At 46.7% G+C, this 141,843-nt stretch overlaps 3 protein-coding genes and 2 non-coding genes across 19 annotated transcripts; 4 read left to right on the top strand and 1 right to left on the bottom strand.

Annotated features, from left to right (window-relative positions):
* Positions 1-18,794: 18,794 nt before the first annotated feature.
* Positions 18,795-23,773, top strand: PTMA (prothymosin alpha). 5 transcript variants are annotated; one of them, XM_033229858.1, is made up of 5 exons: positions 18,795-19,038; positions 21,631-21,702; positions 22,145-22,241; positions 22,694-22,767; positions 23,042-23,769. In XM_033229858.1, exons 1-5 carry the CDS (start codon positions 18,994-18,996, stop codon positions 23,087-23,089), a joined length of 336 nt encoding a protein of 111 aa, XP_033085749.1. In that variant the 5' UTR covers positions 18,795-18,993; the 3' UTR covers positions 23,090-23,769. The 5 variants fall into 5 exon arrangements, with proteins under 5 accessions (XP_033085749.1, XP_033085750.1, XP_033085748.1 ...); XM_033229859.1 differs by having other exon boundaries at positions 18,807-19,038; positions 22,148-22,241; positions 23,042-23,502; XM_033229857.1 differs by lacking the exon at positions 18,795-19,038 and adding an exon at positions 19,915-20,950 and having other exon boundaries at positions 22,148-22,241; positions 23,042-23,773.
* LOC117095566 lies at positions 21,786-21,924 on the top strand. The gene has a single exon (XR_004442083.1). It is a non-coding gene; the product is annotated as a U4 spliceosomal RNA (small nuclear RNA).
* A 21,480-nt stretch (positions 23,774-45,253) lies between the features above and the next one.
* Positions 45,254-111,262, bottom strand: PDE6D (phosphodiesterase 6D). Of its 2 annotated transcripts, XM_033229854.1 has the most exons (5): positions 110,644-111,262; positions 51,994-52,082; positions 50,946-51,071; positions 50,120-50,225; positions 45,254-45,859 (listed from the first exon to the last, which is right to left on the bottom strand). In XM_033229854.1, exons 1-5 carry the CDS (start codon positions 110,691-110,693, stop codon positions 45,778-45,780), a joined length of 453 nt encoding a protein of 150 aa, XP_033085745.1. In that variant the 5' UTR covers positions 110,694-111,262; the 3' UTR covers positions 45,254-45,777. The 2 variants fall into 2 exon arrangements, with proteins under 2 accessions (XP_033085745.1, XP_033085746.1); XM_033229855.1 differs by lacking the exon at positions 50,120-50,225.
* LOC117095464 lies at positions 85,674-85,783 on the top strand. Its single transcript, XR_004442005.1, has one exon. It is a non-coding gene; the product is annotated as a U6 spliceosomal RNA (small nuclear RNA).
* On the top strand, positions 111,226-138,979 carry COPS7B (COP9 signalosome subunit 7B). Of its 10 annotated transcripts, none has more exons than XM_033229845.1 (8): positions 111,226-111,464; positions 117,753-117,930; positions 120,905-120,980; positions 123,428-123,516; positions 126,172-126,374; positions 128,633-128,738; positions 130,936-131,003; positions 137,205-138,979. In XM_033229845.1, the coding sequence occupies exons 2-8, from the start codon at positions 117,769-117,771 to the stop codon at positions 137,335-137,337; spliced, it is 837 nt and encodes a 278-aa protein (XP_033085736.1). In that variant the 5' UTR covers positions 111,226-111,464; positions 117,753-117,768; the 3' UTR covers positions 137,338-138,979. The 10 variants fall into 10 exon arrangements, with proteins under 10 accessions (XP_033085736.1, XP_033085742.1, XP_033085744.1 ...); XM_033229846.1 differs by lacking the exon at positions 111,226-111,464 and adding an exon at positions 114,774-115,741 and having other exon boundaries at positions 130,951-131,003; XM_033229844.1 differs by lacking the exon at positions 111,226-111,464 and adding an exon at positions 114,774-115,741.
* Positions 138,980-141,843: the final 2,864 nt, after the last annotated feature.

Genomic DNA, 141,843 nt, shown 5'->3' with positions numbered 1-141,843 from the left:
ATTACAGGCTTGAGCCACCGCGCCCGGCCAGGAGGCAGGGTTTTCTCATGAGCAGGCTGTGCTTTGACGTCCCAGGTGTGGGTGCATGACTGCGTGCTCACCTGGGTGTGCAGGTGTCCAGGCCGAGAGCAGGTGAGTCCCGAAGGGGGCTTATGGAGGAGTCATGCCTGCCATGGTGGGCTGTGGGACTAGGTTAGCTCTACAGTCCCTTTCTATTGTGGGGAAAGGGATTGGACCACATGAAATGCCTCCAGTGGAACTGAGTTTCTTTTCCCTTTTTTTTTTTTTTGAGAGGGAGTCTTGCACTGTCGCCCAGTCTGGAGTGCAATGGTGCTATCTCTGCTTACTGCAACCTCTGCCTCCCGGGTTCACGCAATTCTCCTGCCTCAGCCTTCTGAGTAGCTGAGATTACAGGTGCATACCACCACACCCAGCTGATTTTTTTTTTTGTATTTTTAGTAGAGACAAGGTTTCACTGTGTTGGCCAGACTGGTCTCGAACTCCTGACCTCGTGATTCGCCTGCCTCAGCCTCCCAAAGTGCTGGAATTACAGGCGTGAGCCACCATGCCCAGCCTGCTTTTGAGACAGAGTTTTGCTCTTGTCGCCCAGGCTGGAGTGCAATGGAGCCATCTCGGCTCCCTACCATCTCTGCCGCCCGGGTTCAAGTGATTCCCCTGCCTCAGTCTCCCCAGTAGCTGGGATTACAGGTGTGCTAATTTTTTGTATTTTTTAGTAGAGACGGGTTTTGCCATGTTGGCCATGCTTGTCTTGAACTGACCTCAGGTGATCTGCCTGCCTCCACCTCCCAAAGTGCTGGGATTACAGGCATGAGCCCCAGCGCCTGGCCCTGACTTTCCATCACCCAGATAAGTGACACTATTAGCTGTTTGATTAATTTGCTTATTGTGTTGTTGTTTTGGTCAGAAAACTGAGGGAGGTATATTGACTTGTCCCAGAGGCACAGTAACATGAGAATCGGGATGAAAACAGCAAATCAGAGTACTGGAAGGGTAGGCTCTGCCAGAGGAAAGTGGGTGGGGGCAGCGATCAGCAGGAGAGGCCCCTGGAATCTACCTAGAATGGTCCACCCTGGAGCCCTAAAGCCCAGTCTGGAGTGCAGTGGCACACTCACAGCTGCTGCAGCCTCGACCTTCTGGGCTCAGGGAAACCTCCCACCTCAGCCTCCCAAGTAGTTGGGACCTCAGGTGCAACACCACACCTGGCTATTTTTTTTTTTTTTTTTTTGAGATGGAGTCTCGCTCTTTTGCCCAGGCTGGAGTGCAGTGGCGCGATCTCGGCTTACTGCAAGCTCTGCCTCCCAGGTTCACGCCATTCTCCTGCCTCAGCCTCCTGAGTAGCTGGGACTACAGGCACCCGCCACCACACCCGGCTAATTTTTTGTATTTTTAGTAGAGATGGGGTTTCACTATGTTAGCCAGGATGGTCTTGATCTCCTGACCTCGTGATCCATCCGCCTCGGCCTCCCAAAGTGCTGGGATTACAGACGTAAGCCACCGCACCTGGCCTTTATTCTTTTTGAGAGGGAGTTTTGCACTGTTGCCCTGGCTGGAGTACAACAGCACGATCTCGGCTCACTGAAACCTCTGCCTCCTAGGTTCACATGATTCTCCTGCCTCAGCCTCCTGAGTAGCTGGGATTGCAGGCGCACACCACCACACCCAGCTAATTTTTTGTATTTTGAGTAGAGACAGGGTTTCTTTTTTTTTTTTTTTGAGACGGAGTCTCGCTCTGCCGCCCAGGCTGGAGTGCTGTGGCCGGATCTCAGCTCACTGCAAGCTCCGCCTCCCAGGTTCACGCCATTCTCCTGCCTCAGCCTCCCGAGTAGCTGGGACTACAGGCGCCCACCACCTCGCCCGGCTAATTTTTTTTTTTTGTATTTTTTTTAGTAGAGACGGGGTTTCACCATGTTAGCCAGGATGGTCTCGATCTCCTGACCTCGTGATCCGCCCCTCTCGGCCTCCCAAAGCGCTGGGATTACAGGCTTGAGCCACCGCGCCCGGCCACGACAGGGTTTCACTACATTGGCCAGACTGGTCTCAAACTCCTGACCTTGTGATCCACCCACCTTAGTCTCCCAAAGTGCTGAGATTACAGGCGTGAGCCACTGCGCCCGGCCGCTAATTTTGCTTTCTTTTTATCTTTCTTTTTTTTTTGTTGTTTTTTTTTTTTGAGACAGAGGCTCACTCTGTTGCCCAGGCTGGAGTGCAGTGGCACAATCTCAACTCACTGCAACCTCCACCTCCCGAGTTCAAGCAATTCTCGTGCCTCAACCTCCCGAGTAGCTTGGATCACAGGCATCTGCTACCACGCCCAGCTATTTTAGTATTTTTAGTAGAGACTGAGATTTTGCCATGATTGGCCAGGCTGGTCTCGAACTCCTGACCTCAGATGATCCGCCCGCCTCAGCCTCCCAAAGTGCTGGGATTATAGGCATGAGCCACCATGCCTGGCCAAAATGATTTTTTTTTTTCTTTGAGACAATCTCGCCCTGTCACCAAGGCTGGAATGCAGCGGCATGATCTCGGCTCACTGCAACTTCCATCTCCCGGGTTCAAGTGATTCCCCTGCCTCAGCCTCCCAAATAGCTCGGATTACAGGCGTGCGCCACCGTGCCTGGCTAATTTTTTGTATTTTTGGTAGAGATGGGTTTTTGCCATGTTGGCCAGGCTGGTCTTGAACTCCTGGCCTCAAGGGATCTGCCCACTTGGGCCTCCCAAAGTGCTGGGATTATAGGAGTGAGCCACCATGCCCGGCTTAATTTTTTAATTTGTTGTTGAGACAGAGTCACCCTATGTTGCCCAGGCTGATCTCAAATTCCTGGGCTCAAGTGATCCTCCTGCTTTGGCCCCCCAAGGTACTGGAATTACAGGTGTGAGCCACCATGCCCTGCCAAAACGTTTTTGTTTTGTTTTTTTTAATACAGAAATATACAAGGGAGAATAAAGCCAACACCCACAGATCTGCAGGGACCTGCTTGGTGCCCCGGCCTCTAGGAGGGGAAAGGGTGGTTCGATGGTTGGTGGTATCGCGGGCACATGCTCACATCTGCACACTCATGCACACATCTGTGGCCACATTCGGGACTGGGATCCGTGTTCATGGTTGTACACACATGTACATGCACACCCAGAGACTGGGCATGGGAGTGTGGAACGGGCCTGCTACAGGGAAGAGAGGACAGGCTGGGTCAAGGCCTGGGTGTGGCCACGTGCCTGTAGGTGCCTCTTGCCCGGCGTTCTATGTCCACACCAGGCCTGCCCCCAGTGGCCGCTCCATGCTGTGCTTCTGTCCAGGTAGGCAAGGCAGGCTCCCTCAAATACCCACAAGGGAGCAGCTGGGGCTCGGGCCCCACAGCACTGTTTCCTGGGTTTTCAGGCTTGGCTCTTTGCTGGCCATTCCCACTGGCCCCTCTGGCCAGACTAGTCCCCTGAGCTCCAGCAGCATGAGGCAGTACCTGAGCATGGCTGCCTGTGGACAGATGAGGACGGACGTGCTTCTGTGGGGAGGGTAAGTTGGCGGACACCCATGTGGACACACAGGAAACACTCAAATTCACTCACGTTCCCGGGCTGTGGGGCCCAAAGAAGGGTGTTTCTGGTGGGACTTTGGGGTGACAGCGCAGAGCTCAGTGTGCCTATGCAGCAGGGGCCAGCGAGGCCCTGGCCTGAGGCCTTGGGATGACTGAGGGCCCCCGGGAAGGGGACCTCAGGGCAGGGACTGGAAACTTCGGAGCAGATCTGACTTCAGAGGTAATGCCACCAACTACACTGCCACACATTTTTGAAAAGCAACAACCATAAGCTTTGAATACCAAGAAGGAACATCATGAACACGTTATAAACTGCAGGTTGCTCTGTTATTGAGATGTCATGTCAGTGGAAAGGCATCGGTGTTCCTCTTTTATCCTGAAGGGCAGGTCAGTTCTCTCCCACCTTGGCCCCAACTCAGCTCTGGGCCTGCCTGGCACATCTGTATCTTCTGGTGCTCAGCTGGATACCAAGGCTGTAAACCCCCAAGGGAGGTGAGGTCTTAAAGGGGGTCTCCCTTCTGCATCTCACTGGCGATCTGTGACCCCCCAGGGTCAGGGCCTTCCCCAAAGAACCCACTCTGGGAGCAAGGGGTTGCTGGACGAGGTGGTGCGCTCCTGCCAGCCTGCCTGTGGGTTCTCTGAGGCACTGATCCAGGCCCGGTGTTCCAAGCTCCTGCGGCCTGTTCCTGGGAGTGTGGGACCACATTTCCTTAAGGCTGAACAGCACGATGCCACTCCTGGGGACATTCCTGCCTATCCCATGAGGGAAAGCCAAATCGGAACCATTTGGTGTAAATGCCGTGGGGGGGGGCCATGCAGAGGGTGGCTGGTTTCTCGCTCATCCTTCAGTAACGGAGGGAATGCCATAATCTCTTGGAAAGTTCCCTCAAAAGGCCAGACAATGATACTGGGGAAATGGAAGGTGAGATGGATGTGACCACATAGTCACAAAGCTATGGCCAAGCGGGGGACAGTGGGAAGGGCTTCATGAGTGGGGGCAGCCACCCAAGGAGCCGGGACAGGGTCAAAGCCAGGGGACAAAGCTGGGACGGGGGCAAAGTCAGGTTGGTCCCCACCTCCACCAGTTCCTTCTGGCAGCCTTGATTTCCTCTTGTGTGAAATGGGGACACCTGCCTTGATTGGCATGAGGCTCAAATGACATAACCTGTGAGAAACTGCCCTGGGTATAAAAGGCTCTAGTTTGTTTAATTAATTACCATTTTAATCAATTTAGGCCTCAGTTCTAAAGTTTGTAGAAATACCTAAAGGACAACAGGAAAACAATAACTGAAGTTGTTGGGTCAAGGAAAATAGGGTAAGAAAGAAGTCAGAGACAGGGTCAGTTCTGTGGGCCTCTAGGGGCCACGGAACCATGAGCTACAACTCACAGCTGGCACCGAGCTTCCAAGCCAAGACAGAAGGAAAGGGGACCAGTTATAAGACCTGGAAGCTCTATAAAGAAAAAAAGGAAACAAGTTATTCAAAAGTCCAGCTTTTCCTGGCAATAAGAAGTGGTTGGTGATTATCAAGATTTTTTTTTTTTTTTTTTTTTTCAGATGGAGTTTCGCTCTTGTTGCCCAGGCTGGAGTGCAATGGCACTATCTCGGCTCACTGCAACCTCTTCCTCCTGGGTTCAAGCGATTCTCCTGACTTAGCCTCCCAAATAGCTGGGATTGCAGGCACCCACCACCATGCCCAGCTAATTTTTGTATTTTTAGTAGAGATGGGGTTTGACTATGTTGCCCGGGTTGGTCTCCAACTTCTGACCTCAGGTGATACTCCCTCCTTGGCCTCCTGAAGTGCTAGGATTACTGGTGTGAGCCACCGAGCTTGGCAACGTTTTGTTTTTTGTTTTTTGGTTTTTTTTTTTGAGACAGAGTCTTGCTTTGTTACCCAGGCTGGACTGCAGTGGTGCAATCTTGGTTGACTCACTGCTACTTTGATTATTGGGCTTAAGCGATTCTCCCATCTCGGTCTCCTGAGTAGCTGGGATTACAGGCATGCACCACCATGCCTGGCTAATTTTTAATTTTTTTGTAGAGACAGCGGGGGATGGGCGGGGTCCCACCGTGTTGCCCAGGCTGGTCTTGCACTCCTAGGCTCAAGTGATCCTCCCGTCTTGGCCTCCCAAAGTGCTGAGGTTATAGGCATGCGCCACCAGCTGGCCAAGAGGTTGTTATTATTTGTGTGTTTTACATATGAGAAGTGGCTCACAGGTGTCACACCCTTGTCCAAGGACTCAGCTTCATGACACAAGCAGGTGAGGAGCCCAGTTCCAGGGGGCTCTTGCCTCACTCACAGAAGGGGCCACCTGGAGCCTGTGCTCCTAAACACCGAGCCACACTGTCCTGCTGGTGCTGAGGCCCGAAATAAGTTTGTCCTGCGGGTCCTCTTAAAAGGAACATTGTGCAATGCGGCACTTCCAGGCCCAGCTCTGGAGCAAGGCCATGGGATAGGTTAGCCTGGAAACATGTTCAAGGCAGATGTTACCAATTATCTACTGATGCCATGAAAAATCTCAAGAGAACACCCCAGGAGCACATTTTTAGTGGGCCTTCTAGTGAGCCTCTGGCAACAGACAGTTGCAAAATGTCCTGCCCCCAGGTCACCAGGTCCTACCAGAAAAATCTTGCCTCACAACTAGAAATCACTCATCTGGGACACCCTCCCTACCCTCACACCACCTTTGAGGCATCTGCTGGAGAATGAGGGCCTCAGTTTGTGAAAATAAAACTCCTAGCCAGGCACGGTGGCTTACACCTATAATCCCAGCACTTTGGGAGGCCCAGGTGAGAAGACTGCTTGAGCCCAGGAGTTCAAGACCATCCTGGGCAACGAAGTGAGACCCCCCTCTCAAATACATAAAATGAAATAAAGTAAAACTGCTTACCAATCAACAGAGGACACCCCAAGATCCCCTCTGTGGTGCGTGAGGGGACGGGGTGGTCAAGGGGTCTGGCACGTGGATGGTGGCAGTACTGCTCGTGACTTTTCCCCTTGAAGCTGAGGCTGCAACTGCAGGTGTATGGGGCTCTGGAGCCAGGTGGGGTTCAGATCCCAGCTCTGCTGCTGAATAACTGTAGGGCTTTGGGCAATGCTTCCTCACTCAAGCTGAGTGGAGGACACAGCCATGCCTGCCCCTGCCCACACCCAGCTCACAGGGCCCTCAGGGAGGCAGGTGCTGACACGGCCGTCCATGCTTAGAAATCTGTGCTGAAGTCAGCCCTGCATGAGGGGAATGAGGTGGGGGAAGTAAAGGGACCGTTTAGGACCAGTGTCAATCAAGCCTAGGCATGAATCCTGTGCAGGCAGTGAGCTCCTTGTCTCACTATGGCTGGGGCAGAGGGACCTGAGAGGGGAGCGGCTGCAATGGTGACAAAGCATGGCAAAACTCTACTACTGCCAGGCGACAGTTCTCCACGAAGCTGAAGGCTTTGAAAGCCAGGGTTCTCAGCTAAGGATCTTTTTTCATTAATTTTCTTTTCTTTTCTTTTTTTTGCACACCCAGCCCAGTGTGCAATGGCACGATCTCGGCTCACTGACACCTCCGCCTCTCAGGTTCAAGCAATTCTCTGCCTCAGTCTCACGAGTAGCTGGGATTACAGATGCACACCACCATGCCTAGCTAATTTTTTTATCTTTAGTAGAGACAGGGTTTCACTCGAACTCCTGACCTCATGATCTGCCTGCCTCTACCTCCCAAAGTGCTGGGATTACAGGTGTGACCACTGCACCCAGCCAGAATGTTTCTTGACACCCATCTCTCCCTGCTTTGAGAGCTGTTTCATTTCATATAGAATGACAAATTTCTAATTTTTCTTTCATCTGTTTCTGCAGGTATTCAGAACACATTTTACTTTCCCTCATGAATGCCCTTGCATCCAAATTCAGCCTTAAGAGAAGCAGACACTTCTTTTTTTTCTTTTTCTTTTTTTTTTCGAGGTGTAGTTTCGCTCTTGTTCCCCAGGCCGGAGTGCAATGGTGCGATCTTGGCTCACTGCAGTCTCCACCACCCTGGTTCAAGCAATTCTCCTGCCTCAGTCTCCCAAGTAGCTGGGATTCAGTGCCAGCCACCACACCCTGCTAATTTTTTTGTATTTTTAGTAGAGATGGGGTTTCACCATGTTGACCAGGCTGATCTTGAACTCTTGACCTCAGATGATCCACCCACCTCAGTCTCCCAAATTGTTGCAATTACAGGCGTCAGCCACGGCGCCCAGCTGAGAACTAGACACTTCTGAAGAGCATTACAGAACACATCATACCATCCTTACCATCCTAAAAGTTTTCTTTTTTTTTTTTAAGGCAGTCTTGTTCTCACCCAGGCTGCAGTGTGCAGTGGCTCAATCACAGCTCGTTGTAACCTTGACCTCCTGGGCTCAAGCAATCCTCCCATCGCAGCCTCCTGAGTAGGTGGGGGTACAGGCATGTGCCACCATATACGGCTATTTAAAAATTTTTTCAGCCAGGCGCGGTGGCTCACGCCTGTAATCCCAGCACTTTGGGAAGCCAAGGTGGGTTGATCACCTGAGGTCGGGAGTTCAAGACCAGCCTGGCCAACATAGTGAAACCCTGTCTCTACTAAAAATACAAAAATTAGCCAGGCATGGTGGCAAGTGCCTGTAGTCCCAGCTACTTGGAAGGCTGAGGCAGGAGAAATGCTTGAACCCATGAGTCGGAGGTTGCAGTGAGTTGAGATCTCACCACTGTACTCCAGCCTGGGCAACACTGTGAGACTCTGTCTCAAAATAAAAAAAAAATTTTTTTTTCATAGAGATGGGGGTCTCCTTATGTTACCTAGGCTGGTCTCAAACTCCTGGGCTTAAGTGATCCTCCTGCCTCAGCCTCCCAAATTGCAGGTATTACAGGTGTGAGCCACTGTGCCCAGCCCTTGAAAATTTTATTTATTTTTATTTATTTATTTATTTATTGAGATGAAGTCTCGCTCTTGTCCCCCAGGCTGGAGTGCAATAGTATGATCTCAGCTCACTGCAACCTCCGCCTTCTGGGTTCAAGCAATTCTCCTGCCTCAACCTCCTGAGTAGTTGGGATTACAGGCACACGCCACCACGCCTGGCTCATTTTTGTATTTTTAGTAGAGACAGGGTTTCACCATGTTGGCCAGGCTGGTCTCGAACTCCTGACCTCAGGTGATCTACCGGTCTTGGCCTCTCAAAGTGCTGGGATTACAGGTGTGAGCCCCTGTGCCCGGCCAAGCTGCTGAAAATCTTAATTAAGGAAACTTCCAATGTATCACCTAAGGCCCCAGAGGAAACGGATTCATACCAAGGTGATTCATACTTCAGGGTCTCAAAAATGTCTTAACCAGGGACTTTGTGCCTCACACCACGGCCCCGTGAACTGTCAGGTCAGAGTGCGGACAAACAGCCACAATGCTCTCTCTCCGGGAGCTGGGCCATATTCTTCTCTCCATTTAGCAAGTGGGAATGCTGAGATCATGCCAGCAGCGAAGTGGATGAGACGTGTCTGCTCAGTGCTATTTTTTTTTTTTTTTTTTGAGACAGAGTCTCACCGTGTCGCCCCAGGCTGGAGTGCAGTGGTGCGATCTCGGCTCACTGCAGCCTCCACCTCCCGGGTTCAGGCGATTCTCTTGCCTCAGCCTCCCAAGTAGTTGGGATTACAGGTGCCTGCCACTGTGCCCGGCTAATTTTTGTATTTTTAGTAGAGAGGGGGTTTCACCATGTTGGCCAGGCTGGCCTTGAACTCCTTACCTCAGGTGATCCACCCTCCTCAGGCTCCCAAAGTGCTGGGATTACAGGCGTGAGCCACCATGCCCGGTGAGATAACACGCTTACAGCATCTAACAGCAAGAGGATGGCATAACCAGGAGAAAGATGCTGGCAGGGGCCATAAATGACCACAATTTAAGGTAGGGCTATACTTGCCAGGCCCAGGAGAACTCGTTGAGGCTGAGGACAGCTCAGGAAGCTCTCAGTCCAGGTGCTGATTGGCAGCTTTCCCCTCGGACTTCACATGTGGTAAGGGCGCCCACCTTGCCTTCCCCTCCCTGATGAGGCTTCAGTTCTGGGTGATGCTGCATCCTATTTTGAGGTTTTCCTATAGAATTGTTCAAGTGAGATTCCTCCTGTGCGATTCTCAAAAAACGTTTTGGAGGAGAGAATGTTTCTCAAAGGACCCTGAGAAATCTCTTCCCCTTCTAGAGACACTTGCTCTGCCGGGAGCTAGAAAGGAACAGATCTTCATGCTCTGGACCTGATTAGCGACCCTTACCTCAGGGGCAGCTGAGAGCCCTCCCCGGGGTCCTGATCCTGGGCACCAGCTCGGTCTGTGATCTACCTAAGCCCTTCAATTCCCCGGCTCTGCAATGTGCAATCCAAATGCTCCCAGTATCTTCGTAGCTCTGTCACCCTGGGTTCTTGCGGCAAAGAGAGATGGATCTCAGTGGGAGGCTGGTTTTGGATGGAGGGCCACAGGGACTCGTGGTCTTAGTGGTGGTTACAGATTTCTTCAGAAATGTCGTTCTTTGGCCAGGCACAGTGGCTCACGCCTGTAATCCAGCACTTTGGGAGGCTGAGGCAGGAAGATCACTTCAGGCCAGGAGTGCGAGAGCAGCCTGCATAACATACGGAAACTCCATTTCTACGAAAAATTTAAAAATTAGCTGGGTGTGGTGGTGCGTGCATGTAGTTCCAGCTACTTGGAGGCTGATGTGGGAAGATCACGTGAGCCCAAGAGGTCGAGGCTGCAGCGAGCAGAGATTGCACCACTACACTCCAGCCTGGGTGGCAGAGTGAGACCCTGTCTCACAAAAAAAAAAAAGAAAAAGAAAAAGAAAAAAAAGAAAAAAAGAACTGTTCCCAATGTGTGATAAGGAGTGAACTAGTGAACTAGTATGAGCAACATGTCCCAGTTTGCCCAGGAGTTTTTCTGGTTGTGGCACTGAGAGTCCTGCATCCTGGGAATCCCTCAGTCAAACAGGGACTGTGGGTCACCCGTCTGTAGCCCCCTGCGGCAGGAGCAGGGTGAGCCAGTCCGAGTTGGTGGTGTGTCCTCCCCTCACCTCTGCCCTCTGCTCCTTTCACCTTTCTCCCCGAACAAGGTGGGGAGATTCTCTGCCAGGGGAGAAGGGAAGGTAGAAAAGACCCATTTAAGATGAACAGAGAAGATGTAGTGAGCCGAGATCGTGCTGCTGCACTCCAGCCTGGGTGACATAGTGGGACCCTGTCTCAAAACAAAACACAAACAAACAAAAAAATGAGCTGGGCATGGCGTCTCACACCTGTAATCCCAGGGAGGCCAAGGCAGGCAGATCACATGAGGTCGGGAGTTCAAGACCAGCCTGACCAACATGTGAAACCCCATCTTACTAAAAATACAAAATTATCCAGGCATGGTGGCACATGCCTGTAATCCCAGATACTCAGGAGGCTGAGGCAGGAGAATTGCTTGAACCCAGGAGGTGGAGGTTGCGGTAAGTCAAGATTGCCCCATTGCACTCCAGCCTGGGCAACAAGAGTGCAACTCCATCTCAAAAAAAAAAAAAAAAAAAATTAACAGACAAGGGGAAAGAGTTAAGTGTCAGAATGTCACAGAGCCTGCCCTCTTCACCCTCACGATTATCAGAACTCGGCCTCCTGGCTTGGCACGGGCACACAGATCCTCCTCAGGGCCTACTTGGGCCTCCTGGTCTTCTGGGCTCCCACGTGGGCCACGTGGCAGGAAGTCACATAGTGGTGTCCAACCTTTCCTCCGGTGCAGCGCCCTTGTGGGCATTCACGGCAGGGTGCCCAGGTGTGTGCCTGCTCACGTGCTCCCCCAACTAGCACCTTTCCCTGCTGTCATGCTGCTGGGCCCACCTACTCACAAAGTGGAACCGGAACTTAAGCAAAACACCCACGGAACTCGAGCTATGCAAATTGGTGCACACACACGGAGGGATCCAGGGAAGACAGCCAGGAAGTGACATAGGCAGGCAGAGGATTCCTGGAGGGATCTGAAGGAGCACGTGTACAGGGAGTCAAGGACTGGCACGATGGCCTTTTACTGTCCAGGGGCAGCGGCGTCGTGCACACTGCACACTCACCTCTCCCAGCCTCCTTACCTAGGCTCCACAGGACTTGGCATCAGTTTGGGGGCAGGCCTGGAACATTAAGAGACATTTCCCACCCTCTCCCTACCAGGTAGGAACCTCCCAGGGCAGCCAGACCTGTGTGGGTACCAGGAGCCAGGTCTCTGGCACAGCTCCCCAGGAGAATGAGCAGGTCTGGGCGTGCTGAGGGAGCAGGCGTTGGGGGCTCTTACGCAATCCCAGCCAGGCTCACAAGGCGGGAGGGTTGAAAGGCTCCTGGCAGCTCCCCAGGCCCTTATGCCTGGATAAGGAAACCACAGCCTGAAACTCCTGGGTTTCTGAAGGGCGGGAAGGTGGGAGTTTTTGAGACCTGCTCCACTCTGCTTGCCTCCCAGACTCTGTCATGCCTTTGAGGCCAGAGGGGCTGCCAAGCATGTCGGGCACCAAATCACAGGCTTCCAGAAACTAGAGAGGCCAGTGCCCTCACTTCCCACTGAAAACAGAAAGAACTTGCTGAAAACATTGTTCCTTTGTCCAGAGTCCTACAAGCTCTGTAAAGCCAACCCACTTAGGTATAGATGGTAGCTGGAAAATGGGGTGCAATGGTTTCCCAGATGTGTTGGATGCTATTTTAAGCACTTTCTGAATATTAACTTATTCAATTCTCACAATAATCCTGCAAAGTAGTAACTATTATTATCCTATTTATTTATTTGTTTCTATTTTTATGTTTTTTAAAAATATGAAGTCTTACTCTGTTGCCCAGGCTGGAGTGCAGTGGCACGATATCACATCACTGCCACCTCCACCTCCCGGGTTCAAGTGATTCTCCTGCGTCAGCCTCCCGAGTAGCTGGCACTACAGGCATGCGCCACCATGCCCGGCTAATTTTTGTGTTTTTAGTAGAGATGGGGTTTCACTATGTTGGCCAGGCTGGTCTCAAACTCCTGACCTCGTGATCTCCCTGCCTCGGCCTCCCAAAGTGCTGAGATTACAGGCATGAGCCACTGTGCTCGGCCTCTCTTTTTTATTTTTAATTTTTATTTATTTTTATTTTTTATTTTTTGAGAAGGAGTTTTACTCTTATCACCCAGGCTGGAGTGCAGTGGTGCCATCTTGGCTCACTGCAACCTCCGCCTCCCGAGTTCAAGCGCTTCTCCTGCCTCAGCTTCCCTAGTAGGTGGGATTACAGGCACCCACCACCACGCCCAGCTAATTTTTGTAATTTTAGTACAGACAGGGTTTCACCACATTGGCCAGGGTGGTCTCGAACTCCTGACCTCAGGTGATTGCCCGCCTCGGCCTCCCAAAGTGCTGGGATTACAGGTGTGAGCCACCACACCCAGCTTATTTTTATTTATTTTTATTCTTTTTCTTCAGACGGAGTCTTGCTCTGTTGCCCAGGCTGGTGTGCAATGGCGCAATCTTGGCTCTGCAACCTCCACCTCCTGGGTTCAAGGGATTCTTCTGCCTCAGCTTCCAGAATAGCTGGGATTACAGGCGTGCACCACCATGCCCGGCTAATCTTTTGTATTTTTAGTAGAGACAGGGTTTTATCATGTTGGCCAGGCTGGTCTCGAACTCCTGATCTTGTGATCTGTCCGCCTCAGCCTCCCAAACTGCTGGCATTACAGGTGTGAGCCACCGTGCCCAGCCTATCTTTTATTTTTATTTATTTATTTTTTTTTTATTTTTTATTTTTTTTGAGACAGAGTCTCGCTCTGTCGCCTGGGCTGGAGTGCAGTGACCGGATCTCAGCTCACTGCAAGCTCCGCCTCCCGGGTTTACGCCATTCTCCTGCCTCAGCCTCCCCAGTAGCTGGGAGGCGCCCGCCACCTCGCCCGGCTAGTTTTTTGTATTTTTTAGTAGAGACGGGGTTTCACCGTGTTAGCCAGGATGGTCTCGATCTCCTGACCTCGTGATCCGCCCGTCTCGGCCTCCCAAAGTGCTGGGATTACAGGCTTGAGCCACCGCGCCCGGCCTATCTTTTATTTTTTAAGACAGAGTCTTGCTCTGTTGCCCAGGCTGGAGTACAGTGGCACCATCATGGCTCACTGCAGCCTCAACCTCCTGGACTCAAAATAATCCACTCACCTCAGCCTTCTGAGTAGCTGGAACTACAGGCACATGCCACCATGCCCGGCTAATTTTTAAAAAATTTTTTGTAGAGATGATGTTTCGTCATGTTGCTGAGACTAGTCTCCAATTCCTGAGCTCACACAATCCTCCTGCTTAGGCCTTCCAAAGTGCTAGGAATAGAGGTGTGAGCCACTATACCCGGCCATCCTCTCTATTTCTTAGAGGAGAGAAAGTAACTCTCCCAATTCACAAAGTTAGTGTATGTCAGGGCTGGCATTTGAACCCAGGCAGTTTAAAAATACATTCTGTCTGATCTTTTAGGGATCAAGCAGATTTGTGAGATAACCAATTAGAAATATGTTGTAAATGGCTTTAGGGGAAGGCTTAGTTGCAAACTGAAGTGCCCACAGGGACAGGCAGATGAAATCAATGTGTTATTCAGGCTGGCCAGGGAGAGGCCTGTGGGCCATGTGGACAGTGTGACGCCCAGAGGTGTCCCTGTGAAAATTCCCCCAAAACAAGCTAGGCACAGTAGTAAGCATCTGTTGTCCCAGCTACTCAGGAGGCTGAGGTGGGAGGATAGCTTGAGCTCAGGAGTTGTAGTCCAGCCTGGGCAACATAGCAAGACCCCGTCTCAAAACAAAACAAAACATGCCTGGAGGCCATAGGGGGCCCCTTGCTCACAGCAGCTCTAGCCCAAGCCCACTGTATCTCAGCCTGGGGTCAGGAAAGCAGGCCTACCAGGGCACACCAGCATGTCCGGGGGTTTGAAGGGTAATGCCACAGAAGTGCCTGACCTCCTATGTAATAACATAAGGCATGAGATGTATCAATGAGTGGAAGTGACAGTGGACAGGAAGAACAGTCCGTTCAGAAACAGCAAGAGTGGGCCGGGTATGGTGGCTCACGCCTGTAATCCCAGCACTTTGGGAGCTGAGGCGGGTGGATCACTTGAGGTCAGGAGTTTGAGACCAGCCTGTCCAACACGGTGAAACTCCATCTCTACTAAAAACACAAAAATTAGCTGGGCATGGTAGCAGGTACCTGTAATCCTGGCTTCTTGGGAGGCTGAGGGATGCAGGAGAATCACTTGAACCCATGAGGCAGAGGTTGCCGTGAGCCAAGATCATGCCAATGCACCCCAGCCTGGGCAACAGAGTGAAACTTAGCCTCAAAAAAAAAAAAAAAAAAAAAAAAAAGGCCGGGCGCGGTGGCTCAAGCCTGTAATCCCAGCACTTTGGGAGGCCGAGACGGGCGGATCACGAGGTCAGGAGATCAAGACCATCCTGGCTAACACGGTGAAACCCCGTCTCTACTAAAAATACAAAAACTAGCCAGGCGAGGTGGTGGGCGCCTGTAGTCCCAGCTACTGGGGAGGCTGAGGCAGGAGAATGGTGTAAACCCGGGAGGCGGAGCTTGCAGTGAGCTGAGATCTGGCCACTGTACTCCAGTCTGGGCGACAGAGCGAGACTCCGCCTCAAAAAAAAAAAAAAAAAAAAAAGCTTGGCACCTGGCACGGTGGCTCACACCTGTCATCCCAGCATTTTGGGAGGCCGAGGTGAGCGGATCATGAGGTCAGGGTTCAAGACCAGCCTGGCCAATATGGTGAAACCCTGTCTCTACTAAAAATACAAAAATTAGCCAGGCATGGTGTCCCGGCTACTTGTAAGGTAGTCCCAGCTACTTGTAAGGCTGAGGCAGAAGAATCGCTTGAACCCGGGAGGTGGAGGTTGCAGTGAGCTGAGATTGCGCCACTGCACTCCACCCTGGGCAACAGAGAGACTCAGTCTCAAAACAAACAAACAAACAAACAAAAAACAGTAAAAGAGGTGGGGAGCTATCTGTTGCTGAAGGAACACAGTTCTTCATAGCCCAAATAACTCCACCACTATGAGCTGTCAGATACCACACTTCTGGGATGAGACGGAAGTCCATGGGGGCAACTTCCGCCCCAGGGCTCATCTAAAGATGCAGATTCCTCTGTTTTAGGACTTAGCCTCGGCCTCATCATTGATCCAAGTCCCTTGCTATAATCCCTAGGTCTGCTTTTTTTGATTTGTTAAAAGGAGGATTATATCAGAAGTTGAACCTGTAAATGTGTTGATTTTCAGTTGGTTTTCACCTACATAAACATCAGTTTCATATGGTTCAACTCCATAACTGTCCTACCCACGTTGTACATGAAAATGAAGCATGAGCCAAAGGCTCACTGCCATGTACACAGCGGGCACTCAGTGACTGGGAAATTTAAGTGGTGGTTCTGGAACCAGATGGGCATGAGCCTTCCTCACCCATTTCTAGCAAAGCCACCTGCATGAGAACAACGTCAGGCAAAGCAGTTCTTTTTCTTTTTTTTTTTGAGAGAGTCTCATTCTGTTGCCCAGGCTGGAGTGCAATGGCGTGATCTCGGCTCCTGAAACCTCTGCCTCCCGGGTTCAAGCGATTCTCTTGTCTCAGGCTCCCAAGTAGCTGCGATTACGGGTGCGCGCCACCAGGCCCGGCTTTTTGTATTTTTAGTAGAGGCGGTATTTCACCATGTTGGTCAGGCTGGTCTCGAACTCCTGACCTCGTGATCCATCCACCTTGGCCTCCCAAAATGCTGGGATTACGGACGTGAGCCACCGCGCCCAGCCAGGCAAAGCAGTTCTTAGAGGGAAATTCACATTCATCAGTTCCTCCTGGGTGTTTGACCTTCCCGCTCCCACAGCGGCCTGAATCCGTAACTGTCAAGTCTGGTTTTCAGCTGTGGACACACAGGCCACTGCCCGAAGGCCACCATCCAGACTAGGGGGAAGCCTCGATTCTTAGAGGTGGCACAAACCAGGCTCTCACCGCATCTGGGTTTTGTGGAAAAAACAATCCCCTCGAGGGTAACTGGAACTTAATGGATGCGCCGCAGGTGCAAGGCGCTCTGTCTCCCTGTTTACGATGACGCATAATCCCTCCAACTCTCTGCGAATGTGACACAAAGGAGCGGGTCACGGTGGCTGAGGCCAAGGAGCCCTTCCTCTCTGTGACGGGCGGCCCCAGGTCTGCGCGGCAGTGAAGACAGACTGGCAGTGGGAGTCAGGGGACTGGACAAAGAGTTGAGATGCGTGGTCCTCGAGAACAGCACTGTGGGAGTCCCCCGAATTGGGGCGCGCCCGTCCAGAGGAGAATGCCACCTCTAGCCACTGGGGCGCCTGGGGGCAGGGCGGAGACCCAGGGGGCGTCCCTTCGCCGCTGCATAGGAGGCCGACCGCTGGGCAGCTGGGGTTGGCGCGGTATCCCCGCCCTGCCCAGCGTCTGTCCCACGTTTCCTCAGGCTAAAGTACCTGGAGCCCGGGCTTCTTCCTAAAGTAAAACTCGCCCCGGAAAGGCCAACAGTCCAGCGGCCAGACAGGCACCTGGGAACAGGGATGCGGACCTAACCCGTGCGGGAGACGGGGTGGCGCCCGGCACTGCGCGCCTCTTCCCCGCAGGGAGAGTGCGTGCTAAGCTCAGCAAAGCCCCGTTGTGGAGGTGGAACCATGTCGCCCATTACCTAATGAAACCGAGAAGGGAGACTCAGTCTCTCTTCTAACCCTGAGCGCAAGCTCTGCTGGACTTGGCATCGTCCGCCATCCACGATCCCACACTCCGGGTTTTCCTCATTCCCAGCTCGGCTGCACCGGAGAGACAGACGAAAGAAACTGCCAATGGAAGGACGCAAAGCGTCAACTTTGTGTTCGCCCGCCACTCTCGGCCAATGTGCGCTCGTCTCTCCGGAGTCCCGCCTTCCGTGTCGGGCGCCCCCTTTTGGCAGCACAGGGACGAACCCTACCTCTCGCCATCTTGTGTGTGGCACAGGTAAATTTCTGGACTATCTTTCCACCTATTCTGGTCTTTTTTCCCACACAACCGACTTCTTAGTTCGACAGCCAAGTGCGGTGGCGATAAGGCTGGCGTAGCCAGCTGTTGTCGGATCGCCCACGTGAGCTAGATCGCTACGTCACGCCACGCTTGCCGAGCCCGGCGCCATCTTGAGTGTGGCGTCTTGATGCTCCCCTTTCTCGGGGCTCCGCATGGTTCTCTAATGGCCCCCCAAATTTCAGGCAGTCCCCAAAGATTAGCCCAATTGGCTCAAGAGATGATTATTTTCCCCGAGTAACTGTAATGTTCATGTGCCCATCGCAGTCCAGCAATGGGGTGGGAGAAGGGTAGAATCGATGACCCGGCGGGTCCCTGGAGGAGGCTGCCCTGAAGCTGTCGCGACGGCAGTGACCGCTCGGGACAGACCCTAACCAGAGCCCTAGAGTGAGGGGACCGCTATGCCGTGCGGGACCCGCGAGCTATCCCACTCGAGGGACATCGCGCATCGCGGGATCGCGCATCGAGTCCCCTTGATACATGAATCCCTGTGTGCTTGACCCGGTGCCTGCTTGTCGACTGGCTTGGCCGACGGACGCCGGACCTGATGGTGGGCAAACTGGGTCGCCTGCCCACAAGACTGGGGTGCCCTGCCCCTGGGCGGGCGCGAGGATATGGCAAAGGGACGGGGCGGCCCAGGTGCCCGGGTCTCGGCCTCGGGACCTCGTTGCTCGTCGTGGGGCTGCCGTCCACTTGCAGTGGGACAATCCTTGGTCGAAGGCGCCCAGGCGCGGGGGGCGGGCACCTCCGCGGGCACTGCGAAGGGCACCGCCCGGGGCGAGCGCGGCCCAGCACCCCGCCGTCCCCTCCCCCGCGCTGGCAGCCGTCGTGCGCCCGCCGCCGCCCCCTCTTCCCTCCCCCTCCTTCCGAGCAGCCGCGGGGAGGGCGGGAGGGAGGTGGAAGGGGGCTGGGCGGGCAGCTTTGCCGCGCTTTGGCTTTCTGCGTCAGCAGCCCCAGCAAAACAGCTGCGGGAGCGCGCGTCCGGAACGCGCTCGCGCACCCCTCCCCCGCGGACTCGGCGCCGCTGAGACCCGGCAAAATCAGGCCTTGAATGACAGTGCGACCGGCGACTGCGCAGCGCGGGACGCGCCGGGGCACTGCCGCTTTAAGCACGCTTGTCCATTGTTCGGAATCGAGCCAATGAGCGAGCGCCCGCTCCCTGCGCTCAGCCAATAGCGGCCGGGTATGGGAAGCCGAGCGCCGCCCACTAATCTATATTAAAGCTTCTGGCGCCGCGTGAGTCCCCCACTGGCTGCTCTGAAAAGCCATCTTTGCATTGTTCCTCGTCCGCCTCCTTGCTCGCCGCAGCCGCCTCCGCCGCGCGCCTCCTCCGCCGCCGCGGACTCCGGCAGCTTTATCGCCAGAGTCCCTGAACTCTCGCTTTCTTTTTAAATCCCCTGCATCGGATCACCGGCGTGCCCCACCATGTCAGACGCAGCCGTAGACACCAGCTCCGAAATCACCACCAAGGTGAGGCTGGACGCCGCCCGCCCCCTCGGGGTCCGCGCGCCGCCGCCCGGGCGGTGTTTGGCGCGCAGCAGCTGGACTGCCTCAAGCCCGCTGTTGCTCCCTCTCTCGGGGAAATGGCCCGCCCCCGGCGCGGTGCCCTCAGGCAGCCCACTCTTTGTGTGGTGCGGGGGAGGGGGCGGGAACCGCCGCGGGCAGACGTGATGCCCGTCGGGGAGTGGGCTGGGCGCCCTCAGGGGCCGAGGGCTAGGCGCGGAGGCCCTCTCACGGCTCTCGAAACTCGTCTGTGACCCGTGTGAGTGGCGGCGGGAGGGGAAGGGCCTGTCTGGGGGTCGCCGGCCCGCCGGGCGCACGGAAATAACTTTGAAACTCGAGCGCGTTGGGAATCGGAAGTGCTGGGGGGCGCGTGTTGGGGCGCGGGCCGGCCGCGGGAAGTGGCGGCGAGCGCCCGCCGGCCGCGCTGCTCTTTGTTCGGCGCCAGACTGCCGGTTTCGCGCCCTGCAGCGGACCTGAGGTGGTTTATCTGGACTAAGCCCCGATAAGGCGGATGGGGCGACGGGCCGGCTGGCCGCGACGTCGGCAGTCCCCGCGGAGGTGTGACGGGCTTATCCGCTTTGGGCGCTCTGGGAGGCGGGGGTGGGCGCCCTTCGAGGTGAGTGCGCCGGGAGCGGCCGCCCAGCTTCAGTCATGCACCCGCGGTGCCGGGCTTGGCTGAGGAGGCGAGAGCCCACGCGCCGCAGGGAGGAAAGAGAAAGTGCAGCACGGCGCTGGGGCGACGATGGGCGCCCCCCGCGGCTGCCCGGGACTACCGTGTGCGCCGCAGCTCGGGGCGACGCGGGCCAACACGGCGGCCGCGACAGGCCGATGGTAGGGTCGAACTTGGGGGGCGCCCGGGCCCCGTGGCGGGTTCACCGCCCTCGGCTGTGAGGTCCTGCGCGCCTGGCGCGGCTCCGCTCCTGTTGTCGGCGCCGCCTCCGTCCCACTGCCGGCTCTGGGTAGCGTCTCCGCCCTCGGCGGGAGCGCAGCGCTCTCAGACTGACTGGCTTTTTCTTAATCTTTCGGCCCTCGTCCGCGCCCCTCGTGCCCCTGCGGGGATTGGCGCGAGTCACCTTGGCGTCTCCTTAACTCTTGTGCCCCTGGCGTCACCTCTGGTTCTCCCAGGGGCGACTTCTTGGCAGAGCGGAGCTCGGGCCCCGTATCTCCGTAGGGGCTCTCAGGGACCCCTTCTGGGCTCAGTCCGGGAACCAGTTTGTTGGGGGAGAACACCGTCCCCATTGCGGGGCCTGGGTGTTCGATTTTCTGCTAAGCACCGAAAGGTGACTTCCCGCGAGGGCGATGAAGTAGCCCAAGAGGCGCATCCCCGACGGTCTCGGACCTAAGCAGCCCGGCGGACTTCGGGGCGACCTCCCGCGGGACTTGGCCCGGCAAATGCAGACATTCGGGCCTGCCGCGGTGGCGGCAGTGGGGCGTCGAATCGAGAGGCCAACCGACCGACGCGCCACCCGCGCGCTTGGCACTGTGCGCTCTGCCTCTCCGCCCGGAGTCTCCAAGGCAAGGGACGCACTCGGCGGCCCCGGGCCACGTGCTCCCTGCGCGCGGTGCGTGCCGAGGCCCGCGCGCAAAGCCCGCCGGGCGGGGGATGCGCGCCTGCGCGCCGCGACCTCCCTGCCCCCACAGCTCCCCGGGACTTTGTCCGCCAGGGGGCGAGAGCGGGCGGAGCTGGGGTCCGGGGAGCGGGGTGGGCCGGACGGAGAGGGCCGACAGGTGGCCCGGGGCTGCTCGCCGGATAGCGGCCGAGGAGCTCCCGCAGGCCCCGACGCCTGTTGGTATTGGCGGCTGTGTCGTGTGGAAAAAATTACCGGGCGCCCAGGGGCGGCGGTGCCTTTTGGATCCTGGGCGGAGTCCCACCCGCGAGGTGCGGTCGGGACCCCTAGCTGTCGCGGGGAGGCCGGGACTTGGTTACTCCGGCGGCAGGCCCCGGCCTGGGGCACCGCCAAGCAGCGGTTTGCAGCCTCTAGGAATATCGGTCGGATTTGGGGGTCGGTATGCTTTGGTTTTTTCAGAGACCTGACCTGGCCGGGGCGGTGCGGCCTCGCGGGCCTTCCAGGCTGGCGCGCCCGTGGGGCCCTCCCTGAGCGCAGGCCCCTCCCTCCTCGCCTTATTTATTTCTGAGACATAGCCTGCCACCTTCCTAGACGGCTCGAGGGGCGGGTTCCTTGCTCTTGGAAGCAGGCTGATGGGCGTGAGTGTCCGGGGCTCGTCCACCCGGCCCGACGGGTTGGGGCTGTGGCGCCACATGGCTCCTTTCCTAGGCAGCGCCAGGGGCCAGTGGGAACGGCCACTGAGGCCGCTGTAACGGGCCTTAAAGGATGGGAAACCCGATCACAGATGCCCCCGCCGGCCTTCCTTTCACCGGACTAGTGGGAGAGGGACCAGTGGGAGAGGGACCGCAAGGACATTAGGCCCTTCTCCACGTGTCGCGTGCGACTCTTAATTTGGGATGGACAGAACAGACTGGTAGTTCTCAGCGCATTTGCTTACCCTGGGGTTGCTCGGAAGACTTACTGGTTACTGGTTCCTTCTTCCCTTTTGAAGGACTTAAAGGAGAAGAAGGAAGTTGTGGAAGAGGCAGAAAATGGAAGAGACGCCCCTGCTAACGGGAATGCTGTGAGTGTCCGCCTTGCTCCTGAGCCCTGGCAGCTACCGCCCCGCAAAGTTTTTCCTGCTCTACTTTAAACATATATATATATAGCTTTGCACAGTGGCAGTATCGTAGCCAGTGAGCTTTACTCGAGGCGCGAATATTGCTAGTTAAATATTTATAAAAACCTTTCGAGCAGCACCTGAACAAGAATAGGTTTAGAGGAGCTCTGGTAGTCTGAGTTTGGGCTTGTCCCAGGGTGGGGAAGCCCTTGCCCTTGCCTTGGGGCAGTTAATGTGCAGGGTTCATGATGGAGCCTGGAGGGTGTTGACTGGAGAAAGGCCTCGGGTGGGCTTGGCTGGGCTGTAGATGTAGCTGGCAGCCTCTGGTGGGAGACTGGGCATCAGGAGCAACGCTCTGTCCATCCCTGGGCCAGCTGGTAAAGAACGTGGTCTGTTTTCTGTCGAGGAGAATGAGGAAAACGGGGAGCAAGAGGCTGACAATGAGGTAGACGAAGAAGAGGAAGAAGGTGGGGAGGAAGAGGAAGAGGAGGAAGAAGGTGATGGTGAGTAGCCTTGTCTGTCTTCCCCTTTTCAGGTACTTCTTCCTGGCCTTGTCTGGCAGAAGGGAAGGAGTTGGGGCTCCTGGGAGTGGGACCATGGTACTTGGGGTCAGTGGACCACATGACCGTGGGCACCCACCTGTAGAGTCAGGGAGCATTTCCCTGACAAGGAACTGTGGCCATGCCCACTCACACTCACTCGCACACCTGGAAGTTTGTTTCTTGCAGCTCTGAAAGCCACAGATCTGTTGGGCTGGCTTCTTGGGGTGCAGCTGCTTGGGCCTCTGTTCTCTGGAGATTCCCACCTGTGCAGTGGGCATGGGTGTCCTGATTGGGCCCAGTTGCAGGCAGCAGAGGCAGGGCAGGGACCTTGCAGGCCGCCACATCTTCCTCGGGATTTCCTCAGGAGCCACAGTAGGAGGGAAGTGTGGTTTACCTGGCCTTTGATTCTCCAGGTGAGGAAGAGGATGGAGATGAAGATGAGGAAGCTGAGTCAGCTACGGGCAAGCGGGCAGCTGAAGATGATGAGGTGGGTTCTGGCTTGAGAAGAAACGGGGTTTGCCATCTGGGTCTTCCCACCTACCTCTAGCAGAGGGACTGTTTCTGACTTTGTAGGTGGCCACTGTGTGGTCCTGAATCTTAAGAACAGGAAGGAACAGGGCTGGGCTCCACTTCCCAGAGCAAAGGCCTTGGGCTGTGGAGCTGGGGCTCCCTGGTTCTTGCTCTGCCTGTGGGAGCTGAGGCAGTGGGCTGGATAGGGCCGCTGGGGTTGGAGGGGCCTTTGACAGTCTTTCTCTGCCCAGGATGACGATGTTGATACCAAGAAGCAGAAGACCGACGAGGATGACTAGACAGCAAAAAAGGAAAAGTTAAACTAAAAAAAAAAGGCCGCCGTGACCTATTCACCCTCCACTTCCCGTCTCAGAATCTAAACGTGGTCACCTTCGAGTAGAGAGGCCCGCCCGCCCACCGTGGGCAGTGCCACCCGCAGATGACACGCGCTCTCCACCACCCAACCCAAACCATGAGAATTTGCAACAGGGGAGGAAAAAAGAACCAAAACTTCCAAGGCCCTGCTTTTTTTCTTAAAAGTACTTTAAAAAGGAAATTTGTTTGTATTTTTTATTTACATTTTATATTTTTGTACATATTGTTAGGGTCAGCCATTTTTAATGATCTCGGATGACCAAACCAGCCTTCGGAGCGTTCTCTGTCCTACTTCTGACTTTACTTGTGGTGTGACCATGTTCATTATAATCTCAAAGGAGAAAAAAACCTTGTAAAAAAGCAAAAACGACAACAGAAAAACAATCTTATTCCGAGCATTCCAGTAACTTTTTTGTGTATGTACTTAGCTGTACTATAAGTAGTGGTTTGTATGAGATGGTTAAAAAGGCCAAAGATAAAAGGTTTCTTTTTTTCCTTTTTTGTCTATGAAGTTGCTGTTTATTTTTTTTGGCCTGTTTGATGTATGTGTGAAACAATGTTGTCCAACAATAAACAGGAATTTTATTTTGCTGAGTTGTTCTAACAAAGCTGTCTCAAGCCTAGTTTTTCTGTTTCAGTTTCTTCAGACCTTCCAGGGCACTAGGATAGGAGGGGAGGATCCTGGGGACAGTGGGTTGAAGACCTTTTGGGAGGCAGTTGGATGTGACCTGTGATGGGCAGCAGTCTGGTGGGTGGGCAGGACTGAGCTGCAGTTGGGTGGGGGGGCTGCCTACTGGGGCAGTCAGTGATTGTCCCAAGAAGCCTAAACTGGGGAGGAGGACTTCATCACTGGGTGCCACATGGGGACTCTGGTGCCCTGGAGGTGTGGGGGCATGCAGTCCTAGACACTGGAAACAGGCCACACGGGACTGCCATTCTGTGGAGCGCAGGGTGGTGGTGGTACAGGCCAAAAGGGAACTTGCCAAGACTCCTCTAAGTGGTGGCTGCCTCTGCAGGCCTCACCGGTTTAGCTCCATGACGTGGCTCCCCCTGCCGGCAGCGTGTGGTACCTGCCGGCCTCTTAGGATGCCTAGGGTTTTTTGGTTTGGCACTGGTGCAGCCTGGCCGTCATCCAACCTTTGGTCTCCAGGTCCCTTAGCTTAGTTGGGCAGGCCCACCCTGCCCCTTGAACACAGTTGGAGAAGTTATTGTGCTGTTTGAATTTTCACACATGAGCTGTGAGCAGTGGGTCAGGATAACCGACTGGAGGAAGTGCTACCAGCTCATGCCCTCAGAGGTGGAGGTGAGGATAAGAGCTCACCAAGAACCTTCTGGGATCCTCCAATGAGAGCTGCAGGGGCCGGGACCTGTATAGGCACTGCCAGTGGGCCTGTTGCCCAGGTAGGACCTGAGGAAGCCATCAAGGAGTTTCTGCAGGAAAACTCCCAGGAGCAGAGTAAAGTGTCTGCAGAGGCCTGGCCTGGGTTAAGGGAGACGCTGGGAAGGAGGGAAATGGGTGCATTTAAGAGCAAGAGAGACCAGCTCCCTCTGCCTGCCCCTTGACACCATGTCCGCTCCATTCTATGCCCCTCCCCCACCTTTGTGGTTCACACTGCCAGAGTTCTGGGGGGACCTTGCCCTTCTCTGGCTGGAGCTTAGTCACCCTCATGGGGCTGCTCAGGCCGGTTGTTCAGCATGTCCCCAGGCAGCTGCCATCAGGATCAGGGGCAGGTTGAGGCCTTGGTAGGAAGGACCCTCTGACCTGTGTCTACCCCACACCCTCTGCACAGCTTGGGTATCTGCATCATGGCTCATCCAGGGAAGAAAGGGAGGGTCTGGAGCCAAAACGCTGGCTCCTCTCTGTTCTGCCACCCAAGGCAGCTCAGTACTGCAATGTTCCCAAGCTCGTTGCCCAGGAGGATGTCTCTAAGGCAGGAGTGCAGGCGAAGGCTGTGAAGGAAGGCCACACAGGGCAGGCAGCACTTGGAGCAGAGAGCAAGCAGGTCTAACCCAGCTCCTTCAGGCTGCAGTCCCGCTCAGAAGCACTACTACAAGGCCCCCTGAAAGGGGAAAAGCTGTGCCCTGGTCTGCACAGACATGGCAGCCATGTTAGCATGAGGCAAATAACTGAACCTTGTGGTCCTCAATCCCCTCCTCTGCAAAATGGCAACAATAGGATGAGGCATGAGCCAGGGCCCAGGGCTGCCTTGTCAGGGTCCCCGAGACACCCAACATCAGCAGAGCTTACTGCCTCCGCTGTCTAAGCTGCCTCATCCAACCAAAGGTTTGGCCAGGAACAGCATTTGCTGCTTCTAGCAGAACACACTTGCCCCTAGTCCTGAACCTAGCACACAATTAGCCACTGCCTGAGGATATGCCTCAGGGCCCGGAGTCACCTTGATACCACTCCCAAAGTCCCCGAATGGCCTCCCACCGGAGGCCGGGTTAAAAGATTAGCAAGGAATGGGTGCCCTCTGGTGGACACAGAGGAACTGTAAAGCGCCCCCTGAATTCTGTTCCGTCCAGGAAAGACCCTTCAGTGGGCCCTGGTCCCAAGGTCGGCAATGTCAGTCACCCTCCACCACCCTGATCCCCCCACCCAAACAAGACCTTTCTCCCTCTGTGTTGCTGGAACCCCAGTCAGATGTGACAGTCAGTGGTCATTTCCCAGGCCTTCCTCTGGGCGACTGATGCCCCCTCCCAAGGACGGAGTCCTTTATGTGGAACTAAAGCTGGAAGCAGGGGTCCACTCTTCCACGGTCTTGGGCGTCCCTGTGGCCACAGGTGCTCCTGCCATGCTCTGTTCACATGCTTGGTGTGTACACTGCCCTCTTGGGGTGGGCCTGCTCCTCAGTTATCTCCAGCGCCAAGTACAGCACACAGAAAATGCAGGCCCTCATGGAGGACTGTACACAGCCTCACTCGACTCCACACTCCCTCACGGGACTCCACACACCCTCACTGCACACCACACACCCTCACTGGAGTCCACCCTCCCTCACTGACTGGACTCCACGCTTCCTCTCTGACTGGACTCCACGCTTCCTCGCTGACTGGACTCCACGCTCCCTCACTGGAGTCCACCACCCTCACTGGAGTCCACCTCCCTCACTGGACTCCACCTCCCTCACTGGACTCCACACACCCTCACTGGAGTCCACCCTCCCTCACTGGACTCCACCCTCCCTCACTGGACTCCACACACCCTCACTGGACTCCACACACCCTCATTGCACACCACACACCCTCACTGGAGTCCACCCTCCCTCACTGGACTCCACCCTCCCTCACTGGAGTCCACCCTCCCTCACTGACTGGACTCCACACACCCTCACTGGACTCTACCTCCTTCACTGACTGGACTCCACCTCCCTCACTGACTGGACTCCACGCTCCCTCGCTGACTGGATGCCATGCTCCCTTGCTGACTGGACTCCACGCTCCCTTGCTGACTGGACTCCACACACCCTCACTGGACTCCACGCTCCCTCGCTGACTGGACTCCACGCTCCCTCGCTGACTGGACTCCACGCTCCCTCGCTGACTAGACTCCATGCTCCCTTGCTGACTGGACTCCACGCTCCCTCGCTGACTGGACTCCACGCATCCTCACTGACTGGACTCTACACTCCCTCGCTGACTGGACTCCACGCTCCCTCGCTGGATTCCACACACCGTCACTGGACCCAACATATCCTCACTGGGACTGCTGCCCTGAGTGCACACTAGGGGAATTTGAGAGTTTGAATGGGGGGCTTTCACTGGAATGACTAGAATGACTTAGTCACTAGATTGGGGGGCGGGGAGTCAGGGGCTCCCAGCTTTACTTCCTGGCTCTCTTGGCTGTGGGCTACATAGTCCCAGGATCCAGTACTGCTTTTCCTCTACTGCTATCACAAGCCCTGGGGTCAGTATCCTCAGCCTCTGGCCCTTCATAACTCCTCCCAGATCTCAGTTCCTCTAGGGCCCTAGCCTGCCTCTACCGAGCCACCTCTGCGGGTTGGATGCCTGTGTCCTAGATACAGGCCAGCCCTGCCTGCCTCAGGGCCCTGGCCGCTGCGTGGTCCCCTCCTGGTGGGAGCTGCTTCATGAGGATGGAATCCCTGGACCCCATGTTATTTGGGGCCTGCTTCAGTGTGGCTGGGCCTCACAGGCCTGTCCCCCTGCTATGCCCAACCTGTCTGCCCAGCAGCCTATCTCCTGGATGCAAGTGTGGTCAGTTTTGCAGTGTCGCTGCTTGTCCTCCCTGTACCCCAAGCCCGTGGAGGCATGGGCAGAGCCAGCCAGGGAATGGGGCAGAGCTGTGCTCTGAGCTCTTCCTCTCGGGATACCTCAGCCTATGCTCATGGGTCTGCCCTGAGCTCAGAGAGGTGAAGGAAGCACAGATTAGGAAACATGGCTGAAACATTTTAAGGCCGCCTGGCACACTGACCCTATTTATATACTGGGTGAATGACACATGCATTGTTTGCAGAGAAGGCCTGGCAGCCAGTGACTGGTGTGGATTCCATGAAGTCCTGAGCACAGCCAAGGATCGATGGTGTGCCTCCATGGATTCTCTGTCAAGGCTGTCACCCACAGCAACAAGAAGTACCAGGTGGTCACTTGAAGCAACCTCATTTTACAAGCGCCCATGTGGGGACCCTACTGTGAGGCTCTGGACAGGGAGCAGATCCCTTACTGAAAGGAGCTGCTGGTGGATTCCATAAGGTCTCAGGGCACATCTGTTATTTTTTTGTCACCAGCAGCCATTCCTTCACCCTTTTCTTGGCAGTAATGCCCTGAAGCAATGTCCAGCTTTTTTTTCCTTTAGACGGAGTCTAGCTCTGTCGCCCAGGGCAGTGGCGTGATCTCGGCTCACTGCAACCTCTGCCTCCCAGGTTCAAGCAATTCACCTGCTTCAGCCTCCCGAGTAGCTGGGATTACAGGCGTAAGCCACCAGGCCACAGCTTTCTTTCTGAACTTCCCCTCTAGCACACTCAGCCAAGCCCCAGGGCAGAACACGTGACTTGGTCCGGGCCAATCAGTGGCCTGAGGTGCCCTGGCTGCGTTGGTTGGGTCAGAGTTGGCACATGACCCAAGTCATCCAATCAGAAGGAGTTCTGGGATTTTTTTTTTTTTTTTTTTTTTTTGGGGGGTTGCCGAAAAGGGAAGAAACATATGGTTTTGTCCCTCAGGGATTTGAACTTAAGAGGCTGGGAAGATGAGGCTGCAGACTACTCAGTGAGGAGCAGAACTGAGCCAAGAGGCAGAGGAACCTCAATTCTGATGGCAATGCTTGAGGGCTTCAGGCCAGCCATGCAGAATATTCAGTTACACAAGCCAGCAAATTTCCTCCCGGTTTAGGCTAGTTCAGGTTGGGTTTTCTGTCATGTGTACCTGAAAGACTCCCAACTAATAAACAGGGAGAATGCAGGGGGCTTCAGGCTCCAGTCTCCAAGGCCGACGAGGCCTCCATGAACAGAGACAGCTTGTTGGTGGGGGACAGAGGTGTGGGGATACCTTTTCTGGTGTGGTTTCCAGATTGGGAGGAATACAGAGAGGTGTGTCAGCCTCAGAAGAGGCTGTGATCTCATGGTCAGTCTGTCAGCAGCATCTGAGTCCTGCCTGAAACATTCCAGCCAGGTTGGGGGATGGCCGGAGTCATGTGAGCTGACCACCTGGTGTCCTCTGTGTGATGCCTCTTATCCCCTCTTCTCCAGCCCACAGTGATCTCTGGCCCACTGACCTCCCAGTGCTCCCATCGGGCCTCACAGCCAAACACACTCATTGAAGTGACTCGATGGCCCTGGGAGGCTCCTGGATAAGGTGTGAGATCCCATCTTCACGCAGCCCGGAACCTCCCAGTTGTCTCTCTGCCCCGAGGTGTACCTGAGAGAGGGGAGGTGACTCCATCCCATCTGGAGAAATGCTAGATTAAGCAATGCTAAAAGGGTTCTCTGGCAGGGCATGGTGGCTTGTGCCTGTAATCCCAGCACTTCGGGAGGCTGAGGTGGGAGGATCACTTGAACTATAGAGTTTGAGACCAGTCCCAGCCTGGGCAACACAGTGAAACCCTGTCTCTACAAAAAAATTAAAAAATTAGTCAGGAGTGGTGGTGCATGCACCTATAGTCCCAGCGACATGGAAGGGTGAGGTGGGAGGATAGCTTGAGCTTGGCAGGTCGAGGCTGCTGTGAACCACTGCACCACTGCATTCTGGCCTGGGTGATGAAGCAAAACTCTGTCTTAAAGAAAACAAAAAAACAAACAAAAGTTCTCTTTCTGTAGAATTCCCTGGGCACTGGGCAGTGCCTGGGCAGTCAGTGCCCAGGGAATTCTAATATACAAAGGTTGCTGGGTTTCTGAGAGGAAAGTTTAGCATGCAGTTCACTCTCAATTTATTTGACCTGGATTTTTTCACAGAGAACTATTAACATATTGAAGGACATTAGTGTCCAACAAAAGCTGATCTTGCACAAGGACCCTCACCAGGGCTCAGGAAATGTTTGCTGAACCAAGCAGATGATGGAGAAGGATTCTTTTGAGAATTGGTTCCACAGTCTGGCTCTTGGAACCCTGCATGGGCCTTGTTCTCCAATGGCTACAGGTAGCTTGGGGCCCTGTGCTGACAGCACTACATGTCAGTGTCAGCCCAGCACGGGAGGGAGGCATGCCCTTGGCTAAGTAGGTAACTGGCATTTCTAGGTGGGGGGACAGTAAAATGTGGAAACTGGCATAAACCTTTCTGGAAAACATTTTGATCCTGTATATCAAGATCCAAACATTAGCTGGGCCTGGCGCGCGCCTGTAATCTCAGCTACTCTGGAGGTTGAGGCAGGAGAATCGCTTGAATCTGGGAGCTGGAGGTTGCAGTGAACCGAGATTGGGCCATTGCACTTCAGCCTGGGTGACAGAGTGGGACTCTGTCTCAAAAAAAAAACCAAAACCAAAACAAAACAAAAAACTGCTGAGGGAGACAGAAGCACTAGACCTGAAGGTGTCCATAATAGCATTATTATTATTATTATTATTTTATTATTGAGATAGGATTTGGCTCTGTTGCCAGGCTAGAGTGCAGTGGCATGATCTGGGCCCACCGTAGCCTTGACCTCTTGGGCTCAAGCCATCCTCTCACCTCAGCCTCCAGAGTAGCTGGGATTACAGGTGTGAGCCACTGTGCCTGGCCTAACATTATTGACTGATAAGAGTAAAAAATTAGAGACAAGCCAAACGCTCGATTATCAGGAAGCAGGCAAGTCACTTACAGTATAACCACTTGGTGGATATAACAATATTTACAAGGAATTTTGAAAATTGTTTTTAAATTTATAAAAGCATTCCAGGCCCCCTGTATGACCTTCACACTAGACAAAAGTACTATGTGAGGAATCCAGTGAGACCCCCCCTCAACCCCTTGTCTGGTCCAGTAGCCCTCTGTTAACTGTTAATGTGAAGCATGTGCCCTTCCCTCCAGAACTACAAGTAGTTTTGAATAATGTAGAGAAGAGCTTGTTTTAAAATGTCAAGAGAAAAAAAGTTGATACAGAATTGTGTCTACAGTATAATCTAATGATCAAGAAAAAAAAAAAGTTAAGAATGAAGTTCACCAAAATGTCACCTCTCGGTGGTAGAATTATTTTTTTTCTTTAAGGTTCTTTAGTAAATTTTCCACACACAGACTTCAGCAGGGAAATAAATTAACAATCAATAAAAAGAAAGAAAGAAAACAAAGAAAAAAAGGCAAAACAGCAATCTGCACATCCATTAGGTCTCTTTCAGTTGCAAATGATGGAACCTAACTCACAAAAGGAAGTTTGTTGTTGCTAGGATGTCCTGAGACAGCGTGGCTTCAGGTACAGCAGGATTCAGGTGCTCAAACCATGTCATCAGGAACCTGTCTCCCTCCCGCCGTGTCAGTTGTTTTCTTTGGCATTGGTTTTGTTTTCTGGCCGTTTCACAGCTATAATACTAGTGAACATGGTGACTACTGTTCGCAGCTTCTTCACCTAGCTTGCTGGTGGGAGTGGGAGGGCTGAAAAGGTAATATGTTAACAGGACAGTTGGTCTTCTAATGAAACTCTTGAGAAAGCAGTGTGACAGACATCATGAGCCCTGTGGGAAGCCAGCAGCCCCTTGCCCCGACTCCTAGTTCAGCTGGGATTGGGCTGTGCTCTGCAGGCCCTCCTCATGGGGCCTGCTGGGACCCAGCATCTCTGAAAGGGAACCAGTCTTTTTCCCCATGGCTCCAGCCTAAGTCCTGCAGACGGCTCTCACTGGTCAGATCTGGTCACGTGGCCCCACCCCCAAGTCAGTCCCACAGAAGCACTTGGACAGAGGGTGAGAATGGGGTAGGAGACCTTCCATTAGGAGGTCTTCCATTATGAAAAGTCAATGTTATGAATAGGAGGGAGGCTGGGCAGGAGAAAGCAACTGATGTCTTCCACATCCAGTCAGTGAGTATTTGAGGAATTTCAATACAATTCCAAACGGAATCAGGGTGACCTGGGCCTGCTCCTGGGCAGGTGGACCTGGAGTATGACTGCACCCAGCGGTAGTGGAACCACATGTCAATATTCCCCTTGTTATTGCCCCTGAGTACTTCTCTCACTTCCCCTCATAGTTCTTCTACCACTAGGGCAAGGCAGGGAGCTTCAGTCTCATTCTCTGAGGGAAGGATGCAGCCTGGGCCAAGAAGACACTGCTCAGCTTGAGTTTCAAAGGAGACTCTCTTTACTCATAGCGAGATGAGAAACCAAGCTCTCAAGAGTAGAAAAGGGCTAATGTGTTTTTATGTATCATGGACCAAAGTTCAGAGACATGACCACAGTGGGAGAGGACAGTGAGAAAGGGCCCTGCTGACTACACAGGGAGGGGATGGGCCCTTCAAGGCTGACAGGAGTAGGGCTTGGATCAGGAGAGAGAGAGACAATTTAGAAATGAGTGACCTCACGGTCTGGCAGCTAGTGCCACACGATGCCCCAAAGACCACGTGGGTCCTTCAGTGGATGCCAACATAGAATGCCTGTGTCTTTGGGTGCCGATCACCAGCCTCTGAGGAGCTACACTCTCATCCCTGCTCTTTGGGTCCTTTCCAAGCAGAGGAAAGATGCTGCTGTCTGAGGGATGTGGCTGCTTGAGACCTTGTCACATAGCTGGTCACCAGGCTTACCCACCACTCCTGCTTTCTGGTGCTCTCGAGGTCACTCCAGCCAAAAAATGGCCATCTGCTCTCCAGGTCAAAGTGGTGCATAGAAGGGACCAGATGACACCACACCCAAGGACTTCTCAGGGAACAGGCAGCACCAGAGGATGGCGCATCCTTCACAGCTCTCATGCCCAGCCCTGTCCTGCAGATGCTGGGAGCAGGACAGGCCCGGCTCTGATCCTACTTGAGGGAGGCTTTAGGCAAGAAACTTGCCCTATGAGACTTTGGGCTCCTCATGTCTGAAACGGAGCTCACCAGCTCGGCTCCTCTCCAGATGAGGACAAACACAGGCCCCCCGAGTGTCACTGTTCATTATGATTAGTGACTGCAGGTTACAGGGATTTTGGCAACCCTTCTACAGGCAGAATGGGTCAGGGCTCTCAGGTGACACAATGTGACAGGGACCGGTGTAGCTCCAGCTGTTTATGGCATAGGAGGCTCATACAGCAGAGGACTCAGCCACTGGAAGAGCTGAGGGGTCTGTGGGGGACTGAGGAGGTCTGAGGGGTGAATGTGAGGAGGACTGCACGATGGGACTAAGGGGTGACTCAGTGAGCTCAGGCTGCTGTAACAAAATACCTTCAACTGGGTGGCTTATAAACAGCAAATATTGGCTGGGCGTGGTGGCTCACACCTGTAATTCCAGCACTTTGGGAGGCTGAGGTGGGCAGATCACCAGAGGTCAGGAGTTCAAGACCAGCCTGGCCAACATGGTGAAACCCCCATCTCTACTAAAAATACAAAAATTAGTTGGGCATGGTGGTGGGCGCCTGGAATCCCAGCTACTCGGGAGGCTGAGGCAGGAGAATCACTTGAACCCAGGAGGCTGAGGTTGCAGTGAGCCGAGATCGCGCCACTGCACTCCAGCCTGGGCGATGAGCGAAACTCCATCTCAAAAACGAAACAAAACAAAACAAAACAAAACAAAACCCCAGCAAATATGTATTTCTCACAGTTCTGGAGGCTGGGAAATCCATGATCAAAGGTGCTGGCTGTCTACAAAAACAAAAAGCGTGCTCCATGGACGACACCTCTTTGCGGCGTCCTCACGTGGTGGAAAGGGGGAGGGTGCTCTCTGGGGTCTCTTTTTATAAGGGCACTAATCCCATTCATGAAGTCTCCACCCCCATGGCCCAATCACCTCCCAAAGGCCCCACCTCCTAACACCGTCTTCTTGGGGAGACATAGGAATTTTTAGGGGGACACCAACATTCAGACAATAGCAGGGGGATACAGAGAAGGGCCTGAGGGGACTGGAGGGGGACTGGGAGGAGAATGTGGGGGACTGAGGTAGGACTGCCCAGGGCCTACCAAAATAACAAACTGGTTGAGCATGGTGGGCTCATGCCTATCATCCCAGCACTTTGGGAGGCCAAGGTGGGGGCACTGCTTGAGTGCAGGAGTTTGAGACTAGCTGGGCAACACAGTGCAACCCCTGACTCTTAAAAACATTTTAAAAATTAAAGCTAAATCAAAAACAGCGACTTAACTTTTACTGGTAGCCTCTTGTGCAATAACATGTTCTTGATGTGGCCATCCCAGTGGCTTTCTGCCTCCTCGGGTAGGAGGCCAAGGAGATGCCTGTGTGCAGAGGCATGGTTCCTTAGAATATCACTGTGTGTCTCCTCCAGAAACACCATTGAATCCACAACCGAGGTTCTCGAATTTGGTGCTATAACATCACTTGTAGCCTACAAATGTTTGAGGATCACTCTGGTTGTAAAACTATTTTGATATCATAAAATGTCTACTTTTTTTTTTTTTTTTTTGAGATGGAGTATCGCTCTGTCACCCAGGCTGGAGTGCAATGGCACAGTCTCAGCTCACTTCAGCCTCCCCTTCTTGGGTTCAAGCAATTCTCCTGCCTCAGCCTCCTGAGTAACTGGGATTACAGGTGTGCGCAACCACGCCCTGCTAGTTTTTGTATTTTTAGTAGAGACGGGGTTTGACCATGTTGGTGAGGCTGGTCTTGAACTCCTGACCTTGTGATCCGCCTGCCTCAGTCTCCCAAAGTGCTCGTATTACAGGTATGAGCCACTGCAGCCGGCCGAAAATGTCTACTTTTAAGTAAGTCTGCTGTTACTTTCTTGGAATCCTCCAAGAAAAACTGGTTATAATCAGCCTAATTTTACCAAATGAATATTAGTTATTCAAAATTTTCAATATCTGTTAAAGAATATTGTTGCTGAATATAAGCCAATTAAAAGTTGGTATATACTTGCCAGTAGAGATTATTTGGATTCTAATCCTGACTAAGAGCTAGACCTCAAGTAACAATACGCATGGCCAACAATGTATCATAAAGAAAAGAAATGATCATGATTGACCTCTTTAATAACATAAAACAATAAAGTGTAATTTTAAGTTCTGTAAACAAGTAGACCAATCATCTCCATTTGATTATGCCAGGGCACCTTGTGACCCATAAAATATTCAGATAGCATATTTTATCTCAAATGCGCATAATTTAGCTCCAAATGAAATAATTAATATATATAAAGCATTCAAGTGACAATAACTTTGCTTATCCTCTTATAACAGAAGAATTATTTGGGGGATGATTTGAGCAAGTCAGTTCACTTAAGAAGTCTTTCTAAGATATCTGAGTAGATGCCTTTTCCATTGAATGCATTTCCTTTAATAAGTGCAAGAATTCAAAAGCATTCCATTGAACCAAGAGCTGCTTCAGAGCTCAGAAGTGGGTGGTTAATGCCCACTTGTTGCTACAGCTGCCAGTGATGGTGATGAGTGTGTTCCTTTCTTGAGACAGGGTTTCACTCTGTCACCCAGGCTGGGGTGCAGTGGCATGATCTCGGCTCACCACAACCTCTGCCTCCCAGGCTCAAGCGATGCTCCCACCTCAGACTCCTGAGTAGCTGGGACTATAGGTGCGCACCACCACGCCCAGCTAAGTTTTGTATTTTTCGTAGAGATGGCGTTTCACCATGTTGCCCAGGCTCATCTTGAACTCCTGACCTCAAACAGTCCCCTGCCTCCGCCTCCCAAAGTGCTGGGATTACAGCAGGGAGCCACCGTGCCCAGCTGATTATGTTTTTAACCCTCTGAAAGACATTTGATTTTTTTGAGACAGGAATCTCACTCTGTTGCCTAGCCTGGTGTGCAGTGGCATGAACATGGCTCACTGCAGCTTCAACTTCCTGAGTTCAAGTAATCCTCCTGCCTCAGCTTCCCAAGTAGCTGGGACCACAGGTGTGTGTCACCACACTCAGCTAATGAAAAAAAATTTTTGTTTTGCAGAGACGGGAATCTTGCTTTGTTCCCCAGGCTAGACTTGTATTCTTGGGCTCAAGCAATCCTCCTGCCTCGGCCCCTCAAAGTGCTGGGATTGCAGGTGTAAGCCATGGTGCCTGGTCCTTCAAGACAAATATGTCTTTAAACTAAGAGCTTAACAGAGGTCCCCAAACTTTCTCTGTTCACAGCAATCTTAGTGGTTCAGTAACTTTTATTAGTGCACTTAGGCCAAAATAAATGAACTCCTCTTTAGTTAGTTAGGTTCAGACAACTTATGAAGCATTTCTGCTTTAATTTGGTAGCTTGTCATATTATTGATTGATTGATTGATTGATTGATTGAGATGGAGTCTCGCTCTGTGGCCCAGGCTGGAGTGCAGCGGCCGGATCTCAGCTCACTGCAAGCTCTGCCTCCCGGGTTTATGCCATTCTCCTGCCTCAGCCTCCCGAGTTGCTGGGACTACAGGCGCCCGCCACCTCGCCCAGCTAGTTTTTTGTATTTTTTTTTACTAGAGACGGGGTTTCACTGTGTTAGTCAGGCTGGTCTCGATCTCCTGACCTTGTGATCTGCCCGTCTCGGCCTCCCAAAGTGCTGGATTACAGGCTTGAGCCACTGCGCCTGGCCTTGTCATATTATTTTGGAGAAAAAAAGCCACATAAATTGAGAAAATATTTTCTTTTCTTTTTTTTTTTTTTTGAGACGTGCTCACTCTGTTGCTCAGGCTAAAGTGCAGTGGCGTGATCTCAGCTAACTGTAACCTCCACCTCCTGGGTTCAATCGATTCTCCTGCCTCAGCCTCCCAAGTAGCTGGGACTAGAGGCACATGCTACCACACCCAGCTAATTTTTGTATTTTTTGGTAGAGACGGGGTTTCACTGTGCCAGGCTGGTCTTGAACTCCTGGCCTCAAGTGATCCACCCACCTCCCAAAGTGTGGGGATTACAGGTGTGAGCCACCATGTCTGGCCTAATTTCATTTTTAATTAAAATGAATGACTTACTAATGGAGTGTGTGTGCCTATTAGTCACTGCACAGCTTTTCGTACCTTGGAATCCGATTGGACGCCACCATCCTCATCTCCTATTCACGTTGATTTTCTCTGGGTTCTTGCTTCTTATCACCCAAACCTCCGCAAGCTCAGCTTCCCACAGATATTTCATCAAAGAGAATGCAGCATGGCCTAATTTGAAACTTAACAATCTTGAGCTAATAGTTAAGAGTTAATAGGACAGATGTTCAGTGCCACTGTCTTTTCTTTGAAAATTAAAAAAATCCTGCGGCCTCCCTGTGAGTTTGCGGAAGTGCCCTGGGAACCAAATATCTTCGCCAAATCCCTGATTCTCACTCAACTCCACCCCTCAGTTTATTCAAAGCTACAGCTGAAGCTGCTTACTTACAGATCAAACAAAATCACCAAATAGAATTGCTAAGCCCGATTATGTCACTTTGAGGACCATTTAAATAGTGTGTTTTGAAAGCTGTGAAACAATTACCAGGTCATTAGCAAGAAGTTCTAAAAATAAACTGGACAATACAGGCTTAAAGTACTGTCCCACAGGCACAGGACAGTATTGTAACTAGCGGGGCTGGTGATCAGATTGCACCTTAGTATGTTCTTTCTGGCTGTGCCGTGGAGAATAAGTCAGGAAGGGAGGCCAGTGCTGCAGTCCTGAGATGGTTACAGGAGCTGAGGTGGGGGCCATGGGGATGGTGAGGACACGAACAAGATGTTTATGAAGTGAGGTCAATGTTCTAGGGTCTACTGGGCTGTGGGGCAGTGGGGCAAGTGGGGCAGGGAGAATGGAGACAGGGGATGCCCACACCCTGGGTGGATGTGTCCAGCCACTCTTCTCATGTGTGACTGGGAGTGAAGGAAAGCAAGGACACCTGACCTCTTTGCCCGACTTTTTCCTCATTTCTCTTCTCCATCATACACTAGGCTGCAAGGGGAGGGCTTTCACCTTCTCCTATAACGATTTCCCTCACGTTGTAGCCTGAGTTCTCTGTATTCAACAGGTAATCAAGTAGCGTACACCTGGTTCTTGTCCTGTTGATGTCAGTTTAAGGGATTTAAACACTCTTTTCTTTTGGAGTAAAGCCTGGCTTTCCAGACTTTTGGTTTGCTGCAGACTAAAAAATTCTGGTTTGGAAGTCAATTGCTGAATGTCGACTTCTTTCATTGTTTTTTTTTTTTTTCCAAAAAATAGAGACAGGGTCTTGCTATGTTGCCCAGGCTGGTTTCAAACTTCTGGCCTCAAGTGATCCTCCCCCTTGGCCTCCCAAAGTGTTGAAATTACAGTTGTGAGCCACCCATGCCTGGCCTTGACTTCTTTCAGTTTCTACACCCCATCATTCCAGACTGATGCTGTCATTGTACTGTCTTGTTTTCTTCAGAACACTGATCACTATCTGAAATTATTTGCCTTCTGTCTCCTCCCATTAAAATCTAATGGGAGATTGGCTGGGCACGGCGGCTCATGCCTGTAATTCCAGCACTTTGGGAAGCTGAGGTGGATGGATCAGGAGGTCAGGAGTTCAAGACCAGCCTGGCCAACACGGTGAAACCCCGTCCCTACTAAAAATACAAAAATTAGCCAGGTGTGGTGGCGGGTGCCTGTAATCCCTGCTACTTGGGAGGCTGAGGCAGGAGGATTGCTTGAACCTGGGAGGTGGAGGTTGCAGCAAGCTGAGACCACGCCACTGCACTCCAGCCTGGACAACAAGAGCGAAACTCCATCTCAAAACAAAGAAACAAGAAAATCTAATGGGAAAATAGGGCCCTCACTCATCTTGTCTAGTAAGTTATCTCCATCACTTAGAACAGTGTCTGGAGTATAAAAAGTGCTCAGTAAATGTGTGTGGAGTAAATGTATAATGCCTAAAGAATTGGCACATAGCATGTTCTCAATACACTACAACTAAAAAAGAAAATCTAAGACATTTTTGGGACGAGGCAGCTAGAAGAAAATGAAGAGCCTACAGATGAGGAAGGAGCAGAACACCCAGAAGAGGGGCTCCAAGAATGCAAGGAGAAGAGAAACCCAGCAGACATTAGAAGAATCAGATGCAGCAGAGAAAGCAAGGACTCGAAGGCACCCGACCGAGGGGTGGGAGCCAGAGCCAGATGGCAGTGTTTTGAGGAGTGGATGAGAGGAGTGGGAAGCGTGAGTGAAGACAATTCCAAGTTTGGATCTGCAGAGAAAGAGAAGGGCTAGGGCAGAAGCTGAAGGCCATGCAAGATTGAAGAGAAATCTTATTTTTAGAAATTTATTTTTTAAGGTGATTTGAACATGTTTTGTGAGCTGAGGGTTGATGGATCTGGAGAAGAGAAAAGGATTTTCCGATTTTGTCTTGAGCATAGTCTCCTCTTCCTTTAAATTTCTACCTGGTATTTTTTTTTTTTTTTTTTTTTTTTTTGAGACGGAGTCTTGCTCTGTCGCCCAGGCTGGAGTGCAGTGGCCGGATCTCAGCTCACTGCAAGCTCCGCCTCCCGGGTTCACGCCATTCTCCTGCCTCAGCCTCCTGAGTAGCTGGGACTACAGGGACCCGCCATCTCGCCTGGCTAGTTTTTTTTTTTTTGTATTTTTTAGTAGAGACGGGGTTTCACCATGTTAGCCAGGATAGTCTCGATCTCCTGACCTCGCGATCTGCCCGTCTCGGCCTCCCAAAGTGCCGGGATTACAGGCTTGAGCCACCATGCCCGGCCTCCTGGTATTTCTCTTATGGCATTTTTTTTTCCCTTCTTTCTTTCTTTTTTTTTTTTTTTGAGAAGGAGTCTAGTTCTGTCACCCAGGCTGGAGTACAGTGGCACGATCTCAGCTCACTGTAACCTCCGCCTCCTGGGTTCAAGCTACTCTCCTGTCTCAGCCTCCCGAGTAGCTGGGATTACAGGCACCCGCCACCATGCCCAGCTAATTTTTTGTATTTTTAGTAGAGACGGGGTTTCATTGTGTTGACCAGGCTGGTCTCAAACTCCTGACCTCGTGATCCGCCCACCTCAGCCTCCCAAAGTGTTGGGATTACAGGTGTGAGCCACCGCACCCGATATTTTTTTTTTTCTTTTTTTGAGATGAAGTTTCGCTCTTGTCACCCAGGCTGGAGTGTAGTGGTACGATCTTGGCTCATTGCAACCTCCACCTCCCAGGTTCAAGCGATTCTCCTGCCTCAGCCTCCTGAACAGCTGGGATTATAGGTACCCACCACCACGTCCAGTTATTATTATTATTTTTTTTGTCTGTAGAGATGGGGTTTCACCATATTGGCCAGGCTGGTCTTGAACTCCTGACCTCATGTGATCCACCCGCCTCAGCCTCCCAAAGTGCTGGGATTGCAGGCATAAGCCACCACCCCAGGCCTCTTATGGCATTTCTGATAATTATTTATTGTATCCTCCTACTAGAGACAAACTCAGTAAAGGTAGGCTTGTGCCTAGCACAGCATCTTATTAGTGGGTATAACAGGCCTATAAGTGTGGCCTGAATGTGGAAGCGTGAAGTCTCCCTTTGGAAAACTTTCATGCCTAACTAGGGTCAGACTCAGTACTTCATCACATTCCCCATCACAAAAGCCCAATACTCAAAACACTGGCAAGAAACATAATGGGGGTACAGATGCGAGGGTGTATTGCACATTACACAGCAAAGTTTAACCGAAATTCTCTAAATAGAAATCTATATTCTTTCTCGCAAGTCTCCTTCTCCAAGGCTGGGCGGACTGGGATTCTTCCCCCATCTCCTCCCCAACACAGACTCTTAAGGCCCTCTTGATTGCCCTGAGCAGCTGAACTCTCCCTCTCAGCTTGTACAGGTCAGAGATGGGACTCCGTTCCTTAAGCAAGCCACTTGGAGACCTCAGTCTGTCCTGCAGCCATCCTCATATACACATCTATGTCTCTAACACATATTAAATGCTTCTACCAGTATTTCTCAAAGCATGGTCCATAGACCACCTGCATCGGAATCACCTGGCGGCTTTAAGGTGCAGGTTTCTGGGCCTCACACCTACTGATCAGACTCTCTGGGAGCCGGGTGGGGCGGGGAGATGCCCATTGCTGGTTTGAAAATCAGTGGCCATAGACTGTGCTAGGCCTGGTCTATATGAGTCTCTTTCCAGGAACATTCTGCGGCCTTCAGTGTATCCAGAAAAAGCTGCTTCTCCAGGCATCTGGGCCTGCATCAAGGCCTGCCATACAAGAGCTGACTTTGACTTCACAAGGGTCCTAGTCCCTACAGTTCCCCTGTCCTCTCCTTTTGCTTGTGTTTACTTAGGCCTGCACCAATTCCTTCCTCCTCCTCCTAGCATTCAGCCTTCCTCCTCACCAGTTCAAATCCCACCCACACTACTTGGAGCCCCTAGTCAGTACTGTCCCTGAAGCACACACTTTCTATTTTTCTTAGAGCAGCTAGCAAGAAGCATGTCTGACTGTTTTGGACAAATGAGTGGAGAAGCATTCTCTGGGAAGTCCTTTCTCCACTACAGTGTGTTCAGTCCCATGAGAACATTCCTTGATGGAATTATGGGGAGCAGATACGGTTTAGCAAAGAGAAGGAGATGGGTTCACTCTTAGAAAAAGAGATGGCGGGCCGGGCGCGGTGGCTCAAGCCTGTAATCCCAGCACTTTGGGAGGCCGAGGCGGGCGGATCACAAGGTCAGGAGATCGAGACCATCCTGGCGAACACTGTGAAACCCCGTCTCTACTAAAAAATACAAAAAAAACTAGCCGGGCGAGGTGGCGGGCGTCTGTAGTCCCAGCTACTCGGGAGGCTGAGGCAGGAGAATGGCGTGAACCCGGAGGCGGAGCTTGCAGTGAGCTGAGATCCGGCCACTGCACTCCAGCCCCGGCGACAGAGCAAGACTCCGTCTCAAAAAAAAAAAAAAAAAAAAAAAAAAAAAAAAGAAAAAGAGATGGCATTTTACGAAGGTAATTCAGGCTGGGTGCGGTGGCTGACACCTGTAATCCCAGTGCTTTGGGAGGCTGAGGCAGGAATTTCTTGAGACCAGGAGTTTGAGACCAGCCTGGACAACACAGTGAGATCCTCATCTCTATAAAAAAGTTTTGCCGGGCGCGGTGGCTCAAGCCTGTAATCCCAGCACTTTGGGAGGCCGAGACGGGCGGATCACGAGGTCAGGAGATCGAGACCATCCTGGCTAATACGGTGAAACCCCGTCTCTACTAAAAAATACAAAAAACTAGCCGGGCGACGAGGCGGGCGCCTGTAGTCCCAGCTACTCGGGAGGCTGAGACAGGAGAATGGTGTGAACCCGGGAGGCGGAGCTTGCAGTGAGCTGAGAGCCGGCCACTGCACTCCAGCCTGGGTGGCAGAGCAGACTCCGTCTCAAAAAAAAAAAAAAAAAAAAAAAAAAAAAAAAAAAAAAAAAAAAAGTTTTTAAGGCAGGGCGCAGTGGCTCACGCCTGTAATCCCAGCACTTTGGGAGGCTGAGGCGGGGTGGATCACGAGGTCAGAAGTTCGAGACAAGCCTGACCAACATGGTAAAATCCCATCTCTACTAAAAATACAAAAATTAGCTGGGTGTGGTGGCATGTGTCTATAATCCTAGCTACTCAAGAGTCTGAGGCAGGAGAATTGCTTGAATCTGGGAGGCAGAGGTTGCAGTGAGTTGAGATCACACCACTGCACTCCAGCCTGGGTGACAGAACAAAACTCTGTCTCAGAAAAAAAAAAAAGAGTTAAAAAAATTAGCTGGGCATGGTGGCGCACATGTGTAGTCCCAGCTACTCGGGAAGCTAAGGTTACAGGATCTCTTGAGTCCAGGAGTTTGAGGCACTTGTGAGCTAGTATCATGCCAACTGCACTCTGGCCTGGGTGACAGAGAGAGACTCTGTCTCTAAAAAGAATAAATAAATAGATAAATAAACAATAAAGCAATTCATTTTCAGCTTGTTTTTTTCTTTCTTTCTTTTTTTGAGACGGACTCTTGCTCTGTTGCCCAGGCTGGAGTGCAGTGGCGTGATCTCGGCTCACTGCAACATCTCCCCGCTCAAGCAGTTCTCCCTGCCTCAGCCTCCTGAGTAGATGGGACTACAGGCACCCGCCACCATGCCCAGCTGTTTTTTCTTTTCTTTTTTTTTTTTTTTTTTTTGAGACGGAGTCTCGCTCTGTCGCCCGGGCTGGAGTGCAGTGGCCGGATCTCAGCTCACTGCACGCTCCGCCTTCCGGGTTTACGCCATTCTCCTGTCTCAGCCTCCCGAGTAGCTGGGACTACAGACGCCCGCCACCTCGCCCGGCTAGCTTTTTGTATTTTTTTTTAGTAGAGACGGGGTTTCACCATGTTAGCCAGGATGGTCTCGATCTCCTGACCTCGTGATCCGCCCGTCTCGGCCTCCCAAAGTGCTGGGATTACAGGCTTGAGCCACCGCGCCCGGCCTTTTTCTTTTCTTTACATTTTGTTTAGTTCCTTCCTTCCTTCCTTCCTTCCTTCTCTTTCCTTCCTTCCAACAGGGTCTTGCTTTGTCACCCACGCCAGTGTTCAGTGGCACGATCTCAACCCACTGCAACCTCTGCCTCCTGGGCTCAAGCAATCCTCCTGCTGCATCCTCCTGAATAGTTGGGACTACAGGCACACACCTCCATGCCTGGATAATTTATGTTTTTTTTTTTTTTTTGTAGAGACTGGGTTTTACCATTGTTACCCCAGGTTGGTCTTGAATCCCCAGGCTCAAGCTATCCTTCCACCTTGGCCTCCTAAAGTGCTGGGGTTACACCAACTTGTTTTTCCATCCAAACTTTGGTATTTAAAAAATAGCTTTTGGGCCGGGCATGGTGGCTCACGTCTGCAATCCCAGCACTTTGGGAGGCTGAGGTGGGTGGATCACCTGAGGTCAGCAGTTCGAGACCAGCCTAACCAATATGGTGAAACCCTGTCTCTACCAAAAATACCAAAAAAAAAAATGAACCGGCATGGTGCTGTGTGCCTGTAATCCCAGCTACTTGGGAGGTTGAGACAGGAGAATTGCTTGAACCCAGGAGGTGGAGGTTGCAGTGAGCCGAGATAATGTTACTGTACTCCAGCCCGGGTGACAGAGCGAGACTCTGTCTCAAAAAAATAAATAAATAAATAAAATAAAATAAAGTAAAAAAATAAAAAATAGCTTTCGAAGACAACAGATCTAATATGAGGAATTGAATCGTCATTGAAAGATGGTGCTAGTACACTAAAAATGTACTGTTTCTCCTCCCCACCCGCAGATGCAAACAGACTCAGGTAATAGAGAGAAAAAGAAAAGAGGAATCCGAGAGCAAGAGCCACACCAAAGAGAGCCATACCTTTGGTGTGTTCTGTCCTCTGGCCTCAGACCTTACTGCTTTGGTAACTTGAAAACATGTAATTGTTGGTATTTTATAAAAGACAGTGGCTTGCAGTGAGCTGAGATCACGCCACTGCACTCCAGCCTGGGCGATAAAGCGAGACTCCGTCTCAAAAAAAAAAAAAAAAAAAAAGACAGTGAAGGCAGGCCAGGAGCGGTGGCTCACGCCTGTAATCCTAGCACTTTGGGAGGCCGAGCCGGGCAGATCATCTGAGGTCAGAAGTTCGATACCAGTCTGGCCAACATGGTGAAACACTGTCTCTACTAAAATTACAAAAAAATTAGCTAGGTGTGGTGGCAGGCTACTCAGGAGGCTGAGGCAGGATAATTGCCTGAACCCAGGAGGCAGAGGTTGCAGTGAGCTGAGATCGTGCCATTGCACTCTAGCCTGGGCAACAAGGATGAGACTCTGTCACAGAACAAAACAACAACAAAAAAAGACACTGAAGGTTACTAGTAGCTCTGAGGTAAGAACACTTTTTGGTGTTCTCTTTTATGTCAGACCTGAAAGAACTGCCAGTTGTAATCCCTTTTCTCCCATGCTGGCTTCCAATGACATCAGTCTTAAAGGCCTCCCAGCCTCCTCCCAGCCCAGATGCCTTCCCATCGTTCTCCAGTTAGGTCCATGCGGATCTTTTTGTTTTGTAGCTTCTAGTCTCATTTAGGAATACAAGAGTCCCTACTCTACCAACTTAGAACCACCCTTTCTGGAAACTTCTTGAACAAATGAATACTGTAAACAAATAGAAACAATTAACAATAATAAACAAACAAAGGGTGCATGTATGTTGTGGAAAAGGACCATTAAAGATTGTGTCGAGGCCGGGCGCGGTGGCTCAAGCCTGTAATCCCAGCACTTTGGGAGGCCGAGACGGGTGGATCACGAGGTCAGGAGATGGAGACCATCCTGGCTAATACGGTGAAACCCCGTCTCTACTAAAAAATACAAAAAAACTAGCCAGGCGACGAGGCGGGCGCCTGTAGTCCCAGCTACTTGGGAGGCTGAGGCAGGAGAATGGCGTGAACCCGGGAGGCGGAGCTTGCAGTGAGCTGAGATCCGGCCACTGCACTCCAGCCTGGGCGACAGAGCGAGACTCCGTCTCAAAAAAAAAAAAAAAAAAGGATTGTGTCTAAAAGACAAATGTTAAGGTCATGGGTTTGGTTCAAGTATGTTGCACAATTTTGGAAAGCAGTAACTGCGGCACTAGGGAACAAGATCTATCAGTTCCATTCCTGGAGTAAAATACAGTTGTGATCTTATATTTGGTTTCTTTCCATTATGCAGCCAGGTTCACTTTCCAGAAAAAGGAGATAAAAGCAGTGCGATGCTAAAGACTGTAGGAATATTTTAATTCATATTTTTAATTACATTATGTAATAATATCACAGTCTATTTTACAAGTTAAATGTATGAGAATGTATGAAATAGAAATGGTAGGAAAAAACTAAACATGGGTCAGGAACATGGAATTTTTCCAAAACCAGGGGCCAAAGGTAGATGTGTAGCCTGTAGGGCCCAAGGAGGAGACAAGGAGGGTGACAGGTACAGTTATTAGTTTGTGGTATGTGTTTGTTCCCTGTGTGGGGAGGGAAGGATTTGAGACCTGTCCCCTGCCCTGGTCTGGGGTTGGGAGTTTAGTCTGGTCAGCTGGAAGATGGCAGCTTGGGAAAAAGAGCCATCTGGTTACCTACACAGAGCTGGTCCCCTGGTGGCTGCAGGTAGGTTCTGCTGTTGAGGGAATTAGGGGTGGAAGTGTCAAAAATCAAAAGTGTGGAGGAAAAAAGTAAACACAGTTTCCTCCTCCCTCCAAAAAACCCAAATTCTTGACATGCGCACACATTCTTCTTTCAAACATAGAAAAGTCTCACTCTGGATGTGCTTACAAGAAGATCGTCGTCAAAAAACTTTGTTTCTATGATAACGTTCCCACTGTAAGTAAGAAGAGAAACAGAGGGCAAAAGAGTGAGCATGTTAGGCACAAGATTTCATTTCCACAAAGTGGTTTCCATCTGGATTCCTGGGCCAAAGGACATGTACCCACCCAGAGTAGTAGCTTGGGGCCATTAAAATCCTTGCCTATATAGGGCTACAAGTCTAACACGACATTTAATTTATGTGGCTAGATTCATCCCTGTCAAGCTCCCAAATCAGAAGTGAAAGCATGTCTCCACTCCTTGGTACACTCTAAAGCCTTTAGTAGAGTGCTCTGCACACAGGGTGCTTATAGATCCGACTGACTTTCTGATACCGCATTCATGGACACCTCTGGCTGGTTTATACATAGAAGCCTGCAGACCTCAGGGGCAGCATCCTTCCCTACAGTACTCACTATAGTGGAAAGGTGGGCTTTAGCCTGGCCCACATCTATTTTCCTGCCTTTGGGTATCAGCACCTTGCTCTTCATTTGGGAACCACCCTTCCTCCAGTCCATGTGCCAAGTGAGTGGCCCCTCACTCACCTGGCAAAAGGGTGAACAGAGGATGTAACTTAGGCCCATCAGACTCTTTCCTTTGAGCAAGATCCTTCCTGTAGCTTCTCCTTGAGGAAGCCATCCAGGGATTCCTGCCCACCTGCATCTTTCGAGCCACCCCAGGTCTCCCCCTTAGTCTTTCAACTCTCGTATTAGCCAGAGCCTGTTTCTATGACTTACAACTAAAGAACACTAAATGATGCACCTGTATTGTGAGGGAAGAATTTTATTTTTCTTGGTGGGTATCTCAGTGCTCCCATTTGTAAAATGGGAGAGACCATGACCTTACCAAATCACACTTGAGCTGAGTTTAGGGCAACTGTTTTTGGGGGTTCTAAAAAGTTAAGTATAGTTGGTCCCCTACTTACAATAAATCAACTTATGATCTTTCAACTTTCTAGTGGATTTATGGGGATATTAAATGCATTTTTGACTTATGATATTTTCATCTTATGGTAGGTTTGAGACAGATCGAGACTCTGTCTCAAAAAAAAAAAAAAAAAAAAAAGAAATAAAAACAGCAACAAAAAATCCGGCCTGGTGAAGAAGAAGTCAAATGAAGTTTAATAAAATCTAAAAAAAAAGCCGGGCGCGGTGGCTCAAGCCTGTAATCCCAGCACTTTGGGAGGCTGAGATGGGCAGATCCCGAGGTCAGAAGATCGAGACCATCCTGGCTAACACGGTGAAACCCCGTCTCTACTAAAAATACAAAATACTAGCCGGGCGAGGTGGCGGGCGCCTGTAGTCCCAGCCACTCGGGAGGCTGAGGCAGGAGAATGGCATAAACCCGGGAGGCGGAGCTTGCAGTGAGCTGAGATCCGGCCACTGCACTCCAGCCCCGGCAACAGGGCAAGACTCCGTCTCAAAAAAAAAAAAAAAAATAAATAAATAAATAAAATAAATAAATAATAAATAAATAAAATAAATAAATAAATAAATAAAATATAAAAAAACCCAAAAACCTGCTTTCCTAAACTACTCTGTACTTTCCCAGGGTAATTAATAACCAGCAGATAAATTTCTGCTTGTAATTAATTATAAAACAGGTAAATAAGGTACTCAAAATCTGACTGGCTGATAGGATATAAAAATAGCTACCATTGTAATTAATCTATTTTTAAAACCATTAAAACTTTAAAAAATTCTATTACAAATTTGTATGTATGTATGTATGTATGTATTTATTTATTTATTTATTTTTGAGATGGACTCTCACCCTGTTGCCCAGGCTGGAGTGCAGAGGCACAATCTCGGCTCACTGCAACCTCCAGCACTTGGATTCAAGTGATTCTCCTGCCTCAGCCTCCCGAGTAGCTGGGACTACAGGTGCGTGCCACCAGGCCTGGCTAATTTTTTTTTTTTTTTTTTTTGAGATGCAGTCTCACTCTGTCGTCCAGGCTGGAGTGCAGTGGCGCGATCTTAGCTCACTGCAAGCTCCGCTTCCTGGGTTTACACCATTCTCCTGTCTCAGCCTCCCGAGTAGCTGGGACTACAGGTGCCCGCCACCACACCCGGCTAGTTTTTTGTATTTTTTTAGTAGAGACGGGGTTTCACTGTGTTAGCCAGGATGGTCTCGATCTCCTGACGTCATGATCTGCCCGTCTCGGCCTCCCAAAGTGCTGGGATTACAGGCTTGAGCCACTGTGCCTGGCCTATTTTTTTGTATTTTTAGTAGAAATGGGGTTTTGCTGTGTTAGCCAGGATGGTCTTGATTTCCTGATCTTGTGATCCACCTGACTCCGCCTCCCAAAGTGCTGGGATAACAGGTGTAAGCCACCGCACCCAGCCTCTGTTACAAAATTTAGATGAGGTCTTGCTATGTTGCCCAAGCTAGTCTCAAACTCTTGGACTCAAGCAATCCTCTCCCCTCAGCTTCCCAAGTAGCTAGGATCATAGGCAAGTGTCACCACACCTGGCTCTTAAAAAAAACTATTAAAAACTTAAAAAGGGGCTGGGCACGGTGGCTCATGCCTGTAATCTCAGCACTTTGGGAGGCCAAGACGAGTGGATCACCTGAGGTCAGGAGCTCAAGACCAGCCTGGTCAACAAGGCAAAATCCCATCTCTACTAAAAAATACAAAAAATTAGCTGTGCATGGTGGTGGGTGCCAGTAATCCCAGAGACTTAGGAGGCTGAGGCAGAAGAATCACTTGAACCCAGGAGGCAGAGGTTGCAGTGAGCCAATATTGTGCCACTGCACTCCAGCCTGGGCAACAGAGAGAGACTCTGTCTCAAAGAAAAAAAAAAACAAAAAACTTAAAAAGTAGAGACAGGCATGGTGGCACATGCCTGTAGTCTCACCTACTTAGGAGGCTGAGGCAGGAAGACCATTTGAGCCCAGGAGCTGGAGTCCAGCCTGGCAACATGGCAAGACCCTGTTATTATTATTATTATTTTTTAATAAAATAAACAAAACCCAAAACCAAAACAAACAAAAAACCTAAAAGTAAATAACCTCAAGTTTTAACAAATTCAATATGGCTTTCATAAAGGAACTGTTGAAAGAGATGATCCAATATTACACAATTATCTGTGGGACTAACTCTTTTTTTTTTTGAAACAGAGTCTTGCTCTGTTACCCAGGCTGGAATGCAGTGGCGTGATTTTGGCTCACTGCAACCTCCACCTCCCAGATTCAAGCAATTCTCCTATCTTAGCCTCTTGAGTAGCTGGGATTACAGGTGTGTGCCACCATGCCCAGCTAATTTGGGACTAACTCTTTTTTTTTTTTTTTTTTTTTTTGAGTCGGAGTCTCGCTCTGTGGCCCAGGCTGGAGTGCAGTGAGCAATCTCGGCTCACTGCAAGCTCCACCTCTCGGGTTCACGCCATTCTCCTGCCTCAGCCTCCTGAGTAGCTGGGACTACAAGCGCCCGCCACCGCGCCCGGCTAATTTTTTGTATTTTTGATAGAGACGGGGTTTCACCGTGGTCTCGGTCTCCTGACCTTGTGATTCGCCCGCCTCGGCCTCCCAAAGTGCTGGGATTACAGGCGTTTGAGCCACTGCTCCCGGCCGGGACTAACTCTTTAGAAGGTACTATTACTATAACATCTGAGAGACTAACACCTTTCCCACAGACAGTGGGAGGTGGGAAGTTATTGACAGTGTTTTTGGACAAAGCACAAACAAATTGTTCTTTGAACAGGAACCAAAGCTATTAATATGGTAAGCTATTCACCAAAAAATTGTAACCAAGTATTATCCTTGAAAACAGAATTATTAATAGGACTTTGCCAGATTCTGTTAAAGGTGATCTAAACAAAATACAGAGATACCGGAAGTATGGTAGTCAGGAATGGGAGCAAATTAACATAGATTCGGTATATATTAAATGCCAGTCTCCTTCCATGCCATCGCATTTTATCTTCATTACACCTCTGTAAGAGAGAATTAATTTCTGTGTTTAGAGATGAAAGACTAAGGCTCAGAGAGACAAAGTATATTAGTGCCCAAGATGACACAGGTAGTCAGGGTGAATCAGGAATTTAAATCTGGTCTAATCTAAATTTTTTTTTTTTTTTTAATTATTCTTTCCACTCTATCATACTGTCTTTTTTATATGAAAAAGGTCAGGAACCTGGAAACCTAGACAACCTTGGATACTCTTTTACTCTATTTCTCAACTGAGCTCTCTGCCCACTGAATGGCACCAGGAGTCCCACCTGCCTGGAATGCCTATTTCTAGACACACTTGGTAATTTCCTGAGACCTGCTCACTCACGTTAAGACGCTTGCTGGCATCATCTGGGACTCGGGTGCTGCCTCTATCAAGGACTGCCAGGTATTTGTGGAGTTAGGGATCACAAAGCCAAACTCGAAGAACCATTCTGAAGGAAGAAGGAAAAGCCGGGGTGAGCAGGTGCCCCAGTATAAAGTTTAAGGGCTCTTTGTCTCCCTCCTCTAGAGTGAGCCTCTTTCTACCCTGAGAACCCAAAGGAAGTTATCAGCAACCTCTCAGACCAGAGGCATAAAAAAGACAGGGAAGCCTCCTCAGGTTGTCCTCTGAACCACACCAAAGGCTTGCTTCTCATGCTTTGAGGTCTAAAGGACTAGGACCAGTGACCAGGACACAACGTAAGCAGCATTTTCTTAGAGGTAGGCTAGATGTGAACTATACATAGATACATAGCTCAATTCACTTGGACTAGCTCGAAGGGGCTTATGTGCCCTCTTATACTGCATGGTGAGAATTCAATGCAGAGTGGCCTTGCCAGTCAAATCTGTATGATACTGTATGTAGAGCACTGTACTAGGCCCTGCTCATAGCAGCTTCCTCCATGACCATATCACAATACAATGTCAGTGCCTAAACCAGGTACCACCATCCATGCTCCCAGTGTCAGAGACCTCAGAGCCCCTTGCAGTGGCCAGCTTTGTTTTGGTTTGCTTTCACTGGGGATTCACAGTCTTGCAGAGTGTAGGAATCCTACCACAAACTGAGTTGTAAAAGGAATGTTATCAAAGCACTGCTTTAGTTCACTGGGTATTGTTGCCTTTTGTCCTGGTCGCCCTAAGCCCTGATTTCAGGCATGCAGGCAGCAGAATACCTTCTAGGCATTGCCCTTTGAAGTAAACTTTTTGTTCCAGGCGGAATTTTTCCATTTGTTCTGTTGAAGAAAAATTGAGTTCTCGAGACACTGCCTTGCACTTGAGGATTTTCTTGGGAACACGGGCTGGTAAGAGAAAAACAAATGTTGAAGCCATTCTAAATGAAAACCACATGACTATGATGCTTCACATTTCTGGGAGCTTCTTACAGCTGATTTAGAGAACACTTTATTACATTTTGGATAATGCCTTGGTAAGTGCACTACACTTTGTGTGGTTGAAAGCAGAGGACTCTAATTGGTCACTCATATCTGAAAGATATTAGATCTTCAAGGAACACCAGGTTTTGTGCATCTAAGGGCCTCATCTAGCTACTCTCATCAGGAAGCGGGCTGCATGGGTACTTTCTCTCTACTCTGTTCTGGTGATTTTAACCCCTTACTTCTTCTTTACTTCAGGGAGATAAAAATACAAATTTTCTTTTGGAGAAAAAAGTTGAGATCTCAGTTTCTATCTTTGGGTATGTTCTAATGGTAAAATTTCAGCACATAATGGGTTTTGGGAAGTGGGAGAAAGAAACGTTAAGAAAGCAACTGGGTTGGGTGTGGTGGCTCACACCTGTAATCCCAGCACTTTGGGAGGCTGAGGCGGGCAGATCACTTGAGGTCAGGAGTTCAAGACCAGGGTGGCCAACATGGTGAAACCCTGCCTTTACTCAAAATACAAAAATTAGATGGGTGTGGTGGCACGTGCCTATAATCCCAGCTACCTGGGAGGCTGAGACATGAGAATTGCTGGAACCTGGGAAGCGGAGGTTGCAGTGAGCCAAGATCGCACCACTGCACTCCAGCCTGGAGTGTGTCTCAAAAAAAAAAAATAATAATAATTGTAATTGAAACTGTCAACATGTCAACAACACATGGATTAACATGCTGCGTCTTCAGGGGCTCACCCGCCTATTAGGTATGTGTTAACTTAGCTCTCTTATGCTCAGGTGCTAGTCTGGCATTGGTCACAGCCCTGTGTAGACAAAGGGTTGGAAAGTACCTTCATGCTCCACACCAGGGACAGACAGGTCTTCTGTTCCTTGCCAGAGAATCTTCCCTGTTTCAGCATCCCGAAGGTTCATCCAATTTCTGATCAAATATGACTAAGGAAAAATAAGGCACTGAAAGTGACTCCCACTTTGTACTCTAGGTGTCTCATGTTTACTCCCACCAACTCTTGTTTACTTTTTAAAAAGTCTGTCAAACTGCTCATTGCTATGGAAGCAGATAAGAATGTGTAGGAGAGTCAAAAAGACATCTAAAAGAGGAAGCAGAAACCTAGAGAAGACATTATTATCTATGAGAATCTTAAGGCTGTACACACCTAGAAACTGCAAGAAAGGGACAGAAAATGAACAGTGCAAAATTTAAACTTTACCAACAGGATCTAACCAACCAAGATAAAATACCTAAAGAAACAAATATCAGATGTACCCCAAGGAAACAACTCATGAGGATCACTCTATAGTGAAGGCCACAGTCCATAAACTTCACCCACAAGCACAGAACTCTCAAATTGCTTTGTAGTGGCCCCCCCCCTTTTTTTTTGAGACAGAGTCTCACTCTGTCACACAGGCTGGAGTGCAGTGGCACAATCTCGGCTCACTACAACATTTGCCTCCTGGGTTCAAGCAATTCTTGTGCCTCAGCCTCCCGAGTAGCTGGAATTATAGGAGTGTGTCACCACGCCCAGCTAATTTTTGTATTTTTAATAGAGATGAGGTTTCACCATGTTGGCCAGGCTGGTCTCGAACTCCTGACCTCAAGTGATCTGTCTGCCTCAGCCTCTGAGTGCCCTGTTTTTAAATATGAGAAGATAGCCAAGTATCACCAGAAATTCAAGAAAGCATTTATTATGAAAGACAGACCAAAACAAACTAAAAGAAAAAAGTAACTTAGAGGAATAAAGAGGCTTACAGATAAAGACATAAAGTTTTTAAAAGGAGCATTAAAAAAAGAGAGATATGACATAAACTCTACAGACAATAAAAATTAATACAATAAAATTCTATATATTTTAGGTGAATTTCTCTGGTTTGAGGTTACAACTTAAGAAGATGGTCAACTGATGTTCTCTGTCAGAAAATGCCTTCTAACGTAAGTATATTTTCTAGTTTCTGTATTGTTTGATCCATTAAATGAGCCAATAGTACCAATTTAAAAAAGAATATTCAGCCGGGCGCGGTGGCTCAAGCCTGTAATCCCAGCACTTTGGGAGGCCGAGACGGGCGGATCACGAGGTCAGGAGATCGAGACCATCCTGGCTAACATGGTGAAACCCCGTCTCTACTAAAAAATACAAAAAACTAGCCGGGCGACATGGCGGGCGCCTGTAGTCCCAGCTGCTTGGGAGGCTGAGGCAGGAGAATGGCGTGAACCCAGGAGGCGGAGCTTGCAGTGAGCTGAGGCCCGGCCACTGCACTCCAGCCTGGGCGGCAGAGCGAGACTCCGTCTCAAAAAAAAAAAAAAAAAAAAAAAAAAGAATATTCAGAGAACAAAAAAGAACTCGAGTAATACATATATTTTGATAGCAGAACCAAACAACTCAACGCAAAGAAAAAATTGAAGAAAGCTTTCAGAATGAAAAAGGCAAGGATAGAAAACAGGAGAGCAGGCCAAGTGTGGTGGCTCAACGGCTGTAATTCCAGCACTTTGGGAGGCTGAGGCGGGTGGATTCCTTGAGCTCAGGAGTTTGAGATTAGCCTGGGAAACATGGTGAAACCTCATCTCTACAAAAATACAAAATTAACCAGTCATGGTGGCGCACGCCTGTGGTCCCAGCTACTCTGGAGGCTGAGGTGAGAGGATTGCCTGAGCCCACAAAGTCAATGCTGCAGTGAGCCAAGATCATGCCATTGAACTCCAGCCTGGGCGACAGAGGGAGACCCTGTCTCAAAAAAAAAGAAAAAAAAAGGAGAGTAAAGGTACAAAAACTTATAGTCCAAGAGTTCCAATGTCTAACTAACAGAAGTTCTAGAAAGGTAGAACAGAGAAAACTGAGGGGAGGATGGCATCAATAAATTAATTCAAGAAAATTTCATAGATTGAAAGTGTCTAGGCTGGGCACAGTGACTCCTGCCTGTAATCCCAGCACTTTGGGAGGCTGAGGCGGGCAGATCACCTGAAGTTGGGAGTTCAAGACCAGCCAGACCAACACGGAGAAACCCCGTCTCTACTAAAAATACAAAATTAGCCAGGTGTGGCAGTGCATGCCTGTAGTCCCAGCTACTCAGGAGGCTGAGGCAGGAGAATCACTTGAACCCGGGAGATCGTGCCATTGCACTCCAGCCTGGGCAACAAGAGCGAAACCCTGTCTCAAAAAAAAAAAAAAAAAAGGGCGTGTAGCAAATGCCCGTCACATCATTAGTGGATTTACATAATATCAAAGATAAAGAAAAGCAAAAAGCTTCCAGAAGTTAAACAAGTCATTATACAAAGGGTCAAATCAGAATAGGAAAAAAAAAAAAAAATCAGAATAAATCAAATTCAAAAGGAACCCTGGAGGATAGGAGACAATTTAGTAGGGCCTTTAAAATTCTCAGGGAAACAATTCCTGAAACAAACTCAAAAATATTTACTTTCTCAAGAAACTAAGGAAAACATGGTTTCATCAAAATGACAGAGAAAACCAAGAAAGGGGATGACATGGGATATAGCAAGCAAGAAACAGAGGGAGTCCCCTGAGTGACAGTGAAGGAAGATCCCAAGAAAATAGCTCTTTAGCAGGTCTGGAGAGTGACTAGTCCAGGGCCCAGGCTACAGCAGGTCACAAAGCTCAGAAAGAGATTTTCTTTTAAAAAGATGAAATTCATAATACCTAGTGTGTTTATGTGGAAAGGAGATTTATACAATTAGAGGGAGATTTTAGGGTCAAATTCATGAGAAGCACATAAAACCTAAGCAAATGACAAAAATTCAAGTATTGACATCAAGAAAAATTAAGGTAGTACTAGAAGAAGAAAGTAGTCATAGTATAACTCATGGCTTCATTGCAAGTAGTGCAGATATGGTCATAACAATGAAAGCACATGCTAACACCCAGTATAATTACCTGGGAGGATGAGGGAACAAGAGTATGTACGGATAGTCAGGCATGAAATGTTGAGAAACAACAAAACTGTCATTTTCCACAGTGGAAAGTGGATAAATAATGCTAAAATGGAAACATTAAGACATAGCCACAATATGCTTTTTAGAAATATCAAGATGAATACCAAATAAATAAGCTAAAAAGAATTGAAAATAGTTTTCCCTGGGGAGCAGAAAATAGGGGGACAGGGTGTGGTGCTCTTCATTAGAAACTAGGTAGCCTGTTTTTTTTTTTTGAGATGGAGTTTCGCTCTTGTTGCTCAGACTAGAGTGCAATGGCACGATCTTGGCTCACTGCAATCTCCACCTCCTGGGTTCAAGTGATTCTCCTGCCTCAGCCTCCTGAGTAGCTGGGATTACAGGCATGCACCACCATGCCTGGCTAATTTTTGTATTTTTAACTAGAGACAGGGTTTCTCCATGTTGTTCAGGCTGGTCTCAAACTCCTAACCTCAGGTGATCTGCTTGCCTTGGTCTCCCAAAGTGCTGGGATTACAGGTGTGAGCCACCTCGCCCGGCTGACTGTGATTCTTTAAATTATGAACACATACAACTTAATAAAAATAAAGACTAAATTTAAGAAGAAAGTGCTAAGTTTTTTTGTTTTGTTTTGTTTTAAAATACAATGGACAAACCATTAAAGGAAAAGAAAATTAATATTATGCAAGCACAGAGGATAAGTCTGCAAAAGATCATTAATATTTGCAAAGAGACTGAGCTTCAGAAAAATGTATGTATAATATAGATATAGTTCACATGTGTCTCTTTTTTGGTTTTCTTCTTTTGCTGTCTTGTAATCAGACTCTCTTCCCAAAGCACTCCATAGTCTCTCTTCCTTGTAGAAGGCAGTGACCGCTCTGCACTACAGCAGCTAGAAAGGCCAGATGCTTTTCTCCCAGTCCTGGTATAATTAGGGGTGAGCACAAGAAGGCCTAGCTTTGGACATTTGCTGCCCAGTTCTGGGGTCCTGAAGCTATAGGACTTGCAAGGGAGCTGGAAGTTCTTCACGGTCGGGGCAGCAGGGGCATGCCAACCTGCCCTTTCCTACTGTGTGGTCTTTGCTATAGACCCTGTCCTTCAACTTCCAGGCAGTTCCAAAAGCCTCAGATCAGATACCCTTTCCCATTGTTTGAATAGCTTGCAGTGGAGAACCCTAAACAACACAGTTGACTGGAATCATCATGTGTGTAATAACACTATATTTTACCCTCTGGAGAGATTCTGTCTAGGTTTTGCTGCTATACAAGAAAAGTCTCAAAATATAACCAAGTGTTATTCAGCAGAGTGCCTGCAATGTGATGAGGAGTCTATCTTTCTGTGCACTCAACCTGCTTGTGGGCACCCCTGCATGAATGTACTGTCGCTTTCAGGTCACACTGGTTGTGTTACTTTCCTCTCAGGGTGTGCAATTCCTAACAAACTGTCCTTCTATGCTCAATACATTTCCAGACAGTGCTGTTCCTCTCCACCTATGTGATCTGCCTTCCTCTGGTTCATATTTTCAAACTCCACTTTTTTTTTTCTTTTCTTTTTTTTTTTTTTGAGACGGAGTCTTGCTCTGTCGCCCAGGCTGGAGTGCAGTGGCCGGATCTCAGCTCACTGCAAGCTCCGCCTCCCAGGTTTACGCCATTCTCCTGCCTCAGCCTCCGGAGTAGCTGGGACTACAGGCGCCCGCCACCTCGCCCGGCTAGATTTTTGTATTTTTTAGTAGAGACGGGGTTTCACCGTGTTAGCCAGGATGGTCTGGATCTCCTGACCTCGTGATCCGCCCGTCTCGGCCTCCCAAAGTGCTGGGATTACAGGCTTGAGCCACCGCCCCCGGCCCACTTTTTTTTTTTCTAAACAACTAAATTCAAAAGCAAGTTTACATACTTGCTTAGTTCATGTCTCACAATTATAATTGCTATAAATATGCTCACACCTCCCAGCGTCTCTATATATTAAGAGAAAGTTTCCCAACTGCAGAAGGAAAGCAACAGATACTACTGCTCTATCAATCCCCTCTGAGCTAAGATCTAAACTGTCCCAGGCAGCTAAGCCCAAGGTTTTCTGAAGACATAGTCCTCATTTGACCTGCTCTGAACAAGCTTTCCATTCTTTCACAGCAGACAGTGTCCTATGTACCCACTATGGCAACATGGACATCAGACTTTCTTAAATTAAACAATAAGACTAAACAAAACTAAAATGACTTCTACAGTTCCAGGCTCACAGGCAGGTGAGGCATTCTAGCAAAACTAGAAAAGCCCCAGAGGGTCCCTGTACAAAGCTGCCGCTAGAGCAGACTGAACTTCCAGAAAAAGTACTACAGTGACTGGTAGAGGTCAGAAAAGCAAAGCCTGGGGCCAGGACTTACTCTTCAATCTACATATTAAATGATAAAAAAGAAAGACATTTTAAATTAGTCTTCTATCTGGTATTTAGTGAATAGTAAATTTAAGCTCCCCTTATTTCAAGGGAGAGAAGTAGCTAAAAATACATGGTTGATTTCCACAACATGAGTGTCTTTTCTCTGTAAATAATCAGGTTAAGGACTTAATTGCTTATCTTTTTTTTTTTTTTGGAGGCGGAGTTTCGCTTTTGTTGCCCAAACTGGAGTGCAATGGTGCGATTTCTGCTCACCACAACCTCTGCCTCCTGGGTTCAAGTGATTCTCCTGCCTCAGCCTCCCGAGTAGTTGAGATTATTACAGGCATGTGCCACCATGCCCGGCTAATTTTGTATTTTTAGTAGAGACGGGCTTTCTCCATGTTGGTCAGGCTGGTCTCGAACTCCCAACCTCAGGTGATCTGCCCGCCTCAGCCTCCCAAAATGCTGGGATTACAGGCGTGAGTTACCGTGCCCAGCCCTAATTGCTTACCTTTTGGGGAATCACATAAAAAATATTCTATAAAATATATTTATATGTTTGGCCAGTTCAATAACTGTGCACTTCCTGCATGTGCCCTAATCTGAAAAATTATCTACCAGTATCTATATCATGTACTTCATTTTATAATCCTTGAACTTTTTTTTTTTTTTTTTTGAGACGGAGTCTTGCTCTGTCGCCTAGGCTGGAGTGCAGTGGCGCGATCTCCACTCACTGCAAGCTCCGCCTCCCAGGTTCACACCATTCTCCTGCCTCAGCCTCCCATGTAGCTGGGACTACAGGCGCCCGCCACCGCGCCTGGCTAATTTTTGTATTTTTAGTAGAGACAGGGTTTCACCGTGTTAGTCAGGATGGTCTCGATCTCCTGACCTCGTGATCCACCCATCTCGGCCTCCCAAAGTGCTAGGATTACAGGCGTGAGCCACCGCGCCTGGCTGAACATTTTAATCCTTAACAAATTTTGTAAGATTTTATCCTCAACACAGCATTAGAGAAATACAAAGACAGCTCCATCCAAGGATGTTGGGATTGAGGCTATTGAGGGCCCCTCTAAGTTCTGTAATTTTAGGGGTGAAAAGGAAGCCCTTAGTTTATGGTAGAAATGCAGCAATTTGGGAACAACTTTACAAAATGGAAATCCATAATAGTCTATTAGTAAGGAGAAATAAAAGTTATTAACGTAGGTGTCTTAAAATAATAACAATGAGAAAAGCTGGTCCTCAAAAGAGGAAACTTCAAGTTGACTTCTGAGGAGCCAAAAAAAAAAACAAAAAGAGGAAACATTTGACTAAAAATGCTAGAAATGAAAGACAAGCTTTGATGATTGGTCATCATCTGGCTAAAAACATATGTGTTTTAACAGCTTATTGCTAACCAGATTTTTTAGAGAAAAAGAGCCCAAGTTTTAAGACTCAAAGGTCAAGTCACTTCCAATCTTGAGAGGAGGATTAGGTGTACAGGCTTTAAAGGAGGGGCTGGAATACTATTTATAAATTCTACCCTCTGGGTCAGCCAGGTCTTTGTTCATTTAAAAGCTCCCTGGTGATTTATATGAAGGATGAGCATAAAGGAACACTCCTTTCCTATGGGAAGCCTCCTGCTTAGAGGAGATCGGGCCCTGGTACCCTCTCATTTGGAACCAGGCAAACATAAAGAAGCACTCTCGTATGTAAAAGTAAGAATATCTTAAAAATAAGCTCAGAACAAAACCAATAGTTTGCAAAGTATTAAGCATTAGGAAAGGTAAAAAAGGAAGTAAATATTCCACAAATATTATAGAGGAATGGGTGACACTTGGCTCAACACAGGGTTACACAAATCCTCTTGTCTTACAGAATAGTTGTGACCTGGTGTGATTTAGATGCAGTCTGGTGCAGGAGCTGGGGGCAGACTTGAGGTGTAGAAGGCAGTGAAGGAGGTGGGTGGTAGAATGGGAAGGGAAGGATTGGGGATCAGAAGAAATCAGTTAGATGAATGGGGTACTAGGTAAATTTCCCTGAGAGATGCAAAAGCAGAAAACAGGATAATAAAAGGATTTGAACCAAGCTTGTCCAACCCATGGCCTCTGGGCTGCATGTGGCCCAACACATATTTGTAAACTTTCTTAAAACTTTTTTTTTTTAGTTCATCAGCTATCATCAGTGTATTTTATTTTTTAATTTTTACTTTATTTTATTTTATTTGTGAGACGGAGTCTCACTCTGTTGCCCAGGCTGGAGTGCAGTAGTGTAATTTTGGCTTACTGCAACCTCCATGTTCCAGGTTCAAGTGATTCTCCTGCCTCAGCATCCTGAGTAGCTGGGATTACAGGTGCCTGCCCCCACGCCCGGCTAATTTTTTGTATTTTTAGTAGAGATGGGGTTTCACCATGTTGTCCAGGCTGGTCTCAAACTCCTGACCTCAAGCAATCCACCTGCCTCGGCCTCCCAAAAGTGCTGGGATTACAGGTGTGAGCCACAGTGCTTGGCCTGTTAGTGTATTTTACGTGTGGTCCAAGATAATTCTTCTTCCAATGTGGCCCAGGGAAGCCAAAAGATTGGACACCCCTGTTAAACTAGTTTGTAACAATCATGTAGGAGTATTTTGGAATGAGTACACTGGTTCTGAGAGTCTTGATTAGTTTTAAATGGAAATAGTCAACATCATTTTTTATATAATAAACAGATCCACACTACATGCCCATACCTCACTGGCCAGTTGAAGGAGGAAGAAAGATAAATCAGGCTAAGAGAATACAGAGTGAGAGGGAATGGGGAAGACAAAAAGCGGAAACAGAAAAGAAACACGGGGGACACACACAGACGGAGAGACACAGGGACAGAGTGAAGGAGAAAAAAAGACTGAAAAAAACACAGAAAGGCCCACATACAACTGAGAACCAAGAGACAGAGCCAGGACAGAAGGCAACAAAAAGGAAGAGTCTCTGAAAATTTGGAGATAAGATCCCATACAGTTTTCTTCCTACTTTAATTGTGTATAGCTGTCTGGGTTAGTGAGTTTCATAAGACAGTTTGAAATTGATGAGCACAGGAGGAAGACTAAGCATTCCAAGTGTTAAGCTCCTCTGAAAATGTTAATTGGCTGGTTCATAGTTTCGTGTAATTTATCATCCAAACTATGATACTTTCTTTTCTTTTTTTTTTTTTTGAGATGGAGTTTTGCTCTTTGTTGCCCAGGCGGGAGTGCAGTGGTACAATCTCGGCTCACTGCAACCTCCGCCTCCCAGGTTCAAGCGATTCTCCTGTCTCAGTCTCCCGAGTAGCTGGGATTACAGGCATGCACCACCTCACCCGGCTAATTTTTGTTTTAGTAGAGACAGGGTTTCACCATGTTGGCCAGACTGGTCTTGAACTCCTGACCTCAGGTGATCCGCCTGACTCGGCCTCCCAGAGTGCTGGGATTACAGGTGTGAGTCACCACACCCAGCCTATGATACTAAGAATGAAAGACAGTGCTAACCGGAGAGCACATTTAAATGACCTGGCTCATAAAATGTGCTTAGAACAGTCCTCAGCATTAGTAAGCCATGTGTTAGCTATTATTATCAATGACAATTATATTATTATACTCAATTATCAATATTATTATAATTATATAACTATAATTACATTATATTATTATCAATGACAATTAATTCTTTATCATCTCCCATCTAGCATTCTGACCGGGTTTCCTTGCTTCCATTCTTGCCTCCTTCTCCATTCTCTTCATAGAAGGAAGGGGTTTTTTAAGACTATAAGTTAGGCCGGGCACAGTGGCTCAAGCCTGTAATCCCAGCACTTTGGGAGGCCGAGACGGGCGGATCACGAGGTCAGGAGATCGAGACCATCCTGGCTAACATGGTGAAACCCTGTCTCTACTAAAAAAATACAAAAATCTAGCCGGGCGAGGTGGCGGGCGCCTGTAGTCCCAGCTACTCGGGAGGCTGAGGCAGGAGAATGGTGTAAACCCAGGAGGCAGAGCTTGCAGTGAGCTGAGATCCGGCCACTGCACTCCAGCCTGGGCGACAGAGCGAGACTCCGTCTCAAAAACAAACAAACAAACAAAAAACTATTACGTTAGATGTCAATCCCTGGCTTTCCTCTGCACTTAAAAAAATTGAGTTCTTTCCATGGTCTACAAGGCCCCTCAATCACTATGCCCTAGGCACAAAAGCCTCTTACGTCTTTCTCTAACACACTAATACCTCTTCTCACCTGTGCCAAGAAGCCTGAATACTCTTGACCTTATTCTTCACAGCCTCAGGTCCTGGTGTCAGTGGCACCTCCCCTGAGAGGTTCTTGGGAACACTGAGTCCACAATGGTTTCTGAATGCACACATCTGCCTGACTTCTAAGTTGGGGCTCCTTCTGTGCCTCCATGCCAACACTTGGCTATCCTCCCCTGGGCAGAAAATTTGTGGTATCTGTATCTCTTCTGAGGAGAGGCTAAATTCCACTTCACCTTTGGTATATTACTTTCCTAGTCAAAGACTTTCTCTGATGTCAAGTGGGTATTTTGAAAAACACACTAGGAAATTTAAAAATATAGAAATAAGTAAGAAAAAAAAAAAGACTTTCAGTGGATCCTCACAGACTAATCCAGGGCCCTCCATATATCTGATCTCAAACTATCATTCATTCATTTAATACATGTTTACTGACAACCTATGATATGGTTTGGCTGTGTCTCCACCAAAATCTCAACTTGAATTGTATCTCCCAGAATTCCCACCTGTTATGGGAGGGACCTTATGGGTTGGTAATTGAATCATGGGGGCTGGTCTTTCCCATGCTTTTCTTGTGATAGTGAATAAGTCTCACAAGATCTGATGGGTTTATCAGGGGTTTCCACTACTGCTTCTTCCTCATTTTCTTTTGCCGCTGTCATGTATGAAGATGCTTTCACCTCCCGCCATGATTCTGACGCCTCCTCAACCATGTGGAACTGTAAGTCCAATTAAACCTTTTTTTTTGTTGTTCCCAGCTTCAGGTATGTCTTTATCAGCAGCATGAAAACAAACTAATACAGTAAATTGGTACCAGTAGATTGGGGCATTGCTGAAAACATACCTGAAAATGTGGAAGCAACTTTGAAACTGGGTAACAGGCAGAGGCTGGAACAGTTTGAAGGACTCAGAAGAAGATAGGAAAATGTGGGAAAGTTTGGAACTTCCTAGAGACTTGTTGAATGGCTTTGCCCAAAATGCTGATAGCAATATGGACAATAAAATTCAGATGGAGATAAGGAATGTGTTGGAACTAGAGCAAAGGTGACTCTTGTTATGTTTTAGCAAAGGTACCGGTGGCATTTTGCCCTTGCCCTAGAGATTTCTGGAACTTTGAACTTGAGAGAGGCTTAGGGTATCTAGTGAAAGGAACTTTTTTTTTTTTTTTTTTGAGACGGAGTCTTGCTCTGCCGCCCAGGCTGGAGTGCAGTGGCCGGATCTCAGCTCACTGCAAACTCCGCCTCCTGGGTTTACGCCATTCTCCTGCCTCAGCCTCCCGAGTAGCTGGGACTACAGGCGCCCACCACCTCGCCCGGCTAGTTTTTTTTTTTGTATTTTTTTAGTAGAGACGGGGTTTCACCGTGTTAGCCAGGATGGTCTCGATCTCCTGACCTCGTGATCCACCCATCTCGGCCTCCCAAAGTGCTGGGATTACAGGCTTGAGCCACCACGCCCGGCCTAGTGAAAGAAATTTCTAAGCAGCAAAGCATTCAAGAGATAACTTGGGTGCTGTCAAAGGCATTCAGTTTTATAAAAAAAGCAGAGCATAAAAGTTTGGAATTTGCAGTCTATGTGATAGAAAAGAAAAACCAATTTTCTGGGGAGAAATTCAAGCCAGCTGCAGAAATTTGCATAAGTAGCAAGGAGCCTAATGTTAATCCCCAAGACCATGCGGAAAGTGTCTCCAGGCCATATCAGAGAACTTCTCTGCAGGCCCTCCCATCAAAGACCCAGAGGCCCAGGAGGAAAAAGTGGTTTCATGGGCTGGACCCAGGCTTCCCATGCTGTATGCAGCCACTTGGTGGTGTGTCCCAGCTGCTCCAGCCATGGCTAAAAGGGGCCAATGTACAGTTCAGGCTGTGGCTTCAAAGGGTGGAAGCCCCAAGCCTTGGCCGCTTCCATGTGGTGTTGAGCGTGCAGGTGCACAGAAGTCAAGAATTGAGGTTTGGGAACCTCTGCCTAGATTTTAGATGTATGGAAACGCCTGGATGCCCACACAAAAGTTTGCTGCAGGGGCAGGGCCCTCATAAAGAGCCTCTGCTAGGGCAGTGATTAGGGGAAATGTGGGGCCAGAGCCCTCACACAGAGTACCTACTGGGGCACTGCCTAGTGGAGCTGCAAGAAGAGGTCCACTCTCCTCCAGACCCCAGAATGGTAGATCCACCGATAACTTGCACCATGTGCCTGGAAAAGCCACAGACACTCAACACCAGCTGGTGAAAGCAGCCAGGAGGGAGGCTGTTCCCTGCAAAGCCACAGGGGCAGAGCTGCCCAAGACCATGGGAACCCGTCTCTTGCATCACCATGACCTGTTTGTGAGACTTGGAGTCAAAGGAGCTCATTTTGGAGCTTTAAAATTTGACTGCCCCACTGGATTTCAGACTTGCATGGGCCCTGTAACCCCTTTGTTTTGGCCAATTTCTCCCATTTGGAATGGCTGTATTTACTCAATACCTGTACCCCCACTGTATCTAGGAAGTAATTAGTTTGCTTTTGATTTTACAGGCTCACAGGTGGATGGGACTTGCCAAGGCAAGGCAAAGTCTTAGATGAGACTTTTTTTTTTTTTCTTGAGATGGAGTCTCACTCTGTTGCCCAGGCTGGAGTGCAATGGTGTGATCTCAGCTCACTGCAATCTCTGCCTCCCAGGTTCAAGCGATTCTTCTGCCTCAGCCTCTTGAGTAGCTGAGTTTACAGGCACCTGCCACCATGCCCAGCTAGTTTTTTGTATTTTTTTAGTAGAGATGGGGTTTTGCCATATTGGGCAGGCTGGTCTTGAACTCCTGACCTCAGGTGATCCACCTGCCTCGGCCTCTCAAAGTGCTGGGATTACAGGTGTGAGCCACCATGCCTGCCCTCAGATGAGACTTTGGACTGTGGACCTTTGGGTTAATGTTGAAATGAGTTAAGACTTTGGGGGACTACTGGAAAGGCATAATTGGTTTTGAAATGTGAGGACATGAGATTTGGAGAGGCCAGGGACTGAATGATATGGTTTGGCTATGTCCCCACCAAAATCTCAACTTGAATTGTATCTCCCAGAATTCCCATGTGTTGTGGGAGGGATTTAGGGGGAGGTAATTGAATCATGGGGGCTGGTCTTTCCCATGCTATTTTTGTGATAGTGAATAAGTCTCACGAGATTTGATGGGATTATCAGGGGCTTCCGCTTTTGCTTCTTTCTCATTTTCTCTTGCTGCTGTCATGTAAGAGCCTTTCGCCTCCCGCCATGATTCTGAGGCCACCCCAGCCATGTGGAACTGTAAGTCCAATTAAACCTTTTCTCCCCCCAGTTTCAGGTATGTCTTTTTTTTTTTTTTTTGAGACGGAGTCTCGCTCTGTCGCCCAGGCTGGAGTGCAGTGGCCGGATCTCAGCTCACTGCAAGCTCCGCCTCCCGGGTTCCCGCCATTCTCCTGCCTCAGCCTCCCAAGTAGCTGGGACTACAGGCGCCCGCCAACGCGCCCGGCTAGTTTTTTGTATTTTTTTAGTAGAGACGGGGTTCCCCGTATTAGCCAGGATGGTCTCGATCTCCTGACCTCGTGATCCGCCCGTCTCGGCCTCCCAAAGTGCTGGGATTACAGGCTTGAGCCACCGCGCCCGGCCCAGGTATGTCTTTATAAGCAGCATTAAAACAAACTAATATAACTTACTATGTACCAGGTATTAATGTTAAAGTTGCATCTAAAAATTTTGGGCAATGTTTCATTTAAAACGACAGGTAGTATAGAGGGGGACAATATTTTTAAATTCATATATTATTTGATAAAATTTATGGTTTTAGTTATATATGTGAAAATATATATCTATTTCATCCACATCACTTTTTTTTTTTTTTTTTAAGACAGAGTCTCACTCACTTGCTCTGTCGCCCAGGCTGAAGTGCGATCTCAGCTCACTGCAACTTCCTCCTGGGTTCAAGAGATTCTACTGCCTCAGCCTCCTAAGCAGCTGGGATTACAGGCGTGTGCCACCATGCCCATCTAACTTTTTTTTTTTTTTTTAGCACAGACTGGGTTTCACTGTGTTGGCCAGGCTGGTCTCGAACTCCTGAGCTCAAGTGATCTGCCCATCTTGGCCTTCCAAAGTGTTGGAATTACAGGAGTGAGCCACCATGCCTGGCCTCACGTCACTTTTTTTTTTTTTTTTTTTTTTTGAGACGGAGTCTCGCTCTGCCGCCCAGGCTGGAGTGCAGTGGCCGGGTCTCAGCTCACTGCAAGCTCCGCCTCCTGGGTTTACGCCATTCTCCTGCCTCAGCCTCCCAAGCAGCTGGGACTACAGGCGCCCGCCATGTCGCCCGGCTAGTTTTTTGTATTTTTTAGTAGAGACGGGGTTTCACCATGTTAGCCAGGATGGTCTCGATCTCCTGACCTCGTGATCCGCCCGTCTCGGCCTCCCAAAGTGCTGGGATTACAGGCTTGAGCCACCGCGCCCGGCCTCACGTCACTTTTTAAAAATATTTTTTCACTGGAAAGATAAGAGATTGCATTATATTCAGGGTTACCTTATATATGGACATTATTCTCATAATTTTATGGGTTCCTTCTAGTTAGAACCAAATAACTTATTTACTCATCTCCTTCAAAACAGTTCATATGCAAGTTGGACACTTATTAATGATACTGAGATAATCCTCTAATGATGTTACCTCAAATCCTCATTACCAATTTAGGGATGGAAAATCTAAAACATTTCAATTCATAACAATTCACCAAGAAATAAATTGTTTTATCGGGTGTTAATTCTATTCTATTTTTTTTAAATAAACCTTTTATTTTAGAATAGTTTTTTCTTTCTTTTTTTTTTTTTGAGAGAGGGTCTTGCTTCATTGCCCAGGCTGGAATGCAGTGTTGCAATCACTGCTCACTGTAGCCTTGACCTTCCAGGCTCAGTTGATCCTCCTACTTCAGCCTCCTGAGTAGCTGGACTATAGGCACTTACTACATTGTCTGGCTAATTTTTTAAAAACATTTTTTATAGAGATGGGGCCTCACTATGTTGTTCAGGCTGGTCTCAAGTGATCCTCCCACCTTGGCTTCCCAAAATACTGGGATTACAGGCATGAGCACTGTGCCCAGCCAAGAACAGTTTCAGATTTATAGAAAAGTTGCAAAATAGTAGAGTTCTCATTTATCGCACACCCAGTTTACTCTATTATTAACATCTTACATTTGTCACAACTAATGAACCAATATTGATATTATTGCTCCTCTTGGATGTAAGAGATTCTCAGACTTTCCTTGTTTTTGATGACCTTGACAGTTTTGAGAACTGGTCAGGTATCCTGTAGAAAATCCATAAACTGGTATTTGATGTTTTTCTTATGATTAGATTGGAGTTATGGGTTTTTTGGGAGGAAGACCACAGAGGTAGCATCATTTTTATCACATCAATATCAAGGATACATGCTATCAACATGACTGATAGATGCTGATGTTAACCTTCATCACCTGGGTGAGGGTAGTCTTTGTCAGTTTCTTCCATTGTGAAGTTACTCTTTTCCTCTCCTTTCCACACTGTCCCCTTTGGAAGGGAGTTACTATACCCGGCACATCTTAAGGAGTGGTGAATTATGCTCTACTTCCTTGAGGGATAAATAACCATATGAATTACTTGGAATTATACACTGGAGATTTATCTTCTCTCCCCATTTGTTTTATTCAATCATTTATTTGTATCAGTCCAGCTGTTTTTTTTAAATCAAATGACTGTTCTGATACCTAAATTTTTATCGCCAAGATGAAAGTATTTCAACACTAAGAAATCTGCTTAAAAATACTTATTTGAGATACTTACATGTAAGTCTCAGGAATTCATTTGAGTTATGGGGGAAGATAGAAACCATAGGGCATGTTAGTTTATAGTCAGAAGGAAAAGCTGCAAGAGGGGAAAATACAGTTGGTTTAGAGCAGAACACCTGCTTTGGAGTCCAAGTTCTATCACGTAGCAGCTGTGATCTTAGATCAGTCATTTAACCTGCCTGAGATTTAATGTGTAAACAACAGATAATATGAAGGCCTTATGGTTGTTCCAGGATTATATGAAATGCCTACAAAAATGGTTTAGAGATTATAAAACATGATATAAGCAAGTGTAGGACATTATTATACCATAATTCTTCAGGATTGAAAGAGGCAAATTATGGAAGTAACTTTTTATGAACAACTTCAAATTCTCTAATAAAAGCATATATCATTATCTTATTCTTTCTCTAAAATCTTCAAAAAGGAAAACACAACTGAAAGCTTGTTTGTATTAATTAATGTTTGACTTGAGTTTTATTCACTCAAAACCTTGTAATTCCTGGAAAACCTGCTGCAATCTTTTGTGCTGCTCATATATTAATCTTCATCTCTTTGCTCATCCTATTCTGTGTTAGAGATAAGGCTTGAGTCTACTTTTATACTTGTATTATATATATTAAATATTAGATATATACAGAGCAGAAATTGCATTTGAGAGATTTGAGTATTTATTTTTTTTGAGACGGAGTCTCTCTCTGTCGCCCAGGCTGGAGTGCAGTGAGGCAATCTCAGCTCACTGCAAGCCTCGCCTGCAAGCTTCGCCTCCTGGTTCACGCCATTCTCCTGCCTCAGCATCCCGAGTAGCTGGGACCACAGGCACCCGCCACCACGCCCGGCTAATTTTTTGTATTTTTAGTAGAGACGGGGTTTCACTGTGTTAGCCAGGATGGTCTCAATCTCCTGACTTCGTGATCCGCTCGCCTCGGCCTCCCAAAGTGCTGGGATTACAGGAGTGAGCCACTGCGTCCAGCCTTCTCTTTTATATTATTGGTCCAACAGCCTCCCAATTAATTTTTCTCCTTTAGTCTCTGGTCCATTGTTTCTCAAAAGGTGGTTCCATGACCTTGTTAAAAATGCTGTTTCGGTCGGGTGCGGTGGCTCACGCCTGTAATCCCAGCACTTTGGGAGGCCGAGGGCGGATCATGAGGTCAGGAGATCGAGACCATCCTGGCTAACACAGTGAAACCCCGTCTCTACTTAAAAAAAAAAAAAAAAAAAAAATTAGCTGGACGTGGCGGCACGCGCCTGTAGTCCCAGCTACTTGGGAGGCTGAGGCGGGAGAATGGTGTGCACCTGGGAGGCGGAGCTTGCAGTGGGCCAAGATCGCACCACTGCACTCCAGCCTTGGTGACAGAGCAAGACTCTGTCTCAAAAATAAATAAATAAATAAATAAAATAAATAAAAATAAATAAAAAAAAATAAAAATATAAAAAACCACCAGCTTTCACATAGATGAGCTTTTGCATGGAAATACATTAAATAACAAATAAAAAATTTAAGAAACCCCTCTAATCTGGCTTTTACAATCTAATACACGTGACAAGAGTGCCAGTCATGGCCGGGCGCGGTGGCTCAAGCCTGTAATCCCAGCACTTTGGGAGGCCGAGACGGGCGGATCACGAGGTCAGGAGATCGAGACCATCCTGGCTAACACAGTGAAACCCCGTCTCTACTAAAAAATACAAAAAACTAGCCGGGCGAGGTGGCGGGCGCCTGTAGTCCCAGCTGCTCGGGAGGCTGAGGCAGGAGAATGGCGTGAACCCGGGAGGCGGAGCTTGCCGTGAGCTGAGATCCGGCCACTGCACTCCAGCCTGGGCGACAGAGCAAGACTCCGTCTCAAAAAAAAAAAAAAAAAAAAAAAAAAAAAAAGAGTGCCAGTCGTAAATACAAACTGGATCATATAATTACCTCCTCTTCAAAAACCTTCAATAGGTTTTCACTGTTCAGAGAAAAGTGCTAACTTCTTAGCTTAGTATTGAAAGTTTACATTGTGGCTCAAAGATCTCTCTCGTTTCCCCTTCTGTTTTACACTCCTTCCTACACCCATTCTCATCCAGGCACAGTGAATCCAGCCTCTCATAAGGTTTCAAACATCAGCAACATTAAAAGAGTTGAGTGGCCTTTCAGGGACCCAATCAAGTGTTACGATGAGGACCATATCAGACAAAGATGATAAAGGAGGGAGGAATAAACCTTTCCCTAACTTAGAAGATCCTTGTGGAGGTAACCATGACAGAGGAAAATGGGAGTAACAAAGACAGCAATTATTGTTTTCAGAGGCTGGCTACAATTGCCCCAGATGTACCAACTGCAGAGTAAAGCCAGCCATATTACCCCAAGATAATCTCTCTAAAATATATCATCTCTATAGTCTTCACTTCCATTGCTGCGAGAAGAAAACGGCTTTTGTTTTTTTTTTTTTTTTGAGACGGAGTCTCCCTGTGTTGCCCAGGCTGGAGTGCAGTGGTGCGATCTCAGCTCACTGCAACCTCTGCCTCCCAAGTTCAAGTGATTCTCCTGTCTCAGCCTCCTGAGTAGCTGGGGTTACAGGCACCCGCCACCACGCCAGGCTAATTTTTTTTTTTTTTTTTTGGTATTTTTAGTAGAGACAGGGTTTCACCATGTTGGCCGGGCTGGTCTTGAACTCCTGACCTCAAATGATCCACCTGCCTTGGCCTCCCAAAGTGCTGGCATCACAGGCATGAGCCACCACGCCCAGCCTGCTTTTGTCTTTTTTTCATATGAGAACACCATTAATGCCATGCAGCAAAACTTATTCCAAAGAATGGCAGTTTCTCATTGTGTGATGAGACTAAGAGAAAGGTCATAAAGTAGACTAGTTAAGTGCCCTGGCCAAGGTTACAGAGCAACAATAAAAGGATAATCTTCTTGTTTTTGCTCTGCTATCACCTTTCTTATCCTCTCTTCCAAAGACTAAATTTTACCCTTATTTCTTACAATAAACTAAATGTTTATGTCCCCTCCAAATTCATACATGAAATCCTAACCCCCAATGTGATGGTATTAGGAGGTGGGGCTTTGGGAGGTGATGAGGCCATGAGGGTGGAACCTTCATGAATGGGATCACTGCCCTACAAAAGGGACCCTAGAGAGCTTTCTCCTTTCTTTGAACCACATGAGGATATGAGAAAACAATAGTCTGCAACCTGGAAGAAGGCTCTCACCAAAACCTGAACATGCTGGTACTCTGATCTCAGATTTCTAACCTCCAGAACTGTGAGAAATGTTTCTGTTGTATATAAGCCACCCAGTCTTTGGCACTTTGTTACAGCAGCCCGAAATGACAAAGATATCGCTATTATAAATTTTAAAAATTACAGTGCTTTTTTTTTGTAATGAAATAAAGAACAACTTATTTGTAAAAAGACCCAGAAAAACTAAGTCTTAAGCACTTCTATAAGCACCAAAGTGCTCAAACCAATGACAATTCTGACTTCAGTCATAGGCTCCCAATTCTGGGGAAGCTGATTGCTTATGAAAGTGATTCACGCCCAGTCTGCAATCCCAGCACTTTGGGAGGCAGAGGTGGGCAGGATCACTTGAGGTCAGGAGTTCAAGATCAGCTTGGTCAACATGGTGAAACCCCGTCTCTATGAAAACACAAAAATTAGCCAGGCATGGTGATGGTGGGTGCCTGCAATCCCAGCTACTTGGGAGGCTGAGGTGGGAGAATCACCTGAACCAGGAAGGCAGAGGTTGCAGTGAGCTGAGATCATGCCACTGCACTCCAGCCTGGGTGACAGAGTGAGACTCTATCCCAAAAAAAGAAGAAGAAGAAAAAAAAAATCACCACAGGCATGAGCCACTGTACCCAGCCATGGAATTCCTTTATTTATTATTATTATTTTTTTTTTTGAGACAGGGTCTCACTCTGTCACCCAGGCTGGTGTGCAGTGATACCATTAGGGCTCACTTCAGCCTCTATCTCCCCAGGCTCAGGTGATCCTCTCACCTCAGCCTCCCAGGTAGCTGGGACTACAGGCGCACACCATCACACCCAGCTAATTTTTGTATTTTTTGTAGAGATGGGGTTTTACCATGTTGTCAAGGCTGGTCTTGAACTCCTAAGCTCAAGCAATCCACCTGCCTCAGCCTCCCCAAAGTGCTGGGATTACAGGCATGAGATACCGAGCCCAGCTATTCACTGTAATTTTTAAGGTATAGCACATCCATTATTGGCAGGGGCTTCATTGTGACAGGAAAGAATTTGAGTCATGTTAGATAACTTCTAAAGATCATACCCCATTTAGATAGTGAACCTCTTAAAAAACCAAAATTATAGCCGGGCGAGGTGGCGGGCGCCTGTAGTCCCAGCTACTCGGGAGGCTGAGGCAGGAGAATGGCGTAAACCCAGGAGGCGGAGCTTGCAGTGAGCCGAGATCGCGCCACTGCACTCCAGCCTGGGCGACAGAGCTAGACTCCGTCTCAAAAAAAAAAAAAAAAAAAAAAAAACCAAAATTAAATTTGTTACAACACGACTTTAATATTTCTTTTTTTTTTTTGAGATGGAGTCTTGCTCTGTTGCCCAGGCTGGAGTGCAGTGGCACGATCTCGGCTTACTGCAACCTCTGCCTCCTGGGTTCATGCCATTCTCCTGCCTCAGCCTCCCGAGTAGCTGGGACTAACAGGCGCCCGTAACTATGCCCGGCGAATTTTTTTGTATTTTTTAGTAGAGACGGGGTTTCACCGTGTTAGCCAGGATGGTCTCGATCTCCTCACCTCGTGATCCGCCCGCCTCAGCCTCCCAAAGTGCTGGGATTACAGGCATGAGCCAGCGCACCTGGCCCAATATTTCTTTTCCTACCACACAAGCTCTTTAAAAAAAAAGTTGACTGGGAGCAGTGGCTCACGCCTGTAATCCCACCACTTTGGGAGGCTGAGGCGGGTGGATCACGAGGTCAGGAGACTGAGACCATCCTAGCTAACATGGTGAAACCCCGTCTCTACTAAAAATACAAAAAATTAGCCGGGCGTGGTGGCGGGCGCCCGTAGTCCCAGCTAGTCGGGAGGCTGAGGCAGGAGAATGGCGTGAACCCAGGAGGTGGAGCTTGCAGTGAGCAGAGATTGTGTGATTGCACTTTAGCCTGGGCAACAGAGCAAGACTCCATCTCAAAAAAAAAAAAAAAAAATTGGCTGGGCGTACTGCCTCACGCCTGTAATCCCAGCACTTTGGGAGGTCAAGGCCGGCAGGTCACTTGAGGTCAGGAGTTTGAGACCAGCCTCAACAACACAGTGAAACTCTGTCCCTACTGTCCCTACTAAAAATACAAAAATTAGCAGGGTGTGGTGGTGCATGTCTGTAATCCCAGCTACTTGGGAGGTTGAGGCAGAAGAATCGCTTGAACCCAGAAGGCAGAGGTTGTAGTGAGCCAAGATTGCGCCACTGCACTCCAGCCTGGGTGAGAGTGAGACTCCATCTCAAAAAAAAAAAAAAAAAAAAAAAAAAATTCTGACATCTTTATAAGTTACATTTCTTTCAAGCCAAAGAATATGAAATGCATCACAGTTTTATCAACCACACGTGATAATAAGCATACACTTTCAATACTGCCTCAAGCAAGGGCCAAGACCAAACTATCTGTAGCTGAAACAATTTCCAGGGCAGCACTAATTCTGTGTGACCAAGAGAACCTGAAATTCTATGATATATTAGTAATGGTGGGCAGAGGTGGCTTCTGTTAATTTGTTTCTGTCGACATTATTTTCCTTTGTCTCAGTCTGAAGCCACAGGGGAGGGCTATGGGGTTTGCTTTTGACTTGTAACAACAGTAGAGGCTACAGATTCCCTCCCTTGCTTAACTTGATTTTGCTCCTCCCCTGGAAATGGTCAAACTGGACACAGAACACACCCAACAGGACAAGTAATCTGCTATCCGTGAAACTTTTGGTTGGCTACTTGGGGAATGCTGATGTATCTGTCTGAGGAAAGAACAAAAGGAAGAGCTAGCTGTGGCAGGGAAGTCCATTAAGTTCCTCTGACCCTTTTATTTGCTCAACTTCTCACATTTTTCTTTTCATGCACATAGCTAAGTCTGGCTATAAATAAAATACCTGAAAAGCAGCTGGTTCTATGACTGTTTTGCATGGTTATTTACAAGTAAACACTCAGGCTAATTACAAAGCATATGTTTATGTTATCCCAGTAAGACAGTAGTTAATGATACTGTACCAATGTCAATTACCTGGTTTTGATAATGGCATAATATCAGTAAGATGTTATCATTGAGGGACAGTGGATGAAAGGTACATGAACACTCATTGTACTTTTTTGCAATGTCTTGTGAGTCTAAAATTATTTCAAAATACAGTTGGCTGGGCATGGTTGCTCACATCTGTAATCCTAGCACTTTGAAAGGCAAAGGTGGGCAGATCACCTGAGGTCAGGAGTTCGAGACCAGCCTGGCCAACATGGTGAAACCCCATCTCTACTAAAAATACAAAAATTAGCCGGGTGTGGTGGCGCATGCCCGTAGTCCCAGTTACTTGAGAGGCTGAGGCATGAGAATCGCTTGAACCCAGAAGGTGGAGGCTGCAGTGAGCCGAGATTGCACCACTGTATTCCAGCCTGGCAGACAGAGCAAAACTCTGTTAAAAAAAAAAAAAAAAAAGGACTGGGCGTGTTGGCTCACGCTTGTAATCCCAGCACTTTTGGGAGGCCAAGGCAGGTGGTGGATCACGAGGTCAGGAGTTTGAGACTAACTTGGTCAGCACGGTGAAATCCCATCTCTACTAAAAATACAAAAATTAGTGGGGCATTGTGGTGGCGCCTGTAATCCCAGCTGCTCAGGAGGCTGAGGCAGGAGAATCGCTTGAACCCGAGAGGCAGAGGTTGCAGTGAGCTGAGATCACGCCTCTGCACTCCAGCCTGGGTGACAAAGCTAGACTCCGTCTCAAAAAACAAACAGTTAAAAATAAAAAAAAAAAAATAGGCAAAGATACCCATATGTACATCCACACCAGAGGGCCACTTGTTTCTAAGATATTTCAAAACTCTAAGGCTGTGCTTTCTTTTCCCTTCCTTCCTTCCTTCCTTCCTTCCTTCCTTCCTTCCTTCCTTCCTCTTTCTCTCTCTCTCTCTCTCTCCCTCCCTCCCTCCCTCTCTCTCTCTCTCTCTCTCTTTCTTTCTTTCGAGACAGAGTCTCACTCTGTCGTCCAGGCTAGAGTGCAGCAGCACGATGTCAGCTTACTGCAGTCTCTATTTCCAGAGCTTAAGTGATCCTTCTGCCTCAGTCTCCTGGGGAGATGGGATCAGGCGTGCGCCACCACCCTGAGCTAATTTTGTATTTTTTGTAGAGATGAGGTTTCACTATGTTGCCCAGACTGGTCTAAAACTGTGCTTTTCTTAGTGGCCTTCGATATCCCATTGTTTTACTTTATTTATGTTTCAACCTTAGCTTTTTTTCCTTAGTAATATCAGAGTAAACAATATTCCAGTAACATCATTACAAAATTTCAATAGAGAAATGAGGCAAGTGAAATTAAAGAGGAATTGCTCAAAGGACTAAGAGGAGTTTTTGGAAATTCCGTTTCTTGTCCTCTGTTGCCAGGGTGTTTATTTCTCACCCTGAGAATTACAGATTTTAGGGTAGTGGAAAGATGCAGATGAGTTAATAGTTGCGGAGAGAGCTGCTGATGGTAGTGGTTTTGAACCCAGGTAACCAGAAAACAATGGTACTTTCTAAAAATTAAGGCATTCAAGGGAGAAAAGCAATTATATTTTAGAGAGAAGAAAAGAGTTGGTAACAGTCTGGTGAAGGAGGTGGTTAAAAGGAGGCCCTTTAAGAACCTCAAGGATGAAATGGAAAAGTTAACGTCCAATATGTAGGTGGTAGTGGTGCACATTCATATACTAAAGTATACTTCAAGCTACAATAGTATGATACTATTAATACTAATAGCATAAAAATACATACTGATATACTAGAAAACCTAGGTATGACTTGAGTGATGTTAATAAGACTTTTATATATGCTACATTTCAAATCAGTTAAGAAAAATGGTTATGTCACACTACACACTATAATATGTTCCAACTGGCCAATTTCTTTAGATGCAAAGAAAATACAGGTGAATACTTATGTGACCTAAGTGAGGATGAGGAAGACCTCTCTAAGGAGAAAAGCAAAAGAAGAAATAATAAAGATTAAAGTATATAATTCCATAAAATAAGTTCCGGATCTGAGTTGGGGGAGTAGGGTTTGGGATAGAGGTCAAAAGATACTCAATTGATGCTGGGTATGGTGGTGAGCACCTATAATCCTAGCTATCTGGGAGACCAAGGTGAGAGGATCCCGTGAGCCCAGGAGTTTGAGGCCAGCTTGGGCAACATGGTAAAATCCCATCTCCCTCAAATATAAATACAATTGTAAAAAATTATTACAAAACAAAATTTAATAAAGAGTCTCAGGCTAGGTGTGGTGGCTCACACCTGCAATCCTAGAACCTTGGGAGATGGAAGTGGGAGGATCCCTTGAGCCCAGGAGTTCAAGACCAGCCTAGGCAACATAGTGAAACTGTCTCTAGAGAGACTCAAATAAAATTGGTTGTAATTAGCTGGGCGTGGTGGCTCACGTCTGTAATCCTAGCACTTTGGGAGGCTGAGGTGGGTGGATTATGAGATTATGAGGTCAGGAGTTCGAGACCAGCCTGGCCAATATGGTGAAACTGTGTCTTTACTAAAAATACAAAAAAATTAGCTGGGCATGGTGGTGCATGCCTATAATCCCAGCTACTCAGGAGGCTGAGGCAGGAGAACTGCTTGAACCCAGGAGGTGGAGGTTGCTGTGAGCCGAGATTGCACCACTGCACTCCAGCCTGGGCAACAGAGCAAGACTCTGTCTCAGAAATAAATAAATAAATAGTTGTAATTAAAAAAAATATATATATTTTGTGGAGACAGGGTATCACTATGTTGCTCAGGCTGCTCTTGAACTCTTGGCTTCAAGCGATCCTCCTGTCTCGGCCTCCCAAAGTGCTGGGATTACAGGTGTGAGCCACAGTGCCCAGCCCTATTGTAATTTTTTACAAGGATAATTATTACCTGAATAATTAAACTTAATTTAAAAAGTAGTTCAAAAGTAAAAACAGAAAATCTTTTGTAACTCAAAATCATGGTAAACGAAGGTAAGTCAAATGAAAACTAGAAAAATATTTATAATATGACAAGCAAAGAGACAAAGTCTTTATAATAAGCACTTATATATGATAAGAAAAAGACAAACATCTCAAAAGAGCACTAGGCAAAATATGAGGGAAATGCAAATTTTCACCTGTCAGACTGGCCCCCTGAGCCCATCCCTTAGAGAAAGTGAAGGAGAAGCAGCTGAGTTCCCAGAGGGTTCCTGAGGAGGCTGCCTCCATGGGGGAGGGTAAGGTTTCAGTGAGGGTAGGAAGATGGAAGGAGGGCTCCATGAAGAGCTCCATGAGGTAGGGGATTTTGTTTATAATGGAAAGGGCTTTCTGACAGGACAGCAGTGGTGTTGAGGAGAACTGGGTGGAATATAAAGAAAGGAGATGACAACACCAGAAGGGACTGGTGCCTGGAGGAATCTGCATTTTGGGAAAACAGGAAGTTTACAGAAGAGTCAGGGAGCCACTTACAGCCTATTCTCAAGGTTTCTAATCTGGTGAAGGAGGTGACATTATTTTCATGCCAAAATTGCCAGAAAGCTTTGTGCCTTTAGACATTGCCTTTCATGACCTCCCCTGACCTTCCTTTCCAGATAGTCACCAGGTCCTGATATTTCTTCCACTGAAATGCACTGTCATGTTTCCACATTATTGTTGAACTTCTGCAAGAACTGCCGAACTGCTTTATCTCCCTCTCCATTCCAATCCAGTCTGCATGCTGCTGCCAAACTAATTTTTCTCAAATATCACTTGTATCATGTCACCTTCCTGCTCAAAACCTTTCAATGCTTCTCCCCTCACTGGATCAAGTCTAGACACCCTAGATCAACATCCTTAATTGTGCAGGTTGTCTCCACCTGAAAAAACACCTGCTCCAGCCAAAGAAGATCAATCACTATAACCTGTCCCTATATGTGACAACATCTCTTCAAACCTTTTTTGTTTTTCCTCCTCTTGATTTCCTCTCCTCTCTTTTCACTTATCCATATTCTGGCATTCTTTCACATTAGTTTCACTCCCTCTCCTCCCATCAGTATTCAATGTAGTTAAAGCACAGGTGTAGTCTCATAGCCCTGGGTATAATCATGGCTCTGCCATTTAACAGTTAAGTGGTCTTGGGCTTTCTTATGGCTTAGTTTGCCTCAACTCTGTAATGTAATAAAGACATGATTTTTGTGAAGATTCAGTAAGATGCCATGTATAAAAATAACAGAACATCTGGAACACAGTAAGTACTCACTAGATTAGTATTAATATTGTCCAAATGTACTCTTTTCTCTGAGTATATAGGCTTTCTTACTAGCTTTTGTGCACTATTATTTTTCTCTTACATTTAAACTTTTAATATTCAGGTGTTTTTTCCTCATACTTGACTTCATGTCATTACAGTCAGTGTGCCAAGCCCTGTATTAGGGTCTTTACATATATAAAATCCTGTAAATTGGGTCTCATTACATCTATTACTTCATTTTCCAGATGAGAAAACTAAGTTTTACAAATATTAAAAACCTTAATATTAAAGAGCTGGGAAATAGTGGGATAAAGATCCAGGCAATACTTTTGGTTTTTTTTTTTTTTTTTTTTTTTTTTTTGAGATGGAGTCTCACTCTGTCACCTAGGATGGAATGCAGTGGTGTGATCTCAGCTCACTGTAACCTCTGCCTCCCAGGCTGAAGCGATTCTCCTGCCTCAGCCTCCTAAGTAGGTGGGATTACAACCCCCACCACCATGCCCAGCTCATTTTTGTATTTTTGGTAGAGATGGATGGAGTTTTGCCATGTTGGCCAGGCTGGTCTTGAACTCCTGACCTCAGATGATCTACCTGTCTTGGCCTCCCGAAGTGCTGGGATTACAGGCGTGAGCCATTACATCCAGCCTGGACATGTGTGGCCTCTTGATCTTTTAAAAACATTTTTTTTGGCTGGGTGCGGGGGATTATGCCTGTAATTCCAGCACTTTGGGAGGCTGAGGCGGGTGGATTACCTGAGGTCAGGAGTTCGAGACCAGCCTAATCAACATGGTGAACCACCATCTCTACTAAAAATACAAAAATAGCAGGGCGTGGTAGCAGATGCCTGTGATCCAAGCTACTCGGGAGGCTGAGGCACGAGAACTGCTTGAACCAGGGAGGCGGAGGTTGCAGTGAGCTGAGATTGTGCCACTGCACTCCAGCCTGGGCAACAGAGCGAGACTCCATCTTAAAAAAAAATTTTTTTTTTTTTTTGGTAGAGATGGGGTTTTGCCATGTTGCCCAGGCTGGTTGCAAACTCCTGAGCTCAAGCAGTTCACCTGCCTCAGCCTCCCAAAGTGCTGGGATTATAGGCGGGAGCTACGGTGCCTGGCTGGAACTCATTTTAAATAGCAATTTGGCACATACTGAAATGTAGTATATATTCTGGACCAATCTTAAATTGTATATATATGTATTTTTTGAGACAGGTCTCACACTGTCACCTAGGCTGGAGTGCAGTAGTGTGATCTCAGCTCACTGCAGCCTTGGACTCTCGGGCTCAAGCAATCTTCCACCTTAGCCTCCTGAGTAACTGGGGCTACAGGCATATGCTATTGCACCCAATTTGTTGTAGAGACAGGATCTCACTATGTTGCCCAGGCTGGTCTCAAACTCCTAGGCTAAAGCGATCCTCCTACCTTGACCTCCCCAAAGCATTGGAATTATAGGCATGGGCCACCTTGCCCAGCCTCTCTTTTTAAAACTAAAAAAACTATTACTTAGGATGAACAAATTCCAAGCTGACAACTACAGATAGTTTTTGACTAATGGTTAAGAAACCAAAATAAAACTCTAGGGCAATAACTTTGCTACGTATCCAAAAATGAAACATGTATCTCACTCATTTAATTTACCGAATATATTAGCATTTGTGGCCAGTGATATATATATATTATATATTATATATTAAACAGAGACAGATATATATATATAAAATATATAATATATATATATATATATATATTAAACAGAGATAGAGTCTTGCTATGTTTCCCAGGCTGGGTTTGAACTCCTGGTCTCAAGGGATCCTCCATCCTGGCCTCTCAAAGTGCTGGGATTACAGGTGTGAGCCACCACACCAGGCCCAGAGACATATTATTATTATTTTTTTTTCTGAGACGGAGTCTTGCTCTGTCGCCCAGGCTGGAGTGCAATGGTGCGATCTTGGCTCACTGCAACCTCTGCCTCCTGGGTTCAAGCGACTCTCCTGCCTCAGCCTCCTGAGTAGCTGGGATTACAGGCATGCACCACCATGCCCAGCTAATTTTTGTGTTTTTAGTAGAAATGGGGTCTCACCATGTTGGCCCGGCTGGTCTCGAACTCTTGACCTCGTGATCCACCTGGCTCAGCCTCCCAAAGTGCTGGGATTTCAGGTGTGAGCCATTGAGCCCGGCTCGAGAAATACTCTTTAATTTTGTGTTTTCATATCTTATTTAAGAGTCAAGGTACTATACTGACAGGCAGTATAGTATACACACATCGTCAGATAAATCAAGTCTAAAAATCTAATCCTTGGGTAGGTACAGTGGTTTATGCCTGTAATTCCAGCACTTGGGAAGGCCGAAGTGGAAGGATTGCTTGAGTCTCAGAGTTCCACAGCTGCCCTGAGCTATGATAGTGCCACTGCCCGCCAGTATGGGTGGCAGAGTGAGACCCTGTCTCTAAAAATAAAAAAAATTTAAAAATCTGGCTGGGCATGGTGGTTGAGGCCTATCATTCCAGCACTTCGGGAGGCCAAGGAGGGTGAATTCCTTGGGCTCAGGAATTCAAGACTAGCCTGGACAACATGATGAAACTCCATCTCTACAAAAAAGACAAAAATTAGCCTGGCATAGTAGCATGCGCTTGTAGTCCCAGTTACTCGGGAGGCTGAGTCGGGAGGACTGCTTGAGCCCAGGAGGCAAAGACTGAAGCCGAGAATGCACCACTGCACTCTAGCATGGGCCACAGCATGACACCCTGTCTCAAAAACAAAAACAACAAAAAAAATCTAGTCCTCAAATTTTGATATAATGTTAGGTTTAAAGTTTCTTAATTATTTTTCTCCATCTTTCCTGCAGAATAGTTACCAACTTCACAGTTGTTCTACTTTTTTTTTTTTTTTTTTGAGACAGAGTCTCACTCTGTCGCCCAGGCTGGAGTGCAGTGGCCGGATCTCAGCTCACTGCAAGCTCCGCCTCCCGGGTTCACGCCATTCTCCTGCCTCAGCCTCCCGAGTAGCTGGGACTACAGGCGCCCGCCACCTCGCCCGGCTAGTTTTTTGTATTTTTTTAGTAGAGACGGGGTTTCACCGTGTTAGCCAGGATGGTCTCGATCTCCTGACCTCGTGATCCGCCCGTCTCAGCCTCCCAAAGTGCTGGGATTACAGGCTCGAGCCACCGCGCCCGGCCTACATTTTTAAAAAAAGACTAGTTAGGTACAATAGTGTAAAGACTTATTGGTATTAAGTAATGATCATCACATAATTGGTATAAAAGAAAAAACAAAGGTCAAATTAATCTGGATTTGTATATGACCGTTTTGATTATAAGCTGAATTGGACATTTCATTTGCCCAACATTTACTGAACACTTATGAGTGTTAGGCTCAGGGCCAGGATATACTATGATTAATAAGACATGGTTCCTGCACTGGTCCCTGGAGTTCTTCTCCAGGTAGGGAAACCACCAGGTAAAATAATTGCAATGCAATATGAGAAGGACTATCTATAATGGAGGCTTGTACAAAGTACCATCTTCAGCTTGCCTGTGATCAGGCCCTGTGAGATAAGATAAATATCAGTGTCTAAAACATGCCTCTGAAGCTGAATATCCACTCACTAACTTGTATCATTTTTCAGCACTGTGCCATACCCAGGTGTCTCATCTCTTCCTGATTTGCATACCTAGACAAGATACCCAAAGTCGATGGGGCCACAGTCTCAGGTTAAGGCATAAACTCAGATCAAACACTACTCAAAGGAACCTACATCCTTAAGGTACCAATAAGTACAACTTCTGAAGACTTTAGGTCATGACGTGCCTTGTAATCTTTCTTCTCAAGAATGCTAAGTTTAAAAGCTCTGTTAGAATTCAACTCTGTAAATAAAATATTAGGCCTAGGCCGGGCATGGTGGCTTACACCTGTAATCCCAGCACTTTGGGAGGCTGAGGCGGGTGGATCACCTGAGGTCGGGAGTTTGAGACCAGCCTGACCAACATGGAGAAACCCCATCTCTACTGAAAATACAAAATTAGTTGGTGGCGCATGCCTGTAATCCCAGCTACTTAGGAGGCTGAGGCAGGAGAACTACTTGAATCTGGGAGGCGGAGGTTGCAGTGAGCTGAGATCGTGCCATTGCACTCCAGCCTGGGCAACAAGAGCAAAACTCCATCTCAAAAAAAAAAAAAAAAAATTACATATATAAAGCCTATTTCTCTGAAAATAAAAATTGTGCATTTCTGAAACTTTTTTTTTTTTTTTTTGAGACAGAGTCTCGCTCTGTCGCCTGGGCTGGAGTGCAGTGGCCGGATCTCAGCTCACTGCAAGCTCCGCCTCCCGGGTTTATGCCATTCTCCTGCCTCAGCCTCCCGAGTAGCTGGGATTACAGGCGCCCGCCACCTCGCCCGGCTAGTTTTTTGTATTTTTTAGTAGAGACGGGGTTTCACTGTGTTATCCAGGATGATCTCGATCTCCTGACCTTGTGATCCGCCCGTCTCGGCCTCCCAAAGTGCTGGGATTACAGGCTTGAGCCACCGTGCCCGGCCCTCATTTCTGAAACTTTTATATACAGATTCTGGTAGAGCAATGTTTAAAAGAGGTAAAAATGTGACGACAGAGCTTTTGTCCTGCAGAATAAGCCACTGTGTATCTTTATAAAAGTTCCCTAATTAAAGAACATGTCTCTTTCCTTTTCATCATAAAGAGACCACTAGCAAAATTACTCTCTTCCCCTATAATGCAAGCAGACTGGGGCAAGAACAGAATAGTTTTGGGGGCAGATCATTTCTTTTGTTGAAGTTGTTGGAGTGGTATTTATTCCCAAAGGTTTGGGAAAGAAGATATACTTGACTTTATTTGATTACAACATAGCTTGGCCATCATACACCACTGAGGTTTACAAGATGTTGCTCTAAGGATTTTCCAGCTTTCCATATCATAATGTACATATTAATGCAGAGGAAACTCAAACTGTAAGAGATATTGGTTGTCTTGAAGCACAATTCCAACCAAATCAAAGGTTCATTTATTTATTAAAGACAGGGTCTCACTCTGCCGCCCAGGCTGGAGTGCAATGGCACAAATGAAGCTCACTGCAGCTTTGAACTCCTGGGTGCCAGCAATTCTTCCCACCTCAGCTTCTTGGGAAGCTAGGATCACGGGTGCAAACTACTACACCCAGCTTTTTTTTTTTTTTTTGAGAGACAGGGTCTCCCTCTGTTGTTCTAGGCTGATCTCTATCTCCTGGCCTCAAGTGATCCACCTACCTTGGCCTCCCAAAGTGTTGAGATTATAGGCATGAGCCACCACACCTGGCCCTAAACCAAAGATTTAAAGAGAAAGTTTAGAAATATAATTCCAGCCACAGGTTGCAATCCAAACATCATTAAGCATTCCCTGTGGTGGGCCGGGCGCGGTGGCTCAAGCCTGTAATCCCAGCACTTTGGGAGGCCGAGACGGGCGGATCACGAGGTCAGGAGATCGAGACCATCCTGGCTAACACGGTGAAACCCCGTCTCTACTAAAAAATACAAAAAAAGGCCGGGCGCGGTGGCTCAAGCCTGTAATCCCAGCACTTTGGGAGGCCGAGACAGGTGGATCACGAGGTCAGGAGATCGAGACCATCCTGGCTAACAAGCTGAAACCCCCGTCTCTACTAAAAAAATACAAAAAAAAACTAGCCGGGCGAGGTGGCGGGCGCCTGTAGTCCCAGCTACTCGGGAGACTGAGGCAGGAGAATGACGTGAACCCAGGAGGCGGAGCTTGCAGTGAGCCGAGATCCGGCCACTGCACTCTAGCCTGGGTGGCAGAGCGAGACTCCGTCTCAAAAAAAAAAAAAAAAAAAAAAAAAAAAAATTCCCTATGGTGAAGCATCTTCTGAGAAAGTGAAGTCAAGCTCTGTGTGTTAGGTTTAAGTGCTCAAAAAAAAAAAAAAAAAAAAGATAGTATTCAACTGACTACTGTTGTAAAAGCCTTACAGAAGGGCTGATCTAACCTCACTTCCAGATATCTTTTCTTTTTTTGAGACAGGGTCTCACTCCCATTGCCCAGGCTGGCGTACAGTGGTACGATCATAGCTCACTGCAGCCTCAACTTCCTGGGCTCAGGTGATCCTCCCACCTCAGCCTCCTGAGTACGTGGGACTACAGATGTGTGCCACCACACCTGGCTAATTTTTTATATATTTAGTAGAGACAGGGTTTTGCCATGTTGCTCAGGCTGGTTTTGAACTCCTGGGCTTAAGCAACTTGGCCTCCCAACAGACATCTCCTTTTTTTTTTTTTTTTGAGACAGAGTCTTGCTCTGTCGCCTGGGCTGGAGTGCAGTGGCCGGATCTCAGCTCACTGTAAGCTCCGCCTCCCGGGTTCACGCCATTCTCCTGCCTCAGCCTCCGGAGTAGCTGGGACTACAGGTGCCCGCCACCTCGCCCGGCTAGTTTTTTGTATTTTTAGTAGAGACGGGGTTTTACCGGGTTAGCCAGGATGGTCTTGATCTCCTGACCTCGTGATCCGCCCGTCTCGGCCTCCCAAAGTGCTGGGATTACAGGCTTGAGCCACCCTGCCCGGCCTGACATCTCCTTTTAAACATGTCCCCTCCTGTGGACCAGGGCAATTTCCAAACACTAAAAGGTTCAAGAATTAAACAATTTATTTATTTTCTTTTTTTTTTTTTTTTTTTTTTTTTGAGACGGAGTCTCGCTCTGCCGCCCAGGCTGGAGTGCAGTGGCCGGGTCTCAGCTCACGGCAAGCTCCGCCTCCTGGGTTTACGCCATTCTCCTGTCTCAGCCTCCCAAGCAGCTGGGACTACAGGCGCCCGCCATGTCGCCCGGCTAGTTTTTTGTATTTTTTAGTAGAGACGGGGTTTCACCATGTTAGCCAGGATGGTCTCGATCTCCTGACCTCGTGATCCGCCCGTCTCGGCCTCCCAAAGTGCTGGGATTACAGGCTTGAGCCACCGCGCCCGGCCTATTTATTTTCTTTAGATGGAGTTTTGCTCTGTTGCCCAGGCTGGAGTACAAATGGCATGATCTCGGCTCACTCTAACCTCCACCTCCCAGGTTCAAGCAATTCTCCTGCCTCAGCCTCCCCAGTAGGTGGGATTATGGGAGCGTGCGACCATGCCCAGCTAATTTTTGTATTTAGTAGAGACAGGGTTTCACCATCTTGGCCAGGCTAGTCTCGAACTCCCGACCTCAGGTGATCTGCCCGCCTCAGCCTCCCAAAGTACTGGGGTTACAGGCGTGAGCCACTGCGCCCGGCTAAACAGTCAATTTCTTAAAAACCCCGTATCAGTATGTAAATAAAATTAAGGTAAAAATTCAGTTATCTTGGGTCAGGATTCACTTTAAACAATATAAAAGCCTAACTAATAATGTTTAATGGTATGTTCATAATGTACTGATATGTGAACAGGAAGAATATTTTTTAATTAAAAAGCAGTTTACAAAACACGTATAATGTGATCACAGTTATTAAAAAGTATATTTACACATATATTTCCTTTACCAAAGGAATGACTGTTTTTTTTTTTTTTGAGGCAGAGTCTCGCTCTGTCGCCCGGACTGGAGTGCAGTGGCCGGATCTCAGCTCACTGCAAGCTCCATCTCCCAGGTTTACGCCATTCTCCTGCCTCAGCCTCCCAAGTAGCTGGGACTACAGGCGCCCACCACCTCGCCCGGCTAGTTTTTTGTATTTTTAGTAGAGACGGGGTTTCACCGTGTTCGCCAGGATGGTCTCGATCTCCTGACCTCGTGATCCGCCCGTCTCGGCCTCCTAAAGTGCTGGGATTACAGGCTTGAGCCACCGCGCCCGGCCAGGAATGACTGTTATAGAAAGTTTGGAAAATAGAGGACAGTGCTTGCTTGGGCAGCACATATACTAAAATTGGAATGATACAGAGAAGATAAGCATGGCCCCTTAAAAAAAAGAAAACAAAGGACAAAACAGAAATAACTGTAATCTTATAACCCAGAGATTACTGGGTTTAATATTTTGATGTACATATTTCTAATTTTTTTTTTTTTTTTTGAGACGGAGTCTCGCTCTGTGGCCCAGGCTGGAGTGCAGTGAGCCGGATCTCAGCTCACTGCAGGCTCCGCCTCCTGGGTTTACGCTATTCTCCTGCCTCGGCCTCACAAATAGCTGGGACTACAGGTGCCCGCCACCTCGCCCGGCTAGTTTTTTGTATTTTTTAGTAGAGACGGGGTTTCACTGTGTTAGCCAGGATGGTCTCGATCTCCTGACCTCATGATCCGCCCATCTCGGTCTCCCAAAGTGCTGGGATTACAGGCTTGAGCCAGCGCGCCTGGCCATATTTCTAATTTTTAATGCACATATGCTTCTCCCCAATAAATGTAACTGTAAAGGAGTTTTTTAGTTATTAGCTTTGCCTATCTACCTACCTACCTACCTGTCTGTCTAAAACGGCATCTTAGATAGACAGACAGACAGGTAGTTAGATGGTGCAGTAGTGCACATGGCTTACTGTAGCTTCAAACTGTTGGGTTCGAGGGATCCTCCTGGCTTGGCCTCCTGAGTAGCTAGGACTACAGGCACCCCCAGCTAATTTTTTTTTTTTTTTTGTAGAGACAAGGTCTCACTATGTTGCCTAGGCAGGTCTCAAACTCCTGGGCTCAAGTGATGCCCCTACCTTGGCCTCCCAAAGTGCTGGGATTATAGGCACGAGCCACTGCATCTGACCACATCAACTTATATCTACCTTGTATTCTAAGAAGCTAGGGCAAATTATAAGAATCATATACAACAGTGGTTCTCAGCCTTGGCTGACTATCAGAATCACTTGGGGGAACTTCTAAACCTCCTGATTCCCGGACCTGATCTTTCAGACCAATTAGAATCTCTGGAGGTGGAACCCAGGCATCACTATTTTTCAGAGTTCCCCAAGTGATTCCACTGAAGCCAGGGTGGAGAATCACTACTTGACAAAGTGTCCCCTAATCCCTGACTCTTGAGCAAAAGGTGATTTACAACAGGGATTTCTTAAATTTTCATTTGCATACCAATCATCTGGAGATCTTGTTAAAATACAGATTCTGGTTCAGTAGGTTGGGGCGGGACCTGAGATTCTGCATTTCTAACCAGCTCCCAGATGATGCCAATGCTACTGCCCCAGGGACCATACTTTGAGTAGTTTTAGGGTACTAGGAAAGAAAACTCTCATAAAGAGTGAAAAGAAAAAAATTATAGCCACTAAAGCCCATACTCTATACCAGCAGACAGGGAGGGGTGGTCCACAATGGATGAACAAAGGGTTAAGGCTGGGAATTAAAAGATGTTTCTAGGCCAGGCATGGTGGCTCATGCTTGTAGTCCCAGCACTTTGGGAGGCTGAGGCAGGAAGAATGGTTGAGGCCAGAAGTTCGAGACCAGCCTGGGTAACATAGGGAGACCTCATCTCTATTAAAAAAAATAAAAAATAAAAAAAATTAGCTGGGCATGATGGCGCATGCCTGTGGTCCCAGCTATTTGGGAAACCGAGGTGGGAGGATTGCTTGAGCCCAGATGTCAAGGCTGCAGTGAGCTGGGTTCATGCCACTGCATTCCAGCCTGGGCGACACAGTGAGACCCTGTCTCAAAATGAAAAAAAAAAAAGCAATTTTAAAGAGAAAAAAAGGGAAAAAGATATTTCTAGGAAATAAGATTTTGGAGATGGGAAAGGTTTTGAATAAAACATTTTTTAGGGGGAAAAACAGCCATTGGAGCTTATGTATTTGTGTGTACAAAGGAAAGCAAGCAAACATGGGGGAGAAGAGGAGTAGGCAGTGAGAGAAAAAGAGCAAATATCTAAAAAATTGTTATGGAAAAAATAAACCCTTGGCTACAGTGCTGGAAAGGGATAGAGAAGCACTATAAAGGGATCTGTGGAATCTACCTCTCTGCCAAAAACATGTTTGGGAAGCAGAAAAGCTAATAAACTGAAGTTGGTGTAGATTAATAACCATCTTCCATCAACTCCCTCCTGGGGACATGAAGAGGCCCCAGGAGTATAAGTCTCCCCTGGCAGTGCTTTAGGAACTAACAACAAACAGTGAATTACTGCCCAAATGCTTCTCTTGTAAGCAATGAGAATGGCAAGAAGCTCAAACATGGCATCCCTTTGCGGATTCTTGGCAATATCCTTCTGGGAATTTCTAAACTTCCAGGCAGGCTAGAGATATAGCCCCCAAAACGGGAAAAAAGTGTTTTTCTCCTGAGGGCCTTCACACAGAAATGAGAAATGTTTAGTATTTCTTAGAACAATAAGGTAAACATTTAATGTAAAGATATTCATAAATCACTACCAGACTTTCATACCTTCAAAATAATTTCTAGGAACAGTAAAACAGGAAAACCTTATGTAAATTAGCTGGAGCAATTATTTGAATCAGCTGGTATACTTTATCAGCTGGTCCTTATCAAAGGGGTCACATCCAAGTAAATTTCTGTATAAATCAATAGAAGAAAGTAAGGCAAAGACTTTACCAAGATATGGAAAGAATTCTGTTTGTAACATGATTTGTGTTACAGATCACTTAGGTATACGAAACTCTGGCAGAAATGTATGCAGTCTTCACATTCAGTATCTATTTACTGTACAATGATGATGGCTAAGATGTACTGAGTACTAGATACTATCCTAATAATTTAGATATTATTCACGTATAAATTAATCCATATAACCCTATGAAATAGGCATTATCATTATAGCTCTTACATGGATGAGGAATCTGTGGTTTGAGGATGGTAAGTTTTTGCTTCATTTCATTGCTCAAAGGTCACAAAGTCAATAAGTGGTCAAGTTGGTTTTTGACTGCCTGATTCTAACATCCATGATTTTTAACTTTATATGACACCTCCAACTATCCTGCATACCCAATTTGTACCAGGGAGAGACTGAGGGATATAAGATGAATAAGTCATGATCCCTACACTTATGGTACAAGACAAGTAGTTCCTCTAGGACATGAGATGAGAAAGGCATTTCCAAATGCTACAGGATACAAGATGCCAGATCAGATTATGCTGCTAGTGTATGCCACAGGTCAAAACCCATATACTTTTTGGGCCCTTGATTTTTAATCTTTTTTATATACCCTTAATGGGTAAAAGGCATATTTATAAAAAGGACATGCTGCAAGCCTAGTGACACTATTTTCTAGCTCAGGCAAGTTTTCCAGAAATTACTGAACCACATCAATTTATATAATAAAGGGGATAAAGCTGTAACAATGTCCAGCTAACAGATCTAATATCAGTTGAGAGAATGATCTCTTCCATATTCAAGTGATAGAGTGTTGCCTGATAACTTGGTTCATGAATACATTAGAATGGAGACAGAAATGAGTCTAAGACTAAGGTTGTGGTCTCTCTTCTGAGACCATTTCTATAAAATCTCCAAAGGCTAAAGGGAAATCTCATTCATTGTATTAGCCCAAAAATGGCTATAAATCAATAATTCTTAACCTATGGTTCATTATCAATGCAGACAGATAAAGTCTTAACTATTTTGCATTTCTCAGGGCTAGCTTTCTAACAGTCTTGTTTAACTTAACTGCAAACAGTATAAGGCCAGGACAAAGGTGAACAATATTTCTAGCCTTATCTGGCATCTAGCTATATTCATAGTTTAAAGGTAGTCCTCAAAGAAACAAGAGGCAGGGTAAAAGAGCTAATATTTGAGTACCCATTTTCAATATATATGTTACGTGCTGTGCTAACAGCCCCTCTTTTTTATTTTTCAATCTTATTTAATACTCATACCCACATAAAATAGTGGTGCTCCCAGCAGTCAAATATCTTTCTCAGGAACTCACAGCTGCTAAATAACATAGCTAACATTCAGATAGAGGTCTGTTCACACTACATACCCTTGAGAACACAAAGGCTCCAGGGAACTGCAGGGTCCTGGGTACTTTTGTGACGACATTCTTCCAGGGCTAGAAGAAGAGCTGAGGGAACTGATGAGACGGTGAGAAAGGCAAGCAGACTCCGTCAAATATACCATGGAAATGGCCCTTTTGCCCTTCCTAACAATGTTCTCTTGGGGATATGCTTAGTAGAGAAGGAAGATGATGTATTGAGTTATTGACTTTGTACTGACCCACATTGAAAACAAAATTCCATTTACAACAAAACTTCCCTGTTGTAACTTGCACTTAAATATTTTGAGCTTAAATATTTCAAAATAATGATCTCCATTGAGTATAGCTGTATATGTGGCTATTAAAAAGTAGACCTCCTCTTTCCTATCCCTTGAATGAAACCATGATATATTTTTTTAATCTGAAGCAGACTCAAGGACTTTTTTTTTTCTTTTCAGACAGCCTTGCTCTGTTGCCCAGGCTGGAGTGCAATAGTGTGATCTCGGCTCACTGCAATCTCTGCCTCCTGGGTTCAAGTGATTCTCCTGCCTCAGCCTCCTGAGTAGCTGGGATTACAGGTGGGCATCACCATGCCCAGCTAATTTTTGTATTTTTAGTAGGGACAAGGTTTCACCCTGTTGGCCAGGCTGGTCTCGAACTCCTGACCTCAAGTGATCCACCTGCCTCGGCCTCTCAAAGTGCAGGGATTACAGGTGTGAGCCACCGCGCCTCGCCTAACAATTTGGTTTTAAGAACTGAAGACTTGTAGTGTTGTAAGCAACCCAAACTTATCCTAATGGACACAGAAGGCTTGTGTCAAAGCTTTTCATAAAAATATTTCTTACCCTATTCAGCTAATCTTCTGAGAGGACACAGAGGAAACAAGAAAATCTCAGAGATCTTAGGTGCAGTGGCTCACACCTGTAATCTCAGCACTTTGGGAGGCCAAGCTAGGAGGATCACCTGAGCCCAGGAGTTCAAGACCAGACTGGAAAACGTAGTGAGATCCCATCTCTACTAAAAAAAAAAAAAAAAAAAAAAAAAAAAAGAAAAAAGAAAATCGCAGGCAGAGAAAGCATTTGGCAGTATGGTCCGTACCGCAACATGGAAAAATGCACTGGTTCTAAGAGCAGTTGTCAATATTTGAAATTAATCCTAGCTGACTATAGATCTGCTCATGAGAGCTAGTTTATTTATTTTTTTATTTTTATTTTTTTTTTTGAGGCGGAGTCTCGCTCTGTCGCCCGGACTGAAGTGGCCAGATCTCAGCTCACTGCAAGCTCCGCCTCCCGGGTTTACGCCATTCTCCTGCCTCAGCCTCCCGAGTAGCTGGGACTACAGGCGCCCGCCACCTCGCCCGGCTAGTTTTTGTATTTTTAGTAGAGACGGGGTTTCACCGTGTTAGCCAGGATGGTCTTGATCTCCTGACCTCGTGATCCGCCCATCTCGGCCTCCCAAAGTGCTGGGATTACAGGCTTGAGCCACCGCGCCCGGCATGAGAGCTAGTTTAAATAAATAGGTTGACATCTTTGTGCAGTCATTTAGAGCAAGTTTTACATATTCAGCATGATCAAAACTATATTTTGCATAAATTCAGACAGAGGATTTATTAGTATTTATCTGTCTTGATAGAGAGCCAAAGGAACAGTATTCCGAGTGAATGATGACAAAAAGTTTGTTTTACATGGAGGACAGCATTATTGCAGTAATCCTGAGTTTCTCACTTAATCATTTCCCTCCAACTCTCCAAAGAGAGCTTCTATTCTCCTTTTTTCCTTGCCTACTACTACAATCATTCCAATCGTCTCATTCACGTATTTACTGCACAAATATGTATTGAGGTACTGTGTATTGGGTGCAAATATTGGGGATTCCACAGCTGTACCACTCAGAATGTGGCCCACAGACTGGTCCTGGTCTATAAATCCATTTGCTACCAGCCTGTGACACGTGTGTAAAGTTTTTAATAACAATACAGCAGAATAATTTGTTGATTTCAATAATAATTTTTAAAACCTTTTATGTCATTTTTTAAAACCTTTTTTTTTTTTTTTTTGAGACGGAGTCTCGCTCCGCTGCCCAGGCTGGAGTGCTGTGGCCAGATCTCAGCTCACTGCAAGCTCCGCCTCCCGGGTTCATGCCATTCTCCTGCCTCAGCCTCCTGAGTAGCTGGGACTACAGGCGACTGCCACCTTGCCCGGCCAATTTTTTGTATTTTTTTAGTAAAGACGGGGTTTCACCGTGTTAGCCAGGATGGTCTCGATCTCCTGACCTCGTGATCCGCCCGTCTCGGCCTCCCAAAGTGCTGGGATTACAGGCTTGAGCCACCGCGCCCGTCCTTTTTTTTTTAGAGACAGGGTCTCACTCTGTTGCTTAGGCTGGGGTGCAGTGATGTGATCACAGCTCACTGTAACCCCATACTCCTGGGCTCAAGTGATCTTCCTGCTTCAGCCTCTTGAGTAGCTGGGACTACAGGCATGCCACCGTGCCTGGATAATTTTTAATTTTTTTTTTTTGTTGAGACAGAGTCTGTGTTGCTCAGGCTGGTCTTGAATTCCTGGGCTCAAGTGATCCTCCCACTTTGGCCTCCCAAAGTGCTAGGATTACAAGCTTGAGCCACCCAGGCCTGGCTTTGTTATTTTTCTAATAATGAATCTCACTGTATTTTACAAAAATATTGGTCTATGAAGGATTAGAAGTAAAAACCCAATTCTTTGACAGCTATAGTTTAAGCAGCATTGTTCTAGGAAACAGGAAGAGTAAGATAAGACTTTTGCTCTTGACAAGGTCTTAGTCTTATGTGAGTGTTCAATAAAAAGTCTTGCCAGGTGTAGTGGCTCAAGCTTGTAATCCCAGCACTTTAGGAGGCCAAGGTAGGAGGATCGCTTGAACCCAGGAGTTTGATACCAGCCTGGGCAATATAGTGAGACTGTGTCTCAACAACAACAACAAAAAATTAGCTACATGTGGTGGTGTGTGCCTTTAATCCCAGCTACTTGAGAGGCTGAGGGCAAGACTGTGCCACTGCACTACAGCCTGGGCAACAGAGTGAGACCCTGCCTCCAACAACAAAAACTCCTTCCATCTTTGTACACATTTTTGAGGAACACAGAAAGTTTAGGCTTTGTAAGTAGGTCTGGGGAATATTAATTTTTTTCTAATGAGCTATTAATAGGTTAAAAGGACAACAGAGAAGGGTGAGATAAGAAAGGCTGTCAACAGAAAGGATAGTTTGATAAAGAACAGGAAATCAACAGGCAACCAGGAGGCCAGCAGGTTTAACAAATTGCTATATGCCTCAGGTGAAGAAGTCAAGAGGGCAAATCAAGGCTTACTGGAGGAAGACACTGAGTCCAGTCTCTGCCATACATTCCATTCTCCAGAGTGTTGTTTGTTATAGCATCAGCTCCTATCCTGGCCACTTGTTTATACCTGTGTCATAGTACTTTTTGGAGAGTACCAAGAATATATTAGTTTGCAAGTCAAATTCTACAAGTTGTAAGTCAAATAAATATATTATTTATCCTTCTCTTCTCAGTGCTCAGCATGTAACTGGCACTCAAATATGTGTTGAACTACACTAAGCAATAGAGGGCAAGTTCATAAGAATTCTCTTCAGGCTGAGCAACCAGAAGAAATGCTTTTAGGGTCTAGTAGACTGTAGAAAGGGCAATCTAGGCTGGGGCACAGTGGCAAATGCCTGTTATACCAACACTTTGGGAGGCCAAAGCAGGAAGACTGCTTGAGCCCAGGAATCCAAGACCAGCCTGGGCAACATAGTGAGATTCCATCTCTACCGAAGGGGGAAAAAAAAAAAAGACAAGACAAATTAGCCATACAGTGGTGCGTGTCTGTAGTTCCAGCTACTCAGAAAGCTGAGGCAGGAGGACTGCTTGAGCCCAGGATTTCAAGGGTGCAGTGAGCCATGATCTTACCACCGCACTTCAGCCTGGTGGCAAAGCAAGATACTATCTCAAAAAAAAAAAAAAAAAAAAAAAAAAAAAGTGGGAGGGGGGCAACTGCCTAAACCTGAAACTCAGAAAGAAAAAAAAAAAAAGCAAAAACCAACCCACCAACCAACCAAAAAACCTCCACTCTCCCTAAGGGGAACAGCTAAGTCAGTCAGCTGAATTGCAAGTAACAATATATTAGAATTTAAAAGCCCATTCTGCATTAAGTCTGAATTCATGACTTGACAGAGTCCTCATAAATTATATATGGGCATGTGGCTCTGAGTAATTTCAAGGTAAGTATATTTTTCAGGCAAAATGGCTGACTAAGCATATAATGATATATGCTAATGTCTACTATGGCAGACCAGAGCAGTATGAGGCAAAGCTTCAAAATCAAGGTCACAGGCATAAAGAAAAACCTCTCCCTTCTCATTACTTTGGGGTGGAAGCAGCTGCAATGACTAGCAGTAAACAAAGGGAGTTTCTATTTGGTGGTATCCTGAGCATTTTCATTACAGGGCTGTCCTTCTTTACTCTGTTTTCATAGTTTTTGGTTGTGGGTTTTTTCCTCCTGTTCTCTATCTTTTCACACTCTGCCTTTATGATCTCTCCCTTCTCAAACTCTCTCCTCCTTGTTTCCTTTCTGAACTCATTTCCTTCTCTTACTCCCACTTTCTTCATTAATTCTTAAATACCACTTAGTCAGAGCCCTCTTATGCTTCTGCCTTAGTGTTGGTTACACAGAGCATTCTGCCTGTAGTACCTACTTAACGACCAATTCTAATTCACGGCCATTTAAATGCATTTCTCCACCCAATAATTTCCCAGTGATTTTCCCATTTATGGGGGATAAGGTGAGAAAACATAAATGGATCTCTGAGAACCCAGGTTTCAGTATCCTTGAAACATAATATGCAGCATTGTAATCAGTGGTGATATCCCTGTGAAATAATACTCTTGTGCTGGCAAAGTTACTGTGCTTGGAAAGTATACAATCAAAATTCAAACTGGCCTGGGAAACAGTGGAGGCAAGTAATTTAGTAATGAGAAAAAGATCAGTATTATGAAACACAACACAGTCTTCTCCCTAGCAAAGTCAAACAATAAAACAAACCTTTCTTTTTCTAGTCAGCCCATTATCCTACTGACATGTACAGTTATGTGCCTGGAACTGGTCAGAAACAAGCTAGAAGAGACATATCCAAAGAGATTCTTAGAGGTCCTTTTGCACTTTTATTTGCTTCCCAGCACCTCCTGATTGAAGAAGAGATAATACAAGGCCTTTTCCCAAGGGCATGTTCCCAAAAGGGCCACTGTTTCTTTCGGGTTATTTCGAGGCACAGGGATATTGCCTTGAATCCTATCAAAATCTACATCCAGAGATGCCTGAATTTCACCCAGTTTTTAAAAAATGCTATAGTATTGGGAAGAAACTCAACTCCTTCAAATTATAACCCTTAAAAAAAAAAGCTGGCTGGGCAGGGTGGCTCATGCCTGTAATCCCAGCACTTTGGAAGGCCGAGAAGGGTGGATCACCTGAGGTCAGGAGTTTGAGACCAGTTTGGCCAACTGAAACACTGTCTCTACTAAAAATACAAAAATCAGTTGGGCGTGGTAGCACATGCCTGTGATCCTAGCTACTCGGGAGGCTGAGGCAGGAGATTGCTGGAATCCGGGAGGTGGAGGTTGCAGGGAGCCGAGATCACGCCACTGCACTACTCCAGCCTGGGCAACAGAGCAAGACTCCGTCTCAAAAAAAAAAGCAAAGTCAAAGATGATTTTGGTTTTCCAGCTAATAAGTGTCATCTGGGGGGTTTCTTCTGTTGTCACTCCAAGAGCCACAATTAATTCCCAGAATTATGAAAAAGGGCTTTCAGGTATCTAAGCTGAAGTAAAAAACAATCAGTAAGGCTCTGACTTTTCTGATATCCTGACACATGAAATCTATAAATTTACAAAAGAGATCGCAATGCTAAACTTTAAAGCAAAGGTAAATAATGATTGTAATAATGTAATAGCAAGCATAGTGAATTTGAAGAGCTATGGTTTTTAAATTGAGTTGGCATGTATTATTTCATTCAAATTTCATAACATCTCCATCAAACAGCATGCATTATCCTTGCTTTTTTTTTTTTTGGAGACGGAGTCTCACTCTGTTGCCTAGGCTGGAGTGCAGTGATGCGATCTCGGCTCACTGCAAGCTCCACCTCGCAGGTTCACGCCATTCTCTTGCCTCAGCCTCCTGAGTAGCTGGGACTACAGGCGCCCGCCACCATGCTCGGCTAATTTTTTGTATTTTTAGTAGAGACGGGGTTTCACCGTATTAGCCAGGATGGTTTCCATCTCCTGACCTCATGATCCATCCTACTCGGCCTCCCAAAGTGCTGGGATTACGGAGTGAGCCACGGCGCCTGGCTGCATTATCCTTGTTTTACAGATATTAAGTGACTTGTACAAAGTCAGATGGCTTAAATAAGTGATTTCCATTATGTAATGAATTATATCTACCCACTCAAGCTGCTCCCCTAATATCTGCTTTCTTAGGTCACCAGATTTCTTGAAAGAGAAATCTATTCTTGCTTTCTTTCCTCATATATTTTATTCATTTTCTAATCTTGAAAAATTATACTTTCTTTATTGTTTTTTTTTTTTTTCCAGACAGGGTCTTGCTCTGTGGCCCAGGATGGAGTGCAGTAGCCAGTGGCACAATCTTGGCTCACTGCAACCTCTGCCTCCTGGGCTCAAACGATACTCCTACCCCAGCCTCCCGAGTAGGTGGGACTACAGGCACACGCTACCAAGCCTAGCTAATTTTTGTATTTTTGGTAGAGACAGGGTTTCACTATGTTGCCCAGGCTGGTCTCAAACTCCTGAGCTCAAGGGATCCATACACCTTAGCCTCCCAAAGTGTTGGGATTACAGGTATGAGCCACTGTACCCTGCCACTATCTATTGTTAAAAGATCACAATGACCTATAAGGTATCATGGGACTCTCAGCTGATTCTTAAATATCATTAATGAATAAAATTTTGATGAATTCCAAGGATTTGTTTGGTCCTTATCCTTCCTCATTCCTGACTCCAACTCACTCTTGAAATACTTCCCTTCCTCTCTGTTACTCCCTACTATCATAAAGATTAAACTAGGCACCACCTCATCTTTTAAGATCCTATTCAAGTGATAATCCTTTGTTGTTGTTGTTGAGATGGAGTCTCCCTCTGTCATACACGCTGCAGTGCGGTGGCATGATCTTGGCTCACTGCAACCTCTACCCAGGTTCAAGCGATTCTCCTGCCTCAGCCTCTCGGGTAGCTGGGATTACAAGCGTGCAACACCACACCCAGATAATTTTTGTATTTTTAGTAGAGACACGGTTTTACCATTTTGGCCAGGCTGGTCTCCAACTCCTGACTTCAAGTGATGCACCCGCCTCGGCCTCCCAAAGTTCTGGGATTACGGGCATGAGCCACCGCACCCGACCTCAAGTGATAATTCTTGAAGTCTTCCACAACACCCCTAGTAGTAGTCATCCTTTCTCTGAGTTTTCACAGCACTTGATACTACTAGGTACTTCACACATTGTATTCTGATTGTTATGGTCTCTTTCTCTCTCCCTTATATAAGTTACTTGGTCATGGAAACTGGTTTATCATTTTCTTTTTTTGAGATGGAGTTTCGCTCTTGTTGCCCAGGCTGGAGGGCAATGGCATGATCTCAGCTCACTGCAACCTCTTCCTCCTGGGTTTAAGCGATTCTCCTGTCTCAGCCTCCCGAGTAGCTGGGATTATAGGTACATGCTACCATGCCCGGCTCACTTTTGTATTTTTAGTGGTGACAGGGTTTCATCATATTGGTCAGGCTGGTCTCCAACTCCCGGCCTCAGGTGATCCGCTCGCCTTGGCCTCCCAAAATGTTGGGATTACAGGCGTGAGCCACTGCGCCTGGCCTGATTTATCATTTTCTATCTCTTTGGTTTAGCAGATGATATACCACGTACAGATTCTATTAACAAATGTCTGAATGAATGGCAAGTGGCAGCACTATGACCAGAATACAGCTCTTCTGGTTCCCTTGTCTTTGCTCCTTAGGCAGATGGCTCAAAATAAATTAAGGCTTACAGTTACATTTCTCACTTCCTATTTCATGAAAATGCTGAATCTCAGATTTAGTCCCTTTTTCTTAATCTTTATCAGTGACCTGGTGAAGAACTATACTTTTCACACAGAGTAGTCACCTAGGTAGCAGTGCCACACATGGCATAGTTATGACTATCCTACAATTTGCTCTTTCTCACACACACACACACATACATACACACAGATACATACATATATACACACACACAGATATGTATATATACACATACACACACATACATACACACACACACACATATAGTTTGTAGAGATGGGGTCTTGCTCTGTTGCCCAGGCTGGAATGAAGAGACACAATCATAGCTCACTGTAGCCTCGAATTCCTGAGCTCAAGTGATCCTCCTGCCTCAGCCTCCTGAATAGCTGGGACCACAGATGGGACCACATTTTTTTTTTTTTTTTTTTTTTGAGACAGAGTCTCGCTCGGTCTCCCAGGCTGGAGTGCAGTGACCGGATCTCAGCTCACTGCAAGCTCCGCCTCCCGGGTTCACGCCATTCTCCTGCCTCAGCCTCCCGAGTAGCTGGGACTACAGGCGCCCGCCACCTCGCCCGGCTAGTTTTTTGTATTTTTTAGTAGAGACGGGGTTTCACCGTGTTAGCCAGGATGGTCTCGATCTCCTGACCTCGTGATCCGCCCGTCTCAGCCTCCCAAAGTGCTGGGATTACAGGCTTGAGCCACCGCGCCCGGCCTGGGACCACATTTTTTAACAGAGAATCACAGAAAAGGAAATAGTCTGTTAGATTCTTATCTCAATCCACAAATACTTAATGGACCTTTGAAACAAACCCTAAATGCATAATAACACTCTGTAACAGGAACCCTCGAGCTGGTTCTATAAGCTACCCACAATATACTTTCACCTGATATTTTTCATAGATGTTTAAGGAAAACGTTTCAGGATGAAACTGAAATAAGCTGGTCACAAGGTAGCCTTGTGTATTCTGAACAATGCCAGGAAATGTTTGTTTATCTGTGTTAGTATCCAAGACTTTTTCACTTTTTTTTTTCTATTAACGAGATTATCTGAATTGCTCATCTGAAAACAACTTCATCATGGGATAAATTTTGTGTTACTTTATTGGATAAAACTATATGGACACAATCTTGTGCTTATCAGACTTGAGTAACAACCTCCTATGTTTGATCATTACTGAAGTTGCTAATCAGACCCCTATGAGTAGCCATCTCTTGACTACAGAGGACGATGTTTAAGAGGACTGTGCTTAAGATGAAAAAAATACGAAAACAAGAATATATCCACCTGCTGCTTAAGTATTTTCTGGAAAATGTATTTTTTTCCTCTGGTAACTCTTAATTGTTAAAAAATTCATTATCTTGGGCTAAACCCTGGCCCCTGTATCTGGTGAATTGAGGGAAAAAAGAATATAGGGGACATGACCACATTAGAAGAGGGTAATTTTCAACAGAAAAATAAATGTGGCTGTGACTTAAACACTGAGAAAAGGGCTGGGCATGGTGGCTTATGTCTGTTAATTCCAGCACTTTGGGAGGCCAAGGCAGTCAGATCACTTGAGCCCAAGAGTTCAAGACCAGCCTGGGCAACATGGCAAAATCTGGTCTCTAAAAAAATAACAAAAATTGGCTGGGCGTGGTGGCTCACTCCTGTAATCCTAGCACTTTGAAAAGCCGAGGTGGGTGGATTGCCTGAGGTCAGGAGTTCGAGACCAGTCTGGCCAACACGGTGAAACCCCTCTCTACTAAAAATACAAAAATTAGCCGGGTGTGGTGGCAGGTGCCTGTAATCCCAGGTACTCGGGAGGTTGAGGCAGGAGAATTGCTTGAACCTGGGAGGCAAAGGTTGTGGTGAGTTGACATTGCGCCATTGCATTCCAGCCCGGGTGACAAGAGCGAGACTTTGTTTCAAAAAAAAAAAAAAACAAAAAACCCACAAAAATTAGCCAGGCATGATAGTGTGCGCCTGTAGTCCCAATTATCTGAGAGGCTGAGGTGGGAGGATCACTTGAGCCTAAGAGGTTAAGGCTGCAGTGAGCTGAGAAATTTTTTTTTTTTTTTTTGCACAACCTCTGCCTCCTGGGTTCAAGTGATTCTTGTGCCTCAGCCTCCCAAATAGCTTCTGTGGGGTTTGCCATGTTGGCCAGGCTGGTCTTGAACTCCTGACCTCAAGTGATCTGCCCACCTAGGCCTCCCAAAGTGCTGGGATTACAGGCATAAGCCAACTCACTCAGCCAAGCTGAGAAAATTTTAAAACTCAAAATTAATAATACAACAACAAAAGAATAAATTCTCCAGAGAGGCACCATGGTATATCGTAGAAAAGCTGGACTTTTAAAAAGACAAAACAAGGCTTAAATTAAGGTTCTGCCTTCATTTAAGTCACTGCCTCGTCGATCCTCAATTCTTTAATCTATAAAGTGAGGCTAACAATGAATAGGGTTGTTGTGATAATGCAGTAATATATCAAAGTTCTTTTTTTTTTTTTTTTTTTGAGACGGAGTCTGGCTCTGTCACCCAGGCTGGAGTGCGGTGGCCGGATCTCAGCTCACTGCAAGCTCCGCCTCCCGGGTTCCCGCCATTCTCCTGCCTCCGCCTCCCAAGTAGCTGGGACTACAGGCGCCCGCCTCGTCGCCCGGCTAGTTTTTTTTTTTTGTATTCTTTAGTAGAGACGGGGTTTCACCGTATTAGCCAGGGTGGTCTCGATCTCCTGACCTTGTGATCCGCCCGTCTCGGCCTCCCAAAGTGCTGGGATTACAGGCTTGAGCCACCGCGCCCGGCCTCAAAGTTCTTTAAAAACCGAAAAGCAGTATAGAATTATGAGATATTACTAGACCACCCTCTTTCTTCTTGTGGCTATATTTACAGTGTTAATTCATATTAGAGCTATTCATGTTTCATTCTCTGAATGTTATCTAAATTCAAAGGCAATAATTGCTCTCCTTGACTCTGAATCAGTTGTATCCACAATGCACTAAACCAAACACTTCAATACTGAGTGTCTAAGAGTTGTGTCAAAAACAAAAAAGAAACAATCAGGTCACAAAAAAAGTTTTGCCTATTTTAGGTGTAGAACACATCTCCATATAAACATTTGCTGAAAAGAGTACTTGTTAAGTAAGAGAGGCTGTCACCAAATCAAAGAATTGTAGTGCTGGAAAAAGATTTGAGTATTTCTGGAGATCATCTACCATAATACACATTTGATACATACAAAATTTCCCTCTGCAACACTTGACAGACAGGTATCCATCTGCTGCTTAAAACACTTTCTGGAAAATGTCTTTTTTCAGGTAACTCTACTAATTGTTAAAAACTGGCCTAAACTCTGTCCCCTGTAATTTCTACCCTCCAAATCTTGTACTTCCTCTGAGAGCTACACAGCAACATTTAATTCTTCATCTTTAGAATAGTTTTTTTTTTTTTTAACTTTAGAAGAGAACACTTATGTCCCTTGTCCAACTCTTTTCATTTTTAGGTTAAACTTCCTTCAGTTCTCCCATTATTGAATGTATGCCATGTTTCAAGTGGCCCTCCTTTGCACCAGTTCCACTTTCCCCTGCCTCCCTTTGCTGTAGACTAAACAAGCTCCCATGTGTCCTACGGTGAGACCATCACCTTCTTTGCCATAAACAGTGTGCTTTAGTCCAATCCACTGAAATCTTTGTGGATACTGGACTGTAAGAAAATATATTTGCTTTTCTTCCCAGCTCCAAAATTATAAGCAGGTCAAAAGCAAAAAAGAATGCTGCTCTCAAAACTTTGACAATTTGAGTTTTATGCATTCAAGCAATTATTAGGGCTGCTGGAGAAGATGGCCTTTAAAATTCCTTCCTATGATGCTAGGCTTTAGCTCAGGAATAGGGAGGGATAGGGCTATAAGTCAAATCCTCTCATAACATGAGGATTTGTGGATGCAGAATGCTGACAACTGAGGCCTGGGAGGCAAAACTGAGGTCAACCCTAGTAAGAAGCTAGAGCTTCCAAGCCTCAGAACCACTGCTAGTCCTTTATCAAATGTAGTGATGATTACAACTTGAATTCTTCATGAGAGTTTTACCGTGTTCTGTCCCATTTCTCCAGAAGTTACCATAATGTTTCATTATAAACCATATACACAACCCTGGGAAGAAACTTAGCAGGTCAGTAGAAGACTACATAAATATCTAATTATACTCTAACTTCCTTCCAAAAAGCAAAAGCAGGAATGCCTGTTTAAGAATCCTAAGGGCTGGGTGCGGTGGCTCACACCTGTAATCCCAGCACTTTGGGAGGTCGAGGCAGGTGGATCACGAGGTCAGGAGATTGAGACCATCCTGGCTAACATAGTAAAACCCTGTCTCTACTAAAAATACACACACACACAAAAGTAGCCGGGTGTGGTGGTGGGTGCCTGTAGTCCCAGCTACTCGGGAGGCTGAGGCAGGAGAAGGGCGGGAACCCAGGAGGTGGAGCTTGCAGTGAGCCGAGATCGCGCCACTGCACTCCACGTTGGGCAACAGAGCGAGACTCCGTCTCAAAAAAAAAAAAAAGAATCCTAAGTAAGACCAGGTGTGGAGGCTCATGTCTGTAATCCTAGGATTTTGGGAAGCCAAGGTGGGCAGATTACTTGATCCCAGAAGTTCGAGAGCAGCCTGGGTAACATAGTGAAACCCTTTCTCTACAAAGAAAAAATATGAAAATTAGCTGGGTATAGTGGTGCACACCTGTGGTCCCAGATACTCAGGAGGGTGAGGCAGAGGATCACCTGGGCCTGGGAGGTCAAGGCTGCAGTGAGCTATGATAGCACCAGCCTGGGTGACAGTAAGACCCTGTCACATACACACAAAAAAGAATCCTAAGATAATCAATAGGACATTATATTCATTTAATCAATTCAAGATAACAATCAAACTCTCAAGAGTCCAGGCATGAGGAAACAAGCTACCAATCACAATCTACATGAAATTGGGCTATATGAGTGGTATACCTGGTTGCTTTCCAAGACTTTGGGTTGACAGACAAAAACTATATTATGGGAAATAATAAACCTCAAATTCATTTTTAATATTTGGCCAAGGCCATTGTACTAGGGAATACTGACATTCAAGAGAAGTTCTACAGTCGACTTTTCTTAATAAGTCTACTATTCTTATTCTTTATTTTAAGTGAGTAAATAGAAGATGTAAAGCCAACTAGTTTTTGGTTGGAAGCAAAGTCAAGGATCAAGGTACTATGAGAAAGAAGATACAGGGATTCCAGGACCCAACTATGGGAGAAGAAATGTAAGAACACAAGTGAAAGGTGCTTTCAGAAACCTTCTGAGCCCAAACTCTTTTTGCTAACCTGACATAAATTAGAATGAGATTCATTTTCTAGACAAGATAAACATGAGGTATATATCAATGCTTATTGAATCATTTATTCAGAGGCAAAATGGGAATACCATAGTTTTTTTGTAAGAAAATATAACTCGAATGAAGGCATCAGTTATATCTCAGAGAAATAAGTGGCTTTACAATCATATTAACACTATTGTCATTATTATTATTATTATTGAGATGGAGTCTCTGTTGCCCAGGCTGGAGTGCAGTGGCGTGATCTCGGCTCACTGCAACCTCCACCTCCCGGGTTCGGGCGATTCTCCTGTCTCAGCCTCCTGAGTAGCTGGGATTACACGTGCACACCACTATGCCTCATTTTGTATTTTTAGTAGAGACGGGATTTCACCATGTTGGGCAGGCTGGTCTTGAATGCCCAAACTCAGGTGATCCACCCGCCTCAGCCTCCCAAAGAGCTGGGATTACAGGCGTAAGCCACCGTACCCGGCCCGTCATTATTATTAGTAATTAATAATAAAATGAATTACTATATGCCAGGCACTGAACCAAACATCTTTTATGCAGTTTCATTTAATTCTCAAAACAACCCTCTGATGATATGAGATACAGATGCTGAGGCTCAGAGTCTAACCCTTGGAAGTGAGCCCATACTCTAAACCATCGTGCTATATGCTCTACTGCAGCTATGTGTAAACATTTGATAGATACCAATTACTTTCTATAGACACTATACACACATATAAACCAAATGAGAGTGCCCCTTTCCCTCCTCAATGTTGTGAACACTCAATAGTCTTTTTTTTTTTTGAGACTGAGTCTCTCTGTCACCCAGGCTGGAGTGCAGTGGTGCAATCTCGGCTCATTGCAACGTTGGCCTCCCAGGTTCAAGTGATTCTTCTGCCTCAGACACCCTAATAGCTGGGATTACAGCTGTCCACACCATGCCCAGCTAATTTTTGTATTTTTAGTAGAGACGAGGTTTCCTCGCATTGGCCAGGCTGGCCTCGAACCCCTGACCTCAAGTAATCTGCCCACCTTGGCCTCCCAAAGTGCTGGGATTACAGGTGTGAGCCACTGTGCCTGGCATCTTTTTTTTCAAATAAGTTTTTATGTATTTTTTTTTGAGACAGTTTCACTCTGTAGCCCAGGCTGGAGTGCAGTGGTGTGATCTCAGCTCACTGCAACTCCTGCCTTCTGGGTTCAAGCGATTGTCCTGCCTCTGCCTCTTGAGTAGCTGGGATTACAGGCGTGTGCCACTATGTTTGGCTAATTTTTTGTATTTTTAATAGAGAGGGGGTTTTGCTATGTTGGGCAGGCTGGTCTCAAACTCTTGGCCTCAAGTGATCTGCCCACCATGGCCTCCCAAAAGTGTTGGGATTACAGGCATGAACGACTGTGCCTGGCCTATTTTTTTTTTTTAATTTTATTTTCATACAGTGTCACTCTCAGGATATATATATTATCAATCTTTTAAATTTGTGTCAATTAATTGGGAATAAAGAGATAGTCTATTATTATTATTATTATTATTATTTTAGGCAACGTCTCACTCTGTTACCCTGGTTGGAATGCAGTGGGGCACAATCTTGGCTCACTGTGACCTCCACCTCCTAGGCTCAGGTGATCCCCTCACCTCAGCCTCCCAGTAGCTGGGACCACAAGTATGCGCCACCGCATCTGGCTAATTTTTGTGTTTTTTATTTTTTTGTAGAGGCAGGGTCTTGCCATGTTGCCCAGGCTGGTCACAAACTTCTAGGCTCAAGCTATCCACCCACTTCGGCCTCCCAAAGTGCTGGGATTACAGGCATGAGCCACTGCACCTGGCAGATAGTCTATTATTTTAACAAGGTTGAGCATTTCCTCATTTATTCATTGGTCATCTGCTTTTTTCTTCTAGGAACTGCTTGTTCATATCCTTTGTCCATTTTGAGTTAAATGCTTATCATATTGATTTGTAGGCAGCCATTTATATTCTGGATATTATAATATCTGAAGTGTAAATAAAAGAATTAAATAAATAAATGGAGACAATAAGCCAATATTAAAAGAAGTTACATTACTACTCTATATCTTATACCAAGAAAATTCCAGATGGATTAAAGATAATGAAATCATAAAAGCATAATTCATTCTCATGGAAGTCTGTCAGTTTCTTGTTAATTTAATAAAGTAATATTTTTATGTTGATGAAAAAGCTATTCAAATAGGCAAAACAGTGGATACAGATCATACTAGAAAGCTAGTATAAGAGTACTGTGACAAATGCTGGGTGCGGTGGCTCACGCTTGTAATCCCAGAACTTTGGGAGGCCTGAGGTCAGGAGTTTGAGACTAGTCTGGCCAACATGGTGAAATCCCGTTTCTGCTAAAAATACAAAAATTAGCCGGGCGTGGTGGTGGGTGCCTGTAATCCCTGCTACTTGGGAGGCTGAGGCGGGAGAATCACTTGAACCCGGGAGGCAGAAGTTACAGTGAGTTGAGATCGCATCATTGCACTCCAGCCTGGGCAACAAGAGTGAGACTCCATCTCAAAAAAAAGAAAAAAAAAAAAGAGTACTGTGACAAATCTGTCAGTGAAAACAACTGAAAGTAATTATCTTTGGAAATCATAAATATGGCAAATCTATTATTAAGTGATCAAAGTAAGTTACAAAGTGATATTTACTATTCCATTTTTATAAAAACACATTAAAAATTAGCTACATTAGAAGGCTATATTAAATAATATTTACAAAGGTCACTCTAGGTAGCTGGAGTTTGTAATAGGAAAATTAAATAGAATTTTAAAAAATGCATTGCTTTTGAAGATATTCCTTTTACACAGACATAAAGCTGGTTAAGCTTCTGGAAAGAAGAGACTGTAAGTCATTCATTTTTGTATCCTTCAAGTGTAGAGTGCCCTATACATAACAGTCACCCAACAGACCTTTGTTGAAGAAACGAAACGGGAAACGTGGGATTTACAATCAGTCTCCATGTCAGCTGCTTAAAATAATCAAATCCAAAATATTTGCAGGAGAATCATATTGTTTCCCAAGTAACATTTCATTCATAACATTAATTTACAATTAGGAAATGTTATGCTTTTAACAAACAAGAAAGAAATGCAAGGTTCTTAATGTGTATGAGAGCCTTGCATTTCTTGAGAGGTAGTATAGCGCCACAGTCCAGTATAGCTCTTTTTTTTTTTTGAGATGGAGTCTCGCTGTGTCGCCCAGGCTGGAGTGCAGTGGCGCGATCTCGGTTCACTGCAAGCTCCGCCTCCCGGGTTCCCGCCATTCTCCCGCCTCAGCCTCCGAGTAGCTGGGACTACAGGTGCCCGCCACCACGCCCAGCTAGTTTTTTGTATTTTTAGTAGAGACGGGGTTTCACCGTGTTAGCCAGGAGGGTCTCGATCTCCTGACCTCGTGATCCACCCGTCTCGGCCTCCCAAAGTGCTGGGATTACAGGCTTGAGCCACCGCGCCTGGCCAGTATAGCTCTTAAACCACTATGCTATATTACCTTTTACGGATCAAGGGATCCAGGAAAATACAAATTAAAACAAGGTATCATGTGTTGTCCGAACTGGCAAAAATAAAAAAGATTGACCTAGTCAACGTGGAAAACTGAGTACTATCAACACTGTTGGTGGGAGATCATAATGGTGCTCTTTTTGTAGTGATAAACTCTTCCCACAAAAACAGATACTCTGAAAGAGGTAGGGTGAGATGGGGTGAAGGTGATATGAGAATAAAATCTTGTAAGATTTTGTTTTTGAAACAACTGATGGCAAATACAAAGGCTTATACTGAATTCACTCAGACCATGCCTGATTTATGCATACAGTATTCACTCTTATGGAGTATCTTTAAATTTTTTTTTTCAGAGTTGGGGGGGGGTCTCACTATGTTGGCCAGGTTAGTCTTGAACTCCTAGCCTTGAGCCATCCTCCCACCTAGGCCTCCCAAAGTGCTGGGATTACAGGTGTGAGCCACCATGCCCAGCCAATGTTTCTATCTACTGTGGGCACATGGCAAGCTTCTATGTGAATAAAAGGGACACAAATATTTATAGGGACCTTAAACACACATATTATGTTAGTCACAGACCAATCCTATTGTAAACTATACTAAATCACATCATAAAGCTATATTAATTCAATCAAATGTGTATAGGCACAAGAAGAGACAAATAGATCAACAAAACAGAAATAATCAAAAAATAAACCTACGTCTTATGAAAATTTAGTATATGACAAGGATGGCATTTCAAAACAGTGAGGAAAAGACGGACTAACTACTTAGTACTGGAACTACTGGCTATTCAAACAGCGGAAGTACTTAGATATCTACCACATACCAAATGTGTAAATACGTTCCAGGTGGATTAAAGAGATAAACATTAAAAAGAGAAGAAAAGATAGGATATTTAGTTAATCTTGGGATAAGAAAGATCTTTTTAAACAAGATACAAAATGCAAAAGCCAGATGGCAAATATTAATAAACTTGAGGCCAGGCACGGTGGCTCACGCCTGTAGTCCCAGCACTTGGGAGGCAGAGGTCAGGCGGATCACAAGGTCAGGAGTTTGAGGACAGCTTTGCCAACGTGGTGAAACTCTGTCTCTACTAAAAATACAAAAATTAGCCGGGCGTGGTGGCATGTGCCTGTAATCCCAGCTACTCAGGAGACTGAGGCAGGAAAATTGCTTGAACCTGGGAGGCGGAGGTTGCAGTGAGCCAAGATTGTGCCACTGCACTCCAATGTGGGCAACAGACCAAGACTCCATCTCAAACAAATAAAATAAATTTGAAATGACAATTTTAGAATCTGTTCAACAAAAAAGGAGACAATACATTGAAAGAAAATATTTGCAAAATATATAATACGCAAAGGATTGATAATACAATATGTAAAGAATATCTACAAATAAGAAAAATAAACAATTTAATAGTAAAATGGGCAAAAACAAAATTAACAATTTACAGAAGAAAAAGAAATGGCCAAATAGAGGAGATGTGCAACTTATCTAATAACAACAAGAATAACACTAGCTAAAGCATAATGCTTACTGTGGATCAGGTGCTTTTCTAAATGCTTTAGGTATCAAGTCATTTACTCTCAAAGCCCCATGCGATAGGTAGTACACTATTATTTTTCGCATAAGAAAATTGAGATGAGGTTGAAGCAGTTGCTCAGGGACACACAACTAGGAGTGCAGGGCTGGAATTCCAATGCAGGCAATATGGCGACATAGTCCAGTATAGCTCTTAACCACTATGCTACATTACCTTTTCATGGATCTAGGGACCCCAGGAGAATACCAATTAAAACAATATATCATTTGTTATCCAAACTGGCAAACAAAAAAGACTGACCTAGTCAACGTGGAAAACTGAGTACTATCAACACTGTTGGTGGGAGAACATAATGGTGCTCTTTTTGTAGTGATAAACTATTCTTACAGAAACAGATAATCTGAAAGTTCAGAAAATCTATTTACCCAATAAAAGGTGGACAATAGTCAGTTTCTTACTAAAACATTAATTTTACTTTTTCCTGAAGGTAGTAGCATATCTTAACATTCCTGCTTTTCTTTTCTTACTCCACAAATGCCCAATAAAGGCTACCAGAGGATGAGCACGCCACTCTCTCATGCTAACTTTTTGATGTGGCTGCTTCCCTTGTGCTTCAGGATTTAATCAGCTCAGGTCAAGCTTTCCCAGAAAGCCTGTTTCTGGATGCACTAACATCACTGAATTGGTTGATTCGCTTTTCCTTCTAGTGGGCTGACACAGATTCTGCCTTCTGAAACTCTTTTCTGTATTTGTCTCTTATCCTCTTTCTTAACAGGTTCAAGAGCCAAGCCTGAAGGTGAGAAGCTCAAACTTTTCTGCTTTGTTCAGAAGCCATTAAAAAGGTATTTCTTCTTTTCAGCAATATGGTATTTCCAATCAGATGAAAACGTTGCTTCTGAAATCTCTCAATTCTCCATAGTTTCTGGTTTACTGCTTACACAGCAGGTTAAGTAACAATATTATTACATTGTTACATGTTAAGTAATAATACAAATTACTTGAGGGAAAAATAAAATTCACGTCATAGCTTTTCCAGCACTTCAGTCATCCCTATATACCTATATGATCCATTATGGAAACAAACACGGAAAGGCACATGGAGCTATAAAAGAAGCTGCCACTAAACCACTACATAAAAGTACTGAAAGTTTATCATGAATGGTAGTGTGCAAAGGTGATACAGCCTTTAGGTTTTTTTAAAAGCAAAGATCAAATTTCATTTGAAATATCTCACTTGTACATCCAAAACTTCCTTTTTGCACTGTGGTCTAAAATGTATTACCAACTTGGTTTCTGATTATAGCAAAGCAATTAAAGTTTGCAAGGGTGACATGGACACTGTGAAAACACAACAGAATATCAAGAAAACAGTGCTTTACTAAACCTCCAAGGAAGGAGCCCTAAAGTGGTGACTACCTTTTCACTGAGGGAGCAATTTAAGAACGTTCCGTACTATAGATTACAGACAGGATGTATGAAGAGATTCAAGTCGGCAGGAGAATGGAAAATTTGAATATATAAGTTTGCATTTTTTCATCTGCATCATATGGTGACAGACGAACACACTCCACGAAAACACAAAGCGTCCTTACCACATTGAGGAGAGGTTGCACAGGCGGCATCACAGGCCCGAGGCAATGATTTCTCTACCCCACTCTATCCTACCGTGGCCCCAGCGACATCACACTATTGCTGGACAGCTCCACCACAGCTAGGCATGAACCGCACCCACAGGAGCGAGCAAAGACACCTCGGCTAGGAGCCCCAGCGCGAGGCACCCCACACCTAAGCCTATGGTCCTCATCTTGCTGGAAAGGAAACTGAGGCGCTGAGGGGGAAGCAGTGACCAATGCCTCAGAACGCCAAGAGTGTTAAGACGAGGTTGATCTTGGACTTCTCTTTCCCCACCTCTCCCAACTACTCCAGCCCTGGAAGAAGCCACAAGTTTGGAAGAGAAGTTGTGGAAACCAGAGGGGGGTGGGGTGCGGTGCGGTGGGGGCCCTGAGAGAGTTTTAAAAGCACTGGTATTTGTCCCGCACAAGGTCGCCCGCTCCAAGTCACTGTTCCCCGCTCCCCGGGTAGGCTTATAGCCAAAGAGGCTTCTAGGCTTCAAGATCAGCCCACCGCGCCCCCTCAGCCCTTCCCTGCGGGCCGCAGCCCCCTCCCGGCCTCTGGGTCCCGGCCGGGGATTGGAACCCAGCCGGTCTCTCCGACAGCGTTTGCGACGCCCGGCACCTCTCGCAGCCCCGTACCCCAGGCTCTTCCGTCCCCACCCGCCACCCCCTGGGGCTCCCGTCAACTTCCCCTTCCTCCCTCAGGACGCCCCTGGGGGCGCTTCTCGCGCCTGGTCCCGCCGGGTGCTCGGCACGCTTTTCCTTTCCTCTCCCCTCCCGCGGCCTTTATTCCGTGGGGCCCACCTGGCGCGGCCCCCGCCCGCGGCCAGTCTCCTCAGTGAGCGGCCGCCTCCCAAGTCCTCCCGGCCCCGCCCCGCTCCCGGGCGGATACAGTTTGAAGCCCCTCAGGATCTCCCTGGCCCGCTCGTCCTTGGCTGACATGATGCGGCGCTCGCCGCCCGCGGCTTTCTCACTCTGGTCGGCGGAGCCTCGCAGACGGTGCCCAGGAGCCGAGGATGGAGCCGCAGCCCGGCTTGGAGACCTCGGGCGAGCAGCCGCAGCGGCCAGACCAGGACCGGCCTGTCTCTCCCCTCAGCTCCCGCTCCTGATCCCTTCTCCTTCCCCCTAGCCTCGCAATGCCCTCCTGGAACCAATGGAAAGCCAGCTTTGGCGATTGGCATCCCAACCAGCCAGTAGGAGCGCGCTGCGGCTTCGCAGGGGGACTGTTAACGTCAATGGGAAGGGCCCTCCCCGGGAAGTCCCATAGGACACAATATTCATCTGGTGTTATTGCCTAGAGTTTGTCCCAGCGGAGTGTTGGCTTCGGATCTGCAGAGGCTTTAGGGACCTGCTCCCGCAGCTGAGCACACTAGCCATCTGAGACGGCAGCTGGTTGCACTGTGCTACGCGACAGAGACTACATTTCCCAGCATTCCAGCGGCGCACTCGGGGGACCACAGATCCCAGCGCACCACAAAGAGGTCCGGAGACTACAAATCCCAGCATCCTCTGCACTCAGTTCCTCTGTAACTTAGACTCCAGTGTGCCGCGCAGTGTGCGCAAATTCACAAACCCGCCCGCTGAGTTGGTGGTTTCGGAATCCCGAGACTTGAAACCCAGCGGGAAGACCCTTCTCACCGTCAAAAGAAGATGACAGCCCGCAGAGAGTTAACTTCTGTTTACATGGAACTCAGACATCTTCTGCAAATCATGGTAAGGCTGCTAACAACAAACAAAAACACTGATTAAACCGTGAAAGATAACAAAATGACTTCTTCAAATCGTGCTTGTTGGTTGGTCTGAGGCGCCTTTTACGTGTTTTTCAGGGGTTTTTGCTGTATACCTGCTTTGGACCGGGAGAGCTATGGATTGTATACTCAGAATATCAAAACATAAAGGGACTTTGCTAATCTACCCCCTGTTGTTACGTACGAGGAAATTGAGGCCCAGAGAGGCGAAGGGATTGGCCACAGACCACAGCAAGTTCGGGCAGAGTTAGAATTCAGCCCTAAGTCGGCTGACTTGCAGTCTGGACTCTTTGCACCACACTAAGGAGGTGATATTTTTAGCAGCATGGCAATGTGAATTATTCTCCTCGAACAGTTTTCCTATCCAGTGTTGAAACACCCAGAATTAGGTAGCATTTATTTGGTGGATTTCTTTCAAGTGAGGGAGTGTGATATTTATTTTCAGCCTAGGTAGGACTTGGTGTTTTGTTTTTTGCCACTCAAGGTGACATTTAATGTGATTTCAGGAAGTAGGTAAAATTGCAGTGTGAGCCACGGTTTCCTTGGAAACCTCCTCTGTCCTCTTGGCCTTCCTTTCTCTGCCTGTCCCCTCTTTCACCCATCTGGGAACTCACCCAATTTTTTCTTCCATGTAATTCAATAAATATCTTTTCAGCCTGTTATTTGTCAGGCACTGAGTGGGTAAAAGGTGAAGGACATGGTCACTGCCACCAGGAAGATAAACATCTATTTAGGGAAATAAGGAGACTCCACTGAGATTCAAGATGGAGTGTGATAAAATGGCATAAAGAAACGACATCAGAATGCTAAGGAGGCCCTGATGAAAAGGTTCATTGCAGCTGGCAAAACTTTAATGGAGAAGGTGGCATTTGGACTTGAAGTTTTTTTCCATGTTAAAATTTTTTTTTTTTTTTTTTAATGAGATGTGACATACAGTATGGGAACAATTTTTGCATAGGTACACACCCTTGTCCTCACTACCCAAATCAAGATATAGAACATTTCTAGCATGCCTAGTGCTCCTTCCCAATCAGTATTACCTCCTTACATATTGAGATAATCACTCTTCTGACTCTATCACCAGAGATCAGTTTTGTCTGTTCTCGAATTCCAGTTAAATGTAATAATACAGTATGTACAGTATGTGTCTGGCTTTTTTACTTTATCAATATTTTTGTGAAATTCATCTATGTTGTGTGTAGCCTTTTAACTGCTGAATAGTATTCTGTTGTATGTGTATAGCACAATTTACCTTTCCACTGTTGGTGGGCATTTGCGTTGCTATTTTTTGGATTATTACTAGCAAAGCTGTAGTGAGCATTCTTACATGTTTCTTTTTTTGTAGACACTTGCACCCATTTCTAGGAGAGGAATTGCCGCTGTGTAGGGAGGGTATGCACATGATCAGTGATAGTAGACATTGCCAGTTTTTCAAAATGATTGTACCAATTTATGCCTTTGCCAGCAATATGAGAGAGTTCTAGGTGCCTCTTATCCTTGTCAACACAGGATTTTTGTTGTCATTCTTTTTTTTTTTTGAGACGGAGTCTCACTCTGTCGCCCAGGCTGGAGTGCAGTGGCTGGATTTCAGCTCACTGCAAGCTCCGCCTCCCGGGTTCACGCCATTCTCCTGCCTCAGCCTCCCGAGTAGCTGGGACTACAGGCGCCCGCCACCTCGCCCGGCTAGTTTTTTTGTATTTTTTAGCAGAGACGGGGTTTCACCGTGTTAGCCAGTAGCCATTCTGGCTGAATGTGGTATCTCATTAAGGTATTTATTTACATTTTTCCTTATGTTGAGCACCTTTCAATATGCTTGTTGGCTAGTTGAACGTTGTCTTTCCTGAAGTGCCTATTCTTTTCCCAATTTTAAAAAATTGGGCTGTCTTCTTATTGATTTGTAGTTCTTTACAGTCTGGATATGGAGTTCTTTGATACATGCTTTGCAGATATCTTTTCCAAGGCGTGGCTTGTCTTTTCACTCTCTTACTGGTGACTTTTGAAACAAATTATATTTTTGAGGGGTGGGGTCTCTGCTGTGTTGCCCAGGCTGGGATGCAGTGGCTATTCACAGGCACTAGCATTGCCCACTACAAACTCGAACTCCTGGGATCAAGTGATCCTCCTGTCCCCACCTCCCAAGTAGCTATAGTAAGACTATAGGTGTACTCCACTGCATCTGCCAAGCAGAAATTCTTAATTTTAACATAGTGCAATAGTTCCATGTTTTCTATTATGGTTAGTGTTTTTTGCATTGGATTTCAGAAATCCTTGCTTTTAGAGTTGGTAGGTTTTTTACAGGCTAATATAAGAGCATTCCAAAAAAAGAGTAAGCTTCAGCATAGGCCTGGTGTCTGAGAGGGATGGTATAAGTTGTGCGGGGCATGGGAGTTTAAACTGTGAAGGGGGTGGGGTGCGACAAAGCTAGAGGACTTAGGAGGGAGGCACACTTTGAAGGGCTTTCACTGCAGCCATGGGCTGGGTGTGGTGGCTCACACCTGTAATCCCAGCATTCTGGGAGCCAAGGTGGGAGGATCACTTGAGATCAGGGAAGAGCAGCTTGAGCAACATAGCGAGACCCCATCTCTAAAAAAAAAACCAATAAATTTGCCAGGTGTGGTGGCCCGCACCTGTAGTCCTAGCTACTTGGGAGGTGGAGGTGGTAGGATCCCTTGAGCCCAGAAGTTCAAGGCTGAGGTGAGCTATGATAGTGCCACTGCACTCCAGCCTGGGTGACAGAGTAAGACTCCGTCTCTTAAGGGAAGAAACCAAAATACTAAGTCCAAATTGCAGCCATGGAGTCTGGACATTATTCTGGAGGAAGTAGAGGCATTGCTGGAATTTCTATGAAGTCAAACTAACTCTATTGTCTTCCTCTCAAGCCCATATTTGTCCCTCCTCGTCCATAGCCCTGTTCACTTAACACCAGCTCCAGACAGCTCTGGCCTCCCAGGACAGAATCCTGGGTGTTATACTCCCTCCCTCTCCTTATATTCAGCTGGTCACCAAGTCTTATAGATTCTACATTCTACAGTCTAAATGTCTCCAACAGTGTCCCTTCTTTTTCAACCCCAATTGCTATTCCCTTTGTTTTTGTTTGTCTTTTTGAGATGGAGTCTCAATCTGTCACCCAGGCTGGAGTGCAGTGGCACAATTTCGGCTCACTGCAACCTCCGCCTCCTGGGTTCAAGCAATTCTCATGCCTCAGCCTCCAGAGTAGCTAAGATTAGTAGTGCATCACCATGCCCGGCTAATTTTTGTATTTTTAGTAGAGACAGAGTTTCGCCTTGTTGGCCAGGCTGGTCTCGAACTCCTGACCTCAGGTGATCTGCCTGCTTTGGCCTCCTAAAGTGCTGGGATTACAGGCGTGAGCCACCGCGCCCAGCAGTTGCCACTATGTTTGTTCGAGATCTCACAATGTCTTATCTAGAATAAATCGGTCCCCTCACCGGAGGTTTTCCCTGCCTCCAGTTCTCTCCACATCCAATCCATTCCTAAAGCACCTAGCATGATCACTCTAAAAAGGCAATTATTCATACCTCTTCTTAGCTTAAAAAGCCTAAGTAGTTCCCCAGTACCTGGCATGTGGATTCCAAGACCCTTGATGATCTGACTCCAGCTCTGTACCCCTCATTTCTCACTCTTGAAAACCCTGGGGTGAAACCACTCTGGGTTTCTTTTTGACATCAGTATATGCTGCACAGTGCAAACCTCTGTGACAATGGGCACTACTCCCCTTTTTGCCTGTTTTTTCTTCCCCAACCTCTTGTCTTCTGTGCTTCCAAAGTGTTGTCATATGTTCCTCATAGCATTTAACACATTGGAGCTTTTGAGGGGAAGAACTTTGTTTTATCTTTGAGAGAGAAAATGCAGCCTGAGGGGAGGATTTGGGGCCCAGGAGGGCGATGGCGGCGGTTGGGCTGCAGTACCGTCTAGGCAGCATTCCTCTCCTCGGGCGCCTAGCCACCCCGTCCCCGCCGGGTTCCCGGGCTGCAGCCTCTTCTCCGCCCCCTCATCCCCACTTCCCCACCGGAGGTCTAAGGGAGTAGACGCGGCGGGTGGAACCTTGTGTGGGCGGAACGCTAGTGCAGCGGTGGGAGGCTTCCGGGGGAGCTGCACGGGCGACGGGTCGGCGGAGGCAGAAAAGCGCCGGACGCCGGGGTGATCATGGACGCTTGACAACCTGCGGGCAGGCGCCGGGAGGCCGAGCCAGCGACTAAGAGGACCGAGAGGTGGCTCGGACAGGTAGGAGCTAGCGAGAGGGTGGGCCGAGCGGGGCCGGCGCTCCAGGCTCGGCCAGACGATCCGGCTTAATACCCGCCGCCAAGGAAGCCCGCGGCCGTGCCCGCCCCGCCCCCGCCTTGGGGAGCGCGCCCTGCGGCTCCTCACTCCACGCCTGCGGCCCTGCTTGGAGCATGCCGCACGCCGTGAGGTCTGCTGCAGCTTGCGACCCTCGGCATCAGTGCTGTGGCTGCCTTCGCTTTCCCATCCCCAAACGCTGCCCGTTTGCCCCACTCCGGACCATCCAAATAGCGCCCTCCCCTGACGGGAATTTTTCTCCGCTCTGTGCCTAGCCTCTGGCCCTCCCACTCCAGAAGAAAGCGACTGTCTCCATCTCTCTACATTCTCTGCGCCCACAGGCTTTGCTCCTTAAGCCGAGATCTTTTGAAGGGACAAGTTTCTCTCCATTTCCCTACCCGCTCTCCACCCCCACCTCCACCTCCCAGTCTCTTGGCAGAGATCCCTATCTGTCTCTTCACACGGGTCCTCTTGGAAGGACCTTTTCGCTCCTCCTCTCTTGACCGTCACCGACCTTCCTTTCTTCCCTATTCCTTCCCTTCTTCCTCGAATCCTCTTCTCTTCTGTTTTCCCTTTCCCTTCCCTCCTCAAAACCCGTTGTTCCCCAGCACGTCACTTTTTTTTCTGTGTCTGGCCGGACCTTCTTAGGTAACCCTGAGTGAGGCGACATACTTGTTTTTCTAATACGGTGAAAGGGTAACTATTCTGTGTGCCTGCCAACACAAAACTTAGTTTCTCTTTCACCAAACTATTCTTCGAATTGTTCTTTGCTCCACTCTACTATACCGTCTTTCGTTCATTTTGTCACGCTGCTGTAGTATGTATCATTCTTAGAGGAGAAATCTTAGCTGGAACTCCTGTACACTCAGCGTGTAATTAGATTACACAGTTGAGGGACCCTCTTATACTTAATGTCTTCGGAGCGCTGATAAAATATTTTCACTGTGTTCCCAAATCTTTTTATTGTTTTCTTGAGGTTTTTTTTACACATTCTGAAGTCACGTTTGGTTAAAATGTCCTATCAGGAGGAGGCCGAATACAGGGATTTTTCCCCCATGGTCTTACACAGCATGCATGTTCTTAGTTTGAGTATGTCGCTGTTTTTTTTTTTTTCAAAATGATATCTCCCTTTACCTGTGCTTACCTAACTTGATTAAATGAGACATCTTTCTTGTTTGGTTTTTTGTTTTCCTTATCTGTCTGGCTGTAGATGGGATTCTGATAACACAGTGGGAGCTGTAACTGATTGCTGTTGCTTACATCTGGTGCCTCTGTGTATAGGTAGTATCCTCTATTTCTTAACCAGAATGTGTAACCGAGGTGGATGTAAAACAGCAGCTGAGAAACTCCTGTGTTTTTCTTTAGGTCCTGGTCAGGTTTAAGGACTCAGAAGGTGTTGCCTCTGGAGGAGGGGCAGGTGGAAGTGAAATGACTTTTACAGAGTGTGTTTCAAACATCAGAATTTAGTAAAAGATCCTTTTAACTCCAGGTTGAACTCCACCCATCTCCCAAGGTGGTAATTGCATCTGGACTCAGGAACTGTTTGTTTTTTCTCTTTTAAAAAGACAGTCTCGCTGTGTTGCCCAGTCTGGAGTGCAGTGGCGCGATCTTGGCTCACTGCAGCCTCCACCTCCTGGGTTCAAGCAATTCTCGTGCTGCAGCCTCCCAGGTAACTGGGACTACAGGCATCCGCCACCAGCCTGGCTAATTTTTGTATTTTTAGTAGAGATGGGGTTTCACCATGTTGGCCATGCTGGTCTCGAACTCCTCACCTCAGGTGATCCACCCGCCTCGGCCTCCCAAAGTGCTGGAATTACAGGCATGAGCCAATTGCACCTGGCCTGGATTTTCTTTGTCAACACTATAAAATTAAAGTATTCTGGTGTTTGATTCAGCACTAACTAGGCATAGACTTTGCAAAGGAGAAGGAAGAATGACACAATTTTCTTTTGGACAGATTTCAAGGCCAGAGGATGGCAGGGGAACAGAAACCCTCAAGTAACCTCCTGGAGCAGTTTATTTTACTAGCCAAAGGTACCAGTGGCTCAGCCCTCACTGCTCTCATAAGCCAGGTCTTAGAGGCTCCTGGAGTGTATGTCTTTGGAGAACTTCTGGAGCTGGCCAACGTGCAGGAGGTAAGAACGGTTTTCAAACAATTTCTCTGTCTTTGTTCTAAGACTCTCTGTAATTCTCCAGGTTTCCAAAGAGTTTCAATGCTGAAGTATTGTGAACCTGTGAGGTACCCTATTGAGAGAGGGATGGGAATTGGTGGGGCAGAGGAAGAGATTGAGAGGATGTCCTTGGCTCCTTTTATCCAGTATTTTTATCTTAACTTGGGTAAAATTAGATTGTTGCTAATAATAATCTAAAAGATAGTAAAAAAGTCAAGTTGATCCTGATAAATTACAAAAGTAGTGCTATAAGCACTGATGTTTAATAGGGGTAGATTCAGGCATTCTTAGGGACGAGAAACCTCCAGTGAATTATTGATAAGGAGGATTGGTCAGGGACACACAGCAGAAATTTACTGCTATTGAACATAAAATGGACATGAATAGGAGTGTATTTTTCTTTTTTTTTTTTTTTTTGAGACGGAGTCTCGCTCTGTGGCCCAGGTTGGAGTGCAGTGGCCGGATCTCAGCTCACTGCAAGCTCCGCCTCCCGGGTTTACGCCATTCTCCTGCCTCAGCCTCCCGAGTAGCTGGGATTACAGGCGCCGCTACCTCGCCCGGCTAGTTTTTTGTATTTTTTTTTAGTAGAGACGGGGTTTCACTGGGTTAACCAGGATGGTCTCGATCTCCTGACCTCGTGATCCACCTGTCTCGGCCTCCCAAAGTGCTGGAATTACAGGCTTGAGCCACCGCGCCCGGCCAGGAGTGTATTTTTCTTGTGGAAAAGGACAGTGCTATGACAAATGTGTTAGATATGACATGAAAAGCTAGGACATAGTTCATTTTACTTGTTTGCTTGCTTGTTATTAAAACCTTGGGTATCCAGTTTTGGTAATTGTGCCTGAAAAATGAGAAGATCCATTGAACAGAAGGAACAAAGAGATGTAAAGCAATCTATACTTCTCCACCTCTACTTCCCACTTTGAACATTTTTATTTATTTATATTTATTCACTTACTTGAGAAAAGTCTGTGAGCATCTGTATTGCTTTGTGGGGTGGAGGGTCATACTCAGGAGCTTTTGACGGATCAGTGGGGCAGGTCCCCTTCCTCTTCATCATCACAGGCTTCTGGCTTTGCAGGCTGGTGCTGGCTCTGTGGAAGGCTGCCATGCACCGAGCTGGGTGGTGGTACCTCTTGTGGAGCATGTGCCAGATGCTGTTGAGAGTGGCCCTGCAGTTCTTGGTGGTGGCTGTTTGCATATAGGAGGAGGTTTGCTTTTGTTAGACAGTTTATCACCTTCATGACCACCACAACACCTTTACTGTTGGCTCCACACCCACAGTCAGTTTTAACAGGAGTTTCAGTGAATCTGTTAGTTGTAACCAAAGGAGTTGCTGGCCTTCAGGTTGTTGGATTCGGAGCTGTGTGTCCACCTATTCCTCTTGATGGAGAAACTGCAGCAGTTCCCCACAGCGCAGCCATTTCAAGTGCCCACTTACGACTCCTCTACCTGTGATGGTCAGAGATGAGAAGAGCCACTTTTACTTTTTCATTGTAAATTTTTATTTAATGTCAGGCTTGCTTGCCAAACTGTAATCTCTGTGAGGAGGTTTGTAGTGCTCAACATTGTTTCGTTAGAACTGAATACATAGCCTGACACACAGTAGGTTTTCAATAAAAATTTAATTTGCCAGAAGTGGAAAATAAAATGAGTTTTATGAAGAAGATTTGAGAGAACTGGGTTCGTTTTTCAACACAAGAGATGACCAAAGGGTAATATGGTCCTTCAGGTTCATGAAAAGCCTGCATGAATATGCCAAGTAGTTGTTTTGTAACTGTGGAAGATTGGCTAAGAGGAGATGGTTGGAAGGTAAAGCCAGAAAGACTTTATTGACTTAGGCCAGGGGGAGAAGTGTTGGAGTATCTGCTCTGGAGAAAATACTCTTTTCCGGCTAGTTTTGTTAATTATGTGTCTGAAAAGTGGGGGTTAGATTGGATGGTCTTTACCAGATTTCTTCCCCTTCTGATTCAGGGACTTCAGGAGGTTTGTGGTAACCTGAGAAAGTAGCCTGAGGTATTAGGATGCTGGAGTTCTCCATAGGGTGCTTAGCAGACCACCTTTATCTGTCCATACGTTGCGTTTTTCCTTATGTGAGCTGAGAATAAGCTGGTTGCCTTTCAGTGATCTGAAATTATAGATGCATTTCTTGGAAGCTTTATTTTTTTAAAGGCTAAAATTGAGTAGTATCGCTAGTCCTGTTTAGAGTTTACTGGGCTTGGTAAGTTGGAAGGGTAACAGGAGCACGTTTGTGATTTAAAAAAAAAAAACAAAAAACCCACCAGTTAACGTAATTGACAGCAGAGAAGTTCCAGGCAGAACAGTGGCTCTTTCGTTTTTCTTCTACACGTGGCTTTTTGCCATCAGCATCAGTGAAGAATAAGTAATTTTAATGAACATTTTGATTTGGAGCAGACTGATACACTGGTTTTCTGTCCCAGCCTGGCTTTCTGTCATGCCCTATGATGTGCTGGTCTCTCCCAGGGGTCATAGTCCACATGTAGTCCTGAAACTTGGAACGAACCCTGAGCTTTGTTCACTTTGGGTTGGTGGTGGCTCATGCCATACCTACCAAGCTAGTATGTAGATACGGCTGCTACAGTCTTTGTTTTAATGCAAACAGAATCTTGAGAAGATTTGAACTCCTTCCAATGCTTAATGCTTTGTATGTGTGTGAGAGAGAAAAGCAGTTCCTTGGGCATGCTGTGTAGAAAGTAAAACATTCCTGAGGGAGAGATATTAAGTTTGGGACTTTAATAATCTTCTTTATTTTTTCCCAAAGAATCAGAGTTGAAAGAGACCCCAGGGGCCAAGTAATCAAATAGTACAGAATAAACAGCCATGGCATCTTTGACACATGCTCACCCGTCCTCTGTTTGAACACTACAGTGATTGGTAGACAGTTTGGTCTGTGGTGAACTTTTTTTTTCCTCCTCAGCTTGCGGAAGGAGCTAATGCTGCTTATTTGCAGTTGTTGAACCTGTTTGCCTATGGGACATACCCAGATTACATAGGTGAGTTGATGAAGATCCTTCAAAAGACTTGTCTTAATTATGTTGCTCAGTTTGGAAGTCCATCAGGGTTTGAGATATAAAGCATAGCGTAGTGGGGAGACTTCTTGACCTGGCTCCCCATTTTGCTGTGCGTGGTAGGTGACCTCACAAAGGGAATTTTCCTTCTCACCTTTTATATTCTAGTGGGTAAAATGGGGACTGTGTGTACTCATCCACAAATGTAGCCCTTGTTTATTTTCCAGACGAGATTCTTGAGGACTGGTGTTTGTAGGGCTCTTGGAGTGCTGTGAAGTGTCAGCATACCCACCTGTAGAATATTTCAACATTTTAAATATAAAAATAATACCAGCATATTGAAGAAAATTTGGAAAATAGATTTTTAAAAAGTCACTCATAGGCTGGCCGTGGTGGCTCATGCCTGTAGTCCCAGTGCTTTGGGAGGCCGAGGCAGGCAGATCACTTGAGGTGAGGAGTTTGAAACCAGCCTGGCCAACATGGTGAAACCCTGTCTCTACTAAAAATACAAAAATTAGCTGGGTGTGGTGGTGGGCACCTGTAATCCCAGCCACTCCGGAGGCTGAGGCAGCAGAATTGCTTGAACCTGGGAGACAGAGACTGTGGTAAGCTGAGATTGCACCACTGTACTCCAGCCTGGGCAACAGAGCAAACTCTGTCAAACAAACAAATAAATAAATGTCTGTCATAATTGTATTTCCATCAGACATTTGGATGCTGGACTTTTTTGTGCCCCTTAAGTTTGTGTTTTGTATTACATAGGTATAACTATGTATATAGTTTTATGTCTTGCTTGTTTCCCACTTATAGACATTTATCCATATTTTAAGTCTTTGTAATATTTTTAATATTTCATAACCTAATATTTCATAATCTACTTAGCCCATTTTCTGTTGTAGGGCATTTGAGTCATTTTAAATTAGAATCTTAAATATTAGGATGAGGTATTTGTGTGTCCAAACACTGACTTACCTTCTACCCAAACCATTTTTTTCTGGCTTTCCTACCCTTTTTTAATGGTATGACAGTAGCCTGATACTCAGGGTCTTCTCTATGATATCCCTGACTTCTTCTTTCTCCCTAGTCACTTCTACTTTGTATGGCTCTCAGACTGGACAGTTTGCCACTTCCTGGTACACCACATTTTTTTCTGACCTTCCCTTTGTTCTAGGGAGTGTGTTCTGTTTTTCTGTCCTCGCTTACTAAAGAGGCAGCATTGCAAAGACTCTGTTACCAGACTGCGTGTAGCCAGTCTGGCTCCACTTCTACTAGTTGTGTGTTCATTGACAAATTAAGTAACCTTATGCAACTCAATTTCCTCATCTGTAAAATGGGAGTGACAATACAAGTCCATTATTCCTTACCTACATTCCTTGAAGCTAGATGTTTCAGAATTTAGAATTTTTGGGACGTTAAAGGGTAATATGTGCATGCCTTTTTATGTAACATTTTCAGAGGAATGTGGAAACAAGTGGGATAAAAAGCCTGTCTCCGTTCAGGTCCAAAATTCTCACCAGGTGAATTTCAGCACCATGCTTAAGGAAAAAAAAATCAGTTTGGATTTAGTTTGTTGGAATCCAGAATTATGGTTAAGGAATTGAGGACACTTGGAATCTTGTGGGGTTGTTGTTAAGATGAACTGGATGTGTGTATGTATGTGTGGATCTATGTGATCCGTAAGACATAAAGCTTGCTATTTATGTTAGCTGCTGCAGCTGCTGCCCTTGCTGTTATTATCATTTATGGTTATTATTGAAATTTTGCCTCTTCCTCGAGGCTCAACTCAAACTCCATCTCGTCCATGAATTCTTTTATCTCCCGTACCTCCCAAATGATACTGTTGTCTTTCTCTCTCCCCCTCCCCTTTCATCTCTTTCTCTTACTCCTACCTCCTCCCTCTCCTTTCTTCTGGTAGCTTGTACCTTTCTTCTGGTAGTTCTGCCTTGCATTTGTAGCTGTTGAAGCATCTGATTGTAAGACGGAGGACAAGTCCAGGGCCATGAAGTTGCACACCTCTAGGTGATTGGTGGCCCTGGAGCTGTGCCATGCAGCAGCACTGGCAAAGCCCGTCTTACTCATCCTTGATTCTTCTCAGGACAGAGCATGCACACAACAGATGCTCGATGAAGATATGTTTAACATAGCTGAATGTCACAAGGGGCACAAATAGTACTCCATTAAGATAATTGCCACATCATTTTGCTTGTTTACTTTTTAGGAGACTAAACTCTGTTTGTAGAAACTGAGTCTTTTCTTCTTTGGAAGTACATAGTCTTCCAAAGAAGACAGGAATATTTGCCAAATGAATAAGTGCAAAGTCATGATAGTGATTCAGTAGTAGATTTGGTGTGGGGAGTTGTTGAGCTTATTCCATAAAAGAAATCCTAATTTTATTTTGTGTCTTGATTTTTGTGGTGGGTGGGACTGAGCAGCCAACAAGGAGAGCCTGCCAGAACTGAGCACAGCTCAGCAGAACAAGCTGAAGCATCTTACCATCGTGAGCTTGGCATCAAGAATGAAGGTACGGTCCTGAGCCCTCGCTTGTCTTCCTCCTCATCCCAAGTCAGCTGTCTCATTGGCATCAATGAGGGAAGTCCTAGCTGCATATAGGAGAGTCACATCATAAATGCATAAAATTTGCTCAACAGAGGAAAAGATAAAATAGTGTAGACAAGTACTCTCCATTCCATACAGGAAAAGTATGCCCAGCAGTGATTGACTCAGCAGGTCTCAGTCCTGGCATGCTGTGGTGCTGCATGTGGCATGAGCATTTTGCCATATTAAGGGGAGACTGCTGGTAAAGATACACATTTTCCAAATAGCAAGGCATCTCAAGGCAAGTTAATAACTTTATCTCTTGCTCAGTGCACAGTGAACTGTGCCCATCCTGGAGGAAAAACTTGCTATATTGGACTAGCTAGATTGATTTTTTTTTTTTTTTTTTTTGAGACGGAGTCTCACTCTATCACCCAGGCTGGAATGCAGTGGTGTGATCTCAGCTCACTGCAACCTCCGCCTCCCAGGTTTGAACAGTTCCCCTACTCAGCCCCAAGTAGCTGGGATTACAGGCATGGGCCACCCTGCCTGACTAAATTTTTCTTTTTTTTTTTTTTTTGAGACAGACTGTTGCTCTGTCACCTGTGCTGGAGGGCAGTGGCGCAACCTGGGCTTACTGCAGCCTACACCTCCCAGGTTCAAGCAATTCTCCTGCCTCAGCCTCGTGAGTAGCTGGAATTACAGGCACCTGCCACCACGCCCAGCTAATTTTTATATTTTTTAGTAGAGTCAGGGTTTCATCACGTTGGCCAGGCTGGTCTTGAACTCCTGACCGCAGGTGATCCACCCACTTCAGCCTCCCAAAGTGCTGGGATTACAAGCATGAGCCACCATGCCCAGTTAGATTTTTAATATACTGCTTTTCTCTGGGATTTTCAAGGGTTATTATACTAATTGGAATTTTGCCTCATATGCTAACTTTAGATCCTAACCTTGTATAAGATACCAACCACTCCCCTATACCTCTAAGTCCTCTCCCACAGTTGATTCAGAAGAAGCTTTGCAGCCAGCTGCTCATAGCCATTAATAATGAAGGTCCAGATTTAGTTAATTTATAGTTGATTTTGGCTCTGTCTAATCCCAGCCTAAGTGTCTAAGTTTCTGTGGGACTATGCCTTTTAAAAAATTTGGTTTTAGCATTTCCCCTCCATGATTGAGCTTCAGAGATAAATATTATTTTGCTTTCTTTCTTTCTTTCTTTTTTTTTTTGGGAAGACAGAGTTTTGCTCTTATTACCCAGGCTGGAGTGCAGTGGCGTGATCTTGGCTCACTGCAACCTCTGCCTCCTGGGTTCAGGCGATTCTTCTGCCTCAGCCTCCTGAGTAGCTGGGATTACAGGCGCCTGCCACCATGCCCGGCTCATTTTGTAGTTTTAGTAGAGACGGGGTTTTGCCATATTGGCCAGGCTGGTCTCAAACTCCTGACCTCAGGTGATCTGTCTGCCTCGGCCTCCCAAAGTGTGGGGATTATAGGCATGAGCCACCTACCCGGCCTTTTTAACTTAAAAAAAATTTTTTTAATTGAGACACGGGTCTCACCATGTTGCCTAGGCTGGTCTCAAACCCCTGATTTCAAGTGATCCTCCCATCTCAACCTCCCAAAGTGTTGGGATTACAGGTGTGAGCCACTGCAGTTGGTCTGTCTTGTTCTTGGATTGCAATTTCAGTTGCTGAAATCATTTTATCTGATCTAATGACACATTTCTGATTCTCAGCCTAGCATTTCAGGTGGGAGGGTTATTTTGTTGGGAAATGAGGACCTGACCTTTTTTCTTGTCCTGATTGTGGACTTCTCAAGTGTAGTAAAGAAGTAACAGTGACCCTTTTCCTCATTTCTGCAACCTGTCATTGTAAGTCCACCGACCGCCCGTGGATATCTATGCCTTTAGCCATAGAAAACCCTTCTAGGTATATTTGCTCTCCTCTCTGTATGTATCTTCCTCGTGTTTGTTTCTACAGAGTTGATCATTGTGTTAATGTTCAAACTAGTAGTGATGTGGCAAAGGATTTGCGGAAAACTGGAGTCTTGGAGTCATGCAGAATGTTGGTACAGCCCAATAAAGAACTATTGTTGGGGAATTCGTGTTGGTTGTAAGTGTCTGAGAAAACAGATACAAACTTCAGGATGACGTCTGAGCTGGCAGTACCCATTGGCCACCTATAGGTAGATGTGCTGGCCTGCAAGTTTTTTTTTTTGTTTTTGCACTCTGCTGGGCAAGTAGCCAGTTCTTTCCAGTGACTGGGATCTGCTGGAGATTTATGGTGATCTGACAAAGTCTGAAAGCTTCCAGAAGGTGGCAGAGTGGCATATACTCGGTAGTTCCCTGTCTCTCCACTGGTACAGGTTTTTAGGATCTCTGCAAGTATGCTGCAGCATGTGAAATCTGAAGGCTGGGTGAAGCCAAGGAGGCAGAGAACCAGGAGGTTGCTTTCTTACATGTTATTGGGTCTTCTAGGTCTCGTGGTTCATTTATCCACCTCTTGTTGCCCTAGCTATTAATAATTACCACTAGCCTGCATTTCCTGAGCCTAGAGGCAGCTGTTGGCTATGTGAGTAATACCTGCATTTTCGCTAATGCTTGCCAGATGGTTTTTTAATGATCTTATGGCCTTATCTACAGTGTATTCCCTACTCCGTGTTGCTGAAAGACCTGGAAATGCGGAATCTTCGGGAACTAGAAGACCTCATCATTGAGGCTGTCTACACTGACATCATCCAGGGCAAGCTGGACCAGCGAAACCAGCTGCTGGAAGTGGATTTCTGCATTGGCCGTGACATCCGAAAGAAGGATATCAATAATATTGTCAAGACCCTGCATGAATGGTGAGGCTGAAAGGAGGAGGGCGATATCTAGCATGTCTTTTGTGCCTCTCCTTGCAAAAATGTGATTTCCTGGTGTCAGCTGAGGGTTTGGGGTGGGCCTGTGGCTACCTGGGAGCTGGGGCTTAGTGAGCCAGAGAGTGCGGCTACATTTGTGATCACAGCTGTGCAACAACAGGAGTCATTTCAGGCCTCCTGGTGCCTTGGTTGTGAAATAGTTCTTGCCTTAAATGCAACTGGGAGCTATTTAAAAGCGGGCTATAAAATGCCCAGGGTTAGCAGGTGGAGTCTGTGTGTCCTAGCTGTGTGAGGCTAGTCCTGCCCTTTCCAAACTCACACTCAGGTTTGACCGCACTCAGGAAGGCTAGTGTTTGTAAAATTCTTTCTTTGTTTTTATTATTATTTTTTCTATCCCTGTTGAAGTTAACATGTTTATAAGATTCTTTGGATAAAAGAACTTATGCTCAAAATCAGTAACATTTTGGGCTCATGTTTGTGAAGCACCGTGAGGGACGTGGAAGACAAGGAGTGGGTGATTCGAACTTGGAATACAGACTCCCACAAAGAATATCTGATAACTCTACTCCAGTATATAAAAAGCATTGGGACATTGGCGTTTTCTCTGTTTTAATGGAATTTGATATTTGCAAGAGCTGTCACACATTCTACAAGGATTTACTATGGAGTGATTTAAATTATTTGGGGCTTATAAAGTCAGATGGACTGATTGGAGAAGTTTTAGCTCAGTTTTGAAGGAGGGCCAGGGTTAGAGTATACCTGGAGGTGAGGCGAGTGTGTTCCCAGGCATGCACATGGCATGTTGGGAGCCGTGAAGCAGAGCCAGCGAGCTTCCTGCACAGGTTCGGGAGAGAGAGAATCTCTGCTCATCCCCGAGGAAGCATATGCAGAGAGGAGCAGTGCCACTTTGACTCCTTGGGGCCTGATGCCCCCTGAGTTTCCCTCACTTCAGCTACTCTTAAACCCCAGGACATGTGTTGCTCACCCCTCACCCCAATTTCTGTCTAAAGTGTAGCCCCAAACACCTCTGTACAACATCTGACACAAGCGGAAGTTTTCAATAGGTTACAAAACTTAGAATAAATAAGAAATAAACTTAGAAATACCCCAACACAAAAATGGTCTGGCACACAAAATCTAGTTTCTGAACCTGCCAAAGTTAGCTGTCCTATTCTGTTTTTGACATGGCTGACACAGCTTTTTATGTCCACAGTCTGGTTTCCCGTTTTTAAGCTCCCAAAATGTTTGACATGGAGGTACCAGACTAACTGGTTACCACGGGATGTTTACTAGTAGAGACTCTTACAACTCATTTTTAGGCACTGGAGGTAGATTGAAACAAAATTGATAGGCTGAGGGGTACCACATATATGGCAAAATGCTCACACTGTTGGATCTTAAGTGGAGGGTATGGGGATATTCATTGTAGTCTTTCAACTTTTTCGTTTTTTAAAAAATTAATAGTGGAGAAGATAAAATAGGAGGGGTATGGCAATTAGGAAGCAACTTAAACTTCTGAGAAAAGGAGGAATCTTCAAAACAGGATGCTTTTAGAAAATCTTTTTTTTCCTTTGAGAAAACTGTTGAGAAAAGGACTACTCAGTGCCATCTATAAAATCTATTCTACCTTTTTTTTTTTTTTTTTTTGAGACGGCGTTTCACTCTGTCACCCAGGCCAGAGTGTAGTAGTGGTGTGGTCTCGGCTCACTGCAACCTCTGCCTCCTGGGTTCAAGCGATTTTTCCGCCTCAGCCTCCCAAGTAGCTGGGATTACAGGTGCCTGCCACCACACCCAGCTGATTTTTGTATTTTTAGTAGAGATGGGGTTTCACTGTGTTGGCCAGGCTGGTCTCGAACTCCTGACCTGGTGATTCACCACCCCCCCTCCCCCCGGCCTCCCAAAGTGCTGGGATTACAGGTGGGAGCCACCACACCCGGCCTGTCCTACCTTCTTGAATCGTATGTGCTACACAACCATCTTCCATGAGATACAAAGTTGAAAATTAAAGCTGTATTCTAAGAAACTAGCCCCAGACTACCATATTTGTCTCCTAATGTCCTGCATTATGTATTTAGAAGTGCTTGTCTTTGGGTACACGTGAATGGGCAAGACATGTGGCAGAGGGAGTATTAAAGGAGGTCCCTGTAAGACACTGGGGAGAGCTATTGGGGAGGAAGATTTCGGAGCCTAGAAGAGACTTCCCAGGCCATTCTGCAGCTCAGGGCTGGTTTTCTCCGTTGTAGGTGTGATGGCTGTGAAGCAGTTCTGCTGGGCATTGAGCAGCAAGTTCTGAGAGCCAACCAGTACAAAGAGAACCATAACCGAACTCAGCAGCAGGTTGAAGCAGAGGTAAGGAAGGAAAGGAACGTTTGTTTCTCTCTCCAGGGCATACCTGTTTATTCCTTTGCAGTGTTTATGTTTTTGTTTTGCGAATCTTGGTGTAGATGAGACAAGCAGTCACCAACAAATGGGCCTGGGTTAGGTGCTGGGGTACAGGGATGAGTGTGACACGGCTCCTACTCTTGGTGTTCTGTCTTTTTTCCGATTCCTGGTCAGCATAGGGTGATCGATCAGGCTTGGAGAACAGAGAATGTTGTAGTTTCAGTACACATGTACTTTGCAGCTGTAGAGCAAAAGAAAATGAGTTTGGGGATGGATCTTAAAAATGGATAGAAGGATGGTGATACGTTACCAGGTAGAGTGGAGGGAGGGCTACAGCTGGGTAGGGGCATGTGGGGCTTCAAGGCCCTGGGAATATTCTGCTTCTTAAGTTGCGTGGTGGGCACATGGTTTCATTTTATTCTTTTTGTCTGAACTGTACATATATATTATAAATGTGTAAAATGCGTGACATATTTCATATGGAAAGAAGAAAGGGATAAAATTTGGCAAATGAGCTGCAAGTGAAGTTAAAAGGATGTAAGCGTGGTTTTAGTGACACCTGGTTGTTGAGGAAACATTTAGCTTCTTGGACAGATGTAGGCCCCAGCCTTTGCGTTATGGGCATTTGTGTACCTGTAACCTGACACATGAAGTGACCTCACTTCAGAATTTATTTGGAGCCCTGAAAATCAGAAGCACTGATTTTCCGTAACATTGGAAGTTCTTTTCTAGGGTGGATGGGGGTTGAAGTATTAATGATGCTTAATGAATTTTGAAAATCAGGTGTCTAAGAGTGTGGCAGAATGGGATCCAGAATTGCAGCTAAGAAGCATAAGAGATGAGTAGATGTGCCTTTCAAAGGGGGATTTGTGAAATTTGGAGTGATTCCCCATACTGTTATACGCACTTCTTGAAAACAAAACCTGTATCCTATTTGTAAGACGAGCTTCTGGTCCCATGCCTAACCCATAGTAGGTACTCAAATGTTCAACTGAATATTTCTGGCACACCATGAAAGTGTGCCAGTGGACTACTGAACTCTGCTTTTCATGAACTTGAGCTAATTTTTTAAAATACACACACACACCACCCTATATACATATACTCTGTGGATGTTCAATTCATAGACCATGTTTAATCCTACTAGCCAAGGAAGTATGAGGCTGGGTGTAGTAACTCACACCTGTAATCCCAACACTTTGAGAGACCGAGGAGGAAGGATTGCTTGAGTCCAGGAGTTCGAGACCAGCCTGGGCAAGGAAGTATGAACTGTATTTAACAGCCCAAAGCAAAGACAATTAGGAAAATCAGCCTGCTGCTTTTCTAATAAGCTGTGCAACCACTTTCTTGATGATAGTGGCCTTTTCTCTTGGGATTGAAGTCTGAACAAAGTAGAAAGGGCTGACCACTCTCTCCTTTCTGTTTATTCTTCCCTATAAATCAAACTCTGTACAAAGTGAGGTTGGGAGGCCAACCACACTACCGAATCTTTGGTATCAAGGTCATTAACAAAGGTGAATGATACTAGTTTTAGAATGTGAACTGTTCAAGTTTATTTTCATGATAAATAGCATCCGACAAAAGAAAGGTGGGTGTGCACAGAGCTATTGTAGACACTTGGCTAAAGTTTGAGGCACTGACTAAAGTTTGAGGCACACCATGTAGTTACACAACAGTGTAGACTCTTTAAATTTTGGTTATTTAAACACAGAGGGTGGGTGTGTGCACTAGCAGAGCCTGGTGCTGCCAGCAGGTGGCGGTAAGGATTTAAGTTTGAGAAAAAGAAATCTGAGGAAAAGGCCAAGGCCACCTCCACCACCAATTAAAACAATCTATTGACGTAATAATGTTTTAGAAAATCTGAACCAGACCAGTATGTTCTGTTCCCTGAGCATGGCCAAAGCTTAGGGCCTTGTCATTTTTCCCATTTGGCAAATGCATGATCTGGCTGCTAAGTGGTGGAGGCTGCTTGCCACCTACTTGAGGCACACGGAAGGTGCTCACCAAATAGCTACTGACTTGAAAGGAAAAGAAGTCTACGAAGCACCAGGGTGATTCTGTTGGATTCTGTTTGTATTTATGCTTCTGTTACCCTTGGCCTAACTTTTAAAAGCCAATTTTGTCAACTGATTGGTGATCTTTTCTTTATTTGTCCTTAAATTAGATTGTTTGTTTTCAGAGGGAAAAACGTGAAGTCCCCCTCCTGAATCTTATAACAGCAGCTTTCTTCTGGTGAGTTGTAGCTTTAAGAGCCCTCCTTACTGAAGTCAGCCCTATCACAGACTGCGGAAGAATATTCTCTCCGTTTAGGCTTTTGTGGAAACCCATGTTAGGTCTAGTTCCAGCATACCTGGGGGACCATTATGAGCTGTTTCATTATTTCTGAGAAAGCACTCTGGTGGGGAGGTAATACTTAGAGCATTACAAAGCGCTTCCACATTTAAATTTGATTTTGGAAAGTATTTTCTTTTTGAGAGACTGTCTCAGTCTATCACCCAGGCTGGAGTGCTTGGAGTGCAGTGGTGCAAACACAGCTTGCTGCACCCTCAACCTCCTCAACCTCCTGGGCTCAAGCAGTCTTTCCACCTCAGCCTCCCAAGTTGCTAGGACTACAGGTGTATGCTACCACACCTGGCTGATATTTTTCTTTCTTTTTTTTTTATGGAGAACTGGGTTTTGCTGTATTGTTCAGGCTGGTCTTGAACGCCTCACCTCAAACTATCCTCCCACCTCTGGCTCCCTCTTTGTTGGGATTACAGGCGTGAGCCACCATGCCAAACCCACTTTTTTTTTTTTTTGAGATGGAGTTTCACTCTGTTGCCTAGGCTGGAGTGTAGTGGCGTGATCTTGGCTCTCTACTGCAACCTCCGTCTCCTGGGTTCAAGCAATTCTCGTGCCTCAGCCTCCTGAGTAGCTGGGATTACAGGCACCTGCCACCACGCCCAGCTAATTTTTGTGTTTTTAGTAGAGACAGGGTTTTGCCATGTTGGCCAGGTTGTTCTCAACTTCCTGACCTCAAGTGATCTGCCTGCCTCGGCTTCCCAAAGTGCTGGGATTACAGGCCTGAACCACTGCGCCCGGCCTCATTTTTCTTTATATTTGGATGTGCCTATGTCTGATGTTATATGGAATGTTAATTTATAACTATTACTACATTTACAAAGTAGGCTATATTCCAGTCATGGAGGTCGTAAAGTGTAACTGGACAAAGTAAGCTCTGTTTTCCATTATGTAGAAAATCCCCTAGGAGTTAGTGACAAGGTTTATACAGTGCACCAACAGTATGCTTCCTGGTGTCTCTTGGAGAGGGATGCTCTCTCCATCACCCAGTTCTCTTTTTCTCTGTAGCACTTTTCCAACTGTGCACTGCATTTCCTCTCGTCTGCCTTTGCTTTGCGCCTCAACTGAAGGAAGGTTTCCTGTCACAGGAAGCTCTTTCTCCTTTTGCCTAAATATTTAAGGTCACTGATGGAACTAGGCTGCATTTTTGCTAGCAGTGCAATCCTACTTGAAAATTTCTGAGGTTCATGTTTTGAGGAGCCTGTAAGCCAGGCCACTGGAGGAAGAAAGTCATTAAGGACTCTACCAAATTTAGGTAAAAGCAGACAAGTCTGTGGGGATGATATTTGTTGTCAGTTGAAGGGTGGCTCTGTGGAAAAGGAATTGGAATTCTTAAGAAAGTCTTCAAGGCCAAAATGGGTTTAATTGGTTGACCTACCTGAGTGGCCAGTTTGGAGTCCTAGAAGGAGCTGTCTGCGCTTACGACTGCCCAGCTACTGGAAGAAACTAGTTGACTTTTTGTTTTTTTTTTTTTGAGACGGAGTCTCACTCTGTTGCCCAGGCTGGAGTGCAGTGGTGCAATCTCGGCTCACTGCAAGCTCCACCTCCCAGGTTCACGCCATTCTCCTGCCTCAGCCTCCTGTGTAGCTGGGACTACAGGTGCCCGCCACCGCACCCGGCTAATTTTTTGTATTTTTAGTAGAGACGGGGGTTTCATTATGTTAGCCAGGATGGTCTCGATCTCCTGACCTCGTGATCCGCCCGTCTCGGCCTCCCAAGGTGCTGGGATTACAGGCATGAGCCACCACGCCCGGCCCGAAGCTAGTTGACTTTTAAGATCCCCTTCCACTAGGAGAGTCTGTCAGTGCTTCAGAAGTCTCGTTTGTGAGTTGTGTGTTATAAATGCAGTGGTAAAGCTGACTTGAGCAAAGTGTCTCTGTAATGGATCCTAGTGTGAGGGCCATGGCCCTGTCCCTGCCCAGGCCGGGCCTTTGTGGAGGATAAAGGGCTCATTTCCTAGGCTTAGAGACTTGCCCAAGAAGCCCTCTTTTGCTCTGCAGGATGTTTACATTTTGCCTCAAAGTGGTCACAACTGTAGAGGACTTAGATTTGTCAGCAGTCTTATTGGAGGAGTGAGGTGTATGCATCTGAAACACGAAGGAGATGCAGTGGTATGGGAGGCCATCGAAGAGTGAGAGGCACTGCCAGGCAAGTACAGGTTGAAGGGTGGCAGATCAGTGTGGGCTGCAGCAGTCAGGGCAGGTTGTATGGACCAGGTGCTGAACTCTCCAGGCAGGATCAGAAGGGCGACCTGGGGAGGAGCAGTACCCGCCCCCTCCCAGGGTACATGAAAAACAGAAGGGCATGGGGGAATGACTGCTTCTAAGTGTGGTGTGGGGGATGAGTGTGACTGAGATGGCTTGAGTGCAGGGCATGTGTTGAGGAGTGGGAAGGAAGGTACCTGATCTTGGTATTTCAGAATTGGAGAAAAAACTAAGTTTTTCCCTGAGCCAAGTCTTATTTCTTTTTATTGCATATCAGGGTTACTGACACCTAAAAAAACTGAATGAGAGAGCAGTTTATACAGGAGAAAATTGCTTGAGGAAGTAAATAGGCATCTGAATGACAGGGGAAAGCGTCCATGCTTCTGTCTACTTATTTGCTCAAAAGCTTTTGACAGGATCCTAAATCTCAAAGGCTTTTAAACAGAATTGAGTCACCATGAGAGAGGGAGGCTGCGTTATGGTAGGGAGTGGCAGTACAGAAATGAAGAAGGCTTACCCTTCTGTGACTGCAGAAGGGTGATGCGCGGGCTCCCTCAGGACCAGAGTGAGAATGGTGAGTTCGTGGCTTTGTGAAGGAGAAGCATTGGAAGTGTTGAGCTTTGAAAAGAAAAAGAGTAAAACAGCAAAGCCTTTGGGTATCTGTTGAACTGGTCAGTTGCTGAGAGGCTGGCAGCGGAGCATTGCCTTTGGTGAATGTGCCACAGGCAGAGTTTGCTCCTTGGCTGGCAGGTCAGGGACTCATCACTCAGCCCAGCCATAGATACTCTGAGTCCAAAGCTAGCCCAAATCACCTTGGGCCACTCTAAAGAGAGAAATAAATGCCGGTGTTACTTTCTGATAGACCGGTAATGACTTTATGCTACAAAAACACAGGTGAAGCAGATAGAAAATATAACCATTATTTGGGGATTAATGCCTTTTCCTTACTCTTGCAGGGGTTATGAGACTATCAGTAAATCTAAGACATGTTAAATGATGTAGAAAACTATTTGTAGTATAAGCTGATTGTTTAGTAAAAATTATTATACAAATAACTTGAGGAAATAAGGCTAAATAGTGTTTATCAGCCAAGATGAAATTAGGAAATTTTTTTGGTTTTGTTTTTTAATTTCTAATAAAGCTATTTTGCCAAATGGGAAAGGTAATTATTTGCTTGGAAAGATACCATTTTGGAAATACAGTCCTTGAAACAAAAACTTGTTAGTTTTCTAATGTCTTACTTGATTAAAATTTTGTCAGCTTTTGGGGAAACCTTAAAACACATTCCCTCGGTAATGTAAAATTGCAGGATCTTCTTTGGAAGTCACAGGTAACTGATATGCAAATAAATAAACTAAAGTCACGCCCTTTTTAACCTCTTATTATCTTCTGGATATTTCAAAAATATATCAAATTGGAGAAGTCTTAGAATGTTATTTTATAAAGCAGTGTTCCCTGAGAAATCAGATTTCTTAATTTTTCCTCCAATGTCATCAAAATATGCCTTAGCTGGGATGGCAGTATGTGTCTGTAGTCCCAGCTACTTAGGAGGCTGAGACAGGCAAATTGGTTGAGCCCAGAAGTTTGAGGCCAGCCTGGGCAACATAGCAAGATCCCATTTCTATTAAAAAAAAAATGCCTTAAAGTAAAACAAATAATATCTCTTTTATCAGAGAAAGAGTGATAAGCCATTGACTTGCTCCAGATCATTCACTCACCACCTTGCCAGGTGACTCACTGAATGAGATACACCAAAGCAGCAGTGAGCCGCTGGGAGGGCGAGATGCCTCAGGTTCTGGGTTCCCAGGTGGTGTTTTCTTGTCTGGCAGGACACTGGATAAACCCAAAGATGACTCCCCTCTCTGTTTATTTTATATATATATTTATTTCTAGGCACTGGGTCTTGCTGTGTCACCCAGGCTGGAGTACAGTGGTGTAATCATAGTTCACTGCAGCCTCAAACTCCTGGACGTAAGTGATCCTCCTGCCTCAGCCTGCTGAATAGTTAGGACTATAAGCGTGTGCCACCACACCAGGCTAATTGTTTTTGTCTTTAATTTCTTTTTGTTGTTGTTGAGATAAGGTCTCACTTGAATGTCACCTAGGCTGGAGTGCAGTGGTGCAGACATGGCTCACTGTGGCCTCTACCTCCTGGGCTTAAGCAATCCTCCTGCCTCAGCCACTTGAGTAGCTGGGACTACAGGTGCACACCACCATACCTGGCTAATGTGTGTGTGTGTGTGTGTGTATTTATTTATTTATTTAGAAAGACAGGGTCCCACTATGTTGCCCAGGCTGGTCTTGAACACCTGTTCTTGAGCAGTCCTCTTTGCTCAGCCTCCCAAAGTGCTAGGAGTATAGGTGTGAGCCACCATGCCCAGCCTGCCCTCTGTAATGACTGTTCCAGCCCACAGTCCTCTGTCACTCTCTCTTCAGAAAGGCTACAGTGTTGATGGAGGTTACAGAAGTTTGGGGCATGGCTCTTCCCCCCGTCTCAAAATAGTGACAACAGAAAATAACTTATGATCTACTTAAGGTGGATTCTGCAAATTTTTGTCTCACTCTCATAGCATTGTTTTGTCTTTGCATTTGGACTGTCTCTTACTTTCAAGCTCATGAGATATTCTGACTGTTCAGAACTTTTGACCCTGACAACTCCTTTTCACTGTGTAGAAAACTGGCTGGGTGTGGTGGCTTATGCCTGTAATCCCAGCACTTTGGGAGGCTGAGGTAGGAGGGTCATTTGACCCTGGGAATTCGAGAACAGCCTGGACAATATGGTGAAACCTTGTCTCTACAAATAATTTTTTAAAAATTAGCCAGGCATGGTGGCAAGCGCCTGTGGTCCAAGCTGCTCAGGAGGCTGAGGTGGGAGGATCACTTAAGCATGGGCAGTTGAGGCTGCAGTGAGCTGTGATTGCGCCACCATACTCCATCCTGAACAACGGTGTAAGACTCTGTCTCCAAAAAAAAAAAAAAAAAAGACTAAAAAAGCTATTACTTATTTGACTGCACAGTTCTTCCCTACCACCACCATCTTCTTCCTGCTGTTTATTCCTCTCAACGAACTGAGGAGCAAAGGTTTGGAACAGTCACTTTTCAGCAGGCAGTATAGCAGTACTGATTCAAATGTAAAATGTAAATCCACTTTGATCTGGAAAGCTCACTTCTAGGAGTATCTTCCATAAATGTTCATAGAAGTATGCAAAGGTAAACATAGAGGGCTGTTCAGAGTAGCACTGAAACCCAAACTAGGAACCAATTAAAAAAACCAGAGAACCCTCCCAGTAGAATAGGATTCACATGTCACAGAGGATACCTGTTCTGATGTGGAAAAATGTTCAAGAGCTGCTTAAGTATTTCCAGTCTGTACTTCGTTAAGTGAAAGAAACGTATACTGCACACGGTAGTGTCATAGCATTTTGCTAGTACTTTTATTACATTTTCTTCGTTTCTCACTTAGTTGGCTGAAGTTCATCATCTACTGGTTTATTCAAGAAGGGTTCATGGAGCTGTATTCCCAAAGTTTTTATGAAACTATTTGTGGTTTTATAAATGAATAAGAGCGGAGTGTAGAATTCCTGGGTCTTTTTCTGAGGACATTTTAATCACGACTTTGTTTCACTGTTGGTATTGTGCCTCTTTGCTAAATGGTCCCCTTCCATTTGTTTCAACCAGGAGAGCATTAGTCCCACTGTTTTGCTCCATTCATTTCCACAAATCTGCTGTGAGTAGCCCAGGCTTGTTTCTCCTCATCTGGATTTCTGAAGAGAATTTCAGGTTTTCTTGTAGAGGATTTTAGCTTCCTGTCTGAAGTGAAGACATAGTGAGAATAAGTTTTGGTGAGCACATACAGACTGAGCACTCCAATTCTCTATCTCCCCACCAGGTTACCAACATCAAGAAGACACTCAAAGCCACCGCATCCTCCTCGGCTCAGGAGATGGAGCAGCAGCTGGCTGAACGGGAGTGTCCACCTCACGCTGAGCAGAGGCAGCCCACCAAGAAGATGTCCAAAGTGAAAGGTCTGGTCTCCAGCCGCCACTAGGGCCGGCTGGGGCAGCTGGCACTCACCAGGCCTGGGTCAGGTGGGGAGGGGACACCAAGAGCCCATTTCCTCCCCTCTCTACCTGCAGTGAGTTCCAGACCTGCCCGTCCCCTCACCAGCGCCTCCCCACCCTATTGGTACTGTTCCAGAAAAACTGTTAACTCCCCCTCACCCACTCCCTCCTTCCCCAGTTGTTCCCTTCAGACTCAGGGGCTCCACCGATGCCATCCCAACAGGGTCAGACACTGCCCAGCTTCCCTCCAGGAGGTTCTTGTCTCTGTGTAAGGGCTTGTGTTCCTCCCAGTTTTTCTTTTGCTCCATGTCATTTTGTCAGGCTGGTTATAAGCTGGAGGCAGCTTGAACCAGCCCCCAGGAATGATTGTGAAGGAGGCCCCTCCCCTTGTGAGGAGGGGGCGCTCCTCTCCAGCCCCTCCTACCACAGTCCTCACGATGGTGCAGCGATCTCTAGCCAGGCGTCAAGATGCGCTGCTTTCCCTCTCCTGCCTCATCCCTTGTTGGCAGCTCCAGTTCAGGCCGTGGAGGGACGTGATGCTGGGCTATGTTTACTAAACCCACGGGTTTTCAGCCTCTTAAGCCCAGCTCCGATCTCCAATTAGTTGGGAGCGCTGGGTTGACTAACCTCTGGTATCTGAGCACAGACAGAGGGTGCTGTGGGTCTGCTGGGTGGCAGAAATGGTTCCTTCCGGCGTGGCGTTCTCTCCTGGCCGCTCCTCCTGCTGCCTCTGACTACTCAGCCTTGTTTTCGGTGTGTAGGCCCCAGCTGCCCACTGGAACTGCCGGCTAATGCTTGCTCTCCCGAGATCTTTAACTCCTCCTGGCTGCACCTGGGTAGGGATGGTGGCACCGATGCCCCTCTGTCTGCTGAAGGACCTGTTGCTGCTTCTATCTTTTCACCCCTCCTCGGCTGATGACCTAGAGCCCTCTGATGATGGCATTCTCCTGGCAAGAGAAAAGGACTTAACTAGACTTCTGAACTTGAACAGTTTCAGGTTATATTTTAATTTTTTTTTTTTTTGTACAGGTTCTGATTCTAATACATTTCAACATGGTTTTGTCCCTCCTCGTGTCAATATTTGTTATAGACTAATCGCCGGGGATTTTTCACCTGGTTGGAGGATGGTGCGTGTGTGTGTGTGTGTGTGCGTGTGCGTGTGTGTGCGCGTGCGTGTGTGTGCGTGTAAGTATGTAAGGGGAGGTGGAGGTCCTGGACTGATATTAAAGTTCATTGAGGAAAAAGCACATTTTACAACAAAAAAATAAAGTATAGATTTAATGTATGTGACTGGGGTTTGGGGTGCATAAGATCTTGAGGGGCTGGGATTAGGGTGGTTCAGGAAAATGTGATACTGTTTCCTCATGTTTAGCCATGGTCAAACAATGGATTTCTCCTTTTTCTAAAATGTCCAGCAACTGCCTACTGTTGATCAAATGTTGAAGTATTCTTGTTTCCTTTTTAAGCCAATCCATGTGCCCATATAACATTATGCCCAAGTGGAGAGTTCACTTTAATTTCCAAAATACGTTTCATGAAACCCCCTGTCAGATACTCTGTGGAAAAGGGGTTCTGTTACGAAATAAATGTGGCACTTCCTGCATCCCATGTCCTCACTGGAAATTCATTACTCAGGTGTCCAGGCGTTCCTTGGTGAGGAAGCCTGTACCCACTCCGATTTCACCGCCAAATCCTTTTGGGTGATATCTAGGTGAAACAAATCTTAGGGAAATTTTGGGGAAAGTATATTTCTCAAAAAGCCTAAGAGTGCTGGGCGCAGTGACTCATGCCCATAATCGCAGCACTTTGGGAGGCTGAGGGGGGAGGATCGTTTGAGCCCGGGAGTTTGTGGGCAGCCCACACAACATAGTGAGATCCCATCTCTGCTACAGATAAAAACCCTAAGAGAAGCGAAACACCTTTCAACCTTACAGGTTTTCCCAGCTATTCTTTCTAGACCTCAAACAGGCACAGTCACTCTCAGCAAGTTTTCTTTCATCCTTGTTTTTCCCACTGGCAAGTAGACTAGGAGATATGGTTTGACTTGTATGAAGTCTGTGGCCATTCCTTATTTGATTGCCCCAAGGCCCTAAGGGTCCTCTCCATGATTCAGCTTCCTTAAAAATAATGATGGCAACAGTAGTAACTTGTCTCTAAGGTGCTTTACAAAGTGTGTTTGCATACAATAAGTCATTCAGTCCCTTCCACCCAAACAGTCTTCTAAGGTGGGTAAGGGTATTACTGCAACCATCCTCGCTTTGCATATGAGAAGACAATCCCAAAGATTTGAAGTGTCCCAGTGGTAAGTGGCAAAATGAGAACTCTTAGATCTCCTGACTTCCACATCCTGTCATCTGCTCTGTTACATTCTCATCTACAGTCTGCTATCCACACTTGAGCCTTGCTACCCCTCTACCTGCTGCTGTTCCTCTGAGAGTTCATCTTGCCCTTATTTTGAGGGAGGGAGGGGCAAGACCAGTGTTAGTGTTGATTTTGCCTCAAGGACCCTGGCAGGGAAGCATCAGTGTTCCCATTGTAGAGGCCAGAAAAGCTGCACAGTGACACAGCCAGGATCCGTCATGGAGCCGTGACAGGCCAGGACTGGGGCTCCCAGCCACTGAGGAGGGGTGGCAGAGGGTTGTTTGGCCAGGTCTGGGTGATCTGAAGGCTTGGTGACCAGGGACGACGTAATCATATGCAGGACCAATGCCATCACTGCCCTGAGAATGTTCTTCCCCCGGAAGTCTGCCTCCAATAGCACAGGCACCTGCTTCTCGGATGGCGGTGACATCTGAGTACTTGGACTTCATCAGCTGCCTCTGGGAGGTGAGGTAACAGTAGGTGAGGACAATACCCCTTTCAGCTTCAGCAGGTGAAAAGTGTGGTTCTCGATGAAGCCATATCTCCTTCTACAGTGGGTACGCAGCATACAGGATCCCATCAAAGCGACCACCTGGCAGGGTGAGTGCCACCTCCTTCCACAGGACTTTCAAGGGGATGACCTTGTGTGTCTGCTGCTGGGCCCAGTCTTGGAGCCACTGGAAGATGCTGTCATTGTACTCCATGATCCAGTGTTCCTCGATGGAGACCTCCTGCACCTTCCATGTTCTTGTGGCCATGCCGAAGCCCACATCTAGGACTCGGCCCCCTTTGGAGGTGGTGAAGGCAGTGATGGAGGCTGTAGTGGGGGCGATCTTGCTGCAGATAGAGCCTCAACTTGGAACCTGACGTGCCAGGGCCCAGTCCCTGCAGCCATCTCGCTTTTCACATACCTTGTTTCTACTTGCCAAACCCACCCAGCCACTTAATAAGGAAGCAGAGACTATAGGATAGAGACCTCCAGAAATTGTGGGAATAGTGGCCCAGCCAGAAGTTCATTGCTCTGCGGGGACTCTGGTGGGAGGCTTGGCCTTCAAGCTCTGCAGTTTCCTGTCTGGCATCCTGGCAGCTGGGCTCAGGTCTAAAATGTGTAGAAGTGTTTTATACATAAATAGAACATTCCAAAGAGATGTCCTCATCAACAGTGAGACATCTTAGAGGAGGAGACACCACAGTATTAAGGAGAATTACCTCGATGGCAGTGCCTGTGGGCTTGCTTGAGCCACATTCTTTACCTCTGAGCTTTCTGCCTCCTCAAACCCTTTTTGCTCTTTCTGTTCAGATGAGAGGCGTTATGGTTCCTATTTGGGTAACATTAGGGAGGTGGTCAAAGCCCCAGGACAGCCCATTTCTGTGGTCCTAATCCAAGATGGTCATCACTGATAGTAAGATTCTCTTCTCCCCATTTCAGTCACAGGAAATGGGGTGGCGACCAAACAAGCTCAAGTGATAAACTGCTGGTGATATGTGTACATGTTTGTTGTTTTCTCCACCTCTGAGGTGCTGGGTTGCCTGAAACCAAAGTGTTTTGGTTTGTGTACTAAAGTTGTTTTTCTGGCTGGCTGAGACCTCACTTTTTTTTTTTTTTTGAGGCAGAGTCTCGCTCTGTCGCCCAGGCTGGAGTGCAGTGGCCGGATCTCTGCTCACTGCAAGCTCCGCCTCCTGGGTTTACGCCATTCTCCTGCCTCAGCCTCCCGGGTAGCTGGGACTACAGACGCCCGCCTCCTCGCCCGGCTAGGTTTTTGTATTTTTTAGTAGAGATGGGGTTTCACCCTATTAGCCAGGATGGTCTTGATCTCCTGACCTCGTGATCCGCCCGTCTCGACCTCGCAAAGTGCTGGGATTACAGGCTTGAGCCACCACGCCCGGCCAAGACTTAACTTTTTAAAAAATGTGGCAATTGGTTGACTTTTGGTGGTCCCGAAGGACCTATCACACTATTCGTGGTATCTGAGTTTCAAGTCTAGCATGGCTTGGGTAGTCTGTGATTGTACCTGTTTCTTCCTGGATTCTGCACATAGCCAGGAGCATCTCACTGCTTCATTCCATGTTTCTTGCAGTTATGCTTGGGATATGCAGATGAAAATG

This window comes from Trachypithecus francoisi, unplaced genomic scaffold (genome assembly GCF_009764315.1).
Source record: "Trachypithecus francoisi isolate TF-2019V2 unplaced genomic scaffold, Tfra_2.0 Lachesis_group13, whole genome shotgun sequence".
NCBI classification, from domain to species: domain Eukaryota; kingdom Metazoa; phylum Chordata; class Mammalia; order Primates; family Cercopithecidae; genus Trachypithecus; species Trachypithecus francoisi.
This window is presented reverse-complemented; position numbering and strand designations above follow the sequence as displayed.

Coding starts and splice junctions, on each gene's coding strand:
- COPS7B (XM_033229845.1), top strand. CDS start 117,769: ATGGCAGGGGAACAGAAACCCTCAAGTAACCTCCTGGAGCAGTTTATT. Junction 120,981..123,427: donor GACATACCCAGATTACATAG/GTGAGTTGATGA, acceptor GGGACTGAGCAG/CCAACAAGGAGAGCCTGCCA. Junction 123,517..126,171: donor GCTTGGCATCAAGAATGAAG/GTACGGTCCTGA, acceptor CCTTATCTACAG/TGTATTCCCTACTCCGTGTT.
- PTMA (XM_033229856.1), top strand. CDS start 20,675: ATGCGCGCCTGCGCGCCGCGACCTCCCTGCCCCCACAGCTCCCCGGGA. Junction 20,951..21,630: donor GGCGGAGTCCCACCCGCGAG/GTGCGGTCGGGA, acceptor TCCCTTTTGAAG/GACTTAAAGGAGAAGAAGGA. Junction 21,703..22,144: donor CCCCTGCTAACGGGAATGCT/GTGAGTGTCCGC, acceptor TTTTCTGTCGAG/GAGAATGAGGAAAACGGGGA.
- PDE6D (XM_033229854.1), bottom strand. CDS start 110,693: ATGTCAGCCAAGGACGAGCGGGCCAGGGAGATCCTGAGGGGCTTCAAA. Junction 51,072..51,993: donor CCCTGGTGTGGAGCATGAAG/GTACTTTCCAAC, acceptor TTCTCTTACCAG/CCCGTGTTCCCAAGAAAATC. Junction 50,226..50,945: donor CAAAGGGCAATGCCTAGAAG/GTATTCTGCTGC, acceptor TTCTTCCTTCAG/AATGGTTCTTCGAGTTTGGC.